Here is a 143,804-nt window from a genome sequence, read left to right as displayed (position 1 = left end):
TCACTTTGTTCGAAGGTGTTCTTGATCTCCAAATATTCTTATTTTTTGTGTAAATGATCTTCAATATATGAAGTTGCAATCTGAAAATTTTCACCACGAAATTCCTCCAGTAGAATTTTCAAGAAATTCGACAAGATCCTAGACCGAATTTTCCGATGAAACTTGAAGAACGTATTTGAAGGATCTAATGAACTCATGTTTGGGTGAATTTCGGACTGGATATTTATATTAGGATGAATATGATATCTGGAGAAAATAAGCCCTAAATACCTTCGTTTACAATTTTTTTGAAATTTTGGCTTTTATGTTTTGTTTGTTTTTTTTGTTTTTGTTTTTGAAAAAAATAGCAAACTAACAAGAAGGATTTGAATATAAATTAAAATTAAATAAAAAGAACCTGAAACGATGAATCTTTTCTGGACTAGCTCCGTTGGGATACCTTGACGGTTTTGTGTGCAAGAACAAGCAAGATTGCTTGCTTCTTTCCAAGAATCGGCCCAAATCTGATACCAATTGATAGGGAAGCGGTGGCGGATTGATGAACGTTACTCTTGTTGAAGAATCAAACCTAGAAAAGATCTAGACTCGATGAAGAACAATAAGGGATGAATAGGGAATGTGGCGGAAATAGATAGGGTTCTTTAGGGTTTCTTTTTGGTGCTGGAAACAAGATAAAAAAATAAGATTAAAACAAGATAAGAAAAAAGAAAGGAATTGCAAATAAAATAAGATAACCAAGAAATCAAAAGATCTCCCTTATGAAGGTGAACGGTAAAGATGATTGATGACGTGGATGAATATGTGGAAAATCGATGGATAATGTCCTATCGAGCCCTCCTAGTCGCAATGAAAAGGCAAACACGATAATATGGCTCTAACCAACCCTCCTAGTCGCGATGAAAAGGCAAATTGGAGTGTGAAGATTAATCTCCCTCAAGAACTTGAAAAAAAGATAAAGAAAAAGATAAAGGAATTGCAAATAAAATAAGATAACCAAGAAATCAAAAGATCCCCTATGAGGTGAACGGTAAAGATGATTGATGACGTGGATGAATATGTGGAAAATCGATGGATAATGTCCTATCGAGCCTCCTAGTCGCAATGAAAAGGCAAACACGATAATGGCTCTACCAACCCTCCTAGTCGCGATGAAAAGGCAAATTGGAGTGTGAAGATTAATCTCCTCAAGAACTTGAAAGATCTCAAGGAGAAGAAGCTTCGAAGGCACAAGGCAATCAGCACTTGCAAAAACGAACTCGTTGTATTAATCAAAGAAATCTTGATTACAAAGTTTAATGAAGCCTCATTATATAGGGGCTGAGTTCTAAAGGTCCTAAACAATGAATAAAATAATAAAACTAAACATATCTTAACTCTAATTCCTAATAAATAATAATAACTAAAGATAATATTTTAAACCCAACCTTAATTCCTAATAAAATAATAAATCTAATCCTAAAAGATAATGCATCATCCTATATTAAATTATATTACAAATAATCAATAAAAATATTAAAAATTCGTAATATTTATAAAATCCCGTATTAATCCCGTATAGGATTTTCTGCATGCACCGTCTTCAGTAAAATAACCATATCTTGAGTTCCCGATATCGGATTGATATGATTTAAGAACTTTTGGAAAGATAAGAGATAGACGGTCGTATCTCCAGAAGACATCTTGACTAAATAAGAGATCAAAAAGTCGTCGTAAGTCTGATTCTGTTCTGATCTTCTTTTCCAATGCTTGGACGAGTGGATCATTTGGAAGAGTTATTACTTCTTCCTTTGATGCGAGCCTTGTGATGCATGTATCATATTAACCTCACTTAGAACCACATTAATGTATTTTTCTGTTGATTTTTGTTTTCTAAATGCATTTATTATACCCATGTTCTTCCCTTACATAAATTAATGAGAAATTCATACATGTTAAATTTTCAAAAAATTTCTGATTTCCCTGTCGTATATTCCACTCGAGAACCATATATATTATGCATTTTATTGAGTTGTTTTTTATTCTCTTTGGTGAAGATGGCACTGGACAGGATAGGAAATCACATGGAAACAGGCAAAAATTTAGCATTTATATATGAACTGCTTCTACACTGAATCTCATTGTCACTATTTATTGCAACAAATTGTTGGAAATAAAACACTCACACAAACAACTTTTATTGAAACTCAAACAAATATTACAAGAGCACTCTCACTCAAAAACAAGAACTACAACTCACTCTTATAAGACTTTGCTTCTTCACTCATTTAGAAGCTCTTAATTTTTCTTGATGCTTAAAACTAAAATGGGAAGAGGTATTTATACTACTCAAGAACAATCCTACACCACACAAATAAACTAATTTAAACCATTACAAATTCAACAAATATCTAACTCTCACCTAACTAAATTGATGTAAGCAATGACATCATTACTTAAATGATGTAAGCAATGACATCTTTAATTAAATGATGTAAGTAATGACTCAATTTAGTTTGGGTTTGGGTTTAGGCTCCCAATGGATCAAGTTTATGATCCAACACCCCCTTAACTGATCTCGTGACCCCTAGTAGGTTCTTTAATCTTAAGAAGTCTTCGCTGGTCAGTGGCTTGGTAAAAATATCAGCAACTTGATATTGTGACTTCACGTATTCAACTTCACATCTTTCTTGCACACACTCCCTTATATAGTGGTAGCAAATATCAATGTGCTTGCTTCAATCATGGAATACTGGATTCTTCGCTAAGGCAATGGCTGACTTGTTGTCGACACAAACCTTGGTAGGCTCTTCTTGTATCAAACCAATCTCTTTCAATAGATTTCTAAGCCAAATTGCATGACAAACACATGAGGTAGCAGCAACATATTCCGCTTCACAAGTGGAAAATGTGACAATCGGTTGTTTCTTTGACATCCATGTGAACGCAATATCTCCCATGAAAAATACGAATCCAGTAGTACTCCTTCGATTATCTATGTCTCCACCCCAATCACTGTCGCTATATCCAATAAGCTTGTAATCATTAGAAACTGAATAGAATAAGCCAAAGTCAATTGTACCTTTCAGATAGAGAAGAATTCTCTTTGCGGCTTTAAAATGGGTGGTTGTTGGAGATTCCATGTAGCGACTAACCAATCCAATTGCGTGAAGAATATCGGGTCTCGTGCAAGTTAGATAGCGTAGACTTCCTACCAAACTTTTGAAGAATGTTGGATCTACACTTTTGCCTTCTTCATGTTTGGTCATCTTGATCCCGTATTCTGTCGGTGTGCTTATTGGCTGACAGTTCTCCATCTTAAACTTCTTCAGTATCTCCTTTGCATAGCTTTCCTGTGAAATGAAAATTCCATCATTTTGTTGCTTAACTTCAATGCCAAGGTAGTACGCCATGAGCCTCATGTCTGTCATCTCGAATTCTTTCATCATCACATCCTTGAATTCTTTAAACATGCTTGGGTTTCTTCCAGTGAAGATCAATCGTCCACGTAGAGGCACACGATCAAATATCTTCATCTTTGATCTTGATATATATAGCATGCTCGTAGGGACATTTGTTGAAGCCATTCTCTTGGAAGTACTTGTCGATTCGGCTATTCCATGCCCTTGGTGCTTGTTTTAGCCCGTAAAGAGCCTTATTCAACTTCACCTTGTTCATGCCCTTTGACTTCATAGCCTGATGGTTGCTGAATGTAAAGTTCCTCTTCAAGAACTCCATTTAGGAAGGCAAACTTTACATCCATCTGTTGTATCTTCCACTTGTTTTGAGCTGCCAAAGAAATGATTAGTCTGATGGTCTCCAATCGAGCAACAGGAGCAAATACTTCATCATAGTCAATTCCACTATAGCCTTTAGCAACTACCTCGCCTTGTGCCTTTCATCTCTCCTTTGGCGTTTTGCTTTGTTTTGTACACCCATTGACACCTATCGCCTTATGTCCCTTGGGAAGTGAGGTAAGTTCCCATGTGTCATTCTTCTCGATGGCATTGATTTCTTCATCCATCGCATATCTCCATTTCTTTTCTTGTACCACTTCTTGAAAGCTCACTGGTTCACAATCGGCAAACATACAAAATAATGTAAGATTATCTTGTCGTTCAGTTACCTCATAGAGATCTCTAAGGCTTCTTGTGCATTGCACAACTCTTTCACTTTGACTCCCACTTGACGATGACGAAGGTAATGAGTCTCCTTGAGTGGTTGATGTTGGTGAAGTGGGTGGAGTTGCAAGCTCTTGTTGAGATTCATCTAGTTGTTCCCTCATTGTCTGCTCATCTTCTTCAATGAGGAAAAATTGAAGTCATCTGTATGAGAGTTAAAATCCCATTCTCCTTCTTCGTTGAAGACCACATCTTGACTAATCACAAACTTCTTATTGTCTGGATTGTACAACTTGTAGCCCTTCGAATTAGCATCATAGCCGATGAAGATAAAACTCTCGCTTTTATCATCAAGCTTCGTTCTTCTCTCGTCTGGTACGTGAACATAGGTTATACTTCCAAAGGTTCTCAAGTGGGAAATGCCAGGCTTTCTTCCACTCCATGCCTCTTGCGGTGTCTTTCCCCATACACTTCTTGTTGGAGATCGGTTTGACAAGTAGACTGCACGCGATACTGCTTCCGCCCAAAATTCTTTGGGTAGTTTCTTGCTTTTGAGCATGCTTCGTGCCATGTCGAAGATTATTCTGTTCTTTCTTTCTGCCAACACCATTTTGCTGGGGGATCTAGGAATTGAGAGAGCTTGGCTTGATCTGTCCATACACATCAATATGGATGAGCTCAAGTGGCTTCTTGGCTCTTGTCTCTGACTCCTTTGGAAAGCTTTTCCTGAATTGTTTCCCGACTAGACACCCTTCACAAAGCTGGTCAGGATGGTTGATGCGAGGTAGTCCCTTCACCATCTCCTTCTTAGATAACAGCTTTAGACCTCCAAAATTGAGATACCCAAATCGAAGATGTCAAAGCCATGATGCATCTTTGTAGCAAGCTTTCAGGCACTTTGCAACATCATTTTATATGTTGATCAAAAACATTCTATTCTTTGACATCGACACTTTAGCAATGAAGTTATTCTTATCATCTTTTATAGAAAGATTATAATTATTCATATGAATATCATAACGTTTCTCTACCAGTTGCCCTAAACTTAAAATGTTATTTTTCATATTGGGCACATAGTAGACATTTGAAATAAATTGATGTCTCCCATCTTTCAAACGGATAAGAATGTTACCTCTCCCTTTCACTGCTATTGTGGAATCATCTCCAAACGAAACATTTCCGCTTATTGACTCGTCTAGCTCCACAAAAATGTCTTTCCTTCCACACATGATTGCTTGCACCACTGTAAAGATCCAGGAATTTGCTTGGCCACCATCAGTTTCCTTTCGTGCTAGAAGAAGAGTTTCTTTGCCATCTGTCTTTTCCTCCACGTAATTGGCCTTCTCCTCAATTTTGTTGTTGGGAGCTCTACATTCTGAAGCATAATGCCCAAATTTTTGACAATTATAACATCGAATTTGAGATTTGTCATACTTTGAGTTTGGATTAATTCTTCCACGGCCTCGTGTTGAACTTTCTCCTTTCTCATAGTTGTTGTTGGAATTGTTATTGTTGTAATTTCAACCTCGTCCACGACCTCGACTTCCACCTCGTCCATGGCCTCTACCTCTGCCTTGGCCACGTTAGTTTCTATCATTGCGTTGGCTCTCATGCATATCCTTGAGTTGCAGCTTGAGGAGTTGCTCAGTAAACTCATGCTTCTTCTTATGCTTCTCTTCGTATGCTTGCAATGATCCTTGGAGCTGCTCGGTCTTCATTTCTTCCAAGTCTTTAGTTTCTTCAATCGTCACGACGATGTGTTCAAATTTGGGATCCAACGAACGGAGTATTTTCTCTATTATCCTCACATCTTCTAACTTTTCACCATTTCTTTTTAATTGATTAGAAACATCTACTACTCTTGAGAAATAATCTGAAATAGACTCAGATGCTTTCATGTGTAAGGATTCGAATTCACCTCTTAATGTTTGGAGACGAACCTTCTTCACTTGCTCGGATCCTTTGTAAGAGGTTTGCAGCTTCTCCCATGCTTCCTTGCTAGAGCTTGCACTTGAAATCTTTTCAAAACCATCATCATCTAATGCTTGGTAGATGAGGTAGAGAGAGCCTTCTTGTATCTCTTTCTTGAATCCTTCAAAGTTGTCTTTTGATCTGGTGTAAGAGTAACAAAAACATCATCATTCATAATCTCGTTATAGCCTTTCTCTATGATATCCCACACATCTTGTGATCCAAGAAGTGCCTTCATTTTGATACTCCAATTGTCGTAGTTGTTGTTGTTGTTGAGTGTCGGAACTTGGAATGGTGCCATACCATTTGCCATATCTCTCAATATAATGAGATTTTGTAAAATCCGATTGCACGAATGAATCTGGAACGCCGAAAAAACCTTGGGAGGGACTTGGACAACTCGGTCAAGGGCTCCAACTCGGCTGACTCGGTGAGTCAACTCGATTTTCTGGCAGCAGTCTTCCGGCAGTGCGTGGCGGTGCGTCAGAACTCAGATTGAGAAAATTCTGGCGGCGTCGGATTCCTCTCGTCGAGACCTTCGATCTTTCCAACTCTCTCTGATGCCACTTTGTTGGAAATAAAACACTCACACAAACAACTTTTATTGAAACTCAAACAAATATTACAAGAGCACTCTCACTCAAAAACAAGAACTACAACTCACTCTTATAAGACTTTGCTTCTTCACTCACTTAGAAGCTCTTAATTTTTCTTAATGCTTAAAACTAAAATGGGAAGGGGTATTTATACTACTCAAGAACAATCCTACACCACACAAATAAACTAATTTAAACCATTACAAATTCAACAAATATCTAACTCTCACCTAACTAAATTGATGTAAGCAATGACATCATTACTTAAATGATGTAAGCAATGACATCTTTAATTAAATGATGTAAGTAATGACATCAATTTAGTTTGGGTTTGGGTTTAGGCTTCCATAATGGATCAAGTTTATGATCCAACACAAATATCTAAGCATTATTGTGATTAAAATTGCGGATTCTTAAAATCATTGCAGGTAACAACATAAGAGTATGATAAACCATACATATACTGAATTCAAGGGCTACAGTTAAGTGAAAAATGAGTGTAGCTAGTGCCTAGTTGCCACCACCAGGACTTGGTACTGACTGCAATATTCGATCAATTTCAGCAAGATGAGCAGCAAAAGCCCTTTCATTATTAGCCATTACATGATCATTATCAGTTGGAGAATTCTTGGGAAAATCACTTGGAACCAAAATTTCCTTGGGGGAAATGACTGCTGCTTCCATCTCAGCATTGAAAAGCTTCCTAGGTTGCATCGATGGTACCTGATAGATCAAAACAAAGACAACTATAAGCAAATCAAGACATAAGCGAGCCATTTTCGGAACCTCAAGTAACCTATATCGCTTGGTTTTGAAGGGATTTAGATTGTGTGCATCAGTTGGATTTCGAGGTACATATATATAGATGAGGATTGCTTCACTCTTCATATTGGCTAAGTCATCGTAATTGGGACAAAAATCAAGTAAAATTTAGGCCGGTTTGAAATGATTTTCAGTGAGGAATTTGTGGTTGGTACAAATCACGTAATTGGTATTGTTGTTTTCTGATGTATGATTACAGTTTATCGTTTTAAATATTATATATATATAATACAAATATACCTTAATTATATATTTATATAAAAATTTGAATATTAAAATTATTAATTAAGTAGGGTAAGGTACACAAATGGTCTCAAACTATTGGACACTACTTTGTTGAGTCTCTCAACCATTAAAAGTTATAAAATGGTCATCCGACTGTTTCATATGTATCATACTCGTCATTTTCTATTAAAAGATTGACAATCTTCTAAGCTAGAGTAAATATGTTGACAGAGATATGATAAAATATGATCCCAGAACCGTTTAATTTGTATTTTGTGGATTGATTATCTGCTTATATTATGTCATCAAGCCAGTGGTTGAAACATTATGCCATTGAGCTCATGCTTAAAAGCAACGATGTTGTCGGTAGACATCATTAAAATATGATTCTATAATGTCTTAGGCAACATATTAATTTTCAACTCAGATAAACGTTATTTTTTAACGAAAAAGACGAGTTTGAAACTTATGAATAGTCGGCGACTTAATAAAACAATACTCTATAATAAAGGGACCATTGGTATTTGTATACTTTATCCAATTATATATATATATATATTTAAAAAATATGTATGTACCGTACAAATTAATATTAATCAAAACTAACCGAAATATATAGAATTTTTTACTAAAACAAAATTTAAAATATTTAATATCTTAAGGGTAAACTACTAGAATGACCGCCTAACCTAATTATAGGGTTTGTGTCGATTTGACTACTATTTTCAAAATCTCGTCAATATGATCATTTAACTATTTAATTGGTTTTAATGTACACTTAGGGGGTGTTTGGATGGGGAATGTGAGATTTCCATGGGAATAGAATCCACATTCTCCTGTTTGGTTAGCCCGAGAATCTCATTCCCGGTAATGCAAGATTACCAATAGTGGATTTTTTGGGGTATATTACCGGGAACGTCATTACCTCCATTTTCTTAGGTATTGCTGGATTACCGACGTTTTGGACTAAAATGTCCTTAATTTTTTTTTCTTTCAAAAATATAATTCTTTTGTTATTGAATAATAAAAATTCTGCGAAGGTTAAATTACAAATTTATTCTTAAACTATTTTAGATTTACAAAAAAAAACTATAATTAAAATTTTATATGAAATTCAGGGGTTAAAAAAAATTTACCATTTCATTAAACCTTTTTATATTTTCAATTTTGTAAAAAAAATTATATACATTTTATGAATTTAAATTTTTTAAAGAAAATATATAAATATTTTTCAATTTGTTAAAAAAACAAATATATAATAAGGACAATTTGGTCAAATAAACATTCTAATAATCTTTTATTCTTTTAACCAAACATGATCATCTTACATTCCTGCTAAGCCAACCAAACACAAAATACAACATTCCCAGTAATCTTATTCCCTGGTAATCTTACATTCCTACTGATAATTTTACATTCCGTGAATCAAACGCACCCTTAATGTTAATATGTGACGGAAGTGTTACCTGACAATTACTAAAATTAGTATAATTATACATTTGATCCTCAATAGTTACATATTCCATCAATTTAGCCTTAGTTTTAATTTAATTCAAAAAATTAATCATCCAACTAGGAGGTGCCACGTGTCAACCGATTATTTTAACATATTTCACTAGTGACATGTGTCACCACCTGATTAGAGAATTTTCTTAAATAATTTTAATATTTAATTAATTAATTTTTTCACAAATAAGATAGTGACACATGTCACTAACACTTTAAAGAGAAAACAAATAAGAAGAAACATTTGCTATTTGAGGGAATTAAAACCAAGGACCTCAAGTGTGGATGGGCACGTCTCTACCACTAAGTTAAACCAAACATTTGGTTATTTATTTACTATAAATCATGACAAAAAATAATTAAAAATTTTAATAAATAAATTAAATTTCATATTTTGAAATCAATTAAATAACTAAACAATCATATTGGTGAAATTTTAAAAATGGTGGTCATATTGACCCTAACCCCATAATTAAGTGGTCATTGAAGTAGTTTACCTAAAAAATAATTCAACTCATAATAATTTAAAACCGATACGACGAATACCGATACAATATTAACGACCAGTCTACCATATTTGGAAGGCTTCTTTGTGGCCAAAGTTTTTTATTAGAGGACTGGTTTCTGGCACCAGAAACTTGAAGGATTTTCCATGGCAGATAATGAAGTCGCTGGATCAATCCCAGTCTCAATCTCCAACGCCTCTCAGCTTTCTGTATTGGAGTTAACAGGAAACTTATTTTCTGGATATGTTCCAACGACTCAATATTCTCTTTGCTAGGTGCTAGGTTGCTGGAGATGGAACTGGAAGGGATAGGAAATCCCATGAAAACCGACAACAATTTAACATATATATATATATGAACTGCTTCTACACTGAATCTCACTGTCATTATTCATTCCAACAAATATCTAAGTATTATTGAAATCAAAATTTCAGATTTCTTAAAATCATTGCAGGAAACAACATAAGAGTATGACAAACCATACATATAACGAGTTATTATAAATATTTTGAGCCGCTAATGTACAAAGATACTCAATTCAAGGCCAACAGTCAAGCGAGAAATGAGTGTAGCTAGTTGCCACCTCCAGGGCTTGGTACCGATTGCAAACTTTGAACAATCTTTGCAGGATGAGCAGCAAAAACCCTTTCATTATAAGCCATTACGTGATCTTTATCAGTTGGAGGCTTCTCGGTAAAATCACTTGGAACCAAATTATCCTTGGGGGAAATGACTGCTGCTTCCATCTCAGCATTGAAAAGCTTCCTGGATTGCATCGACGGTACCTGATAGATCAAAACAAAGACAACTATAAGCAAAGCAAGGCATAAACGAGCCATTGTTGGAACTTAAAATAGCTTATATCGCTTGGTTTTTGGAGGGGTTTAGATGGTGTGCATCAGTTGGATTTCGACGTACGTATATGTAGTTGATTTCAGAGATGGATTGCTTCATGCATCACGTTGGCTACTCAAGCTTATCTTTTGCTAAAGATGGTAACCGGAAATGGCATTGGACAGGATAGGAAATCCCATGAAAACAGACAGCAATTTTGCATTTATATATGAACTGCTTCTACACTGAATCTCATCTGTCATTGTTTATTGCAGCAAATATCTAAGCTTTGTTGTAATTATAAGGTTTAAAAGGCTCATTTGCCCCCTAAACGTTAAAAAATTACCTCTGTTGTCTTATTTTAGGTAAAATACATATTTAGTCACCCAAATATCCCTTTGGCACCTTTTGGTCACCAAACTATTTTTTAAAATTATCACTAACGTTATGTTTTAGTTTCATTTTGGTCACCTGTCATTAAAAAAATAACATAATTATTGACGTGGTATTTTTTTTCAACGATCATGTGAAATTACCTTATGGTGACACGCCAGTATCATCGTTAATTTTTTAACGGCAGATGATCAAAATGAAACCAAAACGTAATATCAGTGATGATTTTGAAAGAAAAAATAGTTGAATGACCAAAACGGAACCAAAGTAATAGTTAAGTGAGTAAATATATAGTTTACCCCTTTTTAATGTTCCTTAGGGGAAAAAAGGGGCTAATCAGAACGGTCCGTGGCATTTTTTTTATTTTTATTTTTGAAAAAAATACTGCTGACTTCAATAGAGAAAAGGTAAATTGTATGTTTAAGTCTATCGAATTTTATTTTTATTCAGTTTAATAAGATTCTATGAATAAAAGCTCTCACTAAGTTGTAATATAAAAGGCATAGTGTGGAGCATCAACTGATAAAAGGACTAAAACACACAAATTCATTAGTGACTATATTATCTATGTTGGTTTTTGGCAAAAGTCCCACATTGGTTGTGTATAAGGAGGAGGGAAAATTCTTTTGTTATAAATAAAGCCCTCCTCCTCCTTAGTTAATCATCCCACAAATATAAGCCTTCTTCTATTTTAAAGGCTATTTGTATTCTTTCTCTCTTTGTAATATTTCCTCTATTAGTGAAATATTTTGGTGTTCTCTTTTATGTCTATTTAATAGCTATTGTCGGGTATAGTTGTTGTCAATTATTGTCCTATTAAAATTACTTGTCTTGGTAGTTCTGTCTAAGGAAAGTGGGTTTTAAGAGGGACCATTGTGACCCCTCCTCTTTCCTGGGAATCTACCTTGGGGTGATTTTTAGTACAATCGTTTTCACACTAGTTACCTAGATAATAGTTTTCAAGGTGAATCTGTTATTGGTGGAAATTAACCCGAATTTCACAACAATTGATATCAGAGCTATTGGTTTATTTTAGTATGCTCTGTGGTTGCGGCTTAGGCTGATCTTCCACATCAGAAAAATTTCCTTGGGATAATTGACATTCTGCATTGGCAGCTATTAAATAGAATTTGTAGCAGAAATGGCAGACGCTTCTTCATCTTCAATTTTGGCAAGAAATGCTGTGACAAATGTTAGATTTGCAGTGGAGATTTTTGATGGCACCGGTCATTTCAGCATGTGGCAAAGCGAGGTTCTAGATGCCCTATTTCAACAGGGTCTAGACATTGCTATTGAAGGAGAAAAACCAGATGATGTTGAGGAGAAAGAATGGAAGAGGATCAATAGAATGGCATGTGGTACTATTCGATCGTGTCTTTCTAGAGAGCATAAGTATGCATTTTCTAAGGAAACTTCTGCAAGTAAATTGTGGAAGGCACTGGAGGAGAAATTTTTGAAGAAAAGCGGTCAGAACAAACTCTACATGAAAAAGAGTGTTCCGCTTCAACTATGTACCAGGTACCACTGAATGATCACATTACTAGCTTTAATCAGCTGGTGACTGATCTGATGAATATGGACGTGACTTTTGAAGACGAAGATCTGGCTCTGATGTTGATGGGATCACTTCCTGATGAGTTTGAGTATCTTGAAACTACTCTACTTCATGGGAAGGTTGATGTGTCTCTCAGTGAAGTAACTGCTGCCTTGTATAGTTATGAATTGAGAAAGAAAGACACAGAAAACACAAGTGTCAAAGCAGAAGCTCTTGTTGTTAGAGGCCGTTCCAAGAGTCAGAATAAAGGAAGCAGAGGGAGATCGAAGTCAAAGTCCAGATTGAGCAAAGATGAATGTGCCTTTTGTCGAGAAAAAGGGCACTGGAAGAAATAATGTCCCAGGCTAAAGAATAAAGGCAAACCTGAAAGGGGGAAGGCTGTCTCAGAATCAAATGTGCTCGAGTATGATGATGGAGATTCAGATTTCGCATTCGCTGCTACGCCATCAACCAGCTGTTCCAGTTCATGGCTATTAGATTCAGCTTGTAGCCACCATATGACCCCCAATAGAGAATGGTTCTTTGATTTTAAAGAACTAAAAGGTGGAATTGTCTACACAGCAAATAATTCCCCTCTTGACACACTTGGGATTGGTTCAATTCGCTTGAGGAATCAGGATGGATCAATCAAAACCTTAACAGGTGTCCATTATGTACCAGATTTAATGAGAAATCTCATCTCTGTGGGAACCTTAGAGTCAAAAGGTTTAGAAGTGAGGGCAAAAGATGGGATTATGAGGATTATCTCTGGTGCACTGGTGATAATGAAGGGAATCCGAAAAAGAAACAATGTGTATTACTTTCTGGGTAGTACAATTGTTGGGACAGCAGCAGTGGCAGCTTCTACTGATTAACAGGAGTCAGAAGCAACCAGGTTATGGCATATGCGCTTGGGGCATGTTGGTGAAAAATCCTTGAAATTACTGATAGATCAAGGATTATTGAAGGGTGCTCGGGCTTGCAAATTAGCTTTTTGTGAGCATTGCATCAAAGGGAAGAAGACGAGGGTGAAATTTGGAACAGCAATCCATGATACTAAAGGTATTTTAGATTATGTTCATTCAGATGTATGGGGGCCTTCCAAGACAACTTCATTGGGAGGAACACACTATTATGTCACCTTTGTTGATGATTTTTCCCGGAGAGTTTGGGTGTATCCAATGAAGACAAAGGATGAGGTGCTAGGATTTTTCTTTAAATGGAAAAAGATGATGGAGACTCAAACAGGCAGAAAAATCAAACGTCTTCGTATATACAATGGTGGAGAGTACAAAAATGATCCATTTCTGAAAGTCTGTGAAGAGGAAGGTATTGTTAGGCACTTCACTGTCAGAGGTACACCACAACAGAATGGAGTGGCAGAGCGTATGAACCGGACATTAGTGGAGAAGGTTCGTGTATGTTGTTTAATGCTGGGTTAGGCAAAGAATTTGGGCTGAGGCTTGGTCTATGCTTGTCACCTTGTCAACCGCTTACCATCGACTGCTATTGGTGGTAAAACACCATTAGAGAAATGGTTTGGAGTACCTGCTACAGATTATGATTCCTTACATGTGTTTGGTTCCACTGCATACTACCATGTTAAGGAGTCAAAGCTGGATCCAAGAGCAAAGAAGGCGATTTTTATGGGGATCACCTCTGGTGTGAAAGGCTATCATCTTTGGTGTCCAGAAACAAAGAAAATAATCTTCAGCAGGGATGTTACCTTTGATGAATCTACCATGTTGAGAAAGGTGACTTCAGAAAAATTGGAGCAGACAGATGGAACTCCCAAAAAGGTGGAGTTTGAAGGAAGCAAATTTGTCCCAACCAGTAAAGAAATGATGTTGACTCTCCTATGGTAGAAGAGAGTCAGATGAAGAAGAGGTTCAGACCCAAGAACCTCCACAGCAACATGAATCAATTGCACTCAGAAAGGGAAAGAGGACCATTAGACAACCTGCTCGTTATGCTGATATGGTCTCTTTTGCATCACCAATTGCAATTGATGACGTTCCTGCCACTTTTAATGAAGCAGTTCAAAGTTCAGAACATAAAAAGTGGAGGATTGTCATGAATGAAGAAATGCAATCCCTTCAAAAGAATCAGACGTGGAAACTAGCTAGTCTTCCGAAGGGAAGAAGGCAATTGGGTGCAAGTGGGTATATGCAAAGAAGATGGATTTCCTGACAAGAATAACATCCGCTACAAAGCAAGATTGGTGGCTAAAGGCTACGCTCAAACGGAGGGAGTTGATTATAATGAAGTATTTTCTCCAGTTGTAAAACATTCCTCCATCAGAATTTGTTGGCTTTGGTAGCGCAGTTGGATTTGGAACTAGTTCAGATGGATGTAAAAACTGCATTTTTACATGGAGACTTGGATGAGGAAATCTACATGACTCAGCCAGATGGATTCAAAGTTGCTGAAAAAGAAGAGATGGTGTGCAAATTAGAAAAATCGTTGTACGGATTGAAGCAATCTCCAAGGCAGTGGTACAAGCGATTTGACAAGTTTATGATAGGGCAGAAGTACACAAGAAGCAAATATGATCATTGTGTATTTACGCGAGCTAGAAGACGGATCCTATATATATCTTCTTCTTTATGTTGATGATATGCTGATAGCTTCCAGGAGTCAGACAGAAATTGCGAAACTAAAGACTCAATTGAACAGGGAGTTTGAGATGAAGGATCTTGGTGAAGCGAAGAAGATTCTAGGCATGGAGATATCAAGGGATAAGAAATTGGGGATGCTTTGTTTGTCTCAGAAAGAATATCTGAGGAAGGTACTAAACGTTTTGGCATAAATGAGATGTCAAAACCAGTTAGTACACCTCTTGCTCCTCATTTCAAGCTCGGTGCATCCATGTCACCTAAGGATGATGCAGAACGGGAATACATGTCAAAGGTTCCGTATGCAAGTGTTGTTGGTAGCTTGATGTATGCAATGGTGTGTACGAGACCCGATATTTCACAGGCAATTGGGTTTGTGAGCAGGTATGCATGATCCTGGAAAGGAGCATTGGCAAGCTGTGAAATGGATTCTGCGGTATATTCTGAACACCGTAGATGTTGGTTTGGTCTTTCAGCAGGACAAACAAGATGGTCAGTGTGTAGTTGGGTATTGTGATTCAGACTATGCAGGTGATTTGGACAAACGTCGATCAACTACTGGTTATGTGTTTACATTTGCAAAGGCACCAGTCAGTTGGAAGTCCACCTTACAGTCAACAGTGGCTTTGTCTACTACAGAGGCAGAGTATATGGCAGTTACAGAGGCTGTGAAGGAGGCAATTTGGCTTCAAGGGTTGCTTGGTGAATTGGGAATGGAACAAAAGCACATCAAAGTGCACTGTGACAGTCAGAGTGCTATTCATTTAGCAAAGAACCAGGTTTATCATGCAAGGACGAAGCACACATCGATGTTCGATATCATTTTGTACGAGAGATTCTAGAAGAAGGTGGAGTCATAATCCAGAAGATTCGGACCACTGAGAATCCTGCTGATATGTTGACAAAAGTGGTAACTGCGGTCAAGTTTAAACATTGTTTAGATTTGGTCAATATTGTTACAAATTAAAAGATTGTTTTTTTTAGAGATGTGTGTGGAATTTGCCAAGGTGGAGATTTGTTGGTTTTTGGCAAAAGTCCCACATTGGTTGTGTATAAGGAGGAGGGGAAATTCTTTTGTTATAAATAAAGCCCTCCTCCTCCTTAGTTAATCATCCCACAAATATAAGCCTTCTTCTATTTTAAAGGCTATTTGTATTCTTTCTCTCTTTGTAATATTTCCTCTATTAGTGAAATATTTTGGTGTTCTCTTTTATGTCTATTTAATAGCTATTGTCGGGTATAGTTGTTGTCAATTATTGTCCTATTAAAATTACTTGTCTTGGTAGTTCTGTCTAAGGAAAGTGGGTTTTAAGAGGGACCATTGTGACCCCTCCTCTTTCCTGGGAATCTACCTTGAGGTGATTTTTAGTACAATCGTTTTCACACTAATCACCTAGATAATAGTTTTCAAGGTGAATCTGTTATTGGTGGAAATTAACCCGAATTTCACAACAATCTAACCCATTGTATGTCCTTTAGAAACTTAGTTTTGACCTTCTTCAGCTTGACAACAACGTTGTTCATGTCAATTCTGTCTTCTGGTAAATCTGCAGAACATTCTCCAGCTAGTTGCAAAAATGGACATAGCACAATCCTTTGCTGCCAAATGTTGTCTCTCTCCAGAACTTAGCAAATTTGTATCCACAACTTGGATTAATGTAGATGGTAAGCATTGTTTCACCCATTCCTTTAAGCTCATCTCATCCGAGAACATTTCGTCCGTTGGCCTTTTTCTTGTGAAAGTTTCCAGCAGAAGAATACCAAAACTATATACATCGCCTTTTATGGAAATGATCCCTTCAGCTCCATACTCTACATATTGAATTGCAGAACAATGAAGCGAAAAAAAAAGGGTAAAAAATTGATTGACTATGTATATGCTCACACATTACCTGGTGCCATATAGCCAATAGTTGCCATTGTCATGGTTTGTATCATTGAGTCTTCTTCGCCTAGGAGTTTCGAAATTCCGAAATCACTTAGATGTGCAACCATATCACCATCAAGAAGAACATTGCTCGGCTTTATGTCGCAGTGCACCACGGATGTTGTTAGGCCGTGATGGAGATACTCTAATGCAGATGCGACATCTATCATTATGTTCAACCTCTGTAAAATATCGAGAAAATGGTTGTGAGAATACAACCATTTCTCTAGACTTCCATTAGGCAAGAACTCAAGTACCAGAGCTTTAAACTCAAGGTTACAACAACTGCTGATGATTTTGACCAGATTCCGATGGAGAATCTGTCTCAGGACCTCACATTCAACTTCGAAACTTTTGAAGGCTCTTTCCGAATCCACATTGAAGACCTTTACTGCAATAATCGTTCCATCTGCTAGTGTTCCTCGGTAGACCGAGCCGAAACTACCCGCACCGAGAAAATTGCTCTCACAAAACCATGCAGTCGCTTCTTGAAGCTCGTGGTATGATATCATTCTCCATGTTGCTAAAGGTAAAACATCTCCTTGAGTTGGGATGCTTGCTTTCCCTTTTCGGCTTCGTAAAGAAATGATAATCAAGGCCAGTACTAGCATTGTTGCGGAAGCTACTGGTGGTAGAATATACGCTAAAAGCTTTCTAACCTTCCTGGATCGACTTCTATGTGCATTAATCTTGCATGGTGGCAGGTGCAATCGAGCAGCTCCACAAAATACTTGATTTCCCATGAATGATTGAATCGAGTAGTTCGAAAATGCTCCTCCGTTAGGAACTTCCCCTTGTAGCCTATTGAAAGAGACATTGAAATATTTGAGCATCAAAAGCTTTTCAAGGGATCTGGGAATCGTTCCGGACAGATTATTCCTCGACAAATCCAGGAATTCCAAGACTATCATTTTAGCTATGGACTCTGGTATAGAGCCCTGCAATTTATTACTAGACAAAGAGAGATGAGTTATGCCTATGAGATCTCCAATGCCAACAGGGATATCACCATATAATTGATTTCCTGATAAATCCATATCGATGACAACCTGCCATTTTCCGATGTTCTCCGGCAGCGGGCCACTTAGAGAATTCGAAGATAAATTGAGGTGCATGATATCTTCAAGCCTTGTCAAAGTCAAGGGTATTGAACCTGTGAACCTGTTAGAGCTTAAGAAAAGATCTCTCAGAGAAGTAATATTACCCAAGCAAGCCGGAATCGATCCAGAGAGATCGTTGTTGGTGAGAATTAAGTAACTAAACCTCTCCAAATGACATATATCAACCGGAATCGATCCGTCCAAATCATTGTCTTGAAGAGACAAAGATTGCAGCTCTCTTAATCTTCCAACTGTAGTAGGAATTGTTCCCATCAGTTCATTGTTGTCCAAATTCAAGCTTAACAAGGCAGTTAAGTTCCCGATTTCTTTCGGGATACTGCCATTGATGTTGCACCCCGAAGCAGAGAAAACATCAAGAGAAACCGACAGGTTCCCTATTGAAGCAGGAAGATTAGTGTTGACTAATGGATTCTCATCAATATATATGTTCTTCAAGAATCTACAGTTTGTCAAAGATGAGATAAAACTTGAAGGTTTATTGGAGAACTTATTATATGCAAGGTTGAGATTTTGAAGATATATTAAGTTTCCAAATGATTCCGGTAAAGATCCAGAGAATGAATTATTTGGAATATCAATACTAGTAAGATCAGAGGCATTGGAGAGAGAAGGAGGGATTTCTCCAGAAAGTTGATTTCCTGAAAGATAAAAGATTTGAAGTTGAGGAAGCCAAAGAGTAGGTGGAAGATGACCTGAAAGGCTATTTGTTTGCAGTGATAAATACACCATTGTTGAACTGTTGAAGATAGCAGGAGGGATTGGACCAGAGAGCATGTTGTCTCCCAAATATAAGGTGTCCAGATTTGGAAGATTGCTAATCTCAATGGGAATGGTACCTGCCACAAAATCAAAACATCCAGCCTTTGTAATGCATCAAAAAGAAATTCAAAGTCCTATTATAAATAAATTGAAGGTTGAAAAAAAAGATATCGATACCTGTGAAGTTATTAAAGCTTAAATCAAGAACAGTAAGAAGACTAAGGTTCCCAATAAACGAAGGAATGGGACCTTCCAATCCACCATGTATAAAGCTCAACATCTCCAGTCCAATAAGATTCCCAATCCGCCACGGGATTTCACCTCTAAAGTTGTTCCAGCCAACGAACAGTTGCTTGAGCGTAGTCAAATTCCCTAGCCCTTCAGGCACAGTCCCCCCAAATTGATTGTGAGACAAGAACAAAACCTGCAGTTGTTCATGCTTGAATAAACCAGCTGGGATTTCACCAGAAAATTGGTTCTTATCCAAGTAAATCTCTTGAAGTCGAGGAAGGGGATCAAACATATTCCATGGGAGATGACCAGTGAGGTTATTCCATCCAAAATCAATGATTTGGAGAGAAGACATGTTGTTTGGGATTGAGGGTATTGAACCACTCAAATAATTGCTCTTGAATTTAACATCTTGTAATGAAGATATGTTGAAGATTGAAGAAGGTATGGAACCTGAAATCTGATTGTTCTTCAAATTTAACGTCTTCAAGCTAGGAAGATTTCCGATTTCTTCAGGAATCTGTCCTTTCAGATTATTTTGATGGAGATCCAAGATCTCTAGCTTTGGCAAATAGCACAGAGAAGACGGGATAACACCTGTGAAATAGTTATCTTGCAGGAACAAGTATTCAAGTCTAGCCAAAGAACGGAACCATGAAGGGATTTCCCCACTGAAGTTGTTCTTACCAAAGCTGATATATTTCAGCCGGTGCAAATTAGCCAATTCCATCGGTAACGTGCCCCGGAAGCCATTGTTTTCGACGTCGAGCCGAGCAAGGAATGAGAGATTTCCCAAGTGAGGTGAGATAGTTCCGGTAAGACTCATGTTAGAAAGAATCAGAGAAGTGACTCTGGGGTGCTTGGATCCACAAGTGACACCAATCCAATCACAAACAGAAGCCGTCATCGACCAGTTGGCCGTCAAGAGATTTTGAGGGTCTTCAATGTAGGTTTTCAATGCCAGAAGAGCTAATCGGTCCGTGGTGATATCCGGAGATTCAATTGATAAAGAATAACAGTTCAAATGCAACAACAAAACCAGCATAAGACCAGTAAGGCTGAAGTGAGTATTCATCATGAACACAAAGGTAATTAAGGCTTACAGATAACCTAAAAAGTACCTATGACATTTAATTTATGAATCTTCATCCTTACAAAACACACATGGCCAACAAATAGATAAGATACAAGGACCAATTTTTCTTTCCTACGAATCATATCCAAGTAGAGTGGAATAAGGTACGAATCCACATTGCAGAAAGTCCTTAGTGGATTCTCCATTTACTTTAAAGTCATTTTCAAGTAGAAAGTCCTTAGTGGATTCTCCATTTACATAGTGGTATATTTTGAATACTAAAGGTGGATTCTTTATATACTCATCATTTTCTATAATTTCATTTTGAATTATCGAACACATTAAAAATGTAAATCATAGAAGTTACTAATTTTCAATATATTGTCAAACATGGCCTTAGTTTAATGGAACCATTTCATTTATATTTTATACATACCGATCCCGTTCAGTATCCTTTAAAAACTTAGCTCTAATCTTATTTAGCTTCGGAATCTCTTTCGAATTAAGCCTCTCTTCTGGTAACTCTGCTGAACATTCTAAGCCAACTTGTAAAATGGATAAGGCACAATCATTGGCTGCTAAACGTTCCCTCTCGATAGTTCTTAGCAAATCGGTGTCTACAACTTGATTCATCGGAGATGACAATGATTCTTTTATCCAACTTTTCAGGCTCATCCCTCCCCCAAAGGCCCAAACATTTCATCTGTGGGCTTTTTCATTGTGATGGTTTCCATCACAAGAATACCAAAACCATACACACCACCTTTTGTCGAAACAATTCCTCCATTTCCATACTCTGTATATAAGTATAGGACATCATCAATATTCAATAATATATTCATAACGATAAAATTATATAAAGTATCTAAAATGTATATGTACGCATGCTATAATTGGTGCATAGTTAGAAGACTCACCTGGTGCCATATATCCAAACGTTACAATTGTTGCGGAAGACGACTATCGGATAGAGCAAAATCGCAACTGATAATTTGAGAAAATAAAAATGAAAATAAAATAGATACAAAATTTACGTAGAAAACCCCTAAATAATATAGGGTAAAAAACCACAGGCAACGGTAGAAGAATTTCACTATGAGAAAATAAGAATTACAACTTCTCTCGATCTACCAAGGAGAAAACAATGATAATTCTCTCTTGATAAAATGGAGAAAACAAAGATAATTCTCTCTTGATAAAATGGAGAAAACAACTCTCAAGAAACTCTCTAAATTCTCTAGTATTGGAAGAAAGTTAGAATGCTTTGGGATGGTTTTGAAGCTAAATGAGATAGAATATTTATAGTTGAAGCTTAAGGACTAATCTTATAAATACCCTAAAGTGCAATGACTAAAATGTGCAATTTTCCCATGTCACTTTTCAACCATTATTAGTGCCAACTATGAACCATTATTGTTGTCAACTTTCAATGCATTATTCAACAATTATTTGGTGAATCATTGATGCCAACTAGCTTGGCAAATTGCATGACAACTAATAGCAATAGTCATGGTTTGTATCATTGGGTCCTCTTCATATAAGAGTTTTGCGATGCCAAAATCACTCAAATGTGCAACCATATCTTCAGCTAATAGAACATTGCTGGGTTTTAAATCACAATGCACCACGGGTGTTGTATGACCATGATGGAGATATTCTAGAGCGCATGCAACATCTATCATTATGTTCAACCTTTGTATCCAAAAAATGATGATTGGAGTACAACCATTTATCAAGACTCCCATTAGGCATGAACTCGAGCAGTAAGGCTTTGAAATCAAGATTATTCGAGCAGCTGCTGATGATTTTGATTAAGTTTCGGTGACGAGTGTTACGGAGAATTTCACATTCAACGTCAAAGCCCTTAAAACCTCTTTCTAACTCTAACTTGAATACCTTTACCGCAATTTGCATCCCATCAGAGAGAATCCCGTGGTATACAGAACCATAACTCCCATTACCAAGTAATTTGCTTTGATTGAATCCATCAGTAGCTCGATGAAGCTCCTGGTATGAAAATCGACTCCATGTTCCTAAAGGTAACAAGTCTTCTTGATTTGGTAATTTTTCCTTCCTTTTCCTTCTTCGCAAGATAATGATAATTAAAGCCATAACCAAAATTGTTGAGGCAATTGGCAGTGTTACATATATTATGAGCTTAGTTCTTGCCTTGGAATTCTTAACAGGTTTGCAGCTTGGAACATGAAGTTGAGGTGCACCACACAATGCTTCGTTCCCCTTAAATGATTAGATTGAGTAGTTTCCAAATGATCCTCCCTCGGGAATTTCTCCTTGAAGTCTATTAAAAGAGACATTAAAATATTTGAGATAACTGAGTTTCTCTAAAGATTTGGGAATTTCTCCGGATAGATTATTTCTTGACAAGTCCAAGAATTCTAAACTCAACAAGTCACCAAATGACTCAGGAATAGAACCTTCAATTCTATTATTGGATAAGGAGAAGTGAGTGCGATCTTTGAGATCTGCAACTCCTGTTGGAATATCACCCGAGAACTGATTGTTCGACCAATCCTTGCTAGTCAAAACCTTCCACTTTCCAATATCAATTGGCAGTGAACCACTTAGAGAATTGGAAGACAAGTTCAAGATAAGGAGGTCGTTAAGCCCTGTCATGGTTGAAGGTATTGAGGAAGAAAACATATTGGAGCCAAGAAATAGGTTCCTCAAAGAAATGAGATTACCCAAGCAAGCAGGTATCGGTCCAGACAATTTGTTACTCGTGAAGAACAAGAAAGCCAACGTGTTTAGATTACATAACTCAGACGGGATGGATCCTTCTAACATACTGTCCTGAAGAGAAGACTTATCAGCTCTTCTAATCCTCCAATTGAAGCAGGAATGCTTCCTGTCAATTTATTATCGTCAAGCTCGATGATTATCAAGCGACTTAAGTTGCCAATTTCACTCGGGATGCTACCCCTGATGTCACACCCAGAAGCATAAAACCACTGAAGAGAACCTGAGAGATTCCCCACCGAACCAGGAAGTTCACCATTGATCAAAGGGTTGATGAAAACCAAGAACTCCAAGACTCTACAGTTTATCAAAGAAGAGAGAAAGTTCATCCCTGAAGAAGTTAAATTATTAGCCTCCAGGTTGAGAAACTTCAGATTTCTCAGATTACCTAGAGTGTCAGGAATGGACCCTGAAAAGTAATTACTCGACACGTCAAGCTCAGTAACGTGAGAGGCATTGGAAATAGACATTGGGAATGGACCACCGAGGTGATTTTCACCAAGATATAATCCTTCCAGCCCCAGGTTTGGAAGCCAAAGCCCCACTTTGATGGAAGATGGCCAGACAGCTGATTTGAATACAAAGAAATGACAGACAAAGTTGAAATATTAAATATTGTAGGAGGAATAAAACCAGCAATATTGTTAACTCCCAAATCCAAGAATTCCAGATTCTTTAGGTTGCCAATCTCATGTGGTATTGTACCTGCCATAAATGAAGACATGAACTCAATAAAGAAAAAGCTTTCATACACGAGTCGAGGAAGACGAAAATATACGTTTCCCTTCACCTGTGAAGTTATTATAGGGACACGCAAACAACTTCAGAAGAGTCAGATTCATAATTTGTTTCGGAATTTCACCTGCAAAAATAAATTTTACGCATCAAATCGGAGTTTTTCCATGAAATTTCATTTTCTGAACTTCACCATTAATACATTACCTATAAAGTGGTTCCGACTAAGATAGAGGAACTGAAGCATATTCAAATTCCCAATTTCCGCCGGTAAACTTCCCTCCATTTGGTTAGCTGCTAAGGATAACTCTTTGCAGCTGAATAAACTGGCTGGAATTCTTCCGGAAAGCATGTTAACACCCAACAACAGTTGTTTCAATTTCGGAAGATGGTCAAACAAATCATTTGGAATATGACCAGTGAGATTATTGATGCTGAAATTGATGTATTCGAAAGATAACAAATCGCATGAAGCAGAGGGTATGGAACCCGAGAGCATATAATTTCCCAGGTTTAATCTTTGCAACGATGATAGATCGAAGATGGAGGGCGGTATTGAACCTAAAAAGTTGTTATATGAACAATCAATTTCCCTAAGAAGAGACAGATTCCCAACTAGTTCTGGAATTTCACCTGTAAAAATAAAATTTACTTAACAAATTCAGAATTCATCTACTAGAAAAAATTATTGCAATAAATTAAACAAAGAACCATGGGTAAGATGTTTGGTATCGTATTGGATGTCATGTCGCAAACTACAAAACTAGAGGATTACAGGTTTATTTGGAACTTTAGTTTTGAGTGGCAAATGTAGTTAATGTATTTTTAAAATATTAGGTAAACTATATTAGATATCATCAAATTTTAAATTGTTATCGTTTTTATCACTAAACTTTTCTTTTCGATTCGAACTTTCGTTTTACTTCCAATGTAAGCATTAAGCCCTTAAATTTTAAACGTTGTGATGACTTGGACGAAACTATTTGTCACTATGATGACGTGACCAAAACCAAGTCATTTTGGTCTGGCTATTGATGCCTAAATCAATAAACTAATCCAAATCAGATTTTGCAAATATCCATTATTAGGATGACCCTTCCAACCTTCAAACCCTGACTTTGTTTAATGAATCTAATTTCTCATCCTACTATATCAAATGTTCTTTGTTCTAAAATTTATTTATTAATTGTTAACTTACACCTTTTTTTTCTTTCAGAAGTACTTTGGCAAGAAAATGTAAAAAAATTTTAAAAAAAAACTTTAAGAGCTGGTTGGTATGCATTACCTTCGAAGTTGTTCACACCAATATAGAAGATTTGAAGCATACTCAAATTCCCAATTTCTACTGGTAGACTCCCCTCCAATTGGTTATATGATAAGGATAAGAACTGCAACTCTTTCGCTTGAATAAACTGGTTGGAATTTCGCCAGAAAACATGTTAGCACTCAAGTACAACTCTTCCAATTTCGGAAGATGATCAAACATATCCTTTGGAATACGAGCAGTGAGATTATTGTATGTGAAATCGATGGATTTTAGGGAAACCAAATCACTTGCTACAGAGGGTATGGAACCAGAGAGCATGTTATTTCTTAGATTTATATTTTGCAAAGAAGACATATTGAAGACGGAGGAGGGTATTGAACCTGAAATCTAATTCTCATACAAGCTCAAGGTCTCTAGCTTTGGTAGATAACCTAAAGTGAATGGAATAACACCCTTGAAGTTGTTATGGTATAGAAACAAAGTTCGAAGTTCAGTTAATGATCCCAACCATGATGGGATTTCTCCACTGAAGCCGTTGTTACCCAAGTTTAAGTGCTGCAGCCTATGCAAATTGGATAATTGGACAGGTAATCTGCCATGAAAACTATTGTTTGTGAGGTGAAGACGAGAAAGGAAAGATAGATTTCCCAAATGGGGTGGAAGAGTACCTACGAGCCCCAACCCTGTTAGGTCTAGAGCTGTGACTCTCTGGTTCTTCGATCCGCAACTGACACCAATCCAATTGCAAACAGGAGTAGAAGCTGACCAATTACTTGCCAAGACATTTTCAGGGTCGTGAATAACTTGGTGTTTTAATTCATGCAGAGCCGATTGGTCTGTAAGTACGGTGGTTAGTTTGATCGAAAAAGTAGCCATAAAAGAATGGAAGATGATGAGAAGAGCTAAGCTGAAGAGAGTCCTACTCATTTGATTTTGGGTGTTGAGTCACTGGAAAATGGAGTTTATCAAGCTACCAACAATGAACAAAGGCACAACGGAGACGGCTAAACAGATAATCACTTCATCATACACAGTTAAATGTAACTGATGGACTACGTAACCGCATATAATCACCGTAAAAAATAAAATAAACAGATGGCTTGTCGTGACCTTTTTTCCTATTTCTTTGAGATGCATCCTTTTGTACAATCTAAAGTCCGACTTTGAAGATTTCAACAAATTATGGGTCATAGAATTAATCAGTTTTTTTTTATTATTATGTATAAATTTTGAGCTGATGGAAAGATTTAATAAATCTTTCCTCCAATCAGATGATGACACGTGTCACTGAAAAAAAAATCAAAGAAAGAAGCAGCTTAGGGAAATCGATCCTGGGTGTTAACGGGGCTGCCTGACTTTGTTCGGTGGCTTGACTTCATCGTGCAGTCTAAACTCTCTTCGAACTTTGGCTTTAGAAACTTTGCATGCTCGGCATACACATATCAGCAACTGAGAAAGACTTGTACGTAAGGGTTCATTATGATTTATGAAGAGTGTTCTCGAGTCCCGTCCGGAATAGACGTTGAAGTATCAGTCCAAGGTCCATCCATGGGTGTGGCTCTGTCATGAGAAAATGTCGAGACATTCGTTTGGCTGTCGTGTGACAGTGTCTCAAAGGCTTTAAACCTCGCATCCTGATCCGAATCCCTCCGTTTGATTAATGGAGCTTGGACGGGAGCCTTGCCTTCTATCATACTGACTACAGAAGACATTGACGGCCTTAATGTTGGAGATGGATTGGTGCATAGAAGAGCCAGGTTAAGCATCCTTAGTGCTTCTTCTTTGGAGTAATTTGAATCAAGATTTGGATCAACAAGCTCCAAAAGGTTCCCTTGTTCTTGCAGGACATAGGCCTAAAATCGTATTGGTTCAGATCGAAGTTAGCTCAACGAGTCGATAGATATACGGTAGGAAAGAAAAAGTTGATAAATAAAGCTTTGATTACCCAATCAAGGAGGAAAACAAACTCCTCCTTTGGCTTGTAATTTGTGTTGCTCTTCCCACTGACAATCTCCAAAAGGACAACACCAAAGCTATAAATATCGGCTTTGTCGGTCAGGTAACCTCTCATTGCATATTCAGGTGCCATGTAACCTCTGATAAGAAAAGCATAGAAAACACTGAATCGTCTGAGAAAATGATGTTCGTTTCTGCAGGAAATTCAATGTATGCAACTACTTTGATGTTGCTTAGCCATCTGCGAATTCCATAATGTAGGAAGGCGAAGAGAAGGGAGGAGACTTACATTGTTCCAGCTATTCTTGTGCTGATATGAGTGTTCTCTTCTTCATCGAGCTTGGCTAATCCGAAGTCGGAAATCTTAGCATTTAGATCCTTATCGAGCAGCACATTTGTTGCCTTAATATCTCTGTGAACAATTTTAAGTCTCGACTCCTCATGAAGATAAGCAAGTCCTCTTGCAATCGCCAAGCATATTTTCTTTCTCGTCGACCAATCCAAGTTAAGACGTTGCTCCTCGCGACCTGAAACGAAATTATTAAAACAAAACGGAGACGTTATCAGTCATGATTTTAAATCTAGAGATAGTCTTAGATGTTATATAAGATATTAGCAGAGACGTTACCGAAAAGTGCACGAGCAAGACTGTTGTTTTCCAAGTACTCGTATATTAGCAACAATTGATTTCCTTCAATACAACAGCCATACAGCTTCACAAGATTAGGGTGCTGCAATGCAGAAATCATGCCTATCTCGTTTACGAATTCTCGATTTCCTTGCTTTGACTTAGAAGATAGTTGCTTAACTGCAATTACCGTACCATCTGGCAGTACACCCTACAATCAAACAGTGAAATATCAGAAACAAAAGTTCATAAACTAATCACTTCTCCATCATCCCCTTCAGCATTAAAATTGGATGCATCATAACATAGGCATTTCATCTGTGTTTGGAATATTATAACCATTCGGGTTCCAATCGTATTGGCCGAAACAAAAACAATTATTACCTTGTAAACTGGCCCAAATCCTCCTTCACCAATCTTATTTGCAGGATCGAAATTATTTGTTGCAGCCTTGATTTGTCTTAAACTGAAATAGCCAGTCTGAAGTTCTAACCCATGAAGCTCTGCAATATGAACAGATCAAAAGCTTTAGCCCATCCTAGAGAAACAGAAACAAAAACAGCTTGCATTCTTTCTTTTATTTATGATCTAACCGCTGTTTTCGTCGTGTTTGCCGCCCAAGTAACCCATCAGTCGGAGGATGATCAATAGCAGGATGAGAATTACACATGAACCGATCAAAATACCAGCAATGAGTCCAGCTGATAACCCTTCCCCGATATCGACCTTAAAGTCTAAAGATGAGAAAGGAATCAATAAAAACGACAGTTAAAATATTAGAAACTAGCCAGTTCTTCGACATGATATGTACTTACTAGGAGTTACTGTAATAGCAGATATCAATGGTCCATAAACTCCTCTGTCAGGAATGGCAGTGGTTCCTTTCCCTCTCCAGTACAAGTGAATCTCCAAAGTACTTCCCTCAACGTCAACATTAAATTCCTTGAAGATACCCTTACCGACACCGCCAGCTTCCTCCATGATGTTGAAATCCTCCAAAACTACTTTCCCCTGTATGAACAATCAAGTTAGAGTTTCAAAGACTACAATCATATGTTCATCGTATCTTGGAAAGAAAGGGAAAACTCCGAAAAATGGTCCATGAACATAGCTAATGAATACTTACTTGAATCGATATGTCAAATAAGCGCCTTCCAAGACTCTCAAATGTCTTATTATCAGAATACATAATTTCAGCAAAGTGAAGCGTCACGGTATAGTTGCCTTTTAGCAAACATAGGCCATAGTACTTCAGTGACTGAGGCGCAAGACGTGCAGAATTGTAGAAGGCTGGACCGGGCACAACAGATGAAGCTCTTGCAGTGTAATGAGCTTCAACGTTTCCCAAATAAACACCTGTACTACTATAAGCCCACTTATTTGCTGAATTGAAAAAGTTTGATGGACCAATGGTGCTTAAGTCCTCTTCATATTCATTTCCGTCAACATCAATATGCTCTCCTCCACAATTAATAAACAAGGAATGGTCTGCAACAAGAAACAAGGTTATATCAGATAAATTTCTGGTGAGAAACAAGAAGATCGAATTTAAGTATAATTTATAGAAGTATAAGAAAGAAGTAATTGTACTTACAGGTCGGTTTTCTAGGACAAGGAAGATCCTTCCTTAAGCACCATGAAACTCTGCAAATTATATTGTGTCAGCACCAGTATTTGAAATAAAAATTAAGTACTAGAAAAATATCGATGAAACTAACGAATTGCCGTCTGCTGAGGACGAGGAACTGGATAATAGGTTCCTGTTGATATTGGAGAGTACAGAAGATTAATATACTAAACTAAAATGATCTTGAAAATGTAAGGAAAATATCAAGAGACTTACACTCTTGCTTGTTGGCAACTTGTTTGGGAAGAAGATGTAAAATTGTTGTAAGACAAATCTCTGCAACGAATATTTCAGAAGAACTTATAAAATTTTATAGCAGGAAAACTTCAAAGTCCGAACTAGTGCAGCCACCACCAAGATTCAAAATTCTAAACATAAAAAAATAACTATAAGATGGGAGATGGGACCGACATGTTGTCGTCGCTGCCTAATACCCAACCAGGCAATGCTCCGGTCAATGAATTGTTAGTCAGAAACCTGAGTCATGAAAAACGAACATCTCACTTTTAATCATACATGAAACAATATGACACAATGATAAACTAACAAATTGTTTATAGACTTACAAGTAATCTATCTTTTTCAAACCCTGAAGTGTCTGAGGAATTTGTCCAGATAAGCGGTTGAAGCTTAGGTCCCTATAATCCGAATCATGTAAACGCAATCCAGTAAAAGAAAATTAGTGGAGCAGAATCTAGACAATTGTTTTGAAACACTTCTGATGCTGAAATCAGTTCAAGTAAGAAACTTACAATGTTTTCAATGATGTCATTTCGCCTATATAGGGAGGGATTGGACCGGTAAGCAAGCAATTTCGAAGCACCCTGAGTCACAAAGTTCGAACAAATCCTCCAATGAGCTAAAAAGAACAGAAACAATGAATCAGATGGAAGAACTTCTTAGACTAAACTCACAATTCTTTCATATCTTCCATTCCCTTCAAATTTGGAAAAGCTGAACTTCTCCCTCTCAAATCAGTTATCCTCCTGAAATATGATAAGATATAAGAAAATTAATCACTCATCGTCTTGAATGTTGTTTTCGAACGGAAAATAACTAAGTATACAAGGATTAAGGTCAAGAGACTCACAAATCAGTTAAGTTTTTTAACTCAGATATGGTTGACGGAATCGGTCCTTCCATCGATGTGCCTTGCATGTCCCTGCAATGGATTTAGAATTTCTTAATAACAATGAAAAGATTAAGAGATGCGAAAAAGATAGATATATGATTGGTACTCACAATCTTGTAAGTTTAGTCCAATTCCCTATAAAATCAGGTATCTTCCCAGACAGACTACTTCCATCTATCCGGCTGCAAAAACACATTTCAGAAAGGTCAGGATTCAGCCTACTGTTGTTATGAATATTCAGATATCCACATTTTGTACTAACACTTACAAATCAGTTATGTTCTTCAAATTGCCGAATGATTCGGGTATTCTGCCAGTAAAATTGTTCGAAGAAAGAAGACTGCAGGCGCGAAAAGTAGTCAGTTACGATACAAATCGAAAAGAACATAGATCACGAATTCACTTGATAAACATTGTTGATATTAACTTACAGTCTACTCAAGTGGCTCAAATTTCCAATGCTGGAAGGTAGAGATCCACCGAACAGGTTATCTTCCAAGACCCTAAATATGCAATTCAATTGAGAATCAATATTCTATAACAAAATTCTTTATTCAATTAGACAGATTTATGCATCATGACTTACAGTCCTTCAAGTGTAGAAATATCACCAATTTCACCAGGAATCGGACCACTAAGACGGTTCCCCAGAAGTGACCTGAAAAATGTTACAGAAGACCAAACAGCTTTACAACTTCATTGATGGATGGATGATCAAATGGCACTAGCTAAGTACAAAACTGGTACAAAAATGACTTACAAACTGGTGAGAGGAAGCTGAGATAAACTCGAAGGAATTGATCCATTAAGATAGTTGCGAGTAAGATCACTGTTCAACAATGGAAGATTAGCTAAGTTCTTCCAGGTCGCATATGATGAATAGATGAAAGAGCTAAGACTAAAGTCTAATGAAGGATTGGACAGAGAATTGAATTAATGAACCTATGACTGTCAACTGAACTTACATCACTTCCAGATGTGTAAGATTTCCAAGTTCAGGTGGTAGAATTCCAGTCAAATTGTGACCCTTTATCAATCTGTTGCAGAAAAGATGCAACAAAAGAATGAAAAAGAGTTAACTAGCATAAATTTTGATAAACTCATTGTAAATGATAAAGAAAGTTCATGGTTAAGAAAAGAGAAAAGAGATCATACATTTGAGTGACATGGCAGTTGCTGTTGTTTCCATTAGAACAATTACATACAATACTGCTTTCAACAAGAGTATTAATGGTATAGTTCCATGAACTATCACTGCAAACGGTTCTTCTAATGGTACCAGCATTCGAATGCTGCATCTTCGAAAATACAGTTCGAAGAGTCCGAACTATTGCAGACAATGCAGCAGAAATTAATCAGTAAACACACTACTAGATTACTTGAGATAGTCATTTAATCAAGTTTACTTAACATGATAATGATAAATCTAAACAGGAAGTACAAGTCATTGCCAGCTATTTATGTTCATTAAGAATGTAGCATGGGACAGATCAGGTAGCCCCATTCCTGCAATAATTGCTATCTAACAAAGAATACCACAAATTCAAAATTCATATAAACTAATTTCTGGCTTAAGAACTGCATGTGATTGGTTGAAAATGTGGGCTTTGATCAAAATCTGATATTTTTTAAACAAATATCTGGGACTAAGAGTGGGGCCATCTACTATGGCAAATAAATGCATGACGTGGGCTTCTACATCAATAATTATACTGATATGTTTGGTTACTGAGAATATGATAGAAAGTGCAGGTAAGGATATCACATTGTGTATCAATATTCCTCCAGTTTCTCAACAACCAAACAGATCAGAGGTAATCCCTTTAAGCAGAAAATGCCTCAATATAAGAAAACCCAAATGAGAGAAGTCAAAAAGAGTGAAGATAAACATAAAAGGATTGCTTTTTTTAATGAATTTTGTGTGGAAAGAAAACAGTAGCAAAGGAAATTGGAAACAAAGTTCCAACTTTGATGAACTCTTTTGAACTATTCCCCTTTTTACCCATCAATCAACCTTGAAAGTAAATCATACAGAGAGAAAAAGAAAAGGTCCCGAAATTCCAATCATATTTGTCTTATTTTGACTGAAATTCCCAGAAACCAAACAGAGGTATCCTCTGTGACAAAACAGAGCAAGTTCATTAAAAAAGGAACAGCACCCAAATCCTTTGAATTTTTGTCATGTCTTTTCCCTCGAACTCTCAGGAACACAAACGGAGTAGCATTAACTTCAACAGTTACATCAAAAGGGAGAAACGCCAAAAAAAGAAACTTATAGGAAGTTTTAAAGAAGTCGGTCGGGTGGCTGCATACCTTCAGATTCCGGTAAAAGTTGAGCATTTGATCCAAACTCAGCGAAGCAATTCAAAGCCCAAACTCCCAGAAAAAGAGCAGGAACCATCTTAAATGCAGAAAAAACAAACCCCATTTTCTTCTTCTTGCTTCAATCCCCCCAAAAGTTTATCTTCTTTCACTTGACTTAAAACCAAAAGATATGCAAATAAACTCTTCGAAACAAAGAAAAACTCAAATGTTTCTATGTTCTTCGTGGAGCTATGCTAACTTCCACTGAGAAATAAAGTGAAGTAATTGTTATGGAAATTATAAGGACGTTATTAGTTTGATTGAAAGTAAAGCAAACGTGGGAAAAAGGAACATGAGCTTTATATGTCGGGTTTTTGTTTGATATTTTATGGTTTTTTAATGTAAAAGAAAAGAAAAATTACAGAAGTAAAAGGTTTAAGACGAGAAATAAGAACGGAGTAGGGAGCCGCCGATAAGGCTTTCCGGCGCCGTCACAGGCTTTGCTTTTATGGTGGCTGGCTATCGGTGCTTTTTATAATTCATTTTCCATATAAAATCAATATTAGTCACACGAGCCAAACAATTTTAATTGAAAAAAAATATTATTCTTTAAAGTCTCGAATTTAAATATCAAAATTATAAATATTTAATATTAAATAATTAAAAATTATATTTAAACAAACACTATTTCATAATTATTCAAATTAATAAAAAAAGTATATATTACTCTTATTACAATTTACAACCTACAATGTCTTAAATATATTTTATTACACAAGAAATTTCTAAAAATTTTATTTAAGTTAAAATCTATTTTTATTATTTTATTGATTTTTAATTTTATAAATTCTAAAATGATTAAGTTATAATTTTATTATTTAATGAGTTTTTTTAATAGTTGGGTGATTATTAAGTAGAAACAGAAGCATAATTTTATGTTATGAGGGATGTATAAAATTTTAAGTACGAGAGAACTTATAAAATTTTAGGAAGAGAAAATATATTTTCAATAGAAAATATTTAAAATATATAGAAATTTGAAATTTTTAGGAGGCGACTGTCCCCACCCGCCCCTTCTAGGTTTATTCTTGTTATAAGATAGTATTTGTTTAAAAAATTTAAATTATTGATCACATATACATAATGCAAACACGTAATTATTTAAATTTAGATCTTTTAGATAACAATATTAACTTTTACTATTAAAGTCACTTAATATAATTTATTAATTTATTAATTTTAAGACTTAAATATAATTTTATCTATTTAAGAAGTCATGACCCTATTCATCTCGTGTTCGTCTTTGTTAAAAATATATCATATATTAAGATATGAAGGCTTTTTATTTCACAACCACCGAATCAATTTTTCATTATTTTATATATATTAGGGTATTTCATTTTTTGGTTACAGTATATTAGTATTTCACTTGGAAAAGAAAATATTTTATACCAATGGATTTGGGCCCATGACCGTGGGTTTCAAGTGCATGAAATTTTATAACACTTACTTACTAATGGCATAATTATAGATATTAATACAATTAGATATTATTTTTTATAGATAAACTTTAAATTTACAATATCAAGTAAAATTGGTCCAAAGATCATAAATTCCTTTTTATAAGATGATCATCCAGCTCAGTTGGTAGAGCACAAGGTTCTTAACCTTGAGGTCGTGGGATCGAGTCCCACGGAGGGCATTTAATAATTCGGAGGTCTTCTACGGAAGTTGCTCTCAACTTGGTGTTGGGGGCAGCCTACTATCTTACCTCTCCCTTATCCAATTACATATGGGAATAAGGGACAACCATTTTTATAAAGGTTGTTGAAAAAATGTACCTCTAAATCTTATATCTATATACACGAAGAAAAAATTATATTTTTTGTACTTAAAAAGTTTAGGTTAGGGGTGGTTCTCCTACTCTAGGGTCATGACATACCTAAGACTTAATTGAGATTTATTTAGGAATTTACAGATTGTTCACCAAGAGGGACAGTGGTAGGATTCAAACTTGATCTTACAAATTCAAATTCACGAATCTCAACCATTTATACCAACACTCATTGGTGAAGAAAAAATTATATAGCGAAGAAGATTCTTATTTGTATAAATAATACTAAGTTTGGAATGAGCGTGTAAAAATTAACGATATATTTTTATATTTTGAGTTGTTTTATCATATCAATCGGTCAAGACTTTAATCTTAATACTTCTAAACGTATTATTTAACGATAATTTACACTTAAACAAACATAAAAAAGTTATTAGTTTTTTCTTTCAATTTAGAATGTTCAAAAGATCTTGATCATATACTGATTATTCATGTTTATTTAAGTATAGGATAACGAGGGTATTATAGTTTCATATTCTCATATTACCGCAAATACCTAGCAAGTTCGTTAGGAGATATTAAGTTGACTATCAACATTAAGCAAACGAAGAGGTGTCACCAGCAAATCATTGGGTAAAGCCAACGCTGTTTGTTTGCTTTTGTGTATTTATATAAAAATCTTGTAACTTTTTTGTCGGTAAAATTAGAAACAATTAAGCTTAAATGGAATATAATAGAGCAAAATGTTAATTAAAATATATTTAAATTTATAAAGTTTTAAATATTTTAATAATAATAATAATAATACCAATCAAATTAATATTTCATCAACCCAAATATAATGGATTTTTGTTATTGATTATTTCCTTAGTCGCGTGTTCCAATGGGCTGAATCAACTACTTGCATTAATTCTATAGAGGTTATTTTTTTGATGCACGAACTCCGGTGATTTTAATAGTAAAATAATTATTGTTATTTCTTGAAGTTTTAGGTTCGAGCACCAGCAATACTATGGGTATGACCATTCAATGTCAAATGATTAAAAGTAAATTTTGAACAGATATTATCTTGTACTTACACCAGATTAATAAAAAATAATAATTTTCTTTGTATTATAAGCAATTGTTAATTTCTCAACTAAACATTGTTCAAGCTACTCACTTAGTTTTGTAGGCACTCATGGTCAACAAATAGTAGTATTATTTAGATAAAAAGCTCAAATTCGAATAAGTTTAACTTGAATTATTATACTTAATAATTTGTGTTTAAATTCAATAAAAAATATATAAGAGACGGGTTATAGTTTATTTTTATTTATGGACAAATCTAATGTCAACAGATCTATAATTATGACTTAGAGTACTGATTTTTTAATATTAAAAATCAGAGTTAATTGCATTACACATATGACCTTCACTCTAAATTGATCCTTAAAATTTTAAACATTCCAATTTCATTCCTAAACTATTACTATCATTCTATATTAGTCTTCAATCTTTTGAACATTTCAGTTTCATCCCAAATTATATGTAGGTACTAATCACATCCATTGTTAATAAAATTGTTAGGCCAAGTTATGTTATTAGATATTTGAAAAAAATAAATTTAGGTTAAACTATTGTTGAAACTAGTCACATATTTGGATGAATTTGGGGATGGAATTAGAAGATTCAAAAGTTTGGGGACAAATTTATAACGAGAGTCATATTTTGAGGATGAAATTAGAATTTTCAAAATTTTAAGGACTAATTTAAAATAAGTCACAGTTCAGGGATGAAATCAAAATGTTTAAAAAGTTTAAAAATCAATTTGAAATGAAAGTCATAATTTAAGGATATATGATGCAATTAACTCTAAAAATTATTTGCATCAAGATTCAACTCCAATTATAAAACCTTTAGGCCCCTTTGATTTGTTTGGGTTACTTCCTATATTTAAAATATTTTTTTATTAATATGAAATGATTATAAGGTATTATATGTTTAAAAGATTTTTAATCATTTGATAATAAATATTGATATACTCTTATAGACATCATACTCAAACTTAAAACCCCAAGAAATAATAATCATTCATTAATAACTAAAGTCGCTTGATTTGAACTAGATTTAAAAAAGTTGAATGATGAGAATTTGAATTTAGTTAACAATATTGTTGTAATTATATACAAGAAAATATAATTTTAAGTTGCTTAAACGTAGTATTTCTTCTTTATATATTTTTCCAAAAAGTTAAAAGGGCACTACCATGATATTTCTCTCGTCTCTTTCTCTTCTTCTCCACCTCATATTAGTATTTACGAATCTCGAGGGACTTTATACAAAAAATCAAAATCATATAACAACAAACATGCAGATATATCCACAAAAGCATGCAGACTCATGGGTTGAGTGCACATCCTTATCAATGGCGAATTATCATAATCCATACATACACCTTTATATATTTTATGCAACTTGGTCCTCTCGTTATTATTATTCAACTGATGGGACCGGACAAGTTGTTGTTTATAGTCCTACGGAAGTTTACAATAATGGTTGACTTCGTTGATCTCAATCTATGAGTCTTGTTTAAGGTCTCCTTCTTTATCTTCAAAACTAGAATTAACCCCCAAACTCCTTTTCAAACAATATAAAACTATGTTTTGCATTTAGATGTAATTCATTCATTTTGTCCAGAAGAACCAAAAAAAAATGTTTGTTTCTCGACTTGTTCTAGCTTCAATCTCTCTTGCTTGTTGCCTTTCTGGTTTTGTATTTGGAGCAACTCTTACAGACAATGAAGGTAATGTTCTGTTGGGTTTTGTTTTGTTTTTCTGTTTTTGTTTTGAGTAATGTCTTGATGGTGCGTTTTCTTTCAGTACAATATTTGAAAGACATAGGAAAGACACTGGGGAAGAATAACTGGAACTTCAACGTAGATCCATGCAGTGGAGAAGAAGGGTGGACAACGGCCAATCCGATGAAGGGATTTGAGAATTCCGTCACCTGTAATTGCTCCTTCACCGATGGCAATAACACAGTGTGCCATGTCGTTAGCATGTACGTAAATCTCTCTCTCTCTCTCTCTCTCATTTTCCACCCCCTCTTTTATTTTTATTTTTCTTATGAATTAGGATTCACTTACATAATCTAACCCTCTTTAATTTTATACAAATTTTAGTTTAGTTGGATGAGTGAAAATAGATGTCTGAGATTTTAATTTTTTTTTTCTAAAAATTATATTCTCATCTTCTACTACGTTATTTCCGAGCCATCTATTTTTTCTATATACAATGCCAGAAATTAAAACCTAATTTTATTGGAATATTTTGTTCGATGTGTTAAATTCTAATTTTACATATGAAACTTGAGACTTATTTTTGTTTTAAAAGAAAAACTATTATTTAACAAGTTAATTACATTACACATTCTCAAACTATGATTCTTATTTTAAATTGGTCTTCAATTTTTTTTTATAAAATTTCATCTCTAAACTATGGCTCTCATTTAAAATTAGTCCCTAAAATTTGATTATTTCAAATTTATCCCTAAACAATGACCCTTATTCTATATCGCTCCTCGAACTTTTGAATATTTTAATTTCATCCCCAAACTTTTGAATGATTTAGTGGATATCATTGGAACATTCAAAATGTTAGGGATCAATTTAGAATGAAGGTTATACTTTGAGAATGAATTTAGAATATTCAAAAGTTTTGGGATCAATTTAGAATGTGTCATAATCTGAGGATGAAATTATAATGCTCAAAAGTTTAATTTAAAATGATAATCATAGTTTGAGGATATATAATACAATCAACTCTTATTTAACTATATAATAATCAATTATCCTAACTTTTTATTAAGTATAGAAGTGTTACATTTCTAAAATAAATATCTAGATTTAAACTTATACAAAAAAAGAAGAAAGAAACGTGGCATTTTATTATCGTGTGCTTTCATCTTTATTAACCGTAAAGCTTGTGATTAAGGTAATAATAAAAATATATTTTTATTTAAAGGGAATTACAAGTGTTTATGCATGCATTAATTTAAAAAAAGAAATCAAACAAAGGCAGGGCAAGTTGTTTCTTACCTCTTTAAATGACAAATGATAAACAGTACACAAAGCCCACTTGTGTTGACTTTGACCCCATTTGCCCATCTTAATTATACCCAAACCTAGGAGCAAAATCATGAATTTATTAAGGTACGGGTTAAAATATTTTTTTATTTTTCATAAATATAATTTTTTTAATTAAAATGGCCAAATAAAATTTTTTATTTACTTTTGAAAAAATATTACTTAAAAGAAATTGACGGGGTCAAGGCTGCCTTCGTCCCAAGAAGGACCGTCCATGCCGAAACCTGTCTCACTCATACTATAGTCCCTATCTAATAGGAGAATATATTCTTTTACATGTAAAAGTGGAGAATGGTATTAAAAAAATAATTATTATAATATTATAATAATTATTAAAAATTAATAAAATTTAATAATTTAAAAAATTAATATCTAATAATCGTTTAAATATGAAGGATATTCGAGAAGATGTGACTTTAAATATTTAATTGAATTAAAATATTCTCATGCTTAACTTGTCAAATATGGGACCAATAAAAGAGACAAAAGACATAGAATCAAAAGCAATTTGTTATTATGCATGCATCATGGCGTAATCTAACAGTATCAATCACTGCTTATGTGTAATCTAACAGTGTCAGTCAGTCCTTCTGTAACTATCACCATACTGTATTTGAATTTTTATGTGTACACATTTTTTTATATACATAGAATTTAAAAGTATACTTTTGTTTATGGTTAAAAATAAAAATTAATTAATTAATGATTAGTCTTGTGAAATGATATGTTATAACTTTTAAATTAAATTATGAATTTAAATCATAATATTATGAATGAAAAAATTATGTTAAAAAATAATTTTATAATATATAATTAATATAAATTATCTAATAAATTAGATACTTATAATTATAAAAAATAAAAAATAAAAGATAACGAGTCTTCAAAAAAATCATGATATGAGTCTAACCATTTGACATTGATCGCTCATACTTTTGGTATTGTCGATGCTCAAAAAACGGGAATAACAACAATTCCTTTACCACCAAGGTCACAGGATTATTGCTTATAACATGCAATTTTATTTCAATTAATCCATCTTTAGTTTAGGGTTGTTCTAGTTAAAATTAAATTATATAGTTTTTTAATAGTAATTAAATTATATAGTTGAATATATATAATAACTGATTGTTATTTTAATAGTTATTTTAATTAAAGGTTAATAATTTTAAAACTAATAGGGGTTGGTTTAAATGATAGGTAGATTGATATGGTTTAAGGTCTCGAGTTTGAGTTATTGTGTATTCAAAAAATCTCTATTGGGAGACTCACATACTAAAACCAGAGACATATTTTATGGGACAGATAGAGTAATATGTATTATGCGGAACATATTTAAAATAGGGATAAATTGTGTTTTTTATACTCAATTTTTCCCATTAATTTATTTTGGTCACTTAACTTTAAAAATTTCAATTTATTCACTACTTTTGAATTGTTCATGTATTGGATACTCAAACATTAAATCAGAAATAACATAATGACATATATTGGTTTATGCTGACGTGAAGTCATGTGTGTCCACCTCATTTTTTTCTCATCTTCTTCCCCTAGAATGATAAAACTTTAAGAGTTTCATTTATTTATATGTCATGTCAACGTCGAAATTATCATTTTTCTTGTGTATTTTTTGACCACTTAAGACTTTGAGCACTCAAGACATCAACAAAGTTGTTTCATCATCCTCTACTGCTCTATCAGTGTAGAATTTCTCAAATTTTTAAAATCCTTACAAAATTCAACCCAAAATCCTGAGGAAAGTGACTTTGATATACAATCTCCGTCATTCTATCAACATAGAATCAAGATATATAACTCATCTCCTTCTTCTCCACCTCCCTACTATTGGAATTTGGAAGAAGATACTCCAACTTTAAAAAATCAAATGGAATATGAAAAATTATGTTTTAGGAAAATTCTAGGGGTTTTATCATTAAAATTGAAGAAAGTTGTTTGAGCCTTTTCATAATTTTAATGAAAAAGATTCTTCTTCACAATGTTGTTAATAATTTAATGATAAAGTGAATAAAATAGGAGCAAATAAAAAATTAAGTAATTAAATTGATTTTTTTTAAAGTCATTGACCAAAATAAGAACCTAGACAAAGTTGAGTGATGGAAAAGCGTAGTTTACCTTCATTATAGTGCCATTGATTTTTAACGATTGCAGATGAAAATGAAATAACATAAAATAATGCATATTTGGTGCATTTTGATTTTTTTTTGGGTGAAAATAATTACCTGGCACTGGATTTTTGGATTAGACTTTTAATCAAGTTTTTCTTCTACAAATTTCATAGACATGCAAAAAATTTAACAACATAAGGATCAAATTGAAAAAAAAAATGTATATGTCTATAACTTGTATATGAAACGAGTCTTTTGTTGACACCAGATTCAATCTTTGAACAACCACTATCTGTCATTATCATTTCAATGGCAGTTAGTCTCAATGCAAATTTCTATTGAAACAGAATTCTTAAGGCACAGAATCTCCAAGGCAGCCTCCCAAAAGATTTGGTTAAGTTCTCTTTCCTTCAAGAAATGTAAGTCCAAACTATTTTCAACACCATGGAAATTCCTTCTTACAGAACATAAATAACTTAAGAACCGTTAAATGTTGTTGCAGTGACCTCAGCCGCAACTTCCTTAATGCCACAATACCCCCAGAGTGGGGTTCCATGCAACTTGTCAACATGTATGTTCTACTATATCCCATGTTCATATTATGATGCACCACATGCATGACTGTTTTCCCATGTTGAAATTAATATGATGATTCTTTGCAGTTCTCTTCTTGGAAATCGTTTAACAGGTCGAATCCCAAAAGAGCTTGGAAATATAAGTACTCTTACCAGCTTGTGAGTTTCTGATATTCAGTTCCTTTGTATTTGTTCCTTGAATATGGCTATTTATAGGAATATTTTTATCAATATCAGCTGACTCAGTTTTAATTATGAAAAAAATATCATGTAGGACAACCGAGTTCAATCAGCTTTCAGGGACTTTGCCTCCAGAGCTTGGGAATCTACCTGCCATCGAAAGACTGTACGAGTCTTGATCTTTAGATTTTCATAGGATTTTTTATTTATTACTGCTTTGGTTATGCTTGATTGAATGTCTGAATCTTCTTCATGGTCTAGTTTATATGTTTCTTCATAATTCTTGTTGTTATTGGTGTTTAGGCTTCTTAGCTCTAACAATTTTACTGGTGAAGTACCTGAAACATTTACCAAGCTGACCACATTGAGAGATTTGTAAGATTTTATTTTCCATATTTATCAAGATTTAGCTCTAGTTCTATACTACGATTTGGGTTGTGATCATTTCGGGGTTCTCGACAGTCGGATTAGTGATAACCAGTTCACTGGACAGATTCCTAGCTTCATCCAGAATTGGACAAAACTTGAAAAACTGTAAGCTGAGCTCTTTAGAACATTACTTTATTAATCATGACCTTTCTTTATCATTTACTTACCTAAATGGAATGTTGGTAATGACAGAGTAATACAGGCAAGCGGTCTGATGGGACCAATTCCATCAGGCGTTGGTGATCTGATAAAGTTAACTGACCTGTAAGTTTGATATCGATTTTAATATTCTTCAAACCTACAGATTAGAACATTGCAGTTGTATTATGATTTATATACTCATGAAAATTTTTGATATACAGGAGAATCAGTGACTTGAATGGAAATGATGCAACTTTTCCACCTCTTAGTAGCATGAAGAAACTGAAGATACTGTAAGAAAAACTCCAAAATGAAGAAGATTACATTAAAAAATATATGTCAATACATGAAATAACAGAGGCTTATGGTTGAATTACAGGATATTGAGGAGTTGCAATCTCATCGGAAAGCTACCTGATTATCTTGGGGATATGACAAAGTTGAAGACCTTGTGAGTCATAAACCTGTAGTTTGCACATTGTTAACAAAGATTTTCACTGTGATTCTCAGAAATATTTAGGATTTGTTTAACTTCATAACTTTTTGTTTTCTTTTGCAGAGATCTCAGCTTTAACAAACTCAGCGGAGATATTCCGAGCAGTTTTTCTGGCCTTATGGATGTGGATAACTTGTAAGTGATTGATATGATTGCTGTTTTTCTCGCATTTCCTATAATATCAAGCTGTTCTTGCTGATACCATGAATATAGTTACTTAATTTGGCGCTATAAATGGCTAATCATTCAATATCAATATATACCGCAGTGTATTCGACTTCATTAAGTTATTATTTTGAACAGGTATTTAACAAGAAACTTGCTTACTGGTTCAGTACCTAGTTGGATACTTGAAAAAGGAGACAATGTGTAAGATTCTCTTCCAAAAAGATTGGATCATGCAATGGGAAATTATTAGAATCTCTTCTAAATGTCTTTCTTATGAGCTTATTAGATGTTTATGAAATGATAACATTCAAAAGGCTAATACTGGTGCAGTGATCTTTCATATAACAATTTTGCTGCAAGCCAAGGGACACCTTGTCAACAGAGGACCGTGTAAGAATCTCATTTTCATTGCTTTGAATTGTGGATGTTTTGTTTATCAGCCATAACTTTGCATCTGTGATCTTTTCCTGCAGGAACCTGTTTGCAAGCAGTTCAAGTAATGATATCTCGTAAGTGATGACTTCTTTTATTTCTCCTTGTTGTCAAGATGATGACATTTCTTTGGACTTTTTAACAGGGGAACTGTTTCTTGTTTGAGAAGTTTTGGTTGTCTAAAATGTAAGTAGAAACTTTTATGGATCTTAACAATGTTAAATTGTTTTATGAAACTCTGGCAGTTTTTTATCTGTTGTTTATCATGTCTCAGCCTGGTACTCTCTCCATATAAATTGTGGTGGGAGAGAAGTAGTTATTGGAGGTAATACCACATATGAAGATGATGCAGATGGAGCCGGGGCATCGAGATTTTATGAAAGCAGAACTAATTGGGCGTTCAGCAGCACCGGTCACTTCTTGGACGATGACCATCCATCGGACGCTTATATTTGGACGAATTCATCGAAACTCTCCATGAATGATTCCAGACTATACATGAATGCACGCCTTTCTCCCATTTCTTTGGCTTACTATGGATTTTGTATGGGCAATGGGAACTACACTGTCAACCTCCATTTTGCAGAGATAATGTTCACTAATGACAATACATATAGCAGCTTAGGAAGGCGCATATTTGACATTTATCTCCAGGTAGTTATTCATTACAATGTTAAGAGCCTTGTGCTTTCGGCAAAACTTCGATTTAACTGGAGCTAGTTATTTGCAGGGAAAGCTGGTGCAGAAGGATTTTAACATCGCAGGCGAAGCAGGTGGAGTCGGTAAGGCGGTCATTAAGAAATTTCCTGCGGCAGTGACTAATAGTACTTTGGAGATCCGCCTTCAATGGGCTGGAAAAGGGACTACTGCCATTCCTGTTAGAGGAGTTTATGGTCCTCTTATATCAGCTATATCCGTGAATCCCGGTACGTTGTAAAAGGCTTTAACATTGTTCTCAACTACATGTTCTTCGTAGTTTCCGGATAGACATTGTGGAAAACAATGTCATCGGTCATCCCATCTTTTTTAACTCTTGTATAATTTTTTTCAAGCAGATTTTATACCTCCAGCAGAAGATGGTGGTAGTAGCGGCCGTATATCGGTAGGTGCAGTGGTCGGAATTGCAGCTGGATCAGTGTTTGCCATCTTTCTGGTTGGGGCATTACTTTGGTGGAAAGGCTGTTTAAGGAAAAAAAGCCAATTGGAAAGAGGTATTTTTAGTGAAATCAGAGGCTTTAGAAGCTGTCATATAAAAGGTCCTAATCCTGCTTTGCTACATTTCCACAGACTTACAAGGTCTAGACTTGCAGACTGGTTCCTTCAGCTTGAGGCAAATCAAATCTGCCACAAATAACTTTGATGTTGCTAATAAAATTGGAGAAGGAGGCTTTGGTCCTGTTTACAAGGTAATTATCAGCCACAAATGCTTTCTACTTGTTACTTCCACTCGGAATGAATAAGCCGATAAAACGTCTTGTATGCAGGGCATTCTGGCAGACGGCACCGTCGTAGCGGTTAAGCAACTATCCTCTAAATCGAAGCAAGGTAATCGAGAGTTTGTGAACGAAATCGGAATGATTTCTGCTCTGCAACACCCTCATCTGGTAAAGCTATTTGGTTGTTGCATAGAAGGAAACCAACTGTTATTGATCTATGAGTACATGGAAAACAACAGCCTCGCTCGTGCATTGTTCGGTATGTTTTAGCCACGCGACTTTACTCGATTGCCTAGTTTTAAATCTATTCATTTACGTATCATGTATAAATAAGCAAAACATGTCTGAAGGATTGTTTATCTGGCTATTTTAAGGTCCACAAGAATGCCAATTGAAATTAGACTGGCCAACAAGACGGAAAATCTGCATCGGAATAGCTAGAGGTTCGGCATATCTCCATGAAGAATCAAGGTTGAAGATTGTTCATAGAGACATCAAGGCTACAAATGTCTTGCTTGACAGGAAATTGAACCCTAAGATATCAGATTTCGGATTAGCGAAGCTTGATGAAGAGGATAACTCTCACATTAGCACCCGAGTCGCCGGAACATAGTAAGCATACAAACCGATCAACATGCAAGCTGATGCAATCATGCAATACTTTAATGCAAAGCATGGAATTAACTTCATTGTTTCAATTACTGAAGTTAAGTTTCTAACTTTGCAGTGGCTACATGGCTCCTGAATATGCAATGCGCGGTTATTTAACTGACAAAGCCGATGTTTATAGTTTTGGGATCGTGTTACTTGAGATCGTCAGCGGAAGGGGCAACACAAGTTGTCGTTCGAAGCACGAATGCTTCTATCTTCTTGATTGGGTAGCGTTCTCATTCACATACTAAAATCTTGGATATTATTTCATTTCAATTCAACTTTTCCAATTGTTTTTGCAGGTTCACGTTTTAAAGGAGGAAGGAAATCTACTGGACTTGGTTGATCCAAGAATTGGCCATAATTACAAAAAAGAGGAAGTAACAGCAATGATCAATGTGGCTCTTTTATGCACCGATATTAACGCGGCGGCTAGGCCTGCAATGTCCTCTGTGGTCAGCATGCTTGAAGGGAAGGCTTCGGTTCAGAAAATCAAAACATATTCGAGCCGTTTCACGGACAGATCGAGCTCAAAGGCAATGGTGAAGAAGCTTTACCAGCATCTTGAAGAAAACAGTGCCCCTGAAAACCAGACACACAGTATGTCAGCAGTTGGGCCATGGATTTCATCCTCATCATCAACTGCTGATCTTTATCCAGTCACTATAACTTCCGAGTATTGGCAGAACCGAGACTCGGCAAATTAACCCAATTGTCTTCAATGTTGATGGAAATGAACTGGGACATTGCTTCCTGTTAATGTAAGTTAGAAAACTTGGGAAAAAGAAAAAGAGGGAAGTTATAGTAAAATTTTGCTAAAAAGCAAAGCATAAATTGTCACATATAGCAAACTGGTTTCATGCAAATTGTATTTTTCATTTTTGTACCTACAAAATGTTGTATATTTTGTCATATATAGCTAAGACCAAAATATGTTAAATAACCCAACTTGTCCAATTGGTAGCTCTAATATCACCTTTAATTTAATCTGACATAAACATTTTTGTCTGAGAATCCACCAATTAACACCTCAAATATCATTATTCTTTACTATTCAGCCAAAACATTAGTTAAAAATTAAATTTACCAAGGAAATAAATAAATAATAATAGTAAAATTTACCTGACAACACCAAATAAGAGTATAAATATCTGCAACTCTTTGTTGCAATTTACAACACTCTAATACAGCACCGCTTTCATAATTTTCAAGTCCATTTCATAAAATCATACCCACCTTTTGTCTCTTTGAAAAAAATGGAGTATCGCCATGGATATCATATGAGCTTCTGCAGTATTGCCTTTTCCATTGTTTTTCTGATTCCATGGCTGGACCGAGTTGAGTCGTCTGAATTTGGTGGGGGCTGCGATTATTTCAGAGGGAGTTGGATAGAAGATGCTACATACCCTCTCTACAACAGTTCGGATTGTCCCTTCATAAGCAAAGGGTTCGATTGTCAAGCAAATGGACGACCTGATAAACTCTACCTCCAATATAAATGGAACCCTACTGCTTGTTCATTGCCAAGGTATTTACTGTTTATTTTTTTCTAAAAAAAAAAGCTAAGTACTAAACGATGAGATTTCTTAAAATGAGCTAGTGGCATGGATACCACAAAAAACTGTAACGTGGTATGAAAATGACGATTCATAAACAAAATGACAGCTTTTTTCTGCATATTTAAATGTAAACAAAATACTGCTTTATCTTACAATGTATGGTGACGGAATATTGTTCACGAATTATCCACTTTTATGACAAAAAATAATAATCATTAACGAGAAAGTTTAAGTTATCCCATCTGTTGAATGTAAATATTATATATATCGATAAACGATCACTTTTATACAGATTCAATGGTTTGGATTTCTTGAAGAAGATGAAGGGGAAGAAGATATTGTTTGTTGGGGACTCAATAAGCTTGAATATGTGGCAGTCATTATTATGCATGGTTCATGCAGCTGTGCCGCAATCCAGTTATACTTTAAAGAGTGTAGGCAACCACTCTACCTTTTATCTACCGGTGAGTTTTATTATATAGTTATAATAAAGCATTATCTCTTCTTTTGCGACTTTTTATTCAAATTAAAAGCGATAAATTGTCATTGACGTTGATAAATATTATCCTTTTTATTGATTATCAACGAGTTTCGTTATTTTATATGTTACTTTTAACGAATATTTTTATCTAATTGAAAATGACTTTTTATTGCAGGAGTTTGGGATCTCATTGGTGTATTCTCATAATGTGTATCTTGTCGATATGGTGAAAGAAAGTATAGGCGTGGTTTTAAAACTTGACTCGATCGAAAATGGGAATTACTCATGGAAAGGATATGATGTTCTCATCTTTAATTCATGGCATTGGTGGGTTCATACGTCTAAGGAAAGAATCAACCGTATGTGTCATTTTCTTTTATCATTTTTCAAATTTATTCTAACTCTGTCTGTTTATATATTTTTGTCCTATAATACATTTTAAAATGATGATTTTATATAAATATTGACATGTTAGACAGATGGGAATTCATTGAATCCAAGGGAAAGATATATAGAGATATGGATAGGTTGATGGCATTCAAAGAGGCACTAACTACTTGGTCCAAATGGATTGATTCCAATGTTGATCCTCTCACTTGTCAAGTGTTTTTTCAGGGCATCTCTCCAGTCCATTACGAGTAAGCATTTTTTGGGTTAAATTTTATATTTTATTTTTGGCTTAATACTCAAATAAGTGCTCAAACTATATCCTTTTTTACCCAATTTAGTGCCTACAATATTTTTTTGCTAATCCAGGTACCTAACGTTATTAACTGACCACTTTAGGTGCCCGGGACATAACGACCGTTAGTTTTCTCCATTAAATGACACATGTCATAATCTGATAATTTTGAATTTTTTTTTTTTAAATATTAAAAATACAATTATTTATAAAAAAAACCCTAATTTCTTTTAAATTACAAAAGCCCTAAAATCCCCAAATCCTAACACTAACCCGCTGTCGCCACCCTTTTCGGCCACGATCACCACCGCCGAATAGTTCATGCCATCATCCTAGTTATATGTCGTTGTAGTTATCGTCGATTAGCCGTTGGAATCGCGTGGGATCGTGATTTTCATCCTAGGGTTCACGGGGTATAAAACGTTGATTCGCCGTTGATCGTTCACGATTTCATAGGGATTTTGGTTGCCGTGGGGAAGTGAGGTCGGGTGGAGCTTCGTCGACGGCAAAGGGCGACGGTCGATGTGGGTTTAGGGGTTGAAATGAAGTTTTCAAAGGTTTGGGGTTATTTCAAAATTTATGTGTTTTCTTTTTAAAATTATCTATAATTTTATTTTTTAATTTTTTATAAAACTTTAAAATTATCAGATTGTGAAACGTGTCATTTAACGGAAGAAATTAACGTTGTTGACTGTCTGGGCACCTAAAGTGGTGTAACGTTTGTAACATTAGGCACCTGGATGAGCCAAAAAATATTGTAGGCATCTATTTGGGAAAAAAGTATAGTTTGGGCACTTATTTGGGTATTAAGCCTTTATTACAATATGATAATTTTAAATTTTTATATAAAATTAAAAAAAATTATATTTTTTTTAAACCCACGTCGACCGCCGCCCTTTGCCGTCGACAAAGCTCCACTATACCTCATCTCCCCCGACGACCAAAACCATTGTGAAATCATGATCGATCGACGACGAATCGACATTTTATACCCCACGAACCCTAGGATGAAAATCGCGATCCTAAGCAATTCTGACGGTCAATCGACGACAACTACGATGGCGTATAACTAGGATGATGGCATGGGCTACGTCGTTGTCGTCGGCGGTGGCCAGAAAGGGTGGGGACGAAGGTTAGTGTTAGGATTTGAAGATTTTATGGGTTTTGAGGTTTTTTGTAATTGAAATTAGGTTTTTTTTATAATTATAATAATATGATTTAATTTTTTAAAAAAATAAATTTCAAAATTATCAGATTGTGATACGTGTCACTTAAAGAAAAAAACTAACGGCCGTTACGTCTCGAGCACCTAAAGTGGTCACGTTTGTAACGTTAGGCAGCTGAATGGGCCAAAAAATACTTTATAGTCACCAATTTGAGTAAAAAGTGTAAGTTTGGGCACTTATTTGAGTATTAAGCCTTTTAAAAATTATCTAGATAAGTGCGTCTCGTAAGATAAAAGCGTTCGGTTTTAACCGTAGTTTGAACTTTGACAGTGGCAGGGAATGGAATCGTTCGGTTTCAACAACCTGTAAAAACGAAACAACACCATTGAATGGAACCACATATCCTGGAGGATTGCCGCCGGCGGTGGGGATAGTGAAGCAATTGCTGAAAAGCATGGTGAAGCCGGTCACTTTGCTGGATATAACAACGCTTTCACAGCTGAGGAAAGACGGCCATCCTTCTGTTTATTATGGAGCGAGTGGAAACGATTGTAGCCATTGGTGTCTTGCTGGACCTCCTGACCCTTGGAACGAAATCCTCTTTCCACTGCTCTCAATTTCCTAGAAAGCTAGGGATGCTGATTTAAATTTTCAATTTTTTTAACTTTGTAGGATTATAAACGTGTCATCTAATTATTTCTAAGATTATACAGATATTTTTTAATTTTAAAAAGTCACGAACGAATCGATTAAATTGTAAAAAAGAAATTCATTTCGGGTTTTGACGTTTTTAAAGATTGGAAATTTCATTTGACAATTTGAACAATGGGGAGATGCCGTTGGTGAAAGAAAGAACATCTCCTAAGAATATCTCCTACTTTATCGGAGCTATCGAAAAGAGGTGTATCAAATCTAGAATCTTGTTTTTGTGGGTTGTGTCATGAAGAGATTGAAACTCCAGAGCATTTGTTTCGCCAATGCAAGGTGGTGTGGAGGTTATGGACAAGATGGTGTGCCCTTTGGAAGATCGCTTTCGTTATTCCGGTTAACGTCAAAAGCCTCCTCATGGTACGGAATAATCAACCGATCAAGAAGGATCTCAAATCTTTTTGGATCTTGGCTTTTTTTTTTTTTTTTTTAGTCTGGTCTATATGGCTTTTTCGCAATGACATTATCTTCAATAAAAGAATCTGCTGCGAGAATCGATTATTTGATCAGGCCATGCAGAGAATTGGAATATGGGGTAAAAGCAAGTGGCATATTCGCTTTCGTTCTGCTACTGATTTTGTGAATGGTCTTTGGATCCTACAGTAGTTTCGATCGTTAATCCTCCTTTGTGAAAAAAATGGTGTCCATTTCGATTTTGCTGTTGTGTAGCTATAGTTGTTTTGTAGGTTGAAAGTTGTTGGAGCAGTGGGGTTTAATTTATATGAAGCACCAAGAAGCAAAATAAGAAGTTTAATGGTGAAAAGAGCTTGAGAGACAAGAGTTTGAGTCTGGTTTTCTGTGTGAATTGTTGGAGTTGAGCCTTTGTGATTTGTTTGCCTTTGGGGTAGGGATCTATTGTTTTCTTTTTCGTGGAGATTGTGCATGATGGCGTTGAGTCGGGGCTGCTTCTGTTGGCGTGTTGGTGAGGATGTGGTTACATTTGCATAGGCACAAATTGAAGGCTAAATTGGCATTCTTGGCAAGTGTAATGCTTTGAGAATGTTGGTGTTGCAGGTTGGTTCGCGTAGTGGTTTTTGGCCCCAAGTCTGGTGTTATATTGGTTAGAAACTAGAATTTTGGTGGTCAAATCTGTTGTACCCAAATTGTTGTTTGATTGAGTTGCCTTGTCAGCTTTATGTGTGTGTTGTTTTGTGAAAGATTCGCTTATGTATTGATATTGATATGGTGAACTCTTTTTTTTCCATCTAAATTTAGAAAGTTCTTTTAACGAGGCTCTTATTAATGTTTTGTTTTTTTACGTGTCAATTTTATGAGTCATACAAAATTTCCTTCTAATTTTTTTTTTGTATGGTAATTTCATAGATCTTGAGAGATGTTATCAAAAATTTAATATGATGAATTAAACAAGATCAAATTGATCAATTATTGCATAAAATAGTTGACGGTGGTCGATGTAGTGACATATGAGTTGATTATTACAGTCTATTAATTGAGTGATTTGTTTGTAACGTTTTCTCTTTCTGCACTCATAGTTTTAGTTCATGGAGATGTTCACAACTTCAACACAGGCCGTGAAGTGGAGACAAAGGAAGTGAAAACTGTGATCTTTTTCGAGGGAGTTGGGCTTTTGATGATTCCTTTGAGCCTCATTATGATTCTTCGAGTTGTCCGTTCATCGGAGGCGGCTTCGACTGCCAGAAAAATGGCAGGCTTGACCGGAATTACCTCACAGCTGAAAAGCATGGTGAAGCCGGTGACTTTGCTGGATATAGCAACGCTTTCACAGCCGAGGAAAGACGGCCATCCTTCTGTTTATTATGGCAGGCTTGACCGGAATTACCTCAAGTATAGATGGCAGCCTAATGGCTGTGAACTCCACAGGTAAAGCTTTCTTATTATTCCTTCACTTTTTTTCTCCCTTGTTTTGGTAATAATATGAAGGGTAAAGTAACTGGACTATGATAAAATGATTATTTTGGTCCAACTATGGTTATGGTGCCTCTATTTTATTCAAACTTGATACTTAGTCATCATACTTTAATATATCATAATTTGATTCTCTATTTTTATAAAACTATCAAATTAATCCAAATAGTTAATACCTTAACTATCTCGGTTAAAATATTGAAGTAATTTTTCTTGAAAATACTCCTTCCAACTAAAGATGAAAAAAAAACTCAGATTATACATGATTATTAATGATGAGAAAGCATAGACTCGATCAAGATTTGAAGACACTCTGATTTGTATTAAGGTAAAGTATATTAGAAGTAATTGAATTATACTTAAATGATTGTTTTAGTCGTAGAACTTTTAAAGTTTATAAAATTATCATGAAATTTATTGAATTGTTATAAAATGATCATCATAATGTTATAATAAATATAAAAGTTTAAAAATTTAATGATATTTTGTATCAGTTTGATAAAATTTAGCGGTCTTCTCTTGAATTATGGTCCTAGGTTCAGTGGAATCGATTTTCTGGAGAAATATAGGAAGAAGAAGATACTTTTCGTGGGGGATTCATTAAGCAACAATATGTGGAAATCATTGATTTGCATGCTACATTCTGCAGTCCCCAAATCAAGCTACACATTTAGCTCAAAAGGGCATCTCTCAACGTTTTCATTGCTGGTATCTCCAACTCTCACTTGCATGCTCCAACTGATTCTTGTCTGTTCAAAAATATATATATATATATATACACACATACATACATATATTGCAGGACTATGGGATTTCAGTTAACTGGCTTAAAAATGGGTTCCTGACAGATGTGGCATACGAAAAGATTTGTAAAGTTTTGAAGCTTGATTCGATCAGTACCGGAAAAATGTGGCTGGGTGTCGATGTCTTGATCTTCAATAGCTATCACTGGTGGACTCACTCAGGACGCCTGCAATTGTACTTCCTTTTCTGTTGAATTCTTGTTAAAGGAATCGAATTGATCTGAACTTGAAATGATTGAATTATAAATGAAAAAAAATGAAGAATTTGTTTTGCAGGTGGGACTACTTCCAATATGGAAACAAGACAGTGAAAGAGATGGATCACATGGAATCATACCAGATTGCAATGACAACTTGGGCATATTGGGTTGATAACAACATTGATCCTTCCAAGACCAGTGTCTTCTTCCAAGGAGTTGCAGCAGTTCATATCAAGTAACTTCTAGAAACTTCTCATCCCTTCTCAAGAATTACCCCATGATTTTTCAACTAAGTTTCTTTCATTTTGCTTTGTTTAACAGTGCCAAGGAATGGGGAGAACCAACACACAAAGATTGCAGTAAAGAAACAGAGCCACTGAAGTCTGAAAGGGTCAACATACCCTGGACCTCCTGTGCCTGGGGAAGCTATCCTAAAGACTGTTTTGAGTAAAATGATTAAACCTGTCCACTTACTTGACATTACTTTGCTAACACAGTTACGGAAAGATGGTCATCCTTTCCATTTATGCCGGCGGAGGCCCCAAGTTTGTCGATTGCAGCCATTGGTGTCTTGCAGGTGTGCCTGATACTTGGAATCAACTATTATATGCAGCTTTGGTTCAGTAAGATATTCTTTTCCCATATATTGTTGGGAGATAATTTATCAACTCATAACAGCCACATTGGCTGTTTATAATTGTAAGTAAATAAAACTTTAGATTCCAATAAAAGGAATTCTTTTCTTTTTTCTACAACACGCCAACACCTGCAACCGGACACACCTGCAATCAGTCCGGTTGCTAGCCACCACTACGGTGAACAACCGATTAAAAGATTTGAACTTGGTTCAATCCCATGGATAAATGATGAATACTTGATTAACGAATCAAACTTGGTTCAAGGACAACAGATCCGATTTAAACTACATTTTAAGGAAATTGAAACATATTCATCAGAGTCTAGCATTCAACTCAGCTCAAGAAGAGTAAGATTCATTTCAAATACCTCTATAATCAAAATATAAACGGGAGCAGCATGCTGTCGCATTCGCATAGCGGGAGCCAAAGAGAGAAATTTATAGCCAGAGGGACCAAAAACATGAGAAAATGGCCAGTAATGAGGGAAGCATCATTGCCTACACTCTCTCAAGCCAGACCCTGCTTTATCTTTGTTTATCTCTGCTTCTGTACCCTCTTGTCCCGTATTGGCAGCTCGATAGGCTTCTGGGCTTCATGAGGATGGTCTGGGCCCTTGTAAACCTTTAGGTGGTTAAACAATGCTCTACCAAGCTGAGGAAGGCAAATGTTAGTTAAGAGCTAGGCGATACTCGATAAACATCGTGCACAAAGTATACAAAAGAAACAATGGATTCAATGCAACAGCTGATAACCTTGATATAGTTGGTGAAAACATAATACCCCCACCCGAGTCATATTTCGAAAATTCTTAACAAGTTTAAACAGTTTGGAAAGCTTAGCATTGAGCAGTTGATAATCTTGATATAATCGGTGAAAACATAATTCCCCAACCCAAGTCATTTGGAAAACTCTTAACAAGTTTAAACAGCATGGACAGCTTAGCAGGTAGCAGTAGTATGAGCATCAGACGTGCAAGAAAAGCTAAGCACACAATGATACGAATAGCCAAGACATTTCAGATTGATCAGCAATAAGACAAATTCCGAAGGCATATGAGGATTTATTATCCTTCATTTAGAACCTAAAGTATAGGTATATGGGATGGAAAATTTTATGTCCACATATGAATTCATACAAACTGATATGTATGTGTCGGATTCTTCACATTCTCTAAAGTTTCCGTGCCCTACATCTATGTCTGGCACATTCATATATAGGTGTGTACGCTCCTTCAAATATACTTTATAAGAACTTAGAGAAACTGAGCAGACATGTACTAGCTACATACTCATATCCGACACTCAACCCAAGTTCTGGTAACAAATATCTACATATAGTCTCGGATGAGAAACAGTGAACTTACCCTTCCTTTAGGAAGCATACCACGGACAGCATGCTCAATAATTCTCTCGGGAATTCTCTGCTGCAGCTGGTTGAATGTTTCCACTTTCATGCCACCTGGTCTTCCTGAATGCCTCCTGTAGAGCTTTTGTGTCCTTTTCTTTCCGGATACAGCAACTTTTTCAGCATTCACCTATGGAGTCAAAGCACACCACAAACTTTTAGTATTTCTAAAACATAAAATAAACATACTGGACGAAACCAGAAGGTATAAATAAAGCTCCCTCCACTAAATGCCAAATCACTATAAGGCGAATCATAATCCTTTAAGCCACAATATCTTTAGCAGAATATATACGAAACCAGATCCATACTGATAGTTACAGGTTTCTAGAAGAGAAAATGTAAACAAGCGCAGCATCAAAAGCTCAAATCAACATCCATAGACATGCTTAACTGATTAGTTAAAGGTGATCCGTCCAAAAAGCTTTATTTTTGCACACCAGAACAAATCATATCCAAAATAAAGAAAACCAAGCCTTTTAGAGAGCAATTGAATAATGTAAATTGCACATAGCAGTCAACAATTTGGCCATAGCCAAACCTCTTTTCAACCCTGGTTTAGCAACAAACAGCATAAACGAGTTCTTAGAAAGAAAACAACTCCTAATTTAACAAGACAGTGAACAACACAAAACCGCATACCACTATCACAAAGGCTCCCATATCCACACTAGGAGTATAAGTGACCAAATTCTTTCCACGAATATGAACAGCTATTGTCGATGCAAGTCTTCCCAGAATTTTATCTGATGCATCTACAACATACCATGGTTTTTCGGTATTCACGTGATCTTTAGCTTTCGGATACCATGTGTTGTTCCAAATGTCCTGCAAACATAAAGAACGTGATCCAAATTAAGCAAGCATGCGGGGAGAAAAGCAGAAATGTCATCACAGAATACAGTGAGAAGTAAAAAGCACATGATAATAAGAGTTCGAAAGTGAATGCAGATCCACAGTTAATAATTGTGTAAGATGTAACTAAAGAGAAATTATGCACACCTTTAGAGCAGAAATTCCACTTACAGATAATCATCAGTAATTTTCATTCAAAGGAAGCTAGAAATGCCCAATTTTGCAATCCCAGGAAGAATCTAATGACTAAGTTTCAAAGCTGAAACTTTTAACAAGTGTTGCTCAAGGTTCAAATCAACAACAATTCAAAATTTTCAGACAAAAATGGACAAAAAGCTTGAAATAAAATTGGGTTTAACCAAAAGAACCCTATGAATAATAAATTCAAAGTCATAATTGCATTAACTAACCTTCCACTCAAAACCCAGAAAAAAATAACTTTAACAAAGAAAGAAGAAGAAAAAAGGAGAGAAAAAGAGAGTCTTTACAGGGCCATCAGCCTCGGATTCCTCGAACATCCAACGTTGGTTTTCAGGGACAAGAGAGAGGTCCTGACAACGAACCCGGAAATCCCGTTTAGAGAAAGATAGCGTTGTTGTCGTCCGAACAACAGAAGGTTTTGACAATACCAGAACTGGGAAGAACCCAAGAAATGAGCTTTGGTTACTAGGAATATTCTTTTTCAAAGAAGCAAATGAAGTTCTCTCTGAAGAAGAAGAGAAAATGGCTGAGGTTGAAGAACAAAGGATCGCCATTTCTTTGGTTTTACACTAGTACTGGTTCACCCTTTGCTGCTTTTATCAACTACTACAGACTGGATAAGATGGCTTTCATGTCCCTAGCTTTTACTACCATTTATTTTTCGGTTTTTGCTGCTCAGTAATCCGTAATCACTAATCAGTAATTCCTTGGCTATCCAGCTTGGACCATGTATGGATAGATTTGGGCTTTACGGTTATATGGTTTGAGCTTTTAAAATACAAGCATAAAAATACCATGAAAATTAAACACAAGGCGAGGCAAGAAGAAATAGATTGGGCCTGCAAATTCCATCTAAAGATGGGGAAAACACTCTTGACCTGATTTTTTTTATCCTATCTTACTTTTTATTCTAAAAAATAATTAAACGAATTTAATAGTTAAAAAATATTATTTTTCTTAAAAAAAATTATTTGAATAATTACATCTGTATGATATTTATGTATTATCAATAATTAAGAAGATTTAAATATTATCTTCAAAGGCGGAGGGGTTAGTGCAGGCACTACCCTCCGAAATTTGAAAAATTATAATTTAGATCTTTTTAATTTTTAAAATATTTACTTTGGTCCTCAAATTTTTAAAAAATTCATATTAATCCTTAAACTTATTGAACATTCTTAATTAAACCCCTCCCATAATTTTTAAAAGATTCTCATTAAGTCTCTCAAAATTTTAAAAATTTTAATTAGACCTCAACTTTTTTTGAAAAAAATATAAACGGAAGTCTTTAAAATTCTTAAATTTAACCTCTAAATTTTTAAAAGTTTAAATTAAGCTCTCTAAACTCTACGACTAAGTACTGCTTCTGAATACCTTATATCACTATTAAAAACCATACACGTACTTTTAAAAAACAGTGCAAACCGTGTCAAATAGACATCCTATTTGATTGACCATTCTAAATTCATGCATTGACTATAAATGCAATACTTTTGTGTTTAACAGAACTTTGGAAGTCTTCATCAATGATGACATAGACTACAAGCATTTTATATTATGACAGAAAAAAATACAAGAGTTTTAAATGGTTTTACTTCATTTAAATGATGAGGAAGGTGTAAAATACTTTCAATTTAGACTGCATTATCTATGAGGCAGACCAAGAATCATTCAAAGTGCAATTTAAAAACATGCATTTTTATTTTTAGAGTTCTGTCTCTCCAGAGAGAGACAGAAGGCCAAGATTTTCATTATCAATAATTATTAATTAAGTGAACATGGTTACAAAAAAGTCAAGTCTTTCATCAGATTTTCTGCCAAACTTTTTTTCTTCTGATTGGATCAAAAATATAAGTCACAGGATATAACATAAACTACAGTGTCTTCTGAATTTACAAGAAATTGCAAACACTTATTATAAGGTTTGCTCTTATTTAAATGATAGCATCAAATTTCCAAAACATTTCTAAACTGGGGTAGTTGAGATTAGGGTTGTAAATGATTCAGGTTTGAATTAATAAAGTTATATTTGTGTTCATTTGTTTAAGGTGTTAATATACGATTTGTGTTTGTTTAAATTTTTAGTATCATGCTCGTATTTGTATTCATTCATTTATTTTTGGAAGGTGTTCATATTCGATTCACTTAATGTTCACAAACATATTCATTTATATGTTTGTCAACATGTTCGTTTAGTGTTTGTAGACATATTTTCGCGAACACAGTGATAAAATTATGCCATTGGCCCTTAAGCTCCTTAGGCTTCAAAGTTTGAATTCTAAAATTTATCATGTGTTTAATTTAGCTACTACCTTCATTAATATTTTAAATGTAAAAAAATAAAATGAAAATGAAAACCATATAAACGAGCTTATAAATAAGTAGATATATGAGCCAACAAACGAGTTTGTTTGTGAACATAAACTAATCGCGCGTTTGTTTATTAAATGAACATAAAATATTATTTATACTCGTTTATTTAATTTAATAAACGAACATAAACAAATATTATATAAATAATTTACACATAATTTATCGAACATTCTATGCATTTTCACGGAGAATATACTTTCTGTCATTACAACGCGGATGAGGTTATAGCACAGCTAGAGTGATAATGACTTTGTGTTGAATTGTTTTATGGTTTGGTACTTTGGTTTTAATTAGTTGACTGAGTTTTTTAGTTTTAAAAAGTGAGAAATTGCAGAAATGGTAAGATGAAGAAATTGAACTCTTCACTTGTTAGCCTCAGCTTAATCTCCTTCCCTCCCCCTGAAAGTACCTAAGGATGACAACACCAAAACAGCCCTTCTTTTGGCTCCTCGTGCACCTGCTGGCCCTAGCTTTGTCTTTCCTTCCTCATGCTTGCACCGTCAGAACCATAGGCAAGCACTGTAACCGCTTTACTCTGTGTGGAAACCTTAACATCAGTCACCCTTTTCGATTAAAATCCCACCACCATAGCTGTGGTCTCAAGGTATTTGAGCTGGTGTGCGACAACAACCGAACAATTCTCTCTGGGGAACAAGGGAATTTCTATGTTCAACACATCTCTTACGTTAAGTATACTATTCATCTTGTAGATGTGAATCTGTACAACCATTACTGCTCTCTTCCTCACGGTTCCCTTCCGTTGCGTTATTCTTACAATGGAAAATTAAGTCAACCAGAAATTGATAGTTATGCATATTACAATTATAGCGAGGTTTATGTGGTTAAGTGCAGTAGGAAGATGAAAAAGTCTTGGTCAGGGGTTAATTACATCGATGCTTCTCGATGTTCTTCCTCTCCACCAACTAATGATCTCTTTTATTATTTTTTGGATGGAAAAACGGCGCCGTCTGATTTACATACGTCGTGCACGGTTGACGCCCGGGTTCCGATCAATCTTCATAACATCAGTGACGCCTCTACTTTTGATATTTACAAAAAACTGATGATGGGCGTCCAACTCAGATGGTCACCCAACATTCGTGAAGGTTATCCATGGCTGCAGTGGAACTCAGTTGTTAACGTGTGAGAATTTTTTACTTTGTTTTGAAATGTATTCTTTACTTCTTCTTTTTTTAACTAATCAGATGAACTTAACCATTTCTTTAATGTGTTTTGTTCAATACTCCAGACTGAAGTCCCTGTTGATGTTGGTTGCTGGAGGTATTGTTTTACAGATTTCGTTAATACTAATATCACTAAAAATTCGTTATTATTATTATTTTGTTTACCAGAAGAATTTCTAGATAGAATTGAAATTTTGCAAAAATATAGTGTTAAAGCATTAGCATTTAGATTAATTTTCAATCTAATATATTTATTTATTAACATTTTAATACACTATTCAAGTATAGGTGGTAAACCATCTGATCAATGCCGGAACTAAGTGAGGACACGTGGATCCCCTAAAATTTTGGAAAGTTCAATTTTAAACCCTTAAAAAAAATTATAAATAATTTGGCCCTAGTAGAATTTTAAGAAATTTGAATTAATTTTTAAAGTTTTTAAATGTTCTTAATTAAACCTCTCCCATAATTTTTAATAAATTTCAATAAGCCTCCCAATTTTTTAAAATTTTTAATTTGACCCCAATTCTTTTTTTTTAAACATGTAAACTGAACTCTTTAAAATTTTTGAAAATTTTAATTTAAATATCTAAAACTTTAAAATTTTTAAGTTTCTCCCAAAACTCTATCGTAAAAGGTATAATCTAATCTTTACATAAAATTAACTTTTCACATTTGTCTCATAATTTAAAATTATTTTTACTTGAATTTAGATTTTTAATTCGTTTGATAACATAGCACTAATTCTCTTGTATCTTTCTTCCAACAGCATTTTTTTATGCTGCAATATACGGTACGCATTAGTTCTGTACTTTTATCAAATGAAACTTAATAAATGAAAAATATGGCTTCGCTTGATTTTCTTACCTTTGTAACAGGGATCGTGCCCTTAAGGATATTTTTAGGGATAATTTTAGGGATATTTTTCTTGATCGCCCTTATACACAAATTAAGAAGAAGGCATTTGTCGATGGACGAGGAGATTGAGAACTTTCTTCAAAGCCAAAAGAACTTCATCCCTATAAGGTATTCTTATGCCCAAATCAAGAAAATAACAGATGGTTTCAAGAATAAATTAGGTCAGGGAGGTTTCGGAACCGTGTTTAAAGGCGAACTTCGAAGCGGAAAACTCGTTGCAGTAAAATTATTAAACGAATCGAAAGGTAAAGGTCAAGATTTCATCAATGAAGTTGCAACTATCGGAAGGATTCACCATGTGAATGTTGTGCAACTCATTGGATTTTGCGTGCAAGGAAAGAAACAAGCTCTGGTCTATGATTTCATGACAAATGGATCATTAGACAAATTGATATTTTCCCCAGAAAGTAACAGTTTGAGCTGGGAAAAGATGTTTGAGATTGCACTTGGAATCGGTCGAGGTATTGAATATTTACATAACGGTTGTGCCATGCAGATCTTACACTTCGATATCAAGCCACATAACATTCTTTTGGACGACAACTTTGATCCAAAAGTTTCGGATTTTGGCCTTGCGAAGCTGTATTCAACAGAAGACAGTATTGTTTCTCTCACAGCAGCACGAGGTACAATTGGATATATGGCTCCTGAACTGTTTTACAAGAACATTGGAGGTGTTTCGTATAAAGCTGATGTTTATAGCTTTGGGATGATGCTGATGGAAATGGTGGGGAGGAGGAAAAATTTGAATGCTTTTGCTGATCATTCAAGTCAAATCTATTTTCCTACATGGATTTATGATCGACTCGAGTTAGGGGAGAACATAGAGCTTGGAGACATGACGGAAAATGAAAAGAAAACTGTGAGGAAAATGGTAACTGTTGCCTTTTGGTGCATTCAGACAAAGCCAGTATATCGTCCTTCAATGAGCAAAGTTTTGAAGATGCTTGAAAGTGAAGTGGAGCTACTTGAAGTACCTCCCAAGTCATTTGTGTTTTCTGTGGGCATGTCAAGTAATGATAGGGATTAAGAACTCAACACATAGGGGAATGTAATGTACTGCAAGTTGTGCAATGTTTAAAAGGAGGGTATGATTTAATTTGCATCCTTATAATGACTTATTTTCTTGTAATTCAACTTATAGTATGTGAAATTCGGAAGACCATATTAATCTTAACGGATAACGTTCAAAGATTACATAAGTACCGAATGAAATTGTTTCTAAAGCAATAATTACACGACAGAATAAATTTATTATGTTATGTTTGTTTAATCATTATTATTGTTTTTATAGTCAATGCTAATGTATTTGTCTTGTAACAATATTTTTACTAAGAATCGTCACTTGTGGTAAGACCGATATCAAAGCATTCATACATTTCTCATTTATTTTCTTCATATCCAAAAAATCCACTCAAATTTGATAAAAATTCATCTAAGAATTAACGTTATAATGCTTCGATCTCCTCCAATGATCGTATGATGAGACTAATTTCGAAGTATATTGTTCGTTTTCTTGACATAATGCTTCTCAATATTTAAAATCTCGAATTAACAACTCAAAACCCCAAAATAGTGAATTTTATTTAATTAGTTTCGTGAGTTTTAAATAGATACTGAAAAATTAGAACCGATGAATGGTACAATAAGACGAATTCACTAATATCTAGAGTAGTTGCAAAAGAAGCCGAATAATGATGGTTTCGATGAACTGAAAATATATGAAAAATATATTTTTAATGAAGAAAATCATAAAATAAAATAAAATAAATTACATTTTCAACGTCAATATCAATATGCATTTACACCAAAAGTTTCATATCATGGTATTGTCCCGAATTTAATTTTTTTTTTTTATTTTAATTAAATACAAAATCAAAATTTAATACTTATATTTAAATTATTTAAAATTCAGTAAAGCTATTCATATTAATAATTGTGTTTAAATTTAATTATGGTGTAACTCTTCAGTTTTATATATATTCATCAAGTGATTTTAGTAATAAAAAATATTATTTTATTTAGAGATTTCATATTCAAACAGTTATGTGTAGAATATATATATATATATATATATATATATATATATATATGTTTTTTTTTCTTTTGATAAATAAAGGAAAAAACACACTAAAGTTGTAACTTCTACAAGACAAGCAGTGTAGCAGCCTCCTCCTGCAACAAAGACCGAAACACTACAGGAGGCTACAAAAACCAAATAACTACTAAATCTCGTTGTCGAGCAACCTTAGTTATGGTAATCTCTACTTTATTCCTTTCAGGATTAACATGTTGAAGATCAAGACTCCAATTCTGCTGCAACAGGGCCGAGATATGAGCCAAAATCGTAAGCTGGCAGAAACAATTGTTGACTAAGCACCGAAAGGTGCATATTAAATGCACCGAAAAAAATGAGCCGTTTTGTTGATTTTTTGGACAATAGCTAAATCATAATTTAGTCATTAAACTTTAGAGTATTTAAAAATTAGTCCTTAGTTTTCAACTATAAATACCCTAGCTCATTTAGCTTCAAAATCATCCCAAAGCATTCTAGCTTTCTTCCAATACTAGAGAGATTTTAGAGAGTTTCTTGAGAGTTGTTTTCTCCTTTTTATCTAGAGAGAATTATCATTGTTTTCTCCTTGGTAGATCGAGAGAGGTTGTAATTCCTATTTTCTCATAGTGAAATTCTTCTACCGTTGCCCGTGGTTTTTACCCTAAATATTTTAGGGGTTTTCCACGTAAATTTTGTGTCTCTTTTATCTTCAATTTTATTTTCTCATATTATCAGTTGCAATTTTGCTCTATCTGATAGCCGTCTTTCGCAACAATTGGTATCAGAGCTAGATTCGAGTGTGTAATATCTGCTTATTGTCTTTGTGGTTGCCACCAAAAGGTTGATCCTCCAACATAAGAAAGTAAGAAGGTATTACCCATTCTTTGAAGGTTCCAGAGAACTATTCACGATAGTGAAATAGTGGGAGCTATCTGTAATAGAAGCTATGACAACGAAATTTGATATTGAAAAATTCAATGGGAGAAATTTCTCACTGTGGAAATTGAAGATGAAGGCCATCATGAGGAAAGACGGGTGTCTAGCGGCTATCAATGAAAGGCCGGTGGATTTCGCAGATGACAACAAATGGAACGAGATGGACGGAAATGCTATGGAAAACTTTCATCTAGCATTAGCAGATGAAGTATTGTCAAGCATCGAGGAGAAAAAGACAGCTAAGAAGATATGAGATCATCTCACCAAATTATACGAGGCCACATCGTTGCACAATAAAATTTTCCTTAAAAGGAAATTGTACACTCTCCGTATGCCAGAATCTACTTCAGTGACAGAGCACTTAAATACACTGATCACCTTATTTTCTCAGCTTACATCCTTAAGCTGTAAAATAGGAGAACAAGAACGTGCTGAACTTCTACTTCAAAGTCTACCGGATTCGTATGATCAACTCATCATCAACTTGACAAACAATAATGTCACCAGTCTAGTCTTCGATGACGTTGCAGCTGCTGTTCTACAAGAATAAAATCGGCGCAAGAACAAGGAAGACGGACAAGTAAATCTGCAACAAGCAGAAGCATTGACAACGATGAGAGGGAGATCAACAGAACGTGGCCAAAGCAGCAGTCACAAACATGGTAGATCGAAGTCGAGAAGCAAGAAGAATTTAAAGTGCTACCACTGTGGAAAGAAGGGTCACTTGAAGAAGGATTGTTGGAGTCTCAATAAAAACTCCAATCCACAAGGCAATACCGCAAACACTTCAGATGATGGAGATGCTCTATGCTGTGAAGCGTCAACCACCGTGGAAGGAAGAAAACGATTTGCAGATATATGGCTCATTGATTTAGGAGCAACATATCACATGACCTCAAGAAGAGAATGGTTCCATCATTATGAACCTGTCTCAGGAGGATCTGTTTATAGTTGCAATGATCATGTCTTAGATATCGTTGGCGTGGGAACCATCAAATTGAAGATGTATGATGGAACAATTAAAGTTGTTCGAGATGTGCGGCACGTGAAAGGCCTGAAGAAAAATTTATTATCCTACGGATTGTTGGATAATAATGCAAGCAAGATTGAAACACAAAAAGGAATCATGAAGGTGTTTCGTGGAGCGCTTGTGGTGCTGAAAGGCGAAAAGATAGCTGCAAACTTGTACATGCTGAAGGGAGAGACTTTGCTAGAAGCAGAAGCCTCTGTTGCCTCATGTAGTTCAGATTCTGTAATGCTATGACATAAGAAACTTGGACACATGTCAGAACAAGGAATGAAAGTCCTTGTGGAGCAAAAGCTACTTCCCAGCTTAACAAGTGTATCACTTCCTTTGTGTGAGCATTGTATAACAAGTAAGCAACACCGGTTGAAATTCAACACATCAAATTCTAGAGGCAAAAGTGTTCTAGAATTGGTTCACTCTGACGTATGGCAAGCACCGGTCACATCCCTAAGCGGAGCAAAATACTTTGTCTCATTTATTGATGACTACTCCAGGAGATGTTGGGTGTACCCTATTAAGAAGAAGTCAAATGTGTTTGCAACTTTCAAAAACTTCAAAGCGCGGGTGGAACTTGATTCTGGAAATAAGATCAAGTGTTTCAGAATAGATAATGGAGGAGAATACACAAGCGAAGAATTTGATGACTTTTGCAAGAGAGAAGGCATCAAAAGACAGTTCACAGTGGCGAACACTCCTCAACAAAATGGAGTGGCAGAGCGGATGAACAGAACCTTGTTAGAAAGAACACGAGCAATGTTGAGGGATGCAGGCCTAGAAAAATCATTCTGGGCAGAAGCAGTCAATACCGCTTGTTATTTGGTGAATCGAGCTCCATCAACTGCAATAGAGCTGAAGACACCAATGGAGATGTGGACTGGTAAACCAACTGATTATTCAAACCTCCATGTATTTGGAAGTATTGTGTACGTGATGTACAACTCCCAAGAAATCTCAAAGCTGGATCCAAAATCCAGGAAATGCAAATTCTTGGGGTATGCTGATGGAGTCAATGGGTATCGCTTGTGGGATCCCACTGCCCACAAAGTGGCCATTAGCAGGGATGTTATCTTTGTAGAAGATAAGCTACAAAGAAAAGAAGACGATGATAGCGCTGAAAAGTCAGAGACTACACATATACATGTGGAAAAGGAGGTTGAACAAGGAGATTCTTCTGAAGCAGAACCAGCATATGATGAACAAGAACCAGAGAGTTCTGAAACTCCAACAACTCATCAATCAGATCGTGTGAGAAGACGTCCCAATTGGCACTCAGATTATGTTATAGAAGGTAATATTGCATACTGCCTTTTAACAGAGGACGGTGAGCCATCAACATACCAAGAGGCAATAAACAACTCAGATGCTTCACTATGGATGATGGCGATGCAAGAGGAAATCGAAGCCCTTCATAAAAATAATACATGGGACCTTGTGCCACTACCACAAGGAAGGAAGCCAATTGGTAACAAATGGGTCTTCAAAATCAAGCGAAATGGTGACGATCAAGTTGAGAGGTATCGTGCAAGATTGGTGGTCAAAGGATATGCTCAAAAAGAAGGTATTGATTTCAATGAAATATTTTCTCCTGTGGTTCGACTAACAACAGTTCGAGTAATTTTGGCAATGTGTGCTACATTGAACTTACATCTAGAGCAACTAGATGTTAAAACAGCTTTTCTTCATGGAAATCTTGAAAAAGAGATTTACATGCTCCAGCCTGAAGGATTTGAAGAAAAAGAAAAGAAGAACTTGGTTTGCAGGTTGAACAAATCTCTGTACGGTCTAAAGCAGGCGTCGAGGTGTTGGTATAAGAGATTTGATTCCTTCATTATGTGCCTTGGATACAACAGACTTAATGCAGACCCTTGTGCTTATTTTAAGAGGTCTGGTGATAACGATTTTGTTATATTGCTGTTGTATGTGGATGACATGTTGGTTGCATGACCCAACAAAGATCATATTGAAGAATTGAAGGCACAACTGGCTAGGGAATTTGAAATGAAGGACTTGGGATCAGCAAACAAGATTCTAGGGATGCAAATTCACCGAGACAGAAGTAATAGGAAGATTTGGCTTTCACAAAAGAATTACTTGAAGAAGATCTTGTCACGATTCAGCATGCAAGATTGTAAGCCAATTTCTACCCCTCTTCCTATTAACTTCAAATTATCCTCCAGTATGAGTCCTAGCAGTGAAGAAGAGAGGATGGAGATGTCTCGAGTACCGTATGCATCAGCAGTGGGAAGTTTAATGTTCGCTATGATATGCACAAGACCAGACATTGCACAAGCAGTGGGAGTGGTTAGTCGGTACATGGCGAATCCAGGCAAAGAGCATTGGAATACAGTGAAGAGGATCCTGAGATACATCAAAGGGACCTCAAATGTTGCATTATGTTACGGAGGATCAAACTTACTAATCAATGGTTATGTAGATTCTGACTATGCAGGGGATTTGGATAAAAGCAAATCTACTACAGGATATGTGTTTAAAATTGCTGGTGGAGCTGTAAGTTGGGTTTCAAAATTGCAGTCAGTCGTGGCTACGTCCACAACAGAGGCAGAATATGTAGCAGCTACACAAGCCAGTAAAGAAGCAATTTGGTTGAAGATGCTATTGGAGGAGCTTGGGCACAATCAAGAGTATGTTTCTCTATTTTGTGACAGTCAAAGCGCCTTGCATCTAGCAAGGAATCCAGCATTTCATTCAAGGACAAAGCACATACGAGTTCAATATCATTTCATTCGTGAAAAGGTGGAAAAAGGGATGGTAGATATGCAGAAGATTCATGCCAAAGACAACATAGCAGATTTCATGACGAAAGCGATCAATACCGATAAATTTACTTGGTGTCGATCCTCTTGTGGCCTGTCAGAGACGTAAGCAACATGATGGTACAAGGTAGAAAGAATGTTGTGAAGATATGATTGTTCCAATCAAATCTTCAAGTGGGAGATTGTTGACTAAGCACCGAAAGGTGCATATTAAATGCACCGAAAAAAATGAGATGTTTTGTTGATTTTTTGGACAATGGCTAAATCATAATTTAGTCATTAAACTTTAGGGTATTTACAAATTAGTTCTTAGTTTTCAACTATAAATACCCTAGCTCATTTAGCTTCAAAATCATCCCAAAGCATTCTAGCTTTCTTCAAATACTAGAGAGATTTTAGAGAGTTTCTTTAGAGTTGTTTTCTCCTTTTTATCTAGAGAGAATTATCATTGTTTTCTCCTTGGTAGATCGAGAGAGGTTGTAATTCCTATTTTATCATAGTGAAATTCTTCTACCGTTGCCCGTGGTTTTTACCCTAAATATTTTAGGGGTTTTCTACGTAAATTTTGTGTCTCTTTTATCTTCAATTTTATTTTCTCAAATTATCAGTTGCAATTTTACTCTATCTGATAGCCGTCTTCCGCAACAACAATATCGTAATGCTTGATTACCCGAATAGCGTCCATAGAATCACACTTCATGATCACTTGTTTAAATCCGAGAGCCCAAGCACACAAGAAGCCCAGCAGAATTTCTCAAAGTTCAGCTTTCACCACCGAACAAATACCTATAAACATAGAGAAACCATGAACACAAGCACCAGCAGAATTTCTATTTCTATTATATTCAAATTTAATTATGGTGTAACCCTCCATTCTCAAACATACCCTGAGATAACGGAAGAGAATATTTTTCTAAACAAATATCAATTTCATTAAAAAGAAAAGAAGGAAGAGACATTTATTCCTTGGAACCATAACTCCTTTACAGGTGTCATTCATCTTTGTCTTCCTCTTCGATCATCATGCTTCATTTTTGCACTCCTGTCCCGACCCGCCGCACCAGGTTAGGAATGCCATGACCAATAGCATTTCACCACGTAAAAGCAATTCCGTCCACTGATTCCGTATTTCCGTCCTCATATTTGTGTCGTGAGATCACAGTTTCGATAACGACGTACTGATATAGTAATAACTTTAATTTACGAGGGGGATGGGATTGGCTTTGGCTGTGAGTGAAGCAGTTGAATTACGTCACCGACGGGTGCCTGTAACTCCGTGCCGTTCACTTTAAAATCCCTTTTAATTGACTTTTTGAGTTATGATGTGAAGGATTTATTGATGCAGAACACGTACAAGGAAATTAGTTTAAAAGAAACGCCACAAAACCAAATAGAAGTTTCTGTCCACTGATTTTGCTGGTCAAAATTGCTCCAAATCGAAAATGTCTAAGTAACGATAATTTAATTTAAGAATGAGAAAATATACGATCAAAAATGTTAAAATATTTAATATTTTTAATTGAGCGTAACTTAAAACGTTTATTTTTTAATATTGTCGGTTGACAATAAAAAATATTACATTCTTTATAATATTTTCGGTTCAACAGAATATGTTAAAAAATAACATTTTAGGTTAGATTCAGCCAAAAAAATTTTTACATTTTAATTACATCATTCTTTAACTTTAAATTAAATTGTCGTATAGCAGAATTGCCCTAAAAATATTACGAATTTTTTTTCACCTCAAAGTTATGAGAAAATTATCTTCTGAAATAGAATATTTATTATTGTGCTTTAAAAGATGTCGGAAAGACACCGTGTCTTCTCTATATTGCATGTTGTCCCAACAATAAGTCTAACATAATAACAAAAACATACCAGCTTTTTGGACTAAAATGCCCTTGATTTTTTCTCTCAAAAATATACTTCTTCTGTCATTGAATAATAAAAATTCTACTAAAGTTAAATTACAAATTTATTCTTAAACTATTTTTGATTTACAAAAAAAAATCTATAATTAAAATTTTATATGAAATTCTAGGGTTAAAATAAAATTTTACCCTTTCATTAAACCTTTTTACATTTTTAATTTTGTAAAAAAAATATAAATTTTTTAAATTTAAATTTTTTAAAGAAAATATATAAATATTTTCCAACTTGTTAAAAAAACAAATATATAATAAGGACAATTTGGTCAAATATACATTCCAATAATCTTTTATTCCTTTAACCAAACACGATAATCTTACATTCCTGCTAAACCAACCAAACACAAAATACAACATTCCCAGTAATCTTATTCCCTGATAATCTTACACTCCCACTGGTAATCTTATATTCGCACTGGTAATCTTACATTCCGTTAACCAAACGCACCCTAAAAGTAATGCTAAAGAGAAAAGTACACCAGTTGTCCTTAAACTATATTAAAACAATCTTTTTGATTAATAAACTTTCAAACATTACAAAATAAATATTAAACTTATCAACACGTTATAAAATGATTCCAACATGTTATAAAATAATAATAGTTTTTTATAACTTTAAGGATCATTTTCTAATAATTTCATAAGTTTAATGATCACTTTATAACAATTCTCTAAATTTTATTACTATTTTGTAATAATTTATGAAATTTAATGATCATTTTGTAATATTTAAGACTTTCTGATTAAAAGAATCATTGCAATATAGTTTAGGGACTATTGTTGTACTTTATCCTATAAAAAACTTAAAAAAAAAAAAGAAAGTTGTTAAGAGATTCATGAGTGCTACTAATATAGTACCTACTAACTTTAGATGGTTCTACCTTATTAACTTTCAATCACCTTTTTTTAAAAATTTTAATTTTAATTATAAAATATAGAATAAATAATCAGATATTAAAAGGATTAATATTTAGTAAATGATATTATATAATTTTATATATTATTGATGAATTAAATAAAAATAAAAATATAGAATTCTAAACTTAATTTATTTATAATAATTTTTTATTATATAATGAGTTAATAATAATATGTGAATTATATAATACAGTTAATACATTTTTTTAATTAATTACTGATTTCTGATTTATTAACCGACTACTCTAGATCGGATATTGCAAAGGTGAGGGTCCCCCTCTCAGCCCAGTTTATTTCATTTGTAAACGTCAGAGTTCGAACTCATGACCTTGCTTAAAAAATCTAGTGTCTCATCCAACTAGACTAACTAGTTGTTGGTTCTATAATTAATACCTTTAATATTCTCTCTGTTCAATTAAATTTGTCCACTTTAAATTTTAAAATTATCTTATTCAAAATATTTAATTAGAAAAATCAATAAATAACAATAATATTACAAACTCTAATATATCTTATAGGTCGAGTTTGAATTAAATTATAATCCATAAATGTTAATTGAATTTGAATTAAATTTAACACAAATGATAAGATTATATACTTGATTTGACTTATTCGCAACTCAATTTGAATTGACGTGAAGATCTGAAGTTGACTTTAACTGAAAATAATTGATTGGATATGATCTGATCCGAAAATCAATCGATCCAATTTAATCCTACCCGAAATCAATCGATATAATATTATCCCGACTCGATACCCAAACTGATCTGATTTACTATAGACCCGAATAAAACCGAAATCTGAAATAACTCGATCTGATCCGACCTAAAACCTTATTTTAATTACACACTTCATAAAATTTTCAATTACAAATTATTAGAGTTTTTTTATCTTATATTAACGTATTATAATTTTGAGTTACCAAAGTCAATGTGCCAGTCTTATCTCTTCAAATTGTTGTTATAGATCCCATGGTTTCACATGCTCAAAAGCAACGCACTTGTATATTTGTCTGTTAGAAGGGGAAAAAACTAAACGAATCTTTTAATTTTAATTTAATTAAATAAGAGATATTAAATATTTTTTATTTGTTAAAATTGGGGTAGATAGGAAGCGATATATATTCAAAGACTTTTAATAATTTTAACAATAAATACCTATACCTCTTATATTTGTGATGCTCAAACAAAAAATTTCAATGAATAACACTAAAAACTTCAAAGGGTAACAATTTAATCATTAAAGTAACTTGATTCACATTTTTTAATTAATTTAAACTATTTAAATAAGAGACAAATATATATATTTTTGCTATATTATTTTCTGTATCATTATTTATCCAAGTGGATGTTGCGATTGAATAATTTTAAGATTGCGATTAGAAGAATTAAAATATTTCCCATTTAATAACTCTTTTTGACTTCGCATGATTCACAATTAGGACCCAACAAACAAGTAGTCTCCCCTGCTTTAAAGTCTAAATTTACGAAAGATGTTCCAATTTTGTTCCCGTCTCTTATTGTGATGGGGACACTGCCAATCACATTTGTCACTCTTATTTTCGTACTAATTCTTATGAAATGAAGGATAAAACCTTAAATAAACCCAATATATAATTAAAATAAGGGTAAAGCATAGTAATAGTTACTGAACTTTTCTAAAGCTTTCATTTAGGTCCCTCAACTTTTAAAACTTGCAATACAGTCTCCTAATATTTAGTTCGTTTGCAATATGGTCCCCCAACAGTTACATCGGAGACCATATTGCAAACGGACTAAATGTTTGGGGATTATATTGAAAATGGACTAAATGTTTGGGGAACATATTGCAAATAGACTAAATATTAGGAGACTGTATTACAAGTTTTAAAAGTTGGGGGACTTAAATGAAAGCTAGAAAAAGTTCAGTGATCATTACTATACTTTACCCTATATAAAAATAAAATATTAAACTGAGTTTATGAGGAAAGAAAGTAGAGCATGCAACACTAAAGCCATTGTTGTGTATTTTGTGCCACCTGTTCTGTTTCCTCCTCTTTCAAATAGCTCTCTTTCTTTTTATCTCTCCGATCAAAGATCCTTGAATAAATTCACTGGCTTTTTCACACTTTCTCACACCCTTGTTACACGCGTCAGGAAAGAAAAACAGAGGCAAAGGTTAGATTTTCTTTCACTTTCCAACGAACCAAACACCACCAGCGCCACCCTCAGGAAAAAAGAAAGAAAAAGTTTGCGTTTTTCTCAGCTTAGGCTATCATCATAATTCATAAATCGTATCCTTCAAACCCTGTTTTCTTTTCTTGTATGATTCTCTTTTTCTTTCTGGCTATATTATTAGCTTAAAGATTAGTAGCAATAACATGACCGTTGATACGGCTGACCGGAAAGAAATCATCTTGAAGATTGATGACAAAAGCAAGGACGGTGGTATTCCTGTTTCAGCCACTGCTACTGGTCGAGGTAAGATTTGGAGGGAATCAAGCTACGATTTTTTGAAAGACAGTGAGAAAATCAACGTCGACTGGAAGAAAGATGACGTGGATATGAACGATGGTAGCAGCAGCAGTGGTAGTAATAGTACTAGAGAAAGTGAAGGTTTCGGTTTCATGCAAAGCAAACAAACTGCCATGGAAGATCCACCATCTAAGTTGATCGGTCAGTTTTTGCATAAACAAAAGGCTTCAGGTGAGATTTCATTGGATATGGATTTGGAGATGGATGAACTTCAACAACAGCAACCACATGATCTTCATCGCGGTTCATTGTCCACAGTTGCTGAATTACCTTCGCCACCAGCAGCGGCGACCATTCCGAGAGTCTCCTTCGAGATCAATCCTGTAAGAAGAAGACAAAGTAAAGGTTCACCATCGAAAGAAGAGAGTAGGGACTATAGGGATGGAGATGGGGTTGGTGCAGCTCAAATTCATCAATCAAAAGAAGTGAAGGTAGTTCTGTTCAGAGGAAATCAAGCTTGTTAGCCACCAAGACAAAGTCCAGGTTGATGGACCCTCCCACACCGGAAAAAGGGGAGCCAAAGTCGGCGAGAGCCGGCGCCGGGAGGTCAGGACAGATAATGAAATCCGGGTTTCTAGGGAAACATATGGAGGAAGAAGAGGATGATCCATTGCTCGAAGAGGATTTTCCTGATGAGTATAAGAAAGATAAGTTAAGTCTTCTGGTTTTGCTTGAATGGTTAAGTTTGATTGCCATTATTGCTGCTTTAGTTTGTTGTCTCACGATTCGTTATTTAAGAGAGAAACGTTTGTGGCAACTTATGTTATTGAAATGGGAAGTTTTGGTTTTAGTTTTAATCTGTGGTAGATTGGTTTCAGGTTGGATTATAAGGATAATTGTGTTTTTTATTGAAAGGAATTTTCTTTTGAGGAAAAGGGTTTTGTATTTTGTTTATGGTGTGAGGAAAGCTGTTCAGAATTGTTTATGGCTGGGTTTGGTTCTGATTGCTTGGCATTACTTGCTTGACAAGAAAGTTGAAAGGGAAACCAAGAGTAAATTTCTTGGATATGTTACTGAAGTTTTGGTTTGTCTTGTGGTGGGAGTTATGTTGTGGTTAGTACTTATTTCGATAGAATCCAGGATTCCTTGTTCAATCAATATGTGATCGAGACTCTTTCCGGTCCTCCGTTGATCGAAATTCAAAGGGCAGAGGAGGAAGAGGAGAGACTTGCAAACGAAGTTATGAGCCTGCAGAAAGCCGGTGCTAAGATTCCTCCGGGTCTCAGGACGTCTACCCTTACGTCACCCCCTTCTGCGAGAACGATAGGGAGTGGACGGAGCCAGAAAAGTCCCCGAGTAAAAAGCCCCATGCTTTCCCGTGTGCTTTCTTCGGAGAAGGGAGAGAAGGATGATACGGGGATAACGATTGACCATTTGCACAAATTGAATCATAAAAATGTCTCTGCTTGGAATATGAGAAGGTTGATTAATATAGTCCGCCATGGGTCTCTTTCCACTCTAGATGAACAGAATCAAGATTCGACTCACGGAGACGAGTCTGCGAGCAAAATTAGAAATGAACGTGAAGCAAAAATTGCAGCAAGAAGAATCTTTCAGAATGTTTCTAAGCCAGGATCCAAGTGAGTCTATTATTTCCATTTACAATGCAGTATATCATTCACTTGGCTGTGAATAAGTAGTGTAACTATATGTTGCTGTTCTTAGTTTGACTGATGAGTTGCTGGCTTACTGATAATATGATATTGTCTGTCTGGCTTGAATTCTTCAGCAACATGCACCTATGATGTTTTTTCTTCATCTTATCATTAATAATTGTCGTCTCAGGTTCATCTACTTGGAGGAAATTGAACGTTTTCTCCAAGAAGATGAAGCTTTGAAGACTATGAGTCTCTTTGAAGATGCATCCGAAAGCAGGAGAATTAGCAACAAAGCCCTGAAGAATTGGGTGGTAAGAATATATGCAACCCCGTATTTATTGCTTTCGATGGAGGGGACCTTATATTTTCGAAGCACTCGTTAAAGCAAGGCCTTGTCCCCCCCCCCCCCTTTGTATGTATGCTAATAATGTGACGATGCACTTTGATGTAGGTCAATGCTTTCAGAGAACGAAGGGCATTCTCCTCGACACTGAATGATACCAAAACAGCTGTCAACAGACTTCATCGAGTAGTCGACATTCTGGTTGGCATAATCATAGTGATTATTTGGCTCCTCATCCTCGAAATCGCCACCAGCAAAGTTCTTGTTTTCATTAGCTCTCAACTGCTTCTTGTTGCTTTCATATTTGGAAACACCTGCAAGACTATGTTTGAAGCCATTATATTCATATTTGTTACGCACCCATTCGATGTGGGCGACAGATGTGAAATCGACGGAATTCAGGTACCTAAATAAGCATGTGAACTTTCTTCCCCTTTTATCGTACCGATCACATGAATTACAAATTATTTGTTTAAATGCTTGAGCTCTCAAGAAGTCACAACAAATGAATTGCAGATGATTGTGGAGGAAATGAACATCTTAACTACTGTTTTCCTAAGATACGACAACCAGAAGATCATAATCCCGAACAGTGTCCTCGCTACAAAGGCCATACATAACTACTATCGTAGCCCAGATATGGGCGATGCGGTTGAATTCTGTATCCATGTGAAAACTCCTGCAGAAAAGATTGGTTTAATCAAGAAAAGGATATTGAGGTAAGTAGCAAAAAGATGCAATTGTTTACCTCGCTTTGCTTTTGTTTACATGAGTTTGATGTTCATGTGTGACAATTAAATGGAACATATGCCTAACATGTCTGATTCAATGCACTGCAGTTTCGTCGAGCGCAAGAGCGACCACTGGTGTCCGGATCCAATGATCATTTTAAAGGAATTCGAAGAGCTGAATAGAGTGAGGATAGCAATATGGCTCACACATAAAATGAATCACCAAGACATGGGAGAGAGATGGACAAGAAGGGCACTCTTGGTCGAAGAGATGATTAAGATCTTCAACGATCTCGATATTAAATACAGCTTATATCCCGTCGACATCAATGTCTGTAGCATGCCTCCGGCAGCGTCCGACCGCCTTCCTCCTAATTGGACAGGACCTGCTAGATAAACAAGGTAACAAGCAAAAACTACAGAACCCAATCTTTATATACTCGAGAAAAATCCTCTTCGGTATAGTTCCGAATTTGCCTGTAGGTGTTCCGGCCTTGTGAAAATTTTCTACATACGAAACTAATAGTTAAGAACTAATAATTTACAATTCATTTCATGGATTGTTTGTTTATGATTGTCCATTACAACTATCATCAATTACATCAGGGTTTCCAGTGCCTTTTTCTATATATAATCTGAATATCAAGCATTTATTTCGAGCCAGATATTAGCCTCAGTCAATTTATCGATCCTTACATTCTCTGTCACAAATCACAATCTTTGGTTCCTTGTATAATACAAAATATAAGGGACCATTTCCCCAACTGTTGCCAGCCTGCAACTGATATTTTGTCTAGTGAGGTAAATCATATGCTATAAATTTTATTTCCAATGTTATAAGACAATGGAAAATTGAATTTGACTGGCCGAGTTTAACTTGATTGGCATCGTTAACGATACATTATACAAGACGAAGTAGAATTCAACATGCTTAAGCGTTCAAGTTTGAGCTTGAACCAGCTTGGAAAATTATCAAAAGCATTCAAATTTGAGCTTGAACCAGCACTGTGTCATTGATCTTGAAGAAATGTTTTCCGGCGTTCGGGTCTCGGTAATCAGTCAAAAATATAGGGACAACCATGAAGATTATCATCAACGACAGGGATACAAACTGATTGTATCTAACATCAATGAAAATAATGAATGTCAAACCTCTAGACTTTAATATTCTACCTGTTTAAAAGTTTTGAACACAGATATGCAATAAGTTGATGAGGATCTGGTGAATCATGAAGAAATACAAGCTGTTAATACAAACTGACATCAACTCCTTCCGTTTGACAAGCTTTTTTTTTCTAGTACACCTTTTTGTTCTGGTTTTTCCTTTTATCAACCAAAATATCAACGGCAGGATGACAATGATTTCAACATAGAAGAAAAGGGGCTTAGTCCAAATTGGAAGCAAGTAGTTCAAGCCGGTGCATGGAAGGATAAAAGCCTATATAGATAATACGCTATAAGCACACCTGAGAAGGTGGATTTCGAACCGTGGGAAGACTTAACTTGTGCATTTGAACTTTACCGGGTGATCCTATATATGTCGCCGACGTTTTGGGTTGGATCCGGTATGCCGTGAACTGAAAGGGTTTTTCATGACTGGCAGCATATGTCAGGAACATAAACCACACTATCACATTGATTGCGATTATCTTTCAGCCAATACATCCCTGAGGCTGTAGGAGGCGAAGGCATTTGTTGTACAGCCCATGAGGAGTCTGGCACCTGACCCAAGCGCTCATCATCGTCTAACTCGTCATCAGCAGATCTCAAGATTGATGAACTGTCAGAATCTCCATGCTTGCCACTATCAGCCTGGAAGAATCCAGCAAAAATAACCCAGTCAGAACTCTTAGATGCATTAGCCAGACATTTCAAAATATATACTACAACTAGAGCAATAGATATGACAACTAAGCCACAAAATCAAGCAGTTTGAAACTCAAGTCTCCATGTCACAATAGATATGATAATATTTTTGAGAAATGACTATCAACATGGCATGGTAGAAGAAGTTGCAACTCTTTCTCGACTTCTATCCAAGTCGACAGAAAAATTGGTTTTATAGATAGCTCAATGACAAAAAATGACAAAAACTTTGTGCAGTATTGCAAAGCTAGTACTAGTCAGGAAAAACTTGTATAAAAGATATATGCGTGGAAGAAGAGAAGAAGAGAGAAAGGTCTGCAATAATAACACTTTTAAGGTTTAAGACTATAAGTTTGGTAAACTATGGACAAGCCAAAATACCCTTCATCAAAGGCACCAGCAAAATGCAGACGAGCTCCTAGACATCTGACATGGCATAACTTAGAAAAGCTTTCCTGCGAAAGACGTTTTAGGCATGAACTGCCATTGTACGGACATATTTGTGAAGAACAAATGTTTAGAAAATTTCAAAAGAAAAAAAAGTTGGCACTTCATTTCTTTGCCAATCATCCAACTGAATTAATGATGTGATTGGAGCTTTGCACTGAGACATATATGGTTTAAACAATATATTTCATAAATCACACGTTACACCATTTTCCACAAAAGGCAGCAATTCTAAGAACACCATCCCTATCCTCACTCTCCTACATCTTGGTTACAAAGATGCTAACTTCAAATAAACTACATTGGTACTTAAGTTGCATTAAAATGCACCGAGTTTTGCATAAATCATCATCTCATACTCTTTCCTACAACAACGTTAAAAGGCTTCTTCTTCTGAATCAATAGGTAACTCCTGAAACTTAAGTTTAGTTGCTTCTTTTCTTCTTAAGAAAACAGTTCAAAGTTGTTTTGATTAAGCAATACTAGTGTTGGGAAATAAACGAGTAACAAGTAATTTCTCTATAACCAGATTAATGAGAATGCGAAATAAAAGCGGAAAAATAATACCCGAAAAATTGATAACGGAGTTAAGCCAATTGTGCTTACGTCTCCGGACTGCTGCAGATCTTTTACTAAGAGAGAAAATTTTCAGGTGTTTACAAAACACTCACTACTCACAAGAAAACTCTCTAGTATTGGGAGGAATAAATGATTTTTGGGATGATTTTGAAGCTAAATGGGCTAGGGTATTTATAGTTGAAGCTTAAGGACTAATCTTATAAATACCCTAAAGTGTGCAGTGGCTAAAATGTAATTAATCCAAAAAACATTTTAATTTAAAAATTGGAGCACCGAATTCGGTGCCCCTTTGTTGAATCTCTAGCCCTCTTTGAATTCCCATGGCAGTGGTGGTGCCCACCTCCCTCCTTTTTTTGACTTTACAATCTCCCACTTGAAGATTGATTTTAATATGTCTTCACACCTCGATCAATGCAGCAACATATCTGGTCTTGTTACTTTAGCATACCAACTTAAGTTGAACACAACTTCAGTTTGTCCGTAGTCACCGTCTTTGTCAACATGTCTGTCGGATTTTGAGCTCCACTAATCTTTTCAAGTTTCAAAATCCCATCTTCCAGAAGAGACCGGATAAAATGATATCTCAATTGTATGTGCTTCGTTCTGGAATGAAAAGACGGATTCTTTGCTAGATGTATAGCACTTTGACTGTCGCAATACAAAACATTGTTCTCTTGTTTCTTACCTAACTCTTCCAAGAAACTTTAGAGCCAAACCATCTCCTTGTTGGCTTCCGTAACAGCGACATATTCTGCTTCAGTTGTGGAGAGAGCAACTATCTTCTGTAGTTGAGAAACCCAACTCACTGTGGTTCCTCATAGAGTATAGACATACCTTGTAGTGCTCCTTCTGATGTCAACATTTCCGGCTAAGTCAACATCTATATAGCCTATCGGCATCGTATATACACCTTTGAAACAAAGTGCTTTGTTTGTGGTACCCCACAGATATCTGAGGATCCATTTGTCTGCTTCCCAGTGTATCTTACTCGGATTATTCATGTACCTGCTAACAACTCCCACTGCTTGAGCAATATCTGGTCTGGTACAAACCATGGCATACATCAGAATTCCAATTGCTGAGGCGTACGACACCTTCACCATGTGTGCTCGTTCTTCCTTCGTCTTTGGTGACTATTCTTTGGAGAGTCTGAAATGAACACCTAAAGGTGTACTTACTGGTTTAGTATCTTGCATGTTGAACCTGGAGAGTACTTTGTTGATGTACTCAGCCTGTGATAATATCAAAGTCCCCGACTTTTTGTTTCTCTTGATCCTCATCCCAAGAATCTGCTTTGCAGTGCCCAGATCCTTCATAGCAAACTGCTTCGACAATTTTTGCTTCAAGTTTATAATCTCTTGCATGTCTGAGCTTGCAACGAGCATGTCATCAACGTACAACAATAAAATAATGAAGCTATTGTCGAACCTCTTGATGTAGCAACAATGATCTGCTTGACATCTAGTAAAACCATTGCTACCCATGAAGCTATCGAACTTTTTGTAGCACTGTCTAGGAGCTTGTTTTAAACCATACAAGCTCTTCTTCAACCTGCATACCGGGTTTTTGTTTTCTGCCTCTATGAAGCCTTATGGCTGCCTCATATAGATTTCTTCCTCCAAATCACCATGAAAGAAATATGTCTTCACATCTAACTACTCAAGATGTAAATTCTCTGCAGCTACAATTTTCAACACCAGTCTGATTGTAGACAGTTTTACGACTGGAGAGAAAATTTCATTGTAGTTAATACCTTTTTTTCGCTGAAACCTTTGACAACCAATCTTGCTTTGTAGCGTTTGCTCCCATCGTGCTCTTCTTTGATCTTGTAAATCCACTTGTTATGAAGCGCTTTCTTGCCTGGTGGTAATTCAGCTAATTCCCATGTCTGATTTGACATAAGCGAGTCCATCTCATCTTTCATGGAAGACTCCCACTTGACTGAATCCTCCACTTGCATTGCTTCATCATAGCACTCTGGTTCACCATTGTCAGTCAGCAACAAGTAGTGCAAAGAAGGAGAATATCGTTGGATTGGTTTAGGAATTCTGGAGGAGCGTCTCAGTTATGATCTACCTGGTTCTTCTTGAACTGCTTCAGGATTGATCTGAACATCATTTCTAGAAATCTCCTCGAACTCAACGAATTCTTTTGTTTCAGCTTCGGTATTGGGGCTACTTGATTCTACAGTTGACCTGTCTTTGTACATCACATTCTCATTGAAAATTACATCTCTGCTTCTGATGATCTTTCGATTTTCGTAGTCCCAAAATCGGTAACTGAACTCATTACCACCATAACCAACAAAGACGCATTTGTTGGACTTGGCATCAAGTTTACTTCTTTCAGCAGAATCTATGTGTACATAAGAAATACAACCAAACACTCTTAAGTGTGAAAGGTTTATTTCTTTCTTGCTCCAAACTTCCTCTGGTATTCTGCCATCCAAAGGAATTGAGGGCCCACGGTTGATCAGGTAAGCTACAGTGTTTATAGCTTCAGCCCATAGAAATTTGGGCAATCCGTCATGTATCCTCATGCTTCTGGCACGTTCATTCAGAGTTCTGTTCAAGCGCTCTGCTACGCCATTCTGTTGCGGTGTCATGGGAACTGTTGTCTCCATCTTGATCCCATTGTTTGCGCAGAAATCTCTGAATCTCCTATTTTTGTACTCTCCTCCATTGTCAGACCTCAACTGCTTGACTTTCAAACCAGTCTCATTTTCCACCATGGCCTTCCATTTTCTGAAAGTATCAAAGATTTCTGATTTCTTCTTCAGAAAATAAACCCACACCTTCCTTGTCGAATCATCGATGAATGTGACATAATATAACGAGCCTGCAAGAGATGGAACTGGAGATGGTCCCCATACATCAGTATGAACCAACTCTAACTTTTCAGCCTTAGGTGTCTTACCAATCTTTGCTAAGCTGACTTTTTTTTGTTTACCAAAGATGCAATCCTCGCATAGTCTGGCATAGTCCGACATCTACATTCTTTAGATCCGGCAGCTTCCCTTTTGACAAAAGTGTCTTCATCTCCAAATTCTTTGATGGACTCGGCGGTTGTCAAGGCTTTAGACAACTCCTTGACTTCCCTTCGCTCCAACACTCTCTTCGTCCATGGCTTTAATCCGAACATGAAGGTGAAGAATCCATCTTATTTAGTTAAACTTGGGACATTGAGCATGCGTTTTCTGAATCAACTCACATACTCCTTAAGTGCCCCTTTATGCTTGAGACGCCTCAACTTGGACCACGCCTCCATCCTGACATACTGTGAGCGAACTTGCTCACTTTACACCTTCGAATTGACGAGTTTATCTCTTGTTATCGCACCGGGTCCCTTCTTGTGCTCGACTACTTTGACACCCGCAGTCTCATCACGTTTTCTTCCGGGTTCGGCTGCTTCAACATCAACAGCCTTGTCTCGTCTCGATCCTTGCTTGGCCGTATTGATCCCATCAATCGGACCAAGTCTTTTTCCTGGCTTGGTAGCTTTAACACTTGCGACCGCGCCAATTCCCGCTACTTCTTCTTCTTCCATTCTATTCATGATGGTTGTAAGGCGACGCTTCTCGGGACATCCTCTAATCAAATGAGGACCATAACATAAGTAACACTTCAATTTTTCCTTGCTCCTCTTCTTCTTTACACCGGACTTAGCCTTGCCATTCTTTCTCGATGGCTTTCATTGGCTACAAACAGTCGATGGCTCACCTTGGCCATTCGAAGAGCTTTCTCTACCATCTCCCTGCTGCACATTTTCCTGGTTTCCACCACTGTTGTCACTATCTCTAGGCATGGACTTGGATGACACATCGCTACTTGGCTTGTCACCTGCAAGCTCAGTCAGCTTTCCGGCTACAGCTATGGCCTCCGAAAGTCTCTGGGCATCACTTTGCTCTCCCCCGAGCATCCCCTCTGGTCTAAGTCCTTCCAAGAAGGTCTTGAGCGCATCCCATTCACTCATTGCTCCCTTGCATATGAGCAGCTCCTTCTTGAGCTCATAAACTTCGTTTCTCAAAGCCATCGCTCCCACTCGAATCTGACTTCGTTTGGATTGTTTTTGACAATTATTGCGAACCACCGTGTATTAGAACACCTCCGTCGACAAATTCGTATCGCCGACAAAATTTTTACTATTCATAAAATTCACTATTCATATGAATAGTAATGAATAATGATGAATAGTAACCTCACAAAAAATTGACAAAATTCACAACCAAAAGCTCTGATTACTAGTTGTTGGGAAAATAACTGAGTAACGAGTAATTTCCCTATAACCAGATTAGTGAGAATGCGAAATAAAAGCGGAAAAATAATACCCGAAATTGATAACAGAGTTCAGCCAATTATGTCTACGTCTCCGAACTGCTGCAGATCTTTTACTAAGAGAGAAAATTTACAGGTGTTTACAAAACACTCACTACTCACAATTAAGCTCTCTAGTATTGGGAGAAAGAAATGATTTGGGATGATTTTGAAGCTAAATGGGTCAAGGTATTTATAGTTGAAGCTTAAGGACTAATCTTATAAATACCCTAAAGTGCAATGACTAAATTGCTGATTTTACCATTTCCAAATTGTCAATAATTTCTCCTGCCAACTTGCACCACCGAAAATCTGCTGAAATCCCACTGAAAATTGCTTTGACAAATGTAATGTGTGGTGCCTCCTTGTTTGACAAAAGTCATGTGAAAGCATGACTTTCAACAATCTCTCACTTGAAGACTGATTTTAATCTGTCTTCACACCTCGATCAATACAGTAGTATTTTTGTTCTTGTTATTCTTGCATGTCAACTGAAGCTGAACACAACTTCAGTTTGTCTGTAGTCACCGCCCTGTAAACCCACTTGTTATTAGGTAGTTTCTCCGTGATTACCTTGTCCCTCAACGTCTTGGCTCCCTTCGACTCTTGTCAACTAGTCTTTGAAGGATTGTTCCTCACTTGAACATCCTCGGCAAGCCCCTGCTTCGACCCTTCTCTTACGATGGTCTCCGAATTCTCTGTTATTCGTCTTTCTAAATTTTTCTTAGCGATTAAACAGAGTGATAATAGACCTTTTATCCGCAGGTTAACCACCAACTCCTTCCAAAACGACAGATTCTCTAGCGAATTGATCTTAAATATCAAATAAGAGTAGTTTAAAAAACCTAGAACTTCACATAAAATAGATTAACTAAGATTTGTTTTATCAATATCGATTCTAAATGGTTTGTCTTTTTGTGCAAAAGAAATATTCAAATTGATAAAATGTTAAAGAATGTAAAGCTATATTTAAATTATTAAAATCATAAAAATTATTTACAAATATAAAATTGATGAAAAAATAAAATAAGTTTCGTCGACTTAATAAATTTTCATTACATTTTCGTTGATTTAATTTAAAATTTAACGGTCAAAAAGATTAAAAAAATTAAGGACTAAAATATCATTAAATCGATAAAATTTTACAGATTAAGTACAACATATGAACACCACTTTTTAAAATAAATATTGAATAGTAAATATACAAAAAAAAAATAGAAGAAAAAAGAAGAAGTAAGATATGCCTAGGGATTGGCATGGGTCGGGTCGGGTTTTTGTTCCACCCGACCCGACCAAAACAAGGTTTCACATGACTCGACCCCGACCCGATATATAACTTAGAAACCCGACCCGACCTGAAATAATAAAAAATATTTTTATTCAATAAAAGCATTAACTTAATTGAAAAAAATTATAAATGGATGGGTATTATTGTAATTATTCCTAGATATAAAAGGTAAAATTATATATTTTTTGGGTCTAGTATTTTTTACCCTAAACCCGAATCCTACCCGACCTGACTCCAACCCAATTTTTTTTAAAATTCCGACCCGATCGGGCTCTGGTCTCATGCCCATCCCTAGATATGTCTTAATTTAAGATTTGTATAAAGGAAAGTACACATGTTATATATATATATATGTATTACATGCATAAAAAACCATGGATAACAAGCAGAGACGGACAAAAAAAATTATGTTAATAGAATCAACTTCTAAAATTTTAGGATGAAACAGACTTATAAAATTTAGAAAGACAAAAACAGATTTTGAGTAGAAAATATATAAAAAAAATTAAAATATATATTAATTTTATATTTTAAAGAGATGATTGTCCTTACATGTTCCCTCGGTTAGATATTAAAACGGGTAAAAATTAATAGTTTAGGTATTAAAATAGATAAAAACTTATAGTTTAAGTATTGAATGCGTAGTTTACCCAATCTTATATTAAGAGAGCCTTAAATTGATAATAATGGATTGTGTTAATTGAACTATAAATCATTATCCATGTGCAAAATATCTCAAGTTAGCGTTGAATTAAAGGTCCCATTCCTGCATGAAAAGATCCCCAAGTTCTACGCGTGGAGCTCGCTACGGTTCCTCGTTCAGGAACTGTTTTCTGGGGGTCACATCAAGTGTTCTTCTTAATTAGCATGCATTTTTTGCTTTTGACTGCTTCAGAAATGTGTGTTGGGGTCATTGATTTGCTGCCCTTTTAAGAGTCATGTTCCCGACATGAGAAACCTCTGCTTTGGCAAAGAGGGTTGTCCGCTTGGGTCGACAAGAAGTTGATTTTGTGCTTGATTAATGACCCCAACCAATGATTTTAAAAGCGGACCGAATCTTAAATCGGTGAAGGCACTGGTTCAATCGTGGTTGAATCGAGTTGAACTGATTTATATAAAATAATTTTTTTTAATTTTACATAATATTTAAAGCAATTTTAATATATATATATATAACACTCTTTTTAAGTTAATAATATTAAAATGTATAAAAATATCACAAGTCATAACATATATAAGTTAAATATCATAAAATCAAGTGAAACAAAATGATTCAAATTAACTACAACATAATATTTAAGGTAAATATCTAATGAAATTCATCAACAACTAAATAAAAAAAAGTATATAATTGATACAAGTATTAATCATCATAATCAAAAAATAAATTTGGGACTAAAAAAAATCATAACAAACGATGTCGTTTGGTTTAATTAAAAAAAACAGAACGGTTTGAACCGGCCGGTTTATACCGGTTTTGCCGGTTCCCAACCGATTCTATGCAAGATTAGTTTTGGAGACTGACCGGACCGGACAGGTAACTAGTTCCCGGTTTAACCGGTCGAACCGACTGATCCCGGTCTGGTTTTGATAACCATGACCACAACACGAGACAAAGACAGTCCAAAATATCTTACATTGGAGCCACCCAATTCGTGAAAAAGAAAAGAAAAAAGGGTTTCTGTCCTTGAAATATCACCGATGTTTTCTATTTCCATGTAAACCATTTTCGGTACTTCAATTATCCGGTTACTTCGTACAATCATCTTTAAAAAGTAACATTCAATAGATTTAGAATCTGAATCCTAATTAGGGATAACAATTGATTCGCTTCCAATGGTTCCGACCCAACTTGATAGGATCGTTTAAAAAAACCGAATTCTGGTCGGATTTGGTTCAAGTTCGAGTGAAAAATCTCATATTCGGGATAATAATATAATTTTCTTCTATATACGTAAGGATAATTGTTATAATACCCCTCTTAATATTTTTTTTCAATTAGATTCTTATTTTACCTAATAAAAATAATTTTTATATATGTTTCAGGTCGAGTATGAGTTTTTACCCCAAAATTTGGATCAAATTAAGAGTCGAATGTGACCTTCCTAAATTCAGGTCGGATGGAGTATACTTCTCGAATTGGATTGACCAAAACTCAATCCGACCCCTTATCATCCATAAACCTAATATTTACAATCTCTTCACCTATCAATAAACTTCAATGTGTTTCATACAACAACAAAAAAGGTCAAATTGTAAACCTTATCAATTAAGAATACAAGTCCTAGTGACATCCTTGAATTCTCCTCCATAAAACATGAGATTCAACAATCAAAGTGCACCATCTTGAAAGAGACCTGATTTATCACTTTCCTAAAGAGTGTTTGATACAATAGAAAGAATTACTTCAAAGACCAAATAATTATGCTCTCGACATACAGCTGGAAAGAAATCGACCGGTGAACGTCGAAAAAAGTTCGACTTGTGAGTTAAACTCACATGGCAGGCTGTTTTACTCAAGTGAAGAGGCTTTTAAGTTAGGGTACATAATGGAAACATAACCCGTTTTGCAGGGTAATGCATACTATCTTTCCTTCTATTCCCTTAAACCTACACTCATATCTTCACCCATGTTTAATATCCACAAGGCAGAAAAGGGGAAGAAAGGAAAAAGTGTTCCAGGTTTATCTTTATATTTGCATAACATGTACGGGTGCAAATTAACCAAGCTTGAACGCATAATGTTGTGTATATGATCGTTTCTTTATTTTGAAAAGTGTTAATATTTGATTCGTGTTCGTTTATTTATTGTTCGCGAACATGTTAAGTAAATAGGTTTCTGAACGTGTTCAGAAACGGAGAAATTATGTCATTAGTCCTTTAGCTCCTTAGACTTTATAGTTTGGATTCCGAAATTCACTCTGAGTTCAATTTAGTCTCTATCATCACCAATATTTAAAATGTAAAAAAATAAAAGGAAAAGGAGAACCAAAGCTTATAAACAAGTCGATAAACAAGTTTGTTCGTGAACATAAATAAACCGAACAAGTATTTGTTCGTATTCGTTCATTTATTAAATAAACATAAATTTTTTTCATTTAACTTAATATACGAACGTTATAAGAACACTTCACATAAATTTAATTGAACGCTCTATTGATTTACACCCTTAATAATATGGACTCCACCGACAAATGCTACAAAGATTCAACATCAAAATACCTCCAAAATGACCAACAGAAACAGCCGAACTTCGCCAGTTCAACCAATTGACATTCACACTTATCTATTATACAAAGACTGCACAAAATATGATATCGAAAGCAGATCTTTAACTTAGCACCACATGTTCGCTTACAGTTTTCGTATAAAGCAATGCTCTAAGCTAGTCATTTGTACTCGATAGACATTTGTGACCTTTCAAAGATGCAAAGATTTGAATTACTTACGATGAAAATGAAAGATTGGTCTCTACATGTCTCTTGTATTTACAAGAGCTATAATTTAGTCATGGATTCAAAAATGTTGATGTCGTTTGGATGAGCATTTGCCAGCTCTCCATGAGATTTATGATGACAAATGAGGCAATACAACTTGTAAAATCGGGGCCTTGGAAGATATTTCTATGGCATCCCCACTTTGGATAGGATAGAAAACATGAGAGCCATCGAAATATATGAAACCCTCTTTAGAAAACCATGCAGCATCCATCGATTGATCTGGCTTGATTAAACCGTGCATTAAGCTAGAATTGGCTGCTCCAGGTGAAATAGGCTCTCTTACCATATATTGGAGATTCCTAGACAAAATAGGCATCGCAAATCCTCCTGCTGAGAGCATCGCAGCTGTTGATCCTGCCGCAGTTGAGATTCTGAGACCACTTGATCGGCAATTCACTAATGGCGAACATGTCTGGTCGTTCCATCTAATTCTGCCAATATGCACAGAGAATATTTTAAAGCCTGTATCATTATGTAATGCCTACTTGTCTGTTAAAATTCTTACTTGAATGAGAAACGGGAAACTGTTGCAGGACAAGGGTGTGCAATCATAATATCATTAAGAGCATATGCAGGCAGAGCTTTAGAATTTACGGATACTGATACCCTTGACAACTCGGAAGGAACTATTTGACCCTCTAGAAAGCCATCTAGCACCTGCAATAAATGCCAAATATCAATAATTACATCAACAAGCTTCAATGTAGAAAAGAACAGTAAGCTTTATGCCTTATATATAATATTAAAGAACCAAGCTGCGAAATTCCAATGATAAAAAGTAATGCCGAAAACAGAAGTGAAATTCAGTAGACATGCTTTGCATAGGAAAATGGTAAAGCTTAAAATCAGCATAGGCATGTAGGTTATAGAACCTCTAGCTTTTTACTTAAACCGTCAAGTTTTAAGTAAAAAGCTTATTCTCCAACTTAAGCAAACATAAAACTTACTCCATTTCAGACATCAACTGACATGTAACACCCAGTAACAAATTTGTCAGTAGAGAATTATTTTCTTATGCAATATCTCCAAATAATGTTAATTTCCTTCTTTAACACTATATGTGTGTGTGTGTGTATATATCCTTACTTGCTCGAAATTTTTTGCTGTTGCTGCACATAAATAACCAGTGCTTCTAGTAGCATCAAACTCATTGCTGAACTTTTCAACCTACAAAAAAATAGAAGAAAAAAGAAAAAAAATGAATAACTGGCATCTTTGAATAAGATGTATGCAGTATAAATGATTGTCCATATCATTAAAAGAATTTTAAAATTTACATAAAGAACCAAATTGAATGATTGGCTAGAGAAATGAACTAACCTCTTCAGCTTGTGTAGGATCAGAATTTACTCCTAGAACTGGAATTGAGTCATCCAAGAAATGACTGGCCTGCAAAAGAGTGCCGTCACCACCAACTGTAACAACCAAATCAACATTATGAATTGGTTGTGATAAGTTGTTACGAAATATGGGTTTCCAGTCAATTGTCTTCTGCTGTAAAATTTTCTGACAAATGTTTATGGCCTCTTTGTGCACCTTGCACCTATTATCAATATAATGGAAAATCTGTGACCATACCAAGAGAAAATTTCAGTGCAACTAATAAATTAATTCTAGTGGGAGGATAGATACAGGGTGAAGTAAATGAAACAATGATCATAAGAAGTGTTCTAAAACCATAGGAGAATAGAATCTAAAAGAAATGTTTGCAACCTAACAAGGAACAACACGACACGATACAGGGGAGTGTATGCGCCACAATAATGCCAAGGTACACTGTACGCACAGTACATGTATAGTCATTATCTGGATGGAACATGAATATATTATGAAAATGTAAATTAATTTATTTATCATTACATTCTAATATCAAAGCAAAGTTTGAAAGCCTTCATGAGATCAGAAGCCCGTTATACTATATGAAAAGAGCTTTAGAAAGAGTTGGTACTCGCACACATAAGTTGAAGTCAAAAGATACTAAAAGAGAGAATGTTTCTACAAATTTGTTGGAGGCCCATCGGTTAAGCAGGCTAGGAAGCCAATAAAGGTAAACATGTTATATACGTGAGGCCTCAAAATTTGCTCTTCAAAACTAGTAATCACAATTACGTTTGGACTTGTATTTCCTACATTTTCTTCATCATCAATTTAGGTGAAAGCAAGTAATCTGATCATATGCTTACAGCTTTGGGTTCGCTAATTTTAACACAAAAGCTAGGCATTGAGTTGAAAAACACTCGATAGGCTACCAAAATTACTGGGAAACTAATACAAAATATTAAAAAGGAGACCTTGATAATTAATAGCCAACATTAATAAACAGCACAAGGCAGAAGAACCCACGTTATATTCCTAGAAACCCACTCTACAAATCTTTGTGGAACTGAAACAAGCAATAAACATACGATCCTGATTCCTTCTCATAAACATATTAGTAGCAACTAAAACATGGGAAAAAACACTCAAGGTTAGTTTTTTATCAAACAGAAAAATAGCATCTTAAACATGAACGCTATGGCTCAAAAGAAGCCAAAAACAGATAACGAAATGAATGCAAGCAACAAAATAAGGCAAACCCAACAGGGGAAAAATCGAAATAAATATAATATTCAACATTTCATCAAACACCAGGGATGCTAATGTAAACTAAACAAAAACAAATCAGATACGTTGACGGAGTTAACTGAAGGTTCAGTTCTTCATTTATAATATTACCCGCGGATTGGTGAAGCGAGAAACAGCGTTTGATTGAGTAACCTGGTAGACGTCAAATGGCTTCATGAGCAATAAAAGCTTTCTTCTCACCATTTTTTGTTTTCTCTGTCAAAGAAGAAAGCTTTGCTGTGTCGCCTGTTGGAAAAGTGGAAAATGGAAACAAGGCAGGCGTCTAAGGCTCGCGAGTTAGCCCAAGCCTGCATGCCCAACCATATACTTTGGCAGGCTTGAGAGCTGGACTTACGCAACAGATCAAATTAATTCCACCGCTCTCATAAAAATTAGGGTAAATTACACGGGTGACCACTCAACTATTGTCTATTTTCATTGACCATATGTACAATTTGACACCATTTTAACGTAATCCTCTCAAATATCATTTCTTAAATCATAGCCGTTCTTCCAAGTTCTCTGCAAAGAGAAGTGATGGGGAAAACCATTATCGTCTTTGTATTAGTAGCTTTAATCTCTTGTTTTTACTCAGAATTTGACACTGCCTACAAACACTTTGACAGCATCAAAATCCATCAAAGACCCTGAAGTTATAATCTCCAAGAGTGAAGTTTTTACGCTGGGATTCTTCGGCATTGCTAATTGTTCCGTTGACATTGTAAGTGAATTATCTATTTTGTTTTTCCTTTCTTCTCCTCCTCCTCCCTCGTTCTTTTCTTAATGAAAGAGATTGTTGAAGTAGATTCCAGCAGACATAGTTGTTAATACAATGTTGGGAATAATTAATGGCATGTTGAGACTATGTGCGAGCTGTATTTTGTTATTAATGATATATGGAAGTAGATTATTTTCTTCAGTCTTGTTTCCTAAAACCCACACGTTTTAAAATAAGATGTACAATACTATTGATAGTGGAAAGTGGCAACATTGCCGATATCCAAAGGGAAAAATAGTTTTATTACAGTGAAAGCAACTCTTTCTATTTTGGTTATTAAATTAACATTTTTAATTAAAAACATTAATGTTAAGAAAAACAACTTCTAAAATATATCTTAACTTTAACAAATAATTTTAGGGGTTTTTCTCTTTTTTTATTAATCTAAGTTTTTTCTCAATATTTTTGTGTCATCTTTCTTTTTCCCTTTATTTTTGTTTAGTTGACGACGACACCAACCTTAATATTGTTTGACGATCACCGATGATTATTATTTCTTTTTTTTTATATATATTATGTCCTCTATTTTCCTTTACTATTGAGGTTACTTTTTTAATTTTGAATAATAATATGTCCTTTTGACAAGTTTTTCTATGTTTTCATGGTACTTTTTTTCTCCACTTTTGATACGTTTTCCGTATACATTTATGTTTGTGTTGGTGTTCGCATAAAGATCTTTACGACATTTATTTTCTAATTGGTTTGTCAATGGTTACGTATAGTCAGAACCCTTATTTGGTAAAAGGTTGTTTGCTAATATAATCAGAACTGTGTAGCGAAATAGCCTGTTAGATAACGAACCATTCGACAGAGACAGAATTTATATGTAGATTACTCAAGAAACGATTTTGTTTTTCTTCATATATTTGGTTTTAATAATTTTATTTTATGTATGTGTTTTTTTATTATTATCTCCATTTTTCTCTAAATTTTGATGTATTATAATTCTAATTCATTATATTAATTTTATTAATGAAACCTAGTTGGCAATTAACAAAGCGGCAAATCCTTCATTCCGATCTTAAGCTACCATTCTCTCTTTTCTTCTTCCTTAATTTTTGTTTCACGTGATTAAAGTCTTTAACGCCAACTCAATCTCTTAACTAATTAAATATCTTTATATATAAACAATATTTAACTAATGTTAAGAAAGTCTTTCATATCAAACATATAATTATATATATAATTTAAAAGTTAAAATAGTTTTGTAATCTTTGGTGTTAAAATCTGCGATCTCTAAAAATAATAATTATCTCTTTAACCGTTGAGGTAATTTAATTCATATTAAACAAATGAATTATTAACATATTAATAATAAAAGATTATGCATAAAACTAAAAAGTCATGATATCTATAAATACACCCCGTCGCCTGGTTCCGTTGGCAAACAAGAACGATTAGGTAATCACATAGTAGTATAATTTGTATCCTAACCATGTTCAAGAGCGAAAGCACTACTTCATTGTCTATTGAAGACGATGAAAACAACCCAAGTTCTCTTCAAGCCGGATTCATCTATCCTATGCCGAAGAAAGATGGAATTGGAATTGAAAATTTTCTTAAAGCAAAGGTTGTTCTCATCACTGGTTCAACTGGATTCCTCGCAAAAGGTACATAATCATCTTTCTTTCGTTGATATAATCTAAGAGATTTGCTTGAGTTATATAACATTTGAAGTATTTGAATTGCAGTCCTTGTTGAGAAAATTCTGAGATCGATGCCATGTTGAAAATTCAATATTAGCCTATATGTTCACACCTAAATTAATTTGATGTCATTGCTTACATCAATTTAGTTTTGATGTAATTGCTTACATCAATTTAATTAGGTGAAAATTAAGTATTTTTCTCATGTTTTAATTTCAATGGTTTAGATTATTTAGTGTTTATTTTAATGAGTGGTTTAGATTGTTTCTTGTAACCTATAAATACCCTACTTGTATTTGAGTTTTATCATCCAACAATCAAAGCTTAATTATAAGCATTTGAAAGCTTTCTTAAGAGTTCTTCCCTTTAGTAATTTTGTGAGATTATTCTAAAGAGAGTTTTTTTTTGATCAATTAGAGTTTTTACTCTATTTTGATTCAACAATTGGTATCCGAGCCACGTTTTTAAAGATCTCTTGAAATTCTGAGTATGCTCTGTGGCTGCAGTTTTTAACTGATCTTACACATCAGAAAATATTTCTTGAGTTATTGTCGAGGTTATTACAAACCTTGTGGAACTTCTTTGTGTTTAGAGTAATTTAGTACTTTGCACGTTTGTTACTCAAGCTTGTTCGGTGTAGTCAAAGCCTTGCCGTTAAGATGGGTGATCTTCAAGTAGTTGGAGGAATCAAGAAGCTCAACAACAAAAACTACAACACGTGGGCAACATGTATGGAGTCATACTTACAAGGTCAAGACTTTGGGAGGTTGTCGGTGGTGGTGAAGTTACACAACTGGCGACAGAAGATGCCAATGGAATCTTGCGAAAGTGGAAAATTAAAGCAGGCAAAGCAATGTTTGCTTTAAAGACCACAATTGAAGAAGAAATGTTGGAGCACATTCGGGATGCTAAAACACCAAAGGAAGCATGGGACACTTTTGTTACACTCTTTTCAAAGAGGAACGATACAAAATTGCAACTTCTCAAGAATGAACTTCTATCAATGGTGCAACGCGACATGGCGGTTGCCCAATACTTTCACAAGGTGAAGTCGATATGCCGTGAAATTTCAGAATTAGATCCGACAGCTGCTATTGGGGAAGCCAGGATAAAAAGAATAATTGTCCATGGTTTGAGATCCGAATATCGAGGGTTTGTTGCCGCTGTACAGGGATGGCCGACACAACCATCGCTTGTTGAGTTCGAAAATTTGCTTGCAGGTCAAGAAGCCATGGCCAAGCAAATGGGAGGAGTCTCGCTGAAGGGTGAAGAGGAAGCGCTCTACACCAGCAAAAGCAGAGGCACTTTTCAGTGGTATACTGGCAATGGATCTAAAAAGGATGGTGACAAGGTGAAAAATTACCAAGGAAAGTGAGGCCCTCATTCAGGGGGAGCTTCCAAGAATCGCGGTAATAGTAGAAAGTTCGATGGCAAGTGTTACAATTGTGGGAAGATGGGCCACATGGCAAAAGACTGTTGGACCAAGAAAAAGCCTGTTGAAAGTAATACTGCTACTTCTTGTTCGAAGGAGAATAGTGAAGATGGTTGGGATGTTGAAGCGTTATTTGCTACGGAGGAAGAAGAATTAGCTCTCACGGTAACAACACCAGAACGGATTGACTACAAGAATGATTGGATCGTAGATTCTGGCTGCTCAAATCATATGACGGGTGACAAACAGAAGTTACAAAACTTGTCTGAGTACAATGGAGGTCGTGTGGTGGTGACAGCTGACAACTCAAGGTTACCGATAACTCACATCGGTAAGACAATAGTTACTCCTCGATATAATACTAACCAGGTGCAACTCCAAGATGTTTACCATGTCCCAGGAATGAAGAAATTTTTTTTATCTGTGGCTCAACTAACATCATCAGGCCATTATGTCTTATTTGGTCCCCAAGACGTGAAGGTTTATCGTGACGTCAAAATCTCAGAAACACCAACAATGGAGGGACGACGTTTGGAATCAATTTACGTGATGTCAGCAGAGTCTGCATATGTAGACAGGACAAGGAAAAATGAGACATCAGATCTATGGCACATGCGGTTAGGTCACGTTAGCTATTCCAAGCTAAGTGTGATGGTGAAAAAGTCGATGCTTAAGGGGCTTCCTCAACTAGACGTGAGAACAGACACGGTCTGTGCGGGATGCCAGTATGGTAAAGCACACCAATTACCATATGACGAGTCAAAGTTTAAAGCAAAAGAACCTTTGGAGTTGGTTCACTCTAATGTGTTCGGACCGGTTAAGCAACAGTCAATTAGCGGTATGCGGTACATGGTAACATTCATTGATGACTTCTCCAGGTATGTGTGGGTTTTCTTTATGAAAGAAAAATCTGATACTTTCTCAAAGTTTAAAGAGTTCAGAGACTCAGCTGAAGGAGAAGTGGGAAAGAAGATATGCTGCTTGCGCACAGACAACGGAGGAGAATACAGATCAAACGAGTTCTCTCAATACCTAAGGGAATGTCGAATACGTCATCAGTACATTTGTGCCAACACGCCACAACAGAATGGTGTAGCGGAAAGAAAAAACCGGCATCTTGCAGAAATTTGTCGAAGTATGCTACATGCAAAGAACGTATCTGGAAGGTTTTGGGCTGAAGCAATGAGGACTGCAACCTTTGTGATCAACAGACTTCCTCAACCAAGGTTAGGATTTGTTTCACCCTTTGAGAAACTATGGAACATAAAACCTACAGTTAGCTACTTTCGAGTATTTGGCTGTGTATGTTATGTGTTTGTTCCTGATCATTTACGGAGTAAATTTGACAAGAAAGCTGTTAGATGTATCTTTATGGGATATGACAGCCAGAGAAAGGGGTGGAAATGTTGTGATCCAATTAGTGGAAGATGCTACACGTCACGAAATGTGGTATTTGATGAAGCATCTTCTTGGTGGTCCTCAGAGAAGGAGGTGTTGCCAGATTCGAGAGAATTTGGAGACAAACTACAACAAAAGATGGGGGACCATGATGTTCAACTTCAAACAAGTTCAGATGAATCAGAAGATCCAAATGGCGATGATGTCGAACAAAGAGTGACTCAGAATCCGTGGCAAACTGGCGTGTATCAACAACCAAACGAAGAAGGTGGGCCTAGTGAAACAGAAGAATCAATTCCACAATCTCAACTCCGAAGGTCAACAAGAATACGAAGGCCAAATCCCAAATATGCCAATGCAGCCATAATTGAAGAAGCAACGGAGCTTGAGACGTTCGAAGAAGCATCGAAGAGTTCTGAGTGGATGACAGCTATGAAAGAAGAGATCGATGCACTTCAGCAAAATCAAACTTGGGATATTGTACCAAGGATAAAAGATGTGAAACCCATATCTTGCAAATGGGTTTACAAGATAAAGCGCCGTCCAGATGGGTCAATCGAGAGGTACAAAGCGCGATTGGTAGCTCGTGGTTTCTCTCAACAATATGGATTAGACTATGATGAAACATTTAGTCCAGTGGCGAAACTTACAACCGTACGAGTCTTACTTGCACTTGCAGCCAACAAAGACTGGAACTTGTGGCAGATGGATGTAAAGAATGCTTTTCTTCATGGAGAGCTAGATCGAGAGATCTACATGACCCAACCAATGGGTTTTCAAAGTCAAGATCATCCTGAATATGTGTGTAAGCTGCGAAAAGCACTCTACGGATTGAAACAAGCACCTAGGGCGTGGTATGGTAAGATTGCTGAATTTCTAACGAAAAGTGGTTATTCAGTAACACCTGCAGATTCTAGCTTGTTTGTCAAAGCCAATGAAGGTAAGCTAGCTATCGTGCTAGTGTACGTGGATGACTTAATCATAACCGGTGATGATGAGGCAGAAATTCTTCAGACGAAGGAGAATTTATCAGTTCGTTTCCAGATGAAGGAACTTGGACAACTTAAGCACTTCCTTGGTCTAGAGGTTGATCGTACACACGAAGGAATATTTCTATGTCAACAGAAATATGCTAAAGATTTGCTGAAGAGGTTTGGAATGCTCGAATGCAAGTCAACTTCAACGCCAATGGAACCAAATATCAAAATGTGTGCACATGAAGGAAAAGATTTGGAAGATGCAACAATGTATCGACAATTGGTAGGTAGTCTGATCTACTTAACATTGACCCGACCTGACATTTCTTATGCAGTTGGTGTGATGAGTCGGTATATGTAAAATCCAAAGAAGCCTCATTTGGAAGCAGTTCGACGAATACTGAGATATGTGAAGAATACAATTGACTATGGTCTTTTGTACAAGAAAGGTGAAGATTGCAAGTTAGTTGGTTATTGTGATGCTGATTATGCAAGAGATCATGACACCAGGAGATCAACAACTGGGTATGTGTTTAAGCTTGGCTCCGGAACAATTTCTTGGTGTAGCAAAAGACAACCAACGGTATCATTGTCAACCACTGAAGCTGAGTATCGAGCAGCAGCAATGGCAGCTCAAGAGAGTACATGGTTGATACAGTTGATGAATAATCTACATCAACCAGTAGATTATGCAATTCCGTTGTATTGTGACAACCAATCGGCAATTCGGCTGGCGGAGAATCCTGTCTTTCATGCAAGAACTAAACATGTGGAAGTACATTACCACTTTGTTAGGGAAAAAGTTTTGCAAGAAGAGATTGAGATGAGGCAAATCAATACAGATGAGCAAATTGCTGACTTGTTTACAAAAAGCTTGAGTGTTGGAAAGTTTGAACATTTCCGTCGTCAGCATGGCGTGATTCAAAGAATGGAGGCTAACATTGAGGGGGAGTGTTGAAAATTCAATATTAGCCTATATGTTCACACCTAAATTAATTTGATGTCATTGCTTACATCAATTTAGTTTTGATGTCATTGCTTACATCAATTTAATTAGGTGAAAATTAAGTATTTTTCTCATGTTTTAATTTCAATGGTTTAGATTATTTAATGTTTATTTTAATAAGTGGTTTAGATTGTTTCTTGTAACCTATAAATACCCTACTTGTATTTGAGTTTTATCATCCAACAATCAAAGCTTAATTATAAGCATTTGAAAGCTTTCTTAAGAGTTCTTCCCTTTAGCAATTTTGTGAGATTATTCTAAAGAGAGTTTTTTTTTTATCAATTAGAGTTTTTACTCTATTTTGATTCAACATGCCAGATGTGAGAAAGATTTATCTCTTGATCAGAGGAGAAGATATGGAAGATGCACGGCAAAGGGTGAAGAATGAAGTATGTTAATTATTCAACAATAGCTTTATAGAGCTTTTCCATTTTGATAATCAATCATTTAATCTGGGTTTTTTCAATTATATTGTGGATATAAAGCTCTTCAAGTGTCTAAAACAAAAACATAGGGAAACTACGAAGCATTCATGTGGAGTACATTGGTTCCTGTGGTTGGAGATGTTGGCCATTCTACTCTTGGGATACAAGAAGATTTGGCTGTTAAAATTTCCAAAGATGTCCAAATCATTGTCAACATCGCAGGTGACACAGCATTTTATCTAAGGTTAGATCATAAAACGGACATGAAAGATTCGATATATATTTTTTATAATAACAAAGTAAAATGATTCTGTAGATACGATGTTGCTCTTCAAGTAAATGCAATGAGACCTTGCAATCTATTGAACTTTGCCAGCATGTGCAAAAATATCGAGCTTTTCGTGCATACATCAACAAGTATGAAGAAAAGAATATTTATTTTCTTATGCTTTTGAGTTTTGACATCTAAATGTGGAACGTTTTTCGTTATGGGATATTGCAGTCTCGGTTAAAAGATATACAAGAGAAGGAAGATTCGTGGAGGAAAAGCAATGTTTAAGTCCGAGAGATAGCATGGGAAGACAAGTTCGTGTTATGTCTGAAACAACCGTGTTGGAGAATGAGATGAAGTTGGCTTCGGATTACAAAAAACTTCTCAAACCCAACGATGTGGCTCAAAAAATGAAATAATTGGGGTTGATGAGGTGATGATGCCTGTCTTCTTTAATATAAAATAATTTGAAAAACTAATTATAAATATTGAAAAACAGGGAAAAAGAATATGGGTGGTACAATACCTATGTGTTTACAAAGGCTCTGGGAGAGATGTTGATTGACAGTATGAGAAGCAAAATATCAGTGCCCATAGTAATAGTAAGACCCAGTGGAGTCTTAAGCACTTACAAGGAGCCTTATCCTGTTTGGATTGAAGAAGTAAGTGTTGTGGAATTCGGGTTAATTTCCACCAATAATAACAAATTCACCTTGAAAACTATTATCTAGGTGACTAGTGTGAAAACGATTGTACTAAAAATCACGTCAAGATAGATTCACAGGAAAGATGAGAGGTCACAATGGTCCCTCTTAAAACCCACTTTCCTTAGACAGAACTATCAAGACAAGTAATTTTAATAGGACAATAATTAACAACAACTATACCCGACAATAGCTATTAAATAGAGATAAAGAAAACACCAAAATTTAACGAGGTTAGGCCAAAATTATGCCTACCTCCTCAAACACTACTAAAATAATATTTCACTAATAGAGGAAATATTACAAAGAGAAAGAAAGAGTACAAATAACCTTTAATATAGAAGAATGCTTATATTTGTGGGATGCTTAACTAAGGAGGAGGAGGGCTCTATTTATAACAAAAGAATTTCCCCTCCTCCTTATACACAACTAATATGGGACTTTGCCAAAAAACCAACAAATCTCCACCTTGGCAAATTCCACTCACATCTCTCAAAAATCCAATCTTCAGTAGTGTTTGCAAATTCATCTTTCAATTTGTAACAATATTGACCAAGTCTAAACAATGTTTAAACTTGACCGCAGTTACTACTTTTGTCAACATATCAGCAGGATTCTCAGTGGTCCGAATCTTCTGGATTATGACTCCACCTTATTCTAGAATCTCTCGTACAAAGTGATATCGAACATCGATTTGCTTCGTCCTTGCATGATAAACCTGGTTCTTTGCTAAATGAATAGCACTCTGACTGACACAGTGCGCTCTGATGTGCTTCTGTTCCATTCCCAATTCACCAAGCAACCCTTGAAGTCAAATTGCCTCCTTCACAGCCTCTGTAACTGCCATATACTCTGCCTATATAGTAGACAAAGCCACTGTTGACTGTAAGGTGGACTTCCAACTGATTGGTGCCTTTGCAAATGTAAACACATAACCTGTAATTGATCAACGCTTGTCCAAATCACCTGCATAGTCTAAATCACAATACCCAACTACACACTGACCATCTTGTTTGTCCTGCTGAAAGACCAAACCAACATCTACGGTGTTCAGAATATACCGCAGAATCCATTTCACAGCTTGCCAATGCTCCTTTCCAGGATCATGCATATACCTGCTCACAACCCCAACTGCCTGTGAAATATCGGGTCTCGTACACACCATTGCATACATCAAGCTACCAACAACACTTGCATACGGAACCTTTGACATGTATTCCCGTTCTGCATCATCCTTAGGTGACATGGATGCACTGAGCATGAAATAAGGAGCAAGAGGTGTACTAACTGGTTTTGACTTCTCATTCATGCCAAAACGTTTTAGTACCTCCCTCAGATATTCTTTTTGAGACAAACAAAGCCTCCTCAATTTCTTATCCCTTGATATCTTCATGCCTAGAATCTTCTTCGCTTCACCAAGATCCTTCATCTCAAACTCCCTGTTCAATTGAGTCTTTAGTTTCTCAATTTCTGTCTGACTCCTGGAAGCTATCAGCATATCATCAACATAAAAAAGAAGATATATATAGGATCCGTCTTGTAGCTTGCGTAAATACACACAATGATCATATTTGCTTCTTGTGTACTTCTGCCCTATCATAAACTTGTCAAATCGCTTGTACCACTGCCTTGGAGATTGCTTCAAACTGTACAACGATTTTTCTAATTTGCACACCATCTTTTCTTTTTCAGTAACTTTGAATCCATCTGGCTGAGTCATGTAGATTTCCTCATCCAAGTCTCCATGTAAAAATACAGTTTTTACATCCATCTGAACTAGTTCCAAATCCAACTGCGCTACTAAGGCCAATAAAATTCTGATGGGGGAATGTTTTACAACTGGTGAAAATACTTCATTATAATCAACTCCCTCCGTTTGAGCGTAGCCTTTAGCCACCAATCTTGCTTTGTGGCGGATGTTATTCTTGTCAGGAAATCCATCTTTCTTTGCATATACCCACTTGCACCCAATTGCCTTCTTTCCCTTCGGAAGACTAGCTAGTTTCCACGTCTGATTCTTTTGAAGGGATTGCATTTCTTCATTCATGGCGATCCTCCACTTTTTATGTTCTGAACTTTGGAATGCTTCATTAAAAGTAGCAGGAACGTCATCAATTGCAATTGGTGATGCAAAAGAGACCATATCAGCATAACGAGCAGGTTATCTAATGGTCCTCTTTTCATTTTTGAGTGCAATTGATTCATGTTGCTGTGGAGGTTCTTGGGTCTGAACCTCTTCTTCATTTGACTCTTCTTCTACCATAGGAGAGTCAACATAAGTTTATTTACTGACTGGGTCAATTCTGCTTCCTTCAAACTCTACCTGTTTGAGAGTTCCATCTGTCTGCTCCAATTTTTCTGAAGTCACCTTTCTCAACATGGTAGATTCATCAAAGGTAACATCCCTGCTGAAGATTATTTTCTTTGTTTCTGGACACCAAAGATGATAACCTTTCACACCAGAGGTGATCCCCATAAAGATTGCCTTCTTTTCTCTTGGATCCAGCTTTGACTCCTTAACATGATAATATGCAATGGAACCAAACACATGTAAGGAATCATTATCTGTAGCAGGTTCTCCAAACCATTTCTCTAATGGTGTTTTACCACCAATAGCAGTCGATGGTAAGTGGTTGACAAGGTGACAAGCATAGACCAAAGCCTCAGCCCAAAATTCTTTGCCTAACCCAATATTAGACAACATACACCGAACCTTCTCCACTAATGTATGGTTCATACGCTCTGCCACCTCATTCTGTTGTGATGTAGATCTGACAGTGAAGTGTCTGACAATACCTTCTTCTTCACAGACTTTCAGAAATGGATCATTTTTGTACTCTCCACCATTGTATGTACGAAGACGTTTGATTTTTCTGCTTGTTTGAGTCTCCACCATCTTTTTCCATTTAAGGAAAAATCCTAGCACCTCATCCTTTGTCTTCATTGTATACACCCAAACTCTCCGGGAAAAATCATCAACAAATGTTACATAATAGTGTGTTCCTCCCAATGAAGTTGTCTTGGAAGGCCCCCATACATCTGAATGAACATAATCCAAAATACCTTTGGTATCATAGATTGCTTTTCCAAATTTCACCCTCGTCTTCTTCCCTTAGATGCAATGCTCACAAAAAGCTAATTTGCAAGCCCGAGCACCCTTCAATAATCATTGATCTATCAGCAATTTCAAGGATTTTTCATCAACATGCCCCAAGCGCATATGCCATAACCTGGTTGCTTCTGACTCCTGTTCATCAGTAGAAGATGCCACTGCTGCTGTCCCAACAATTATACTACCCAGAAAGTAATACACATTGTTTCTTTTCCGGATTCCCTTCATTATCACCAGTGCACCAGAGATAATCCTTATAATCCTATCTTTTGCCCTCACTTCTAAACCTTTTGACTCTAAAGTTCCCACAGAGATGAGATTTCTCATTAAATCTGGTACATAATGAACACCTGTTAAGGTTCTGATTGATCCATCCTGATTCCTCAAGCGAATTAAACCAATCCCAAGTGTGTCAAGGGGGAATTATTTGCTGTGTAGATAATTCCACCTTTTAGTTCTTTAAAATCAAAGAACCATTCTCTATTGAGGGTCATATGGTGGCTACAAGCTGAATCTAACAGCCATGAACTGGAACAGCTGGTTGATGGCGTAGCAGCGAATGCGAAATCTGAATCTGTATCATCATACTCGACCACATTTGATTCTGAGACAGCCTTTCCCCTTTCAGGTTTGCCTTTATTCTTTAGCATGTGACATTCTTTCTTCCAGTGCCATTTTTCTCGACAAAAGACACATTCATCTTTGCTTAATATGGACTTTGACTTCGATCTCCCTCTCCTTCCTTTATTCTGACTCTTCAAACGGCCTCTAACAACAAGAGCTTCTGCTTCGACACTTGTGTTTTCTTGTTTGTCTTTCTTTCTCAATTCATAACTATACAAGGCAGCAGTTACTTCACTGAGAGACACAACAACCTTCCCATGAAGTAGAGTAGTTTCAAGATACTCAAACTCATTAGGAAGTGATCCCATCAATATCAGAGCTAGATCTTCGTCTTCAAAAGTCATATCCATATTCATCAGATCAGTCACCAGCTGATTAAAGTTAGTAATTTGATCATTCATAGTGGTATCTGATACATAGTTGAAGCGGAACAATCTCTTTTTCATATAGAGCTTGTTCTGACCGTTTTTCTTCAAAAATTTCTCCTCCAGTGCCTTCCACAATTTACTTGCAGAAGTTTCCTTAGAAAATGCATATTTCTGCTCTCTAGAAAGGCACAATCGAATAGTACCACATGTCAATCTATTGATCCTCTTCCATTCTTTCTCCTCAACATCATCTGGTTTTTTTGCTTCAATAGCAATGTCTATACCCTGTTGAAATAGGGCATCTAGAACCTCACTTTGCCATATGCCGAAATGAACGGTGCCATAAAAAATCTCCACTGCAAATCTAACATTTGTCACAGCATTTCTTGCAGATGTTTTTGTGTCGTCTGTCATTTCTGCTACTAATTCTATTTAATAGCTGTCAATGCGGAATGTCAATTACCCCAAGGAAATTTTTTCTGATGTGAAAGATCAGCCTAAATCGCAACCACAGAGCATACTAAAATAAACCAAGAGCTCTGATACCAATTGTTGTGGAATTCGGGTTAATTTCCATCAATAATAACAAATTCACCTTGAAAACTATTATATAGGTGACTAGTGTGAAAACGATTGTACTAAAAATCACCCCAAGGTAAATTCCCAGGAAAGAAGAGGGGTCACAATAGTCCTTCTTAAAACCTACTTTCCTTAAATAAAACTACCAAGAAAGTAATTTTAATAGGACAATAATTAACAATTATACCCGACAATAGCTATTAAATAGAGATAAAGAGAACACAAAAATTTAACGAGGTTAGGCCAAAATTATGCCCACCTCCTCGAACACTATTAAAATAATATTTCACTAATTGAGAAAATATTACAAAGAGAAAGAAATATTACAAATAACCTTTAATATATAAGAAGACTTATATTTGTAGGGTGCTTAACTAAGGAGGAGGAGGGCTCTATTTATAACAAAAGAATTTCCCCTTCTCCTTATACACAACCAATGTGAGACTTTGTCAAAAAACCAACAGTAAGTACTTTAATTTAATTAACACTTATTGTATATTAATTATTACTGTTTATATTAACCATCTTTTACTTTTCTTTCAAGGATGATCGATCATGTAATTCTATACTATGGTAAAGGTATGCTAACTGGTTTTTCGCTAAACACCGACTGTTGCAGTCACTTTGTAAGTAATTTCTTCTTTTTTTCCTTTCTTCTTCTCTTCCTTGCTTATTATTTTCTTAATGAAAGAGTTTGTTGAAGTAGATTCCATCACACATAGTTGTTAATACAATGTTGGGAATAATGGCAAAGCATGTTTCAATGTCCAAGAAATCAGAGCTGAGTTTCTACCACCTTTGTTCTTCTTCTTCAAACCCTATAGTTTTTGAGGATCTGCTTAACTTAATCTACCAACACTTCAAATCCAATCATTTCATCCATTCCAATGGTCAACCAATCCGAATTTCAGAAACGAAATTCTTTAACTTACTATAACGTTTCTTAAATCATATGTGGAGATCATCAGAAGCCGCTGTTGCTGCCCCTTTGCCAAGTCAATTTTCGTCCACGAAGCTGATCGAATCTATGAATTTTAAGGAACATGTTGATCAAGTGGCCACCATTTACTCGGCCTACACCTTTGATACTTACTGGTAAAACCCCAAATTTGTTGATAAAATATAAATATTTTAACTGTATTGCCCAAGGAATTAAGTTCATTTCCACAAAATGATTGGTAGGATGGACGAAGGTAAAACCCGAGATTTGATTGAAAGCATGTCTGAAGAAGAGAAGAATAAATTTCAATGTGACGTGAAAAGCATAGACTGGATGGATTACATTGTGAATGTTCATATTCATGGCTTAAAGAGACATGTCTTGATAGGGAAGCTCTCATCTAAAATGTAATTCGAGATTCGTCTAATCTCTATTATATTTACTATGTGACACACTTCATAGAATATATTTATAAGTTTCAGTTAAATAAATATAAATTAATTTTTTATATATTCACTGAAAAAATAATGAATTAATCTCAGTCTTTGATTTCCCCCATCTAACAATCTTTTTTTATTAAGCTAAAGGTGATTATAAAGTAATATATGTTCTAAGTACTCTCAACCATTTTGACAATGAACGCTCTATCACCCATGCAGTCGTGATGCTCGAACTCATAACATCTAAAAACAACAACGATTTGTTTAACCACTGTAATAAGTTAATTTGTGCACCCCATCCAACAATCCTAAAAATTAAAATAAATCATTATAATCTTTTAATTATCCTAGTCTCAAAAAATATGAAATATGTGTGAACATGGTGATCCACGCGAGTTGAATATTTTTTTCGTTGAAAAATTAACCATTATTGCCGTACGTAAGAAGTCAAATTCTGACTTTCAAACCCCAACGTAAAAGGGGATTACCTTAAAATTCAAACGATAAAATAAAAACCTTGAAGTAGACATTTGCAGCTGCCATGAAGCATCATTCTATCATATCAAAATCGCTTTATTATTTAAGAGGTCCTTATACTATGCGTCTTCTTTTACAAATTAAGTTCTTTTATAGTTGTCTACTTTTCGAAATTATATATCTTAGTCTTCAAGTCAAATTTTTATGTTGATTCCATCAAATAATGCTAATAAAAAAGGATTGTTTAAGAATTAAACCTGATAACAATGTTAATTAAAAACTTATAATAGTGATATTCTTTCGTATATTAAGCGTTGAAGCTTATATTTTAGTTATATTCTTTCGTTTATTAAGCGTTGAAGCTTATGGAGTTCTTTACTCTCCATGAGTGTTGTACATCCTTCAAATTTTCTCCGACTCGTTGTCATCCTTTAGAATACCACATTTTGATTGCCATTGATAAGTCTACATGATCGATCATAATTTAGTCTATTTTCAGATAATCATATTTATTCATTATGTCAATCTACGAGTAGTCATCATCATAACTTTAGACATGACACTAACACTAAGGTCATATAAAACCCCTCAGCCTAAATTAGGAGGGGATTGAACTTCTTCCTCTACCACTCTCTTTACCTAGAGATGGATAACATCATTTATTTTCTTTAACTGATCATCGATTGTATCCTTATTGATTACAACTCTTTGTGTAAATCAAAAGAGTTGAATCATCTTCAATCGACACAACACACATTGTTACTATCAACAAATAGATAACGAGAGAAGGTGAACTTACAGTAGAATGACTAAATCCATCAAGAAGCCATAGTACAGGGACCTTATGTACAATTTGACATCATTTTAATTTAATCCTCGCAAATATCATTTCTTAAATCATAGCGTTTCTTCCAAGTTATCTGCAAAGAGAAGTGATGGGGAAAACCATTGTAGTCTTTGTGTTAGTAGCTTTAATCTCTTGCTTTTACTCAGAATTTGGCACTGCTACAGACACTTTGACAGCATCAAAATCCATCAAAGACCCTGAAGTTATAATCTCCAAGAGTGAAGTTTTCAGGCTGGGATTCTTCAGCTTTGCTAATTCAAGCAATCGTTATGTAGGGATATTGTACAATCAAATCCCGGTACAAACTGTTGTATGGGTAGCAAACAAAAACAAGCCCCTAAAAGATTTTTCTGGGATTCTCGGGATATCAGACGATGGAAATCTCGTTGTTTTGAATGGAAAATCAGAGATTATTTGGTCATCAAATGTTACCGGTTTAGTCCCTAATACAACTGCCCAGCTTTTAGATAGTGGAAACCTTGTCCTCAACAATGGCGATGACAATGGAGCAAGCTTGTGGGAGAGTTTTCAACACCCTTCAAATGTCTTCATTGAAACCATGAAGATCAGCACCGATGTAAAAAAGGGTAAGAAAGTGCAGATGAGATCATGGAAAGGCCCTGACGATCCATCTGATGGTAACTTTTCTCTTGGTCTTGAACCTTTCAATATTCCAGAGAGCGTCGTTTGGAACAACAACCAGCTCTACTTTAGGACCGGCCCATGGAATGGTCATATCTTTATTGGCTTAATACGTATGGATAGTGTTTATCTCGATGGGTTTTATATTGTTGCAGATGGTGAAGAGCAAACGTATTATTACACTTTTGATTTAGCTAATGATTCTATGGTGAAGTACTATGAACTCGACCCAGAAGGGAGATTAATCGAACGCTATTGGGATGATGGCAACGGGGAGTGGGTAAACGGATACCCTATTCTTTTTAACGACTGTGATATTTATGGGAAATGCGGTGCGTTTGGGGTCTGTGACTCAACGAAACAACCCATTTGCAACTGTTTGAAGGGGTTTGAGCCTAAGAATGTTGAGGAATGGCGTCGAGGGAATTGGAGTAGTGGGTGCGTTAGGACTACCCATTTGCAGTGCCATAGAGACGATAACAATGGCGGTGAAGCGGGACAAAATGATGGGTTTTTGAAGATGGAAATGATGAAAGTGCCGGCATTTCCCAACCGGTCATCGATAGTCTACGGCGGGTGCGAAGATCGGTGCATGAAGGACTGTTCGTGTGTGGCTTATGCGTATGATGATGGCATCGGTTGCATGTATTGGAGTGGAGATTTGATTGATGTGCAGAAATTTCCATTTCGGGGAGTGGATCTTTACATTCGTCTACCATTGTCGGAGCTTGGTAAGGATGTGTTAATGTCCACCACGTGTTTTTTTTTCTTTTTTTTTTGATAGAAAATTAGGCTTCAATAAAAAAAACCCTTCATACCTTCCATGTTGAAACAGTAATATGAAGGATATTGGAATGAAGAAAAGAGTGCCTATGAATTTTATTAATCATAACAATAATACACAACTAGTACCAAACAACATACTGTTACAACATAACACTGATTACATAAGAGTGAAAACAAACATCCTACTGTAAAACAAATATTTCCTACACCTTAACACCTCAAACACAACCTAATAATCAACCAATACCATCTTTAGCTAACTTATCCGCTTCCCAATTAGCAGTTCTCAGGATATGCCTTGATATCTCGTCCTTCCATACGAGAAGCTAAATCCTTCACCAAGAACTGAAACATAGGAGTGCAAATCCGGATTTTTAATCCAATTCAATGTTGTACTAGAATCCGATTCTAGAATAACCCTTTGATTTAGGACATATTCATATTCTTCAAGAATAATCAGCCCTCTCTTAATCGCCAATAGTTCTGCCAGTATCGGAGGACCACGTGTTTGTTAAATTGCGTTAATGATCTGCTTATTAAATTCATCGCACAAAAAGTCAGTTAATTGACTTAATTAATCGAATCGATTAATATTGAATCGATTCAGTTAAATCAATCAATACATACGTTAGTCTATCGATTTGCAGGTAAAGATAAAGGCAAAAGTAGGGTCATTGTTCTTACAACACCAATTGTGGGCATAATCATCATTGCAATTTCTGCACTCTTCTTATGGTGTTGGATGGCTAAAAACGGTGAGAAGTTCGAACTCCACTCTCTACATTCATTGCTTGAAATAGAATCATTCGAGCTCGAATTGCTTATATTCAATTCAATAATACTCTAATCATACTCGAATAACTCGATGTTCTTCCCCGTAAAAGGATAAATAAATCGAATCTCGATTTACAGTTATTGTGACAATATAGGTAACTTTGAATTCTTTGCCTCTCTGAACTCTAAATCCAGGAAGGAGACAAAAGCGAAAACATCAATTCAACAAAGAAAATGCAATCGAAGTTAAGCTCCAGCAGGAGTTACCACTATTCAAATTCGAAGAACTCGCCGCCGCAACCGACAACTTCCACCACAAGAAGAAGCTGGGCCAGGGCGGTTTCGGTCCAGTTTACAGGGTAATAACAATGAGCAGATCAATCGTCACTCGTCAGTCAAACGACATTTATATTTTCTAGCAAGATTTATGAGGTGATTTTTGGAGTGTGCAGGGAACAGTGGAGGATGGAAGGGAAATAGCGGTGAAGAGATTGTCGAAATCTTCGGGGCAAGGGTTGGAAGAGTTCATGAACGAAGTGGTGGTGATTTCTAAGCTCCAACATCGGAATCTGGTTAGATTGCTTGGGTGCTGTGTTGAAGGAGAAGAGAAGATGCTCGTGTACGAATTCATGCCCAACACAAGTTTGGATGCTCTTCTCTTTGGTTAGTAATTTATGCTCTAAAACTTATACATTCTATCAATTTTAGTCCTCAAAATTTAAATTTATATATTTTATTAATTTAATTTTTATTTGACACAATTTAATATTTGTTATTTTCCTAATTTTTTTGTTCTTCTCACATAAATGATATCCTATTTTATTAGTAGAATAACAATTTAACATTAGCTTCTTGTTGTTTTATGTATAATCTTTATAATAGAATATAGTTATCCAATTATTGCTTCGATCTGATTGACCTGTTAGGTTTGATAGTATCGCAACAAAGAATTAAATTGATGGAATTTTAAAAATATAAATAGTTGTACTATCTAATAAAATATACAAGTTTTGAGACTAAAATTATTACTATACCATACCGTATTTGACGCTTGTTTTAATTCTAACAGCTAGTGGTCTGTTTATAACAATATTTTAATTGAGTGATTAAATTGTAATTTCTTTAAAAAAAATCAGTTTGTAACTGAATTAATAGTTGAGTGACTCGTGGTGTAATTTACCCTTCTATTTATCATCTTCATTTGTACAATTTAAAGCCATGATTAAAGGAATTAGTTGTATAATCAATGATGTAGATGCAGTTAAACAAAAAGTCTTGGATTGGGGAAAACGGTTCAGCATAATTGAAGGAATCAGTCGAGGGCTGCTTTATCTTCACAGAGATTCGAGACTGAGGATTATACACAGAGATCTAAAAGCAAGTAATGTTTTACTTGACCAAGACCTAATTCCTAAGATTTCAGATTTTGGGATGGCCAGGATTTTCGGAGGCAATCAGAATCAAGCTAACACCAGAAGGGTTGTTGGAACTTAGTAAGTTTCAATTTTCTCCTTCAAATTTTAAAATATCAATATCGTATTAATCCGATCTTTTCGTTTAACAATGCAGCTCATGTATCTCAATCTTGATGTGGACATGAGCTGCATTGTTAATGTGTGTACTGTCTGCATGTTAGATCTAAATTGTTCATATGATAAGTACACGTACTTAAGATTTGATTCATTGTTTTAAAAGACTTCGAATATGAATTGTTATTTAACGACTGAATTAATTACTACACTGACGGAAGGACCTGATTGATATCACGATGTTTAAAAGAATTCATGTTTATATCCTAATTGTGGCCGATCTTTTGTTGTTTTTATGTTGAAATGCAGTGGTTATATGTCTCCTGAGTATGCAATGCAAGGGCAATTTTCGGAGAAATCAGATGTATTCAGCTTTGGGGTTCTATTACTAGAGATTGTTAGTGGAAAAAAGAACACAAGCTTTTACAACAACGAGCGTCATCTTAGCCTCTTGGGATATGTAAGTCTATAACATGATTAGAAATGTTGGTGGATTGAAATAGGGGTGCAAAACATCGAATTTGCAAGTTATTCGAGTTGGGTTCAAGAAGAGATGAACTTTTCAGGCTTTGATAGCGAAAACTTCATTAAATTAAACTGAAGCTTTGAGTTTTTCATTCTTTGCAGGCATGGAAATTGTGGAGGGAAAACAACATTTGGGGTTTAGTAGACAAGGTGGTTTCGGGTTCAGAGTCGGGTTTAGAGTACGAGAAAGAAATAAGGAGATGCATACATGTTGGATTGCTATGCGTTCAAGAATTTGCTAAAGATAGACCCAATATGTCAACTGTTGTTTTAATGCTTAACAGTGAGATTTTAGATCTCAACATTCCAAAACAACCTGCATTCACTCAAACACCAACACCAACAACTAGCCAAGATGTTGAAGATAGGTTTTCACTTAATAACGTTACTCTTACGGAGTTTAATGGCCGTTAAAGATGTAAATTAACCATTTTTTGGCTGTAAAAATAAATGAAAATTCAATGTTATATCTTGATATATTCTTATTATTTTACTTTATTTTGATCATAAACTTAATGCTTAAATCGAGTAGCTCAAAAGCTGATTTCTTTTTTTTCCGGTAAATGCCCGCAAGCTGAATCAAATTTTAAACATTTGTATACCTATTATACAAAATTTGGAAACATGTTAAAAAAAGTATTCAAAAATGATTTTGGATCAACACCTTAGCTACAAAGAACGAAAGCATTTGGATCAACGCCAATATCAAAATGCTGCACTGATATATTTAACATAAACAGTCTTCTCTTCGACAAAATGATGGGAAATTAGAAAAAAAGGATTAAAAACAATAAATACAAAAGATCAAATCAAAAGCTTCGACATTCCCGTTATTAGGGCTACAATTGCCAATAACCGGTGTGTCTGCTGGCATTGCACAGCAACAACTATGACAAGGGAGACCAAGACAGAATCCGTCTGACCTCGTCTGGAAATAATAGCCGGAACACAGGTTATCTATTCCAAACCCTGTACATGCTAACCAACTAACATCTCCATACCAGAAATTTCACAACAGAGCATCAAAATAAGCTCCAATATATATGGTGTGGACCCAAGGAAAGGGAAAACGTCCTAGCAAGTTTCTATCATAATACACACAAGGGTTGTGCTGACTGGCATTTCCCTTCAGGAATGATTTCAGTTCCAAGTGGCTGCTGACCAAGCCAGTAAGGAAATTCCTCCCCATGTGTCCATTCAGCAGCAGATGAACCTTCAACAACATAAGAAAATGTCAATATTGTCATGGTATTATCTTGCATGTATGCCTGCTGGTCTGTGTAGTTGGTCGCTTCACTATGATGTAGGGTCTTACTGCCTAGCTATTCCTTTACAACAGCAAAAATAATTAGTACAATTCGTGTACAACCTACTGTTAAAAATGATAGCAAAGAAAAACTTCAGCTAGTGTACTCTTAATTAATTATAGCTATGATAATATTGAAGCACCATCAACACATTAGGCAAGGGAATAAGTGTCCTGAGCATTCACCACAAATAGCTGATCCTTAACTCTTCCTTTAAAAAAGGAACTCAACTTTGTAATGAGGGTTATGTATAGATCATATTTTTAACATTATGTTTATTAGATTTAAAAAAGAAGAAGCATGATCATATATGTGTGTGATGCTTGAGTGGACTCGGTGCCTTTCACTCTGATAATGTACGAGGCCCCAAAAGTGCACCTTGCACATGTCGCAACTCATTGCCTCAACCCAATCACAGTAATTAAAATAAAACTAAACTAGTGATATAGATCCCAATAATAATGGAATTCAACAACATTTTAAGTGATTAAGAATATGAAATTATGAATATCATAAGCTAATAAGGCCATCAATGTTATACTCGCAGCTAATTGTTTTGTCTACAGCACGATCTGATTCCTACTTAGTACTTAAGTCTTTGCTTATACAAGCATAAAATAAATTCTGAAACAATGGCAAATGGAATTTCAACTAGCTTGGGGTGAGCATTGTCAGAATTGATTTCAACTGAGGTGAGCATCACATGAATGAATTTCTTAGAGTCATGTAACAGGAATATGCCATTAAAAGATAAAAAAAAATCAATTCAATCAGAGCAAGCTATTATTCTATCCCATTAATCCATGTCATCTACAAAGGCTCAGTTTGAAGATGAGAGGTTTCACATTCAGACTCAGATGCTTAAGATACACGCAAATGCAAAATTTCCAGATCTAATTAACACAATTGAAACACACACAAGACTAGACAAAATTAAGGCAACCCTTAACCACCAACTCCCTATTAAAAAGGGAATTACATCCTAGACTTTTAGTAATCATTTTCAATGGGAAACTATGCCATTCAATCATTCAAAAGGAAAGCATGTCCACTGCACCCAAGTATATAGATGAACAGCCTTATAGGAGTCTCATCAAATGTAACAACAAATGGGCTCCTACCAAATAACTCAATCATAATCTTGATAAACCAAACCGACATTTTATTGTTTCTTTTTATTCTAGATATGGAATAACCACCACCAAAAACACTCTAAAAACAGTTAACTCAAAATAATATCCAATTCCAGATATATCTTCCACTTGATCCCGGGATATCTTATCTTCCTATCCACATGATAGTTTTCCCAAACTTGAACATAACTGTCCATTAAAAATTTGGAACATACAGCTAGTGGATACTTCAAACAGGTAAAAGACGCTTTTATCAAAGTTCAACAATCAGCATTGATGCTAAAACATATCAAAGACATCTGCAAGAAACAAATCCAGAAAATATAGGACCTCAACAAAATCAATCATAATAATCAGCATTGTTGCACATAAATAACCAGTGCTTCTAGTAGCATCAAACTCATTGCTGAACTTTTCAACCTACAAAAAAAAAAGAAAAAAAATAACTGGCTTCTTTGAATAGGATGTATGCAGTATAAATGATTGTCCATATCATCAAAAGAATTTTAAAATTGGCATAAAGAACCAAATTGAATGCTTGGATGGAGAAATGAACTAACCTCTTCAGCTTGTGTAGGATCAGAATTTACTCCTAGAACTGGAATTGAGTCATCCAAGAAATGACTGGCCTGCAAAAGAGTGCCGTCACCACCATCTGTAACAACCAAATCAACATTATGAATTGGTTGTGATAAGTTGTTACGAAATATGGGTTTCCAGTCAATTGTCTTCTGCTGTAAAATTTTATGAAAAATGTTTATGGCCTCTTTGTGCACCTTACACCTATTATCAATATAATGGAAAATCTGTGACCATGCCAAGAGAAAATTTCAGTGCAACTAATAAATTAATTCTAGTGGAAGGATAGATACAGGGTGAAGTAAACGAAACAATGATCATAAGAAGTGTTCTAAAACCATAGGAGAATAGAATCTAAAAGAAGTGTTTGCATCCTAACAAGGAAAAACATGACACGATACAGGGGAGTGTATGTGCCACAATAATGCCAAGGTACACTGTACGCACAGGACATGTATAGTCATTATCTGGATGGAACATGAATGTATTATGAAAATGTAAATTAATTTATTTATCATTACATTCTAATATCAAAGCAAAGTTTGAAAGCCTTCATGAGATCAGAAGCCCATTACACTATATGAAAGGAGCTTTAGAAAGAGTTGGTACACGCACACATAAGTTGAAGTCAAAAGATACTAAAAGGGAGAATGTTTCTACACATCGTTTAAGTAGGCTAGGAAGCCAATAAAGGTAAGCATTTTACATACGTGAGGCCTCAAAATTTGCTCTTCAAAACTAGTAATCACAATTACGTTTGGACTTGTATTTCATACATTTTCTTCATCATCAATTTAGGTGAAAGCAAGTAATCTGATCATATGCTTACAGCTTTGGGTTCTCTAATTTTAACACAAAAGATAGGCATTGAGTTGAAAAACACTCGATAGGCTACCAAAATTAGTGGGAAACTAATACAAAATTTTAAAAAGGAGACCTTGATAATCAATAGCCAACATTAATAAACAGCACAGAGCAGAAGAACCCACGTTATATTCCTAGAAATCCACTCTACAAATCTTTGTGGAACTGAAACAAGCAATAAACACAAGATCCTGATTCCTTCTCATAAACATATTAGTAGCAACTAAAACATGGGGGGAAAACACTCAAGGTTAGTTTTTTATCAAACAGAAAAATAGCATCTTAAACATGAACGCTATGGCTCAAAAGAAGCCAAAAACAGATAACGAAATGAATGCAAGAAACAAACTAAGGCAAACCCAACAGGGGAAAAATCGAAATAAATATAATATTCGACATTTCATCAAACACCAGGAATGCTAATGTAAACTAAACAAAAACAAATCAGATACGTTGACGGAGTTAACTGAAGGTCAGTTCTTCATTTATAATATTACCCGCGGATTGGTGAAGCGAGAAACAGCGTTTGATTGAGTAACTTGGTAGACGTCAAAAGGCTTCATGAGCAATAAAAGCTTTCTTCTCACCATTTTTTGTTTTCTATGTCAAAGAAGAAAGCTTTGCTGTGTCGCCTGGTGGAAAATGCAAACAAGGCAGGCGTCTAAGGCTCGCGAGTTAGCCCAAGCCTGCACGCCCAACCATATACTTTGGCAGGCTTGAGAGCTGGATTTGCGCAACAAATCAATTTAATTCCAGCGCTCTCATAAACATTAGGGTAAATTACACGGGTGACCACTCAACTATTGTCTATTTTCATTGACCATATGTACAATTTGACACCATTTTAACGTAATCCTCTCAAATATCATTTCTTAAATCATAGCGGTTCTTCCAAGTTCTCTGCAAAGAGAAGTGATGGGGAAAACCATTATCGTCTTTGTGTTAGTAGCTTTAATCTCTTGTTTTTACTCAGAATTTGGCACTTCCTACAGACACTTTGACAGCATCAAAATCCATCAAAGACCCTGAAGTTATAATCTCCAAGAGTGAAGTTTTCAGGCTGGGATTCTTCAGCATTGCTAATTGTTCCGTTGGCATTGTAAGTCAATTATCTATTTTGTTTTTCCTTTCTTCTTCTCCACCGCCCTCATTCTTTTCTTAATGAAAAAGATTGTTGAAGTAGATTCCAGCAGACATAGTTGTTAATACAATGTTGGAATACTTAATGGCATGTTGAGACTATGCGCGAGCTTTATTTTGTTATTAGTGATATATGGAAGTAGATTCTTTTCTTCAGTCTTGTTTCCTATAACCCACAAGTTTTAAAATAAGATGTACAATACTATTGGCAGTGGCAAGTGGCAACATTGCCGATATCCAAAGGGAAAAATAGTTTTATTACAGTGAAAGCAACTCTTTCTATTTTGGTTATTAAATTAACATTTTTTAATTAAAAACATAAATGTTAAGAAAAACATTTTCTAAAATATATCTTAACTTTAACAAATAATTTTTTCTCCTTTTTTTTTTTATTAATCTAAGTTTTCTCTCAATATTTTTGTGTCATCTTTCTCTTTCCCTTACAAGAGAAGGAAGATTCATGGAGGAAAAGCAATGTTTAAGTCCGAGAGATAGCATGGGAAGACAAGTTCGTGTTCTGTCTGAAACAATCGTGTTGGAGAATGAGATGAAGTTGGCTTCGGATTACAAAAAACTTCTCAAACCCAACGATGTGGCTCCAAAAATGAAACAATTGGGGTTGATGAGGTGATGATGCCTGTCTTCTTTAATATAAAATAATTTGAAAAACTAATTATAAATATTGAAAAACAGGGAAAAAGAATATGGGTGGTACAATACCTATGGGTTTACAAAGGCTCTGGGAGAGATGTTGATTGACAGTATGAGAAGCAAAATATCAGTGCCCATAGTAATAGTAAGACCCAGTGGAGTCTTAAGCACTTACAGGGAGCCTTTTCCTGTTTGGATTGAAGAAGTAAGTACTTTAATTTAATTAACACCGACTGTATATTCATTATTAATGTTTATATTAACCATCTTTTACTTTTCTTTCAAGGATGATCGATCCTGTAATTCTATACTATGGTAAAGGTACGCTAACTGGTTTTCCGCTAAACCCCGACTGTTGCAGTCACTTTGTTAGTAATTTCTTCTTTTTTCCTTTCTTATTCTCTTCCTTGCTTATTATTTTCTTAATGAAAGAGTTTGTTGAAGTAGATTCCAGCAGACATAGTTGTTAATACAATGTTGGGAATAATGGCAAAGCATGTTTCAATGTCCAAGAAATCAGAGCTGAGTTTCTACCACCTTTGTTCTTCTTCTTCAAACCCTATAGTTTTTGAGGATCTGCTTAACTTAATCTACCAACACTTCAAATCCCATCCTTTCATCCATTCCAATGGTCGACCAATCCGAATCTCAGAAACGAAATTCTTTAACTTACTACAACGTTTCTTAAATCATCTGTGGAGATCATCAGAAGCCGCTGTTGCTGCCCCTTTGCCAAGTCAATTTTCGTCCACGAAGCTGATCGAATCTATGAATTTTAGGAACATGTTGATCAAGTGGCCACCATTTACTCGGCCTACACCTTTGATACTTACTGGTAAAACCCCATATTTGTTGATAAAATATAAATATTTTAACTGTATTGCCCAAGGAATTAAGTTCATTTCCACAAAATGATTGGTATGATGGACGAAGCTAAAACCCGAGATTTGATTGAAAGCATGTCTGAAGAAGAGAAGAAGAAATTTGAATGTGACGGGAAAAGCATAGACTGGATGGATTACATTGTGAATGTTCATATTCATGGCTTAAAGAGACATGTCTTGAAAGAGAAGCTCTCATCTAAAATGTAATTAGAGATTCATCTAAAATGTAATTAGAGATTCATCTAATCTCTATTATATTTACTATGTGACACACTTCATAGAATATATTTATAAGTTTCAGTTAAATAAATATAAATTAATTTTTATATATTCTCTGAAAAAATAATAAATTAATCTCAGCCTTTTACTTCCCCCATCTAATAATCATTTTTTATTAAGTTAAAAGTGATTTCAAAGTAGTATCTTTTTAAATATTCTCAACCATTTGACAATGAACGCTTTATATCACCATTGTAGTCGCTAGTGCTCGAACTTATAACTTCTAGAAACAACAATAATTTCTTTAACCAGTTTGTACACCCCCATTCAACAATCCTAAAAAAGTGTACAACTAAAAATTTTAATTATCAACGTTTTATAAAAATAATAAATTATTACGATTTTTTAGTTCATTATAATCTTTTAATTATCCTAGCCCCAAAAAATATGAAATATGAGTGGACATGGTGATCCACGCGAGTTGAATATTTTTTTCGTTGAAAATTTAACCATTATTGCCGTATGTAAGAAGTCAAATGGGAATTGACTTTCAAACCCCAAAGTCAAAGGGAGATTACGTTCAAAGTCAAACGATGAAATAAAAACCTTGAAGTAAACATTTGCAGCTGCCATGAAGATCATTCTATCATATCAAAATCGCTTTATTTTGTAAGAGGTCCTTATACTATGCATTTTCTTTTACAAATTAAGTTCTTTTATAGTTGTCTACTTTTCGAAATTATGTATCTTAGTCTTCAAGTCAATTTTTTATGTTGATTCCATCAAATAATGATTATAAAGAAGGATTAAACCTGATACCAATGTTAATTAAAAACTTAGAATAGTGATATTCTTTCGTTTATTAAGCGTTGAAGCTTATATTTTAGTGATATTCTTTCGTTTATTAAGTTTTGAAGCTTATGGAGTTCTTTACTCTCCAAGAGTGTTGTACATCCTTCAAATTTTCTCCGACTTCTTGTCATCATAGTCTATTTTCAGATAATCATATTTATTTATCATGTCAACCTACGAGTAGCCATCATCATAACTTTAGATATGACACTAATAATAAAGGTCATATAAAACCCCTCAGCCTAAATTAGGAGGGGATTCGACTTCTTCCTCTACCTCTCTCTTTACCTAGAGATAGAGAACATTGTTTATTTTCTTTAACTGATCATCGATCGTATCCTTATTTATTACAACTCTTTGTGTAAATCAAAAGAGTTGAATCATCTTCAATCGACAGAACACACATTGTTACTATCAACAAATAGATAACGAGAGAAGGTGAACTTATAGTAGAATGACTAAATCCATCAAGAAGCCATAGTACAGGGACCTTATGTACAATTTGACATCATTTTAATTTAATCCTCTCAAATATCATTTCTTAAATCATAGCGTTTCTTCAAAGTTCTCTGCAAAGAGAAGTGATGGGGAAAACCATTGTAGTCTTTGTGTTAGTAGCTTTAATCTCTTGTTTTTACTCAGAATTTGGCACTGCTACAGACACTTTGACAGCATCAAAATCCATCAGAGACCCTGAAGTTATAATCTCCAAGAGTGAAGTTTTCAGGCTGGGATTCTTCAGCTTTGCTAATTCAAGCAATCGTTATGTAGGGATATTGTACAATCAAATCCCGGTACAAACTGTTGTATGGGTAGCAAACAAAAACAAGCCCCTAAAAGACTTTTCTGGGATTCTCGGGATATCAGACGATGGAAATCTCGTTGTTTTGAATGGAAAATCAGAGATTATTTGGTCATCAAATGTTACCGGTTTAGTCCCTAATACAACTGCCCAGCTTTTAGATAGTGGAAACCTTGTCCTCAACAATGGCGATGACAATGGAGCAAGCTTGTGGGAGAGTTTTCAACACCCTTCAAATGCCTTCATTGAAACCATGAAGATCAGCACCGATGTAAAAAAGGGTAAGAAAGTGCAGATGAGATCATGGAAAGGCCCTGACGATCCATCTGATGGTAACTTTTCTCTTGGTCTTGAACCTTTCAATATTCCAGAGAGCGTCGTTTGGAACAACAACCAGCTCTACTTTAGGACCGGCCCATGGAATGGTCGTATCTTTATTGGCTTGATACGTATGGATAGTCTTTATCTCGAGGGGTTTTATGTTGATGCAGATGGTGAAGAGCAAACGTATTATTACACTTTTGATTTAGATAATTATTCTATGGTGAAGTACTATGAACTCGACCCAGAAGGGAGATTTATGGAACGCTATTGGGATGATGGCAACGGGGAGTGGGTAAACGGATACCCTATTCTTTTTAACGACTGTGATATTTATGGGAAATGCGGTGCGTTTGGGGTCTGTGACTCAACGAAACGACCCATTTGCAACTGTTTGAAGGGGTTTGAGCCTAAGAATGTTGAGGAATGGCGTCGAGGGAATTGGAGTAGTGGGTGCGTTAGGACTACCCATTTGCAGTGCCAAAGAGACGATAACAATGGCGGTGAAGCGGGACAAAATGATGGGTTTTTGAAGATGGAAATGATGAAAGTGCCGGCATTTCCCAACCGGTCATCGATAATCTACGGCGGGTGTGAAGATCGGTGCATGAAGGACTGTTCGTGTGTGGCTTATGCGTATGATGATGGCATCGGTTGCATGTATTGGAGTGGAGATGTGATTGATGTGCAGAAATGTCCATTTGGGGGAGTGGATCTTTACATTCGTCTACCATTGTCGGAGCTCTTTAAGGATGTGTTAATGTCGACCACGTGTTTGTTAAATTGCGTTAATGATCTGCTTAAATAAATTCATCACACAAAAAGTCAGTTAATTGACTTAATTAATCGAATTGATTAATATTGAATCAATTCAGTTAAACCAATCAATACCTACGTTAGTCTATCGATTTGCAGGTAAAGAGAAAGACAAAAGTAAGGTCATTGTTCTTACAACACCAATTGTGGGCATAATCATCATTGCAATTTCTGCACTCTTCTTATGGTGTTGGATGGCTAAAAACGGTGAGAAGTTCGAACTCCATTCTCTACATTCATTGCTTGAAATAGAATCATTCGAGCTCGAATTGCTTATATTCAATTCAATAATACTCAATCATACTCGAATAACTCGATGTTCTTCCCCGTAAAGGATAAATAAATCGAATCTCGATTTATAGGTATTGTGACAATATAGGTAACTTTGAATTCTTTGCCTCTCTGAACTCTAAATCCAGGAAGGAGACAAAATCGAAAACATCAATTCAACTATTCAATCGAAGTTAAGCTCCAGCAGGAGTTACCACTATTCAAATTCGAAGAACTCGCCTCCGCAACCGACAACTTCCACCACAAGAAGAAGCTGGGCCAGGGCGGTTTCGGTCCAGTTTACAGGGTAATAACAATGAGCAGATCAATCGTCACTCGTCAGTCAAACGACATTTATATTTTCTAGCAAGATTTCTGAGGTGACTTTTGGAGTGTGCAGGGAACAGTGGCGGATGGAAAGGAAATAGCGGTGAAGAGATTGTCGAAATCTTCGGGGCAAGGGTTGGAAGAGTTCATGAACGAAGTGGTGGTGATTTCTAAGCTCCAACATCGGAATCTGGTTAGATTGCTTGGGTGCTGTGTAGAAGGAGAAGAGAAGATGCTCGTGTACGAATTCATGCCCAACACAAGTTTGGATGCTTCTCTTTGGTTAGTAATCTATGCTCCAAAACTTATACATTCTATCAATTTTAGTCCTCAAAATTTATATATTTTATCAATTTAATTTTAATTTGAAACAATTTAATAAATTTAACTGTTCATATCTAAAACGCTATCAATTTATTATTTGTTATTTTCCTAAATTTCTTGTTCTTCTCACATAAATGATATCCTATTTTATTAGTAGAATAACAATTTAACATTAGCTTCTTGTTGTTTTATGTATAATCTTTATAATAGAATATAGTTATCCAATTATTGCTTCTATCTGATTGACCTGTTAGGTTTGATAGTATCGCAACAAAGAACTAGATTGATGGAATTTTAAAAATATAAATAGTTGTACTAACTAATAAAATATACAAGTTTTGAGACTAAAATTATTATTATACCATACCGTATTTGACGCTTGTTTTAATTCTAACAGCTAGTGGTCTGCTTATAACAACATTTTAATTGAGTGATTAAATTATTTTTTTTTTAAAAAATCAGTTTGTAACTGAATTAATAATTGAGTGACTCGTGGTGTAGTTTACCCTTCTTTTTATCATCTTCCATTGTACAATTTAAAGCCATGATTAAAGGATTTAATTGTATAATCAATGATGTAGATGCAGTTAAACAAAAAGTCTTGGATTGGGGAAAACGGTTCAGCATAATTGAAGGAATCAGTCGAGGGCTGCTTTATCTTCACAGAGATTCGAGACTGAGGATTATACACAGAGATCTAAAAGCAAGTAATGTTTTACTTGACCAAGACCTAATTCCTAAGATTTCAGATTTTGGGATGGCCAGGATTTTCGGAGGCAATCAGAATCAAGCTAACACCAGAAGGGTTGTTGGAACTTAGTAAGTTTCAATTTTCTCATTCAAATTTTAAAATATCAATATCGTATTAATCCGATCTTTTCACTTAACAATGCAGCTCATGTATCTCAATCTTGATGTGGACATGAGCTGCATTGTTAATGTGTGTACTGTCTGCATGTTAGATCTAAATTGTTCATATGATAAGTACACGTACTTACGATTTGATTCATTGTTTTAAAAGATGTCGAATTTGAATTGTTATTTAACGACTGAATTAATTACTACACTGACGGAAAGACCTGATTGATATCACGATGTTTAAAAGAGTTCATGCTTAAATCCTAATTGTGACCGATCTTTTGTTGTTTTATGTTGAAATGCAGTGGTTATATGTCTCCTGAGTATGCAATGCAAGGGCAATTTTCGGAGAAATCAGATGTATTCAGCTTTGGGGTTCTATTACTAGAGATTGTTAGTGGAAAAAAGAACACAAGCTTTTACAACAACGAGCATCATCTTAGCCTACTGGAATATGTAAGTCTATAACATGAAGAAGAGTTGAACTGAAATGCTGTTTCAGGCTTTGATAGCGAAAACTTCATTAAATTAAGAGAAAATCGCCTCAGTGACCAAAAAAAAGTTATAATATACGATTTTAACCAACTTTTTTTGGATTTGCCAAAATGACCAACAAAATCGCAACGCGAAATAAAAATCGCAACGCGATCCCCAGAATCGCAAATCAGTTTCCAGAATCGCAAATCAGTTTCCAAAATCGCAACGCGATTCTTGAAAATCGCGATGCGATAGTACAAATTCGCATTGCGATTTTCCATAATCGCAACGCGAATATGAAAATCGCAACGCGAACACATAAATCGCAACGCGTATCCGTAAATCGCAACGTGTATCCGTAAATCGCAACGCGTATGGGTAAATCGCAATGCGTATCCGTATATCGCAACGCGTATCCGTAAATCGCAACGATAATACATAAAATCGCAACGCGTATCCGTAAATCGCAACGCGATATTTAAAGCGCCATTATAATCGCTACGCGTATTTTATTTTCAAATTACAAAAAGAATATTAAGACAAAATCCCGTAATCGCAACTCATAACCTAAAACCTAAAATCACAACTCAGTCCCATCTCCATCTCTCACTCTCTACGGCGAAGAAATCCGTCCCCATCTCCGAAGATTTCCGTCCCCATCTCCGGCGAAATCCCTCACAACCATTCACGGTCAGAAATCCCTCACAATATTCAGAAATGGAAAATCAACCTCCGAGGGTTAGTTTTTTAATTATTTTTATTTTGAAATGTTTGCATTATTGTAGGTTTTTCATATTGAAACTGATGATAAGTTTACTGGTCATTTCAATAATAGATTAACCATTTCACTTAGATTTCATTTCGCGTTACGATTCTGTCGTTGCGATTTTCATTTCGCGTTGCTATTCTCTCGTTGCGATTTTCAAGTTAGTATTTGTCTTTGTCTTTGTTCTGTCTTTTGGTTGAAGTAATGCAATCCATTCAAGTTTCAATTTGCAGAAGAGTCGCAACGAGATAAATGAAAATCGCAACGAGAGAATGACTGTCGCAACGAGAGAATCGCAACGCGAAATGAAAATCGCAACGAGAGAATCGCAACGCGAAACCAAAATCGCATTGCGATTTTCATTTCGCGTTGCGATTCTCTCGTTGCGATTTTCATTTCGCGTTGCGATTCTCTCGTTGCGATTGTCATCTCGCGTTGCGATTCTCTCGTTGCGATTTTCATTTCAACCAAAAGACAAAACAGTGTTGCAAATTTTAGTTTCAAGAATAAACTACTACTTTTTATGTTTATTGTTTTTGGTATATCTTCACAGTGTAGTTTTTGGTATATCTAACTTGGTATGTTTATTGTTTTTGTAGAAATTTTTTTCGGCTCAATTGACCTTGAGAAATAAAGTCAGCCTGGCCACTACAATTGCAAAGAAGCTTTCACCTGCTCAAAGACAATTGTTTGAGGAAACCTGCTTCGGGCCATGGCTGAGAGTACAGCATCCGGGTGGAGATGCTAATTTGACCCATTTGTGGCTTCAGACCATGACATCAAATCTACCCGACAGTATACAACGTGGTGAGGAAGAGATATGGTTTCATTTTCCACCAGCGTATACTTGCTTTGGGCGGAAGGAGTTCTGCTTAATCACTGGTCTACGATTCGGACACGATGATGTAGGCCGGTACACTCGTCATATCGCCCGCCCATCATGGTTATCCCGGGTTTTTCCGGATGAGTCAATGGAGAAGCCGAACCTACATGTCGACGACCTGAAGAAATTATTTAATAAGAAAGCTGGTTTCACTCGGATGGAAGACGTCGATGTTGTCCGAGTATGCCTTCTACTACTTGTGTATGCCGGCTTTTTAGGCAGAGAGGCCAGACAACCTATTCATCGGGAGCTAATAATATTGGTAGAGGACCTGAATGCATGGAATCTGTTTCCGTGGGGTTCGTATATATGGAAAGCTACCTGGACTAAGTTGTCGTCTGCCTTTGATGACCGCAAAAGTTTGCGGGGCGATGGGTCCAAATACACTTTGTCAGGCTTTGTTTGGGCCTTTAAGGTAAGAATTTCTATATAATGTTTCTAAAATTATAATTAAATTTTTAACAATTACTAATTTTGTTATTATATTGTTTGTAGATTTGGATATTCGAGGCTTTCCCCAGCATGCGTACATATGCAATAAAAACGTCAAATGATATTCCCAGGGCTATTTCCTGGAAGAGGAAAACTCTGTTGGATTGGGAAGACTTAATACCATATGCCACAATAAATAATGTAAGTTAACACAAATACTTTCATATAATATATAAACAAGTTATTAATAGTAGACGTTTAACTTTGTTTGAGTTTTTATATTTTAGGAGGCCAACATTCCATTACAAAGACTGACACCCACGGAGGAAGAGCTTGCCACTGATTGGTGGCAAGCTAGTCAGAATTTTTTTGATGGCACGGATGATGAGCAGCATCCACTTCCTCCAATTCGAGAGCCATCACCTCACCTAGAGCCATCACCCGATCGACCCGACTATACACCTCTAGAACGAGAGCCATCACCTATCCCGTCACATCATCGAGCCTCTTCTCCACCATCACCTCATGATAGGCGACCGGCAAAGATGCCACGACTCCTATCTCCCTGTTCTCCACCTCCACCTCAACGGGATGAGTCAAGGGAGTTACGTGATGAGGTCAATGCCTTGCGTGAGGAGATCGGTACTCTACGCGATAACGATGGTGCATGGCGTGTGGAGGTGTCAACTTTACGTGGTGAGGTTGCCGCTCTACGTGAGATGATAGTATCGTTGCAGAATGAGGTTCATACTCTACGCAACGAGGTAAGTTTAAGATTTTCCATATTTAACTTAATGATAAATTTACTCGTAATTTCACTTAGATTAGCCATTTCACTTAGATTGCTTAGTAAATTTGTTCGGTTGCTGCCAATTCTGCTAAACTGTGTATTCTTTAACACTGTGAAATAGTATTTGTCTTTGTTTTGTCTTTTGGTTGAAAGTAAATTTGTTCGGTTGCTGCCAATTCTGCTAAACTGTGTATTCTTTAACACTGTGAAATATATTTGTCTTTGTTTTGTCTTTTGGTTGAAAGTAAATTTGTTCGGTTGCTGCCAATTCTGCTAAACTGTGTATTCTTTAACACTGTGAAATAGTATTTGTCTTTGTTTTGTCTTTTGGTTGAAAGTAAATTTGTTCGGTTGCTGCCAATTCTGCTAAACTGTGTATTCTTTAACACTGTGAAATAGTATTTGTCTTTGTTTTGTCTTTTGGTTGAAAGTAAATTTGTTCGGTTGCTGCCAATTCTGCTAAACTGTGTATTCTTTAACACTGTGAAATAGTATTTGTCTTTGTTTTGTCTTTTGGTTGAAAGTAAATTTATCCATTCAAGTTTCAATTTGCAGAAGAAGAAATAGTTTACTTTCGCAACACGAAACTTAAAATCGCAACGCGAAACCAAAATCGCAACGCGAAATGAAAATCGCAACGACAGAATCGCAACGCGAAACCAAAATCGCAACGACAAGATCGCAACGCGAAACCAAAATCGCATTGCGATTTTCATTTCGCGTTGCGATTTTGGTTTCGCGTTGCGATTTTAAGTTTCGTGTTGCGAAAGTAAACTATTTCTTCTTCTGCAAATTGAAACTTGAATGGATTGCATTACTTCAACCAATAGACAAAACAAAGACAAATACTAACTTCAGGGTATTAGTTTGAAACATATTTTTCTTTGTTATCTGATGCATTTTGTGAACTATGATAGAATAATGACTTGGGTGAATAAAATGCAAGTTTGAAACATATTTGTCTTTGTTTTCACTGTTTAAATATCATGTCTGTTTATTTACTGATTTTTGTATTTAATTATTTAGCGGCCCGATAGAGTGGATGCTTTACGTCGGGTTATGCTTGCACGACGGAGTTCACGCATCAGACAGCGTGCACGTGCTATTAAGTCTCCGTACACCCCAATAGTGCGAAGACACCGCAAGAAGAAGCCCGACTCGCCTGTCATCCCTCAAGAGTCCACTCCTATCGTTGAAGAGGCCCCCCATATCATTCCTCGAGAGTCCCCTCCCACCGTTCAAGAGGCCACTGTCATCATTGAAGAGGTCCCTCCCACCATTCAAGAGCCCGATTCACATGGCGTCATATGTAGGCTTCTTGAGAAACCCTCTGACGTGCCGGACATGATGGATTCAAGTTGGCTCTCGTATGAGTTACCGGCCAGTACCATACCGGTATCTGAAGAGGAGAGGGAACAACTACCGGACACAATTTTGGATAACACCCTTTGGGCTAAGACCGCAGTTGATTTTTATCTACATGAGCGGAGCAAGGGGTGTTTCACTGACATATGCAAGCTCACCGATGATATCTTTTTGTTGCTTGAACGGCCTTGGTGGGGCGTATTATTAGGGGTCGAAGACAATGGCTATTTCGATGGGGGGGTAAGTCTTATATTTTTCTTATATTTCAATTTGATTAATTTTTTTTTTAAATTTATGTAAGTCACTAATATATGTCTTTTTTTGTAAAACAGCATATCGATGCGTGGGTGACACGTCTTCTAATAATAAGAAAACTTAAGAAAAATAAAAATATACGATATACAATAATGCCGACGTCTTTTCACGCCGTTCACTTGAAGAATGCACGAGATGAATCATTTGATTTGGGCAATGGACAAGCTAAACTTTATCCTGCATGGTGGGAGGTCGATAAGGTTAGTATTTATTTTAGATTGAGTTTAAAGGTTTTATGAAATAAGTGCGCAAATGAATGAATTATTACTTATGATTGCAGGTGTTTATCCCTGTTTTGGAACGTAAACATTGGATTCTCGTCGAGCTTCAGCTCCCATCCCTTAAGACAATAGTGTATGACAGCATGATAAATTACATATCATTGTCTGATTTAAGAGATGTTATTAAGGGATGGAGCTCTCATTTGGCTAAATTCTTGGATGCGATCAATTATTGGACTCGTTCTGGAAACAAGAAGCCAAAGAAGCTCAATATTACAGTTATTAGAGACGAGACCGCGCCACAACAAACGAGCGGAGCCAGAGGAGATTGTGGTCCTCTCGTATGCTTGGCGTTGGAGCGTTTGACGACGGGAAGCATCAAGTATCTACCTCCCACCGATAGAGATAAAGCTGCAGTAGGCTTGTGGTTTCGGCATTATATGGCTAAATCGATATATACGAGACGCTGCCTACCTGCATCCGCGTTATAAAAATGTCCATAAACAATTGGTAAGTTTATATACTTTTGGTTTGAAAATGTTTGGTTAAGTAACTAGAATTCAATAATTTGCTGTTTGTAGGTTTTAGATGTGTAGAAAGTGTTGTTTGAACAAATGTTTGGTTTCTGCAGGTTAATCTCAGAAGTGAACTGCGTGAAAATGATGTCGAGCTGCAAAAGTTGATTCAATAGTTTAATTGATTGTTTTTTGATTGTTTAATTGATTTGTAAAAGTTGATTCAATAGTAGATGATCGGAAATAAGAATTATTGCTTATTTTTTGATTGTTTAATTGATTTGTAAAAGATGATTTGTAAAAGTTGATTTGTGTAATTGATGCGAACATAATTCTTATTTGTGCTTGTTTAATTGATTGAAATGTAATGGTTGATTTTGTTGATTTCAATCTGCATTATGTTGAAGGCAAAAATGACTATCGCAATGCGAAATGAAAATCGCAATGCGAAATGAAAATCGCAACGAGAGAATCGCAATGCGAAATGAAAATCGCAATGCGGAAATGAAAATCGCAATGCGTTTATAATTTCGCATTGCGATTATCTCGTTGCGATTTTCATTTCGCATTGCGATTTTCATTTCGCATTGCGATTCTTTCGTTGCGATTTTCATTTCGCATTGCGATTTTCATTTCGCATTGCGATTTTCATTTCGCATTGCGATTTTAATTTCGCATTGCGATTCTGTCGTTGCGATTTTCATTTCGCATTGCGATTTTCATTTCGCATTGCGATTCTCTCGTTGCGATTTTCATTTCGCATTGCGATTTTCATTTCGCATTGCGATTCTCTCGTTGCGATTTTCATTTCCGCATTGCGATTTTCATGTTGGGATTTTCATTTCGCGTTGCGATTGTATTTTCCGTGTTGCGATAGTCAAATGCATGCCTAATAGTGATAACAACTGAATAACAAGAGTTGGTTAAGTCAAAATGGTTGGCCTGAGTCATTAATTCAACTGAAAATGTTAAAAGTTCACACATAAAATCCACATAATACAACGTTTGCATTTAAAAATCACCTAAGTTAACAGTCTCAAAAGGTGAAGCCAATCGTGATTGGGATTTTAAAGATGATTGCCTTTTGCTTGACACCATATGAGCTTTGGATTTTGATGAGGATCCATATTTTGGTAGAGGAAAAGATGATTTTGATGGCACTGGTGATCCACATGTCAACCTTGTATGACCACTTTCCTTGCACCGACTACATGTCGATCTCTTCTTCTCTTCACCCTTAGACGGTATACGATCGTGACTTTTTGGTCGGCCAGGTAGCCTTCTGTCCATGGCTGGTGGCAAAACTGTTTGTAAGTCATCTGGTATGTCCCACTCAGAAGGATGTGGAATAGGGTAGACAATCTCGGCATAAGTCTGTCGATAAACTTCTGTAGTGTAGCAATCCATAGCGTATGCGCTTGAATCATCTTGGTTTAAATGAAGAGCAACTTTTATAACATGGCCACACGGATAACCAGATGTTTGCCATTTCATACAACTACACGTCTTTGCATTTAGATCGACTAGCCCATTTAAGTTATTATCCAGTACTTGAAACAAAGTGTTTGAACATGGTTCAACTCTCCATGACGTTGACTTCACAACACGTTTCGTTATCTTTTTTCAGTCCATGGTGTAACACGATGTTCCAATGTTCCTGTAAATTTAAATAAACAATACTTAGTAAAAATATAAATATGATAAGTTACGAATTCAAAGAAATAATACCTGCATGGTTTCTTTTCTTGTAGTACCACTGTTGAATAGAGGCTCGAAAAAACTCCATTAACATAGTAATGGGTAATTTCCGGGAATGACGACTTAGAGCGTTGATTGATTCTGCACTATTAGACGTCATGAAACCATATCTTGCTCCAAGTTGATGTACTCTTGACCATCTTTCAAACCCGACATCTTCTAGTGTTTGAGCACACTGAGGCAAAACACGTCTTAAACAATTTATATGCTTATTGAAATCCACTTCCCGATAAGCTTTTACAGCCTTCCAGTATGTCCATTTGTGCTTTTTTATACCAGCAGACCTTGATTTTAGATTTCTATACAAATGAACACCACAAAGTCCATGAAAAGCATCTGGGAAACACCTTCTAACAGCGTTGTCAATTGAGTTTGCCCTATCGGATATGATTGTCAGATTGCTAATAGGACCTATGCAATCCCTAAGATGCCCCATAAACCATGTCCATGAATCAGAGGTTTCAGATTTGCCAACCCCGTAAGCTATTGGCAATATCCCATTGTTAGCATCCATGGCTACTGCTAATAAGTTTACTCCAAGGTATCGACCTTTCAAATGTGCTCCGTCAACTATAATAACTGGGCGCATGCAAGTAATAAACGAACGAATCTACAAAATAATATACACAAGAAATATAATCATTTAAATGTGAAATGCATGTAACTAACAAAAATGAGTCAACAAAATTATATTGATTTACTAACCGTAGCACCAATGGCGATAAACAGCAACTCAAAGCGTCCATCTCTATCTGTTTTGATATGAGTTACCGACCCAGGATTTTTCAGCTTTAAATTGTGACAATAAGCCGGCAGTTGGGCAAACGATGCTTCTGGCGACCCCCTCAACAATTCCAAGGCATAACATTTGGCTCTCCAAGCTTGAGAATATGATATACTAATCTTGAACCGAGCATTCATGTCAGTCATAATTTCATGTCCCCGATATACCCTGCCATTCAAAAACATTAACTCAGCCAGAAAACCACCCAACACCTTTTTGTTTGCCTGTCTATGGTGAGGAAAAACTTGGGTTCTTGAACATGTATGTTTATCAATAAAAGTCCTAACTTGAAACATTTTGCAATCTTTTATTCTCTTTGCAATCATACGCCACGTACAGTTTTTGTCAATCATACACCTTGTTTCGAAACGATCTTTGCTTGATTTGTTAACTTTTAGTTGATAGCCATCTTCCACACATTTCGTATATAAAGCTATCTTCAAGTCTTCCTTTGTATCAAAACAATCATCTTTCTTGATACGAATAACTTTTGTGTAACAATCAACTGCTTTCTTTATCAACTCTTCTTCCGGTATCTGAAGTAATTCTGGCATATTCCAGTTATACGCCCGTGGCATTTTCTTTTCTTCGGGGACTTTTTCTTCTTCTTTTTCTTCTTCAGGATTATATGAATTACAGAATGGATGTTCAACATGTTCATTCACAGTCGTAACTTCCTCCTCATTATCATCAACATTACATTCTTCGGCAACGGCTGTTTCATCATCAAAATTCGGGTATTGACCAATATCAATATCATTACACGCATGGTCTGTTTCTTCTTCTGAAACATCATCAAAATCCGTGTATTGACCAATATCAAAGTCCGGATATTGACCAAGACCAAATTTCGAATACTGACTAGTACTCACAATTTTTTCTGTTGGCTCATCATCGTCTAACTGGTCAATACGAAAACCGGAATTTGGTGCTGAAAGTTGATTGGGATTTGGATTAGAGAAAGGTTGTGGGTTTTGAGAAAAACTTAGTTGATTACTACCCGCTACTGACCCAACAATACTACTTCTAGGTTCAACAACATACAATGTAACATCATCTTGTGAAACACTAATGTAAGCAATGAATCGTTCAACATCTTCATTGTCGGTTAACAAATAAACTTTACCATTTCTCTGATAAGATAGCCTAAATCCACTTAGGGGCTCTAAATTCAATTTATTTGAAACACGTAGCATTAGAGTTTCATAAGTTAACTTTTGTAAAGACAATTTTAGTTGAAGATTCATGGGTAAAGGCATATATTGTAAAACACCATGAACATTATCCCATGACCCTCCAAAACACAAATCTATCCAAACATGATCAACATTAGATGATTTCATGGTTGTAAATTAATTTACTAAACAGACGAGCTGCGAAACTAAAACCTGTTGCCGGATTGGGAAGGATGTCGTTGGATATAGGAACGGATGTCGCCGGAGAGAGTGATAGATGGAGATGGAATGAGTTGCGATTTAGGGATTTAGTTTATGATTTCAGTGTTATATACCCAAAATTTCAGTGTTGTGATTTACAGATTCTCGTTGCGATTTACGGATTATCGTTGCGATTTACAGATTCTCGTTGCGATTTACGGATTATCGTTGCGATTTACGGATACGCGTTGCGATTTACGGATTATCGTTGCGATTTACGGATACGCGTTGCGATTTACGGATACGCATTGCGATTTACGGATACGCGTTGCGATTTACGGATACACGTTGCGGTTTACGGATACGCGTTGCGATTTACGGATACGCGTTGCGATATACGGATACGCATTGCGATTTACCCATACGCGTTGCGATTTACGGATACACGTTGCGATTTACGGATACGCGTTGCGATTTATGTGTTCGCGTTGCGATTTTCATATTCGCGTTGCGATTATGGAAAATCGCAATGCGAATTTGTACTATCGCATAGCGATTTTCAAGAATCGCGTTGCGATTTTGGAAACTGATTTGCGATTCTGGAAACTGATTTGCGATTCTGGGGATCGCGTTGCGATTTTTATTTCGCGTTGCGAATTTGTTGGTCATTTTGGCAAATCCAAAAAAAGTTGGTTAAAATCGTATATTATAACTTTTTTTTGGTCACTGAGGCGATTTTCTCTTAAATTAAACTGAAGCTTTGAGTTTTTCATTCTTTGCAGGCATGGAAATTGTGGAGGGAAAACAACATTTGGGGTTTAGTAGACAAGGTGGTTTCGGGTTCAGAGTCGGGTTTAGAGTACGAGAAAGAAATAAGGAGATGCATACATGTTGGATTGCTATGCGTTCAAGAATTTGCTAAAGATAGACCCAATATGTCAACTGTTGTTTTAATGCTTAACAGTGAGATTTTAGATCTCAACATTCCAAAACAACCTGCATTCACTCAAACACCAACACCAACTAGCCAAGATGTTGAAGATAGGTTTTCACTCAATAATGTTACTCTTACGGAGTTTAATGGCCGATAAAGATGTAAATTAACCATTTTTTGGGTGTAAAAATAAATGAGAATTTAGTGTTATATCTTGATATGAGATGACTATCCAGCTCAGTTGGTAGAGCACAAGGTTTTTAACCTTGAGATCGTGAAATCGAGTCCCACGAAGGGTATTTTATAATTTGGAGACCTTACGAAAACTGTTCTCAATCTAGTGTTGGGGGCAGCTTACTATCTTACCTCCCCTTACCCCATTACATATGGGAACAAGTGACAGCCATTTTTAGTGTTATATCTTGATATATTCTTATTATTTTACTTTATTTTGATCATAAACTTAATGCTTAAATCGAGTAGCTCAAAAGCTGATTTCTTTTTTTTCCCGGTAAATGCTTGCAAGCTGAATCAAAATTTAAACCTGTGTGTACCTATTATATAAAATTTGGAAACATGTTAAAAAGGTATTCAAATATGATTTTGGATCAACACCTTAGCTACAAAGAACGAGAGCCTTTGGATCAACACCAATATCAAAATGCTGCACTGATATATATATAATATAAACAGTCTTCTCTTCGACAAAATGATGGGAAAGAAAAAAAAGGATTATAAAAATAAATTCAAAGGATCAAATCAAAAGCTTCAACGTTCCCGTTAATAGGGCTACAATTGCCGATAACCGGTGTCTGCTGGCATTGCAGAGCAGCAACTATGACAAGGGAGACCAAGACAGGATCCGTCCGGCCTCGTCGGGAAATAATAGCCGGAACACAGGTTATCTGTACCAAACCCTGTACATGCTAACCAACTAACATTTCCATACCAGAAATTTCACAACAGAGCGTCTAAATAAGCTCCAATATATGGTGAGGACCCAAGGAAAGGGAAAACGTCCTAGCAAGTTTCTATACACATAAGCCACTTCAATGTTTTGCAAAAAGAATGGATGAAAGTGAAAACACAGGTAATAAAACTAAAATCTCAAAGGAAATTGGCCTTTACTTAAAAAGTTATCTTTGGTGTTTCACCTGAACCACAGTTGACGCTCCATCATAGCCACATTTGTGTGGAACGGTATAGCTAATTGAATTCCTTTCAGCCTTGGCATCATTTGCACCTTATTGTGTACTTCAATTGTTGCTGTCTCGAACACATTTTTATTAGAACTTCTCCTAGGTACTTCTTATGTACACATAAGCCACTTCAATGTTTTGCAAAAACAAGGGATGAAAGTGAAAACACAGGTAATAAAACTAAAATCTCAAAGGAAATTGGCCTTTACTTAAAAAGTTATCTTTGGTGTTTCACCTGAACCACAGTTGACGCTCCATCATAGCCACATTTGTGTGGAACGGTATAGCTAATTGAATTCCTTTCAGCCTTGGCATCATTTGCACCTTATTGTGTACTTCAATTGTTGCTGTCTCGAACACATTTGTATTAGAACTTCTCCTAGGTACTGCTTATGTACACATAAGCCACTTCAATGTTTTGCAAAAACAAGGGATGAAAGTGAAAACACAGGTAATAAAACTAAAATCTCAAAGGAAATTGGCCTTTACTTAAAAAGTTATCTTTGGTGTTTCACCTGAACCACAGTTGACGCTCCATCATAGCCACATTTGTGTGGAACGGTATAGCTAATTGAATTCCTTTCAGCCTTGGCATCATTTGCACCTTATTGTGTACTTCAATTGTTGCTGTCTCGAACACATTTGTATTAGAACTTCTCCTAGGTACTGCTTATGTATCATGACTGCCCTACAAGCATAGGCCGTTGAGAGAGATCCCAAAGCTGCTTTTTCTGCTGGTCATTAAGGTGGGGTAAACATGCTTGTAAGAGATCAATTGGCATTTCCCTTTTAATAGCTTTCGCAGCATCTGATCCATCAATTGCCATACTTGGTTTGGCCTGCATTCGCACGGACTGCATCACAGTATCATATTTGTTTATGCAATACTTAGTAAGAAGGTTAAAGAATTCATCAAATGAAGCCTTCCAAAGGGGCAGATTAGTCGTATTATAATAGCAAGCAGCTCTAGAATCAGTCACAATTTTTGTTGCCCTATCAAGAACAGATTTCAGAATAAAAGATGCCCCATCTCCAGCAGGACTTCCAATGGGACGAAGAGGGGGCTGCTCTGAGGAACAAACAACAGATGCAAGACAAACACTAAGAGCACGGAGATCCATCTCATGAACACACGAGGAAACAACCCTTGCAAGGTTAATAGTAGTTTCAGCAGCTCCTGGATCAGAGGGAAGGGCCCCAAACAAGAGCCTTAAATGACGGAAAATGGACATGCAGAGAACTCGCATGAGCTCACCACCTGGAGGAAGAAGCCTAAGGAACCTTGCAAGTAGATTCCGGCCTTTGGGGAGGGAAACTATCCGTAAAAACACAAGATCATCCTTCTGAGCAAGCTCATCTGTATGACCATTCTTGCCAAGTGGGTCAACCAACTGAAGTGATGTTGCCAGCTCCTCCAAGAAAGTCTGTCGTCTTTGTCTCAGTTGGGCTCCACCATCCTGCAACTGATTAAACTGTAAAAACCTATCAATATCATCGACGTCAAGAAGAAGGCATATACCATCCTCTATAGTAACTCTAGCAGCAAGCAAAGGTTCCTGTTCCAGGGGCATATCAGAAGCTTTTTTATCTTTGTTGGTGACAACAGATGAATTTGGAGGGTCAACTTCAAGAAGAGGGCGAGGCCTGCGAACTGAAGAGAAAGGAACCCTCCCAAGAGCATCAACCTGGAGAAAAGCGTGAGGCTCGGAATTCGAACGTGCTCGGGGAGGAAGGTCCTTAATCTGAGTAGGGCAGAAATGATGTCTCAACTTTGCCCCAGCAGATTTTCTTGCAAGACAACCCTGGTGGTAATAATCATCCATGTAGGGGTCATTACTGTGGGTTGCAACAAGCTGCATTCTGACAATGCCCTCAATCTCATCAGTTGACATGTATTTGGATCTAAACTGAGGCCACCCAAGATTGCTCTTCAGTCTACCGCTGTCAAAACACTGCTGCAAAAACCGTAGATTCTGCCTACCTTTCTGAGCTGATTTGACTCTTTGATCTCTCAGATCACCAATGCCAAGTATAGTCTCAATCTTGTTCATTTGAGATGGGGAAGGAGAATGATGAGGATTAAATAATTGTGACTGAATCCCTGAAAACTGGCCAACTGAAGGCTGAGAAGGATGCTGCAGTCTCTGCAGGTGCGACTGCAGCTGTGGCATTAATTGTGGAGGAACCAAACCATTTTGATTAGATAACTGTTTTTGCAACATATTGTTCAAAATACAGGAATCATCCCCGTACAATTTTGCCTGGCTCCCCCATTGATTTGACGGCTGATTACTGACAGACAGGCCAGGAGCAAATTGAGGAATATTCCCACAAAAAGGTGGCCCACGACATAAGCCAGGCGGTTGAAGCTGAGAATTTGAGAAGGCAGATAGGTTTGGCAAAGATGCCATCCGTGGCCCACCAACCATATAAGGAATATTTAGGTGTCCAGCATGTTGGTTCGGTGAAGCCTGAGGAGATCTGCCCTCAGGGGAAGGGTATGAAGTATAAGAAGATTTTGGAACTAAAATTGGTTCGCTAGAGAAATTTTGACGGTATTGATGTTGTTGCTGTGGCGGAAGCTGCTGCTTCTGCTCGGGGTATGAGGATGTCCTATAGATATGCATTGGTTCCAAATTGGCCAAGGGTTGTGCTGACCGGCATTTCCCTTCGGGAATGCTTTCAGTTCCAAGTGGCTGCTGACCAAGCCAGTAAGGAAATTCCTCCCCATGTGTCCATTCTGCAGCAGATGAACCTTCAACAACATAAGAAAAATGTCAATATTGGCATGATATTATCTTGCATGTATGTCTGTTGGTCTGTGTAGTTGGTCGCTTCACTATGATGTAGGGTCTTACTGCCTAGATATTCATTTACAACAGCAAAAATAATTAGTACAATTCATGCACAACCTACTGTTAAAAATGATAGCAAAGAAAACCTTCAGCTAGTGTACTCTTAATTAATTATAGCTATGATAATATTATAGCACCATCAACACATTAGGCAAAGGAATAAGTGTCCTGAGCATTCACCACTAATAGGTGATTCTTAACTCTTCCTTTAAAAGAGGAACTCAACTTTGAAATGAGGGTTATGTATAGATCATATTTTTAACATTATGTTTATTAGATTTTTTTAAAAAAAATCATTATAATATATGTGTGTGATGCTTGAGTGGACTCGGTGCCTTTCACTCTGATAATGTAAGAGGCCCCAAAAGTGCACCTTGCACATGTCGCAACTCATTGCCTCAACCCAATCACAGTAATTAAAATAAAACTAAACTAGTGATATAGATCCCAATAATAATTGGATTCAACAACATTTTAACTGATTAAGAATACGAAATTATGAATATCATGAGCTAAGAAGGCCACCAATGTTATACTCACAACTAATTGTTTTGTCTACAGCACGATCTGATTCCTGCTTAGTACTTAAGTCTTTGCTTGGGGTGAGCATTGTCAGAATTGATTTCAACTGAGGTGAGCATCACATGAATTAATTTCTTAGAGTCATGTAACAGGAATATGCCATTAAAAGATAAAAAAATTCAATTCAATCAGAGCAAGCTATTATTTTATCCCATTAATTCATGTCATCTACAAAGGTTCAATTTGAAGATGAGAGGTTCCACATTCAGACTCAGATGCTTAAGATACACGCAAATGCAAAATTTCCATATCTAATTAACACAATTGAAACACACACAAGACTAGACAAAATTAAGGAAACCCTTAACCACCAACTCCCTATTAAAAAGGGAATTACATCACAGACTTTTAGTAAAACTATTGGCTGCCTTCATCGTTTTCAATGGGAAACTATGCCATTCAAAAGGAAAGCATGTCCACTGCACCTAAGTATATAGATGAACATCCTTATAGGAGTCTCATCAAATGTAACAACAAATGGGTTCCTACCAAATAACTCAATCATAATCTTGATAAACCTAAGCGACGTTTTATCGTTTCTTTTTATTCTAGCTATGGAATAACCACCACCAAAAACACTCTAAAAACAGTTAACTCAAAATAATTTCCAATTCCAGATATATCTTCCACTTGATCCCGGAATATCTTATTTACCTATCCACATATGATAGTTTTCCCAAACTTGAGCATAACTGTCCATTAAAAATTTGGGAACATACAGCTAGTGAATACTTCAAACAGGTAAAAGACGCTTTTATCAAAGTTCAACAATCAGCATTAATGCTAAAACATATCAAAGACATCTGCAAGAAACAAATCCAGAAAATGTAGGACCTCAACAACATCAATCATCAACCACTTATAACAGAAGAAAGTGATGAGATTAATAAACTCACTTTGTCTGGATCCCCCATCACCAATTATCCCCGAACCTCTTGGTCCACTAAAAGCTGTGTCCAACTGTAACAACATCACAAGCTAGCATCAGCAATCGCTAAAGAAATGCTAGAACTAACCACCAAGTTACACGCATACATCTAGTGATTTATGATTTAAGAAATATTTTGACAAACGATAGGAACTCCGTCCTTTATGACTAATTTACAGTCCAAAGATTTGATCTTGGAGAAACAAGGAGACAAATTTTAATAAGTTAAAATTTCTCATATATAAAAAATAACCCAATATATCAAGCAAAGATTCTGAGAGCTGCTAGTGCCCTTATTTAGAGTTGCAATAAAAGTTTGGAGGATCAATATTCTTAGCACACTAGCAGATCATTATGAAAAGGAGTTGGTAAAATATCTCTTGTTTATCTTAAGAAACCAGACAAATACAAGCTCAAAAGTCAAAAGTACGGATGTGCTTCAATAAATGTCAAGGTTTTATCCCATTAATTCACTCAGAATGGGATAAGATCTAATGCTAACAGTAAATGTGGGTTTAGGGGCAAATCCTCAGGAGTGGAAAAGAACTTTGATTATCTCACTAGTTGCAAAATACAGTAATTATGCAGTGGATTAACCTTTGAAGATGTATTAGCAAGATCATCAATGTCTGATAAGGGTCTCAAAACTTCACCCTGCAAATATAAAAATAAATTAGATAAAGCAGCTAGCACACGGATATTATGCTAAAATCAAATATGAAAAATGATATGCTTGAAGATAGTTAGATGTGCCAACAGAAACACTTCACTCAGAAGGGAGCAGTTTTCTTTTCAAACAAGTAACCACTGATTTTGTCCTGCTATGCATAAATTCACAAAAATAACTAAAACAATAAAGAAAACTGAAAAGAAACAAGAACATTAACCTCCTCTCGATTAAACAAAAACTCCTCATCATCAAGTCCAACTGCAGGTAATTCCTCCTCGTCATCATCTAATCCCCCCAATTCAACTTCCTCGAGAACATCTTTCCCAAAAAAAGCATATTGCGATGCATCGAATACTGCATCTCCTGCATCATAGAAAAAAGAAAAATTTACTAAAAAAACACACTTCAATAAAAAAAGTATAAGGAAAAACTCACAACATAAAAATGAGATAAATTCAGACAAGAAAGAAAAAAACTGAAACAAACATTAATTCAGCCTTTTTTCCAGTAAAGGAAGTTATACAGAAACATAGGAACCACACAAAAAAGGGTCTTATTTTTTCCTGTGTCTTGAACCCAAATAGCAATCAACAACCGCTACAAAAGCCACTTGTACTGTATGCCCAAAGGGATATCGCAACAGTTAGAGCTTGAGACTCCATCTCCTTGGCGACAGATAAGATATAGGATAATTGAAACGAATGCAATTATCGATTTACCACACTTTATGTTGCCAAAGGCCCAGTAGTTTTCCATATGTGCCAAAAAAAATCTTAATTTTAAAATTTAAATATAACACAACCAAAAATTCTAGCTTAAACCAAACTAACAAAACACATTTATCCCATTAAAAGCACATATTGAGTAAATTAAAGGAATAAGAGTCGAATATCAAACCTGTAGAAGTATCGCCAATTCGCTCAGGATTCTCAGAAGCATCCATTATATAAACAATTTAAAATCGCCATTCAATAGTGAAAACCCAGAAACAAAAACATGAATAATTTAACTGAATCTTCGATCTAGCGTTTTCTTAAAAACAAAACTGAAATCTAAAATTTAAAAAAAAAAATAAAAGAAAGGGAATTCAACGATAAAGGGCAGAAATAAAAAGAGATCTAGGTAGAGCATTATTTCATTCTAAAGGAAATAGGGTATTTCCCCCCTTTAAATTCTTTTTTCCAGTCCAAATTATTGAGACAATTTGATGAAAGAAAGGAACCCTAAAGAAGAGATAGCAAAGGGCTGGTTAATTATTTATTATTAGGATTTATATACTTATTTTTAATTTTGTTAGTTTTTTTCTGACTTTAAATTTTCCAATTTTTTAGATTAATTTTTTTGACAGGTTGTTATATTATAAGATAGTAAACTTAACTTATATATAATATATAAATAATCATTTGCTTTCTATTTATAAAAATGAAATTTTTTATTTTTATATATTTAATTTTAAATAAATTAATTAAATTTATTGATTATGTATAGTTCAGCTAACATTAGTATTGTGGATTCCTAAAAATTACAAATGAATTTGAAACCAATTAGAATAAGAATTGAATCCATATACTAACAACTATTTGATTTAGTATCTATTTGATTAGTGAGATGTGACACTAAATTTCTTAAATAATTTTAGGAATTCAAATCATGATATTTGCGAAACAAATTGTGTTGAGAAGGTTATAATTGTCTCTGCAATATCTGATCCGAATTAATCGATTAATAAATCAGATACCGATAATTATATAAAAAATAAATTCATATAATCACTATATAATCATAAAATTTGAAAAAAAATTATATCCAAAAAATTAATTCTACGGGATGAATAAAGAATTTAACTATAATTATAATTAAATTATTGTTCAGTAATGTATAATTTAATGCATATTATTAAAATATGATTTATTTTAGTAAATATTTACATTAATTTTTATTAAAAAAATAATTGGTATGAATTAAACGATTTTAATGGGTAGAGAGATAGTTGTTATTCTTAAAGGTCTTAAATTTAAGCTTATCATTATAAAAATATTTGAATATTCATTATCAAATAATTAATAATCTTTTAATCTAATATTAATTTATAATCGTTTCGAACTAATAAAAAATTATTTCTAATGAGCAGAATTTATAAACTTTTGTATCCAAGGCCCGATCCATTGGCCTATTCTCCTCCATGTCCAGGTTTTTAGTTTCCCACACCAGACATTAAAGTCGGCAAATTGTATGCATTCTTATACCCCTACCCCATTTATATTGAGCCCCGTTCTTCGTCTTCCTCGACTTGGATTGCAATTCCCAGATCTCGTTCCTTCTTAAAGTCGGCAACTTTGCTTACTTGGGTTAATCGTATCCAGCAGCTTCTTCAAGGTTTCTTTTTTTTTCCTTTGGTAATTTTTATTATATTCAATTCCATGGATGGTCATTTTAATTTCGATTTAATCCATTAATTAATTCGGTTTTATCACTTCAATTTTTCCTTTTGATGTTGTTTTTCTTGTTGGTAATTAGGAAAAAGAATTGGGTCATTTTTTATATCTTTTTCTTTTGTGTGCTTTTAGTTTTAGCCTATTGGATTGTTAATTATAATCCATGCACGTGTGCTGAAAATGGGGTGAAAATATGGGCTTTCATTATTTTTAATCTATAAATTTCGATACAATCTAAGAGATGCAAACTTTCATATATTTTCAGGTTTTGTTCTTATCCGAATAGCTTTTGTTATTATTATCTGCAAATGCTGACTACTAGTGTTACTGCCTCCTTGCTGCCTTCATTATCTAACGGTATGATCTTGTTCTAGCTGGTTTTCTTGGAATTTTCTTGTCATTCATTTGAATTTCTTATATTTTAATGATAATATTCGTCATTGTTTTCGCCAGGACATTGTTTAGAGCCACAAATTAAAGGCAATGGCTGCCGTGGTGCCGATAGAATTCCCGCACGAATTCGGCCAAGGGGACTTGGCTTGCAATTACAACCTATTGTTAGAAGGCGTAGAAACCAATCTTTATCCATTGTATGTGCTGCTGCTGCTTTGGTACGTTTGTCCCTTTTTATTTTTATGGAGGAAATGGATTCCTTTATAGTAGTTAACATAATCCAAAACTCTTTATATATGTACCATCTGCTAGCATAAGCAGCATTAAAGCATGAAATAAATTTAGCGAATCTTTGTCCCTTTTTATTTTTATGGAGGAAATGGATTCCTTTATAGTAGTTAACATAATCCAAAACTCTTTATATATGTACCATCTGCTAGCATAAGCAGCATTAAAGCATGAAATAAATTTAGCGAATCTTTGTCCCTTTTTATTTTTATGGAGGAAATGGATTCCTTTATAGTAGTTAACATAATCCAAAACTCTTTATATATGTACCATCTGCTAGCATAAGCAGCATTAAAGCATGAAATAAATTTAGCGAATCTGATTGAAACTTGTGTGCATATGTGTGTCTTGCTTTATACTTGCTCAAACTAGACTTTTGATGGTGCTGGAATTTGGATTTTCTGACTTGGTTTCATTTTCCCGCAGAATGCAACTTGTAGTGCATCGGGGCAAACTCAAACCGTTACTCGGGAAGCACCAACAATCACCCTAGCTCCTGTTCACTGTAATAACAAGCATATGCACTTTAAATAGCTTGCAATAATTGGTTAGATGTATTCATTTTTGTGATTTTCCTGTTGGATTTTAGTCACCTGCCTTAAGTTTGATTGCGGTTGGGAAGGTTCTGGTGGGTTAACTGATTTTGCCTGAATAATTGAAAGGGGTGATGATAGACATGCATCATCTCGTTCTAGTTTTAGAAACTTAGCCATTGTGTGTTGATGCTTGCACGCACTTTCATGCTCCATCAGCTTCAGTAGGATGACTGTTATTTGGTTTTGGCACATAAGAATACAGATGCTGCTTGTTGGCTAGAAGCATTGACAATGCTCCTTTTTATTGAAATATCTTATTGATGTGATAAACATTTATGTTCTCATGATGTACATGGCATGCCATTGTCCTGGATTTCACTGTGAGCTCTAGCAATTTTTATGTTACTCTTTTCCGTAGTTTTGGTGTACTATTTTCCTGGTGACAATTTGGGGTGGGAATGGCCTGTATAAAGCCTGGCCTGGCCTGGCCTATTTAACTAAACAGGCCAGGCCCAGGCCTTTTTAAAGGTCTATTTAACTAAACAGGCCAGGCTTAGGCCTATTAAAAAGCCTTATAAGCCTGATAGGCCGGCCATTTAGAGTGACTACTTTGTAAAATGTACTAAGTTAGAGTGACTTAATAGGGATTTTACTCTAAAATTAATGGCTAAACTGAAAATATTAAATGTTTATTGTTAAACAGGCTTTTAAACAGGCCAGACTTTTAAACAGGCCCAGGCCAGGCCTAAATAAAAGTCTTTGACAGGCCACAGGCCTACACAAATCATTGTAGGCCAGGCCCAGGCCTATTAAAGCCTGGCCTGGCCTATTCCCACCCCTAGTGACAATCACTTGAGCTCTCTGGAGCTAGGGATGGATCCCTGTATATGAGGGACTTCCTTACCAATGGTGGTAGATATCCGATTGGCTTGAAATTTGCAGCTTTGGTCTTGTTCCTTTTGCTTTGGGTACAAAACCTTATAATTTTTTAATAAAATCCAACTGGCTTAACATGTTCTATTGAAACGCAGCAAAGGAGAAGTCGCCGCAGCTGGATGATGGTGATTCTGGATTTCCACCCCGTGATGATGACGGTGGTGGCGGCGGTGGGGGAGGCGGTGGAGGCAACTGGTCTGGTGGATTTTTCCTTTTCGGATTTCTCGCATTTCTAGGCTTCTTAAAGGATAAAGAAAGCGAAGAAGACTACAGGGGCAGTCAAAGAAGATGAGAGAGACTGCTAATTGAGAAGAGCTTTGGAACCTATTGCATATTACTGTTCATACTGTAGTATTTGTGGTCTTGACATGGCAGTGGATATGGCTTTTGTATTATTAGCAGTATGATCATGCATTCTCTCCATATATTTTATGAATTTGGCAGATCTAGAAGCTATTTTACTCGGATTTGGGTATCGATTGTCGGATTTTGTATGTCCTAAAAAGTTTAGCTGAGGGGAGACTTATCTCAGTCTAGGGTCAAGAGTATGTCGCGGGTCTTGTAGAAAGTTGAAAGTGATAATTATAGATCATCCAACAAATAAAGTTCGTTTGATGGATCGTCTTGATCCAGTTATAGATTTTGGGTCGAGATGAACCAATACCCAAAGTGAAAAATCAACTTATTTTCATTCCAAACCTTATGTTTATATGACCTTTAAACAGGTTTAAACCCTAATTTTACACGAGCTTAATATGCCAAAGAGCACCGTTTTCGTTTAGAATATAACATTCCAAGAGGGAAAAATGTCATAAGCAATGTGACATTTTGGACAAATTAAGCCAAAGAAGAAGTTCACCGAAATTCATGGAAAGAACTTGAAAGTCGGTCAAAATTAGGTCAAAATGACCTATCAAACATGCACTTGCAACCTAATTTTTTTATTATTTCTTTCAAAAACAATTTCCTTCCTTGACCAATTCTAATTATTATTTTTATGTATCCGATAATGTAAACATTAATTTTTAAGATAAGATATGTTACTAT

At 35.7% G+C, this 143,804-nt stretch overlaps 12 protein-coding genes and 4 pseudogenes across 12 annotated transcripts; 10 read left to right on the top strand and 6 right to left on the bottom strand.

Annotated features, from left to right (window-relative positions):
- Positions 1-16,515: 16,515 nt before the first annotated feature.
- LOC120160449 (probable LRR receptor-like serine/threonine-protein kinase At3g47570) lies at positions 16,516-20,354 on the bottom strand. Its single transcript, XM_039170863.1, has 3 exons — positions 19,084-20,354; positions 16,992-18,983; positions 16,516-16,911 (listed from the first exon to the last, which is right to left on the bottom strand). Exons 1-3 carry the CDS (start codon positions 20,213-20,215, stop codon positions 16,625-16,627), a joined length of 3,411 nt encoding a protein of 1,136 aa, XP_039026794.1. The 5' UTR covers positions 20,216-20,354; the 3' UTR covers positions 16,516-16,624.
- A 1,315-nt stretch (positions 20,355-21,669) lies between these two features.
- LOC120160595 lies at positions 21,670-22,455 on the bottom strand (annotated as a pseudogene).
- A 3,842-nt stretch (positions 22,456-26,297) lies between these two features.
- LOC120160267 (probable LRR receptor-like serine/threonine-protein kinase At1g53430) lies at positions 26,298-31,627 on the bottom strand. Its single transcript, XM_039170676.1, has 23 exons — positions 31,470-31,627; positions 31,280-31,351; positions 31,075-31,143; positions 30,901-30,972; positions 30,746-30,817; positions 30,583-30,654; positions 30,425-30,496; positions 30,273-30,344; positions 30,097-30,168; positions 29,935-30,006; positions 29,749-29,820; positions 29,594-29,659; positions 29,399-29,458; positions 29,274-29,315; positions 29,150-29,199; positions 28,682-29,043; positions 28,371-28,566; positions 28,149-28,289; positions 27,940-28,058; positions 27,556-27,766; positions 27,217-27,454; positions 26,917-27,067; positions 26,298-26,824 (listed from the first exon to the last, which is right to left on the bottom strand). The coding sequence occupies exons 1-23, from the start codon at positions 31,610-31,612 to the stop codon at positions 26,456-26,458; spliced, it is 2,865 nt and encodes a 954-aa protein (XP_039026607.1). The 5' UTR covers positions 31,613-31,627; the 3' UTR covers positions 26,298-26,455.
- Positions 31,628-37,117: 5,490 nt separating this feature from the next.
- On the top strand, positions 37,118-46,034 carry LOC120160264 (probable leucine-rich repeat receptor-like serine/threonine-protein kinase At3g14840). Its single transcript, XM_039170675.1, has 24 exons — positions 37,118-37,237; positions 37,314-37,494; positions 41,052-41,123; positions 41,207-41,275; positions 41,367-41,438; positions 41,554-41,625; positions 41,763-41,834; positions 41,922-41,993; positions 42,081-42,152; positions 42,251-42,322; positions 42,409-42,480; positions 42,589-42,660; positions 42,829-42,894; positions 43,024-43,083; positions 43,167-43,202; positions 43,271-43,311; positions 43,400-43,779; positions 43,856-44,051; positions 44,181-44,336; positions 44,413-44,531; positions 44,610-44,820; positions 44,936-45,173; positions 45,289-45,439; positions 45,515-46,034. Exons 1-24 carry the CDS (start codon positions 37,147-37,149, stop codon positions 45,917-45,919), a joined length of 3,048 nt encoding a protein of 1,015 aa, XP_039026606.1. The 5' UTR covers positions 37,118-37,146; the 3' UTR covers positions 45,920-46,034.
- A 369-nt stretch (positions 46,035-46,403) lies between these two features.
- Positions 46,404-49,764, top strand: LOC120160333 (annotated as a pseudogene).
- A 2,660-nt stretch (positions 49,765-52,424) lies between these two features.
- On the top strand, positions 52,425-53,418 carry LOC120160594 (annotated as a pseudogene).
- A 119-nt stretch (positions 53,419-53,537) lies between these two features.
- Positions 53,538-56,467, bottom strand: LOC120160767 (50S ribosomal protein L13, chloroplastic-like). The gene is made up of 4 exons (XM_039171119.1): positions 56,084-56,467; positions 55,383-55,568; positions 54,700-54,870; positions 53,538-53,987 (listed from the first exon to the last, which is right to left on the bottom strand). The coding sequence occupies exons 1-4, from the start codon at positions 56,348-56,350 to the stop codon at positions 53,871-53,873; spliced, it is 741 nt and encodes a 246-aa protein (XP_039027050.1). The 5' UTR covers positions 56,351-56,467; the 3' UTR covers positions 53,538-53,870.
- A 2,116-nt stretch (positions 56,468-58,583) lies between these two features.
- On the top strand, positions 58,584-59,316 carry LOC120160593. Its single transcript, XM_039170973.1, has one exon. It carries the CDS (start codon positions 58,585-58,587, stop codon positions 59,314-59,316), a length of 732 nt encoding a protein of 243 aa, XP_039026904.1. The 5' UTR covers position 58,584.
- An 881-nt stretch (positions 59,317-60,197) lies between these two features.
- Positions 60,198-61,347, top strand: LOC120160592 (rust resistance kinase Lr10-like). Its single transcript, XM_039170972.1, has one exon. It carries the CDS (start codon positions 60,198-60,200, stop codon positions 61,299-61,301), a length of 1,104 nt encoding a protein of 367 aa, XP_039026903.1. The 3' UTR covers positions 61,302-61,347.
- Positions 61,348-72,247: 10,900 nt separating this feature from the next.
- LOC120160194 lies at positions 72,248-75,530 on the top strand (annotated as a pseudogene).
- Positions 75,531-87,006: 11,476 nt separating this feature from the next.
- Positions 87,007-89,968, bottom strand: LOC120160471 (NADH kinase-like). Its single transcript, XM_039170886.1, has 5 exons — positions 89,804-89,968; positions 88,409-88,654; positions 88,175-88,255; positions 87,594-87,745; positions 87,007-87,519 (listed from the first exon to the last, which is right to left on the bottom strand). Exons 1-5 carry the CDS (start codon positions 89,894-89,896, stop codon positions 87,156-87,158), a joined length of 936 nt encoding a protein of 311 aa, XP_039026817.1. The 5' UTR covers positions 89,897-89,968; the 3' UTR covers positions 87,007-87,155.
- Positions 89,969-91,905: 1,937 nt separating this feature from the next.
- Positions 91,906-99,082, top strand: LOC120160591 (fatty acyl-CoA reductase 2, chloroplastic-like). Its single transcript, XM_039170971.1, has 8 exons — positions 91,906-92,080; positions 92,162-92,194; positions 97,248-97,318; positions 97,444-97,598; positions 97,671-97,771; positions 97,857-97,983; positions 98,125-98,287; positions 99,071-99,082. Exons 1-8 carry the CDS (start codon positions 91,906-91,908, stop codon positions 99,080-99,082), a joined length of 837 nt encoding a protein of 278 aa, XP_039026902.1.
- A 6,722-nt stretch (positions 99,083-105,804) lies between these two features.
- LOC120160590 (G-type lectin S-receptor-like serine/threonine-protein kinase At1g11330) lies at positions 105,805-110,386 on the top strand. The gene is made up of 7 exons (XM_039170970.1): positions 105,805-107,089; positions 107,792-107,899; positions 108,114-108,277; positions 108,371-108,581; positions 109,174-109,411; positions 109,757-109,907; positions 110,075-110,386. Exons 1-7 carry the CDS (start codon positions 105,805-105,807, stop codon positions 110,384-110,386), a joined length of 2,469 nt encoding a protein of 822 aa, XP_039026901.1.
- Positions 110,387-118,180: 7,794 nt separating this feature from the next.
- LOC120160589 (G-type lectin S-receptor-like serine/threonine-protein kinase At1g11330) lies at positions 118,181-132,092 on the top strand. Its single transcript, XM_039170969.1, has 6 exons — positions 118,181-119,522; positions 119,964-120,117; positions 120,211-120,419; positions 121,065-121,280; positions 121,625-121,775; positions 131,784-132,092. Exons 1-6 carry the CDS (start codon positions 118,186-118,188, stop codon positions 132,090-132,092), a joined length of 2,376 nt encoding a protein of 791 aa, XP_039026900.1. The 5' UTR covers positions 118,181-118,185.
- Positions 132,093-133,780: 1,688 nt separating this feature from the next.
- LOC120160470 (protein PAT1 homolog) lies at positions 133,781-139,278 on the bottom strand. Its single transcript, XM_039170885.1, has 5 exons — positions 139,067-139,278; positions 138,387-138,532; positions 138,097-138,153; positions 137,468-137,531; positions 133,781-135,889 (listed from the first exon to the last, which is right to left on the bottom strand). Exons 1-5 carry the CDS (start codon positions 139,110-139,112, stop codon positions 133,812-133,814), a joined length of 2,391 nt encoding a protein of 796 aa, XP_039026816.1. The 5' UTR covers positions 139,113-139,278; the 3' UTR covers positions 133,781-133,811.
- Positions 139,279-140,368: 1,090 nt separating this feature from the next.
- On the top strand, positions 140,369-143,329 carry LOC120160142 (protein YELLOW LEAF 1, choloroplastic-like). The gene is made up of 5 exons (XM_039170578.1): positions 140,369-140,545; positions 140,870-140,961; positions 141,058-141,215; positions 141,712-141,790; positions 142,853-143,329. The coding sequence occupies exons 2-5, from the start codon at positions 140,913-140,915 to the stop codon at positions 143,047-143,049; spliced, it is 483 nt and encodes a 160-aa protein (XP_039026509.1). The 5' UTR covers positions 140,369-140,545; positions 140,870-140,912; the 3' UTR covers positions 143,050-143,329.
- The last annotated feature ends 475 nt before the right edge of the window (positions 143,330-143,804 follow it).

Source organism: Hibiscus syriacus, unplaced genomic scaffold (genome assembly GCF_006381635.1).
Source record: "Hibiscus syriacus cultivar Baekdansim isolate YM2019G1 unplaced genomic scaffold, ASM638163v2 tig00111392_pilon, whole genome shotgun sequence".
NCBI lineage: Eukaryota > Viridiplantae > Streptophyta > Magnoliopsida > Malvales > Malvaceae > Hibiscus > Hibiscus syriacus.
Note: the sequence above shows the minus strand (reverse complement) of the source record. Positions and strands in the feature narration are given on the sequence as shown.

Coding starts and splice junctions, on each gene's coding strand:
- LOC120160449 (XM_039170863.1), bottom strand. CDS start 20,215: ATGATGAATACTCACTTCAGCCTTACTGGTCTTATGCTGGTTTTGTTG. Junction 18,984..19,083: donor AAGCTTTAATAACTTCACAG/GTATCGATATCT, acceptor ATTTTGTGGCAG/GTACCATTCCCATTGAGATT. Junction 16,912..16,991: donor TATTGGCTATATGGCACCAG/GTAATGTGTGAG, acceptor TTCAATATGTAG/AGTATGGAGCTGAAGGGATC.
- LOC120160267 (XM_039170676.1), bottom strand. CDS start 31,612: ATGCAGCATTCGAATGCTGGTACCATTAGAAGAACCGTTTGCAGTGAT. Junction 28,567..28,681: donor TATTTGACATATCGATTCAA/GTAAGTATTCAT, acceptor TTGTTCATACAG/GGGAAAGTAGTTTTGGAGGA. Junction 26,825..26,916: donor TTGTTTTCCTCCTTGATTGG/GTAATCAAAGCT, acceptor ATACGATTTTAG/GCCTATGTCCTGCAAGAACA.
- LOC120160264 (XM_039170675.1), top strand. CDS start 37,147: ATGTTTGTTTCTCGACTTGTTCTAGCTTCAATCTCTCTTGCTTGTTGC. Junction 41,439..41,553: donor ATAAGTACTCTTACCAGCTT/GTGAGTTTCTGA, acceptor AATATCATGTAG/GACAACCGAGTTCAATCAGC. Junction 43,203..43,270: donor AGTTCAAGTAATGATATCTC/GTAAGTGATGAC, acceptor ACTTTTTAACAG/GGGAACTGTTTCTTGTTTGA.
- LOC120160767 (XM_039171119.1), bottom strand. CDS start 56,350: ATGGCGATCCTTTGTTCTTCAACCTCAGCCATTTTCTCTTCTTCTTCA. Junction 55,569..56,083: donor AATCCGAGGCTGATGGCCCT/GTAAAGACTCTC, acceptor TTATGTTTGCAG/GACATTTGGAACAACACATG. Junction 53,988..54,699: donor GTATGCTTCCTAAAGGAAGG/GTAAGTTCACTG, acceptor TGCCTTCCTCAG/CTTGGTAGAGCATTGTTTAA.
- LOC120160593 (XM_039170973.1), top strand. CDS start 58,585: ATGACAACACCAAAACAGCCCTTCTTTTGGCTCCTCGTGCACCTGCTG.
- LOC120160592 (XM_039170972.1), top strand. CDS start 60,198: ATGGCTTCGCTTGATTTTCTTACCTTTGTAACAGGGATCGTGCCCTTA.
- LOC120160471 (XM_039170886.1), bottom strand. CDS start 89,896: ATGGTGAGAAGAAAGCTTTTATTGCTCATGAAGCCATTTGACGTCTAC. Junction 88,655..89,803: donor CTCGCTTCACCAATCCGCGG/GTAATATTATAA, acceptor GTATGGTCACAG/ATTTTCCATTATATTGATAA. Junction 88,256..88,408: donor ATCCTACACAAGCTGAAGAG/GTTAGTTCATTT, acceptor ATTTTTTTGTAG/GTTGAAAAGTTCAGCAATGA.
- LOC120160591 (XM_039170971.1), top strand. CDS start 91,906: ATGTTCAAGAGCGAAAGCACTACTTCATTGTCTATTGAAGACGATGAA. Junction 92,195..97,247: donor AATTCTGAGATCGATGCCAT/GTTGAAAATTCA, acceptor TCAACATGCCAG/ATGTGAGAAAGATTTATCTC. Junction 97,319..97,443: donor GGCAAAGGGTGAAGAATGAA/GTATGTTAATTA, acceptor ACAAAAACATAG/GGAAACTACGAAGCATTCAT.
- LOC120160590 (XM_039170970.1), top strand. CDS start 105,805: ATGGGGAAAACCATTGTAGTCTTTGTGTTAGTAGCTTTAATCTCTTGC. Junction 107,090..107,791: donor TCTACCATTGTCGGAGCTTG/GTAAGGATGTGT, acceptor ATCGATTTGCAG/GTAAAGATAAAGGCAAAAGT. Junction 107,900..108,113: donor GTGTTGGATGGCTAAAAACG/GTGAGAAGTTCG, acceptor CTCTAAATCCAG/GAAGGAGACAAAAGCGAAAA.
- LOC120160589 (XM_039170969.1), top strand. CDS start 118,186: ATGGGGAAAACCATTGTAGTCTTTGTGTTAGTAGCTTTAATCTCTTGT. Junction 120,420..121,064: donor AGTTTGGATGCTTCTCTTTG/GTTAGTAATCTA, acceptor ACAAAAAGTCTT/GGATTGGGGAAAACGGTTCA. Junction 121,281..121,624: donor AGAAGGGTTGTTGGAACTTA/GTAAGTTTCAAT, acceptor GTTGAAATGCAG/TGGTTATATGTCTCCTGAGT.
- LOC120160470 (XM_039170885.1), bottom strand. CDS start 139,112: ATGGATGCTTCTGAGAATCCTGAGCGAATTGGCGATACTTCTACAG. Junction 138,533..139,066: donor AATTGGCGATACTTCTACAG/GTTTGATATTCG, acceptor TCTATGATGCAG/GAGATGCAGTATTCGATGCA. Junction 135,890..137,467: donor TGATGGGGGATCCAGACAAA/GTGAGTTTATTA, acceptor ATGTTGTTGAAG/GTTCATCTGCTGCAGAATGG.
- LOC120160142 (XM_039170578.1), top strand. CDS start 140,913: ATGCTGACTACTAGTGTTACTGCCTCCTTGCTGCCTTCATTATCTAAC. Junction 140,962..141,057: donor GCTGCCTTCATTATCTAACG/GTATGATCTTGT, acceptor TGTTTTCGCCAG/GACATTGTTTAGAGCCACAA. Junction 141,791..142,852: donor CACCCTAGCTCCTGTTCACT/GTAATAACAAGC, acceptor ATTGAAACGCAG/CAAAGGAGAAGTCGCCGCAG.